Here is a 144,179-nt window from a genome sequence, read left to right on the forward strand (position 1 = left end):
CTACCCTCTCCAGTGCCCCTCTCTGCTGCCAGCAGCAGATGTCGGGATGACCAATGGCAGAGAGGAGCCATCCACTCCAGGCCTCCTCTCTGCTGTCAGCTGCAGAGACGATGCAATGACCTGCCTCGAGAGACAAGCCACCCACTCCAGGGCCTCCTCTCTGCTGAGAGCTGAACTCTCAATGGGACAATCTGCCTACAGGGAAGAGATACCCACTGCAGGTCTCTTCTGAGCCGTTCCAATACTCAATAAAGCTCTTCATGTTGCTCACCTTCCACTTGTCTGTGTACCTCATTCTTCCTAGATGCAGAACAAGAATTTGGGCAAAGGCACCATGGCCACAGAGGTTTCCAGCCAGAAAAATGACACCCCAAAAATCCAGTAACACTGTCACAAGGTTACAGTTTACTTACAGTGCACATAAATATTCAGAGAAAATCATCATTTCTTTACTAAATGTTCTATATTTTTTGCCAATTTCTACCTTGCTAAATGGTGTGTGTGTGTGTATCATGTACACACGTTTGTGTGCATCAGAACAATTAGTCAATATTCTTATCTTTGCAGGTTGAAATAATCTCTTTTTAGTGTAGTCTACTCAAAGTCAAATTCTTACTAAAGCTGATTTATTGTTGTTTGGCCTTCTCAGCCTCTTTAGTTGCAGTGCTTAGTCTCTCTCAGCACTCCTCTCCTAGTGGGGGGTGGCCCATGCAATTTTTTGGCAATGGGATGGAAGCATCCCAGATCCATATTATCTTCTGGCTCCAATGATCTCTGGGCCAATGTCCCCTGCCTACCTGGTCATGCTCCTAGTGATGGCACTGATGGCTGGATTTGGTGGTTGGTGTAACAAAAACTTTTGTTCCTCCTTTGTCCAGTCCCTTCTGGAACTTTCTGTCTGCCTGACTACCCTGAGATCTGTGGTCTTTGCAATTCCTTGGAGTCTTGGGTCTGGAATCCCTTGTCAGTGCCACGCCCTCCACACAGTGTCTGGCCTTGCTTGTAGCATCACATCATCCCACCCCAACAAGTTGAATGGTTCTAAGTCCCCAGTGAAGGCCTACAAGAAATTTTGAGTCCTGTTCATGCCATGAATGATTCCGGAAAGCAAAACTCAATCCTAACCTTGATCTGAAGCATAAAATTCACTTTGCTAGTCTATCCCATGTTGGTAAAGAAGAAACCTTTGAGATGGTTTCATTTTAGAGTTTTTAAAGTCCTTTGCTTATCTAAAAGGCCAAAGACCTGAAGTTCCCAACCTAGGATGATGTTGTTTCCCAGGAGACCCTTGACAATGTCTGGGCGGGCACCTTGGGTTGTCATAACTTGGGGGGAGGTTGCTACTGGCATCTAATGAGCAGAGGCCAGGGATGATGTTAAACACCCTAGTAGATTGTGGTTGGCAGCATCCAAGATTCCTTCCCCTGGTAGCCATGCCTTGCATAACCCTCTCTTCCTGCATATGGACAGGACCTATGAAAATGATGAGATATTGCTCTTATGTTTATGTTACTTCCTATGGCCAATGGAACTTGGCAGATGCAATTAAGATCCCTAATCAGTTGACTTTGAGGTAAGCAAAATGAGACTATTCTGTGTGGACCTCACCTAATCAGGTGAACCTTAAAAGAGACAAGAAGCAGTAGTAAACAAGCTCCTGCTGGCCTTGCAGAAGCAAATAACCCATGCGGGGGTTCTTGGGAATTTTTAATTCAGGGGGCCTCGTGGCAGGAACTGCAGGTGGCCTCTAAGAGCTGAGAGTGACTCTTATCCAATAAGTCAGCAAGAAAATAGAGACTCCCATTTTATAACCATAAGGAACTGAACTCTGCCAACAATCTGAGTAAGCTTGAAAGAGAATCCCAAACCTCAGATGAGAATTGCCCAAGCAACACCTCAATTTCAGCCTTGTAACTCCCTAAGCAGGGCGCCCAGCGAGGCAGCAATTGGACTTCTGACCCACGGAAACTGAGAGATAATGGATGTATGTGAATTTAAATCATTAAGTTTGAGGTAATTTGCTATGTAGCAATAGAAAACCAATACAAATACACAGGAAAGCCCCCACAAAACAAGGCATTATCTGCCCAAAATAGCAACAGTGCCACTGTTGAGAAACCATGCCCTGGAGGGAACATGTGTGTCCTCCCCACCACTCTTTCCCCCTATCCCTAAAGAACAGAAGGAGAGAATGTCCGAGCATTTCACTTTCTCAGCCTGTACTCCTATTTTACTCTTTTCTAGGTTCACAAACCACAAAGCTGTGTACATAAAGTGTGGGGAGAGGAGCAGGAAGCAGATATCTGGGAGACTTTGGAAAAAACTGGAATCTCCTCAAGGAGAGATGCCCAAGCAAGTAGGGCAGCTGTGAGCCAGAGAAAGGTCAATGGGAGTTAGTACTGAGTTTTGATGCATGAGGTGCAATGAAAGCATGTCTTCTTAACCCATGACATTGTCAGCAACATCTTTTTTCTTGTTAATGCTGTGTGTCTTTAGATTTGCTTTTGAGTGTTGCCAACAAGACACTGAAAATAAGAGTCCTGCTTTGTAGTGAGAATGAGGGTGAGAACAGAGACTTTCCTGGTTACTTGTGAAATTCCCAGGAAGACTTTTCGCAGCTGGCATTACGATGCCAATTATTATAATTTTATGGATGAGGAAATTGAGGCTAACAGATGTTGGGCAATTTTCCAAAGTTATTTAGCTAATGATCCACCAAACAAGGATTTTAGACTTCAGGATGTCTAATGATGGCTCCTACAGGATCCTCACTGCTCTATTACCATGTATTCATTACTTCCATAAAGATTCTGTATAGCAGGGGCACTCAATGCTGGTTACACTCAAATGACCCAGGAAGCTTTTAACATAACTCTGACGTCCTGGTCCTCCTCTTGCTCATCCCCACACCTGAACATCAGAGAATCTGATTTCATTGCACTGGGACATGGTCCCAGGACTAGCAAGAGCTCCTAGATGGTTCTCATATGTGTGCCCAGGGTTAAGAACCATTATTCTAAAAACATGATTCTCTTTAGTCCATAGTGATTACAATATGTCCAAGCCCATTTGTTTCTTTGGCATTTTTCAAATCATTTCTCTTTCTGTGATATCAATGATTACATAATCTTATTTATCATTCTAAGGGCCTGGGTTTGTTTGTTGTTAGTTTGTTTCCACAGGAAAAATATACAGCGGCAAAGCAGGTAGCAAATGCTAAAAAGAGATGCAGTGATGTAAAGAGAAGCCCTGTAGCACTTTCTCAGCAGGCCATCCCTCGCAAAGTATCACCCTTGGCATTCGCTGACTCTTAAACTATTTAATCTTGGTCACAAGTACACAAACAAGGAACAAACAATGTAGTAAGTCTTCAACTTACCACTTGTAACTGGAATATATTGAGACACTGCCTTATCTCACACCCCTTTTGTATCTAAATATTAAGAATGACTGTAAGGATTTCTTTTTCCTTTTCTTTTTTTTTTTTTTTTTTTTTTGAGACAGAGTCTCACTCTGTCGCCCAGGCTGGAGTGCAGTGGCATGATTTCAGCTCACTGCAACCTCTGCCTCCTGGGTTCAGGCAATCTTCCTGCCTCAGCCTCCCAAGTAGCTGGGATTACAGGCACCCACAACCACACCCGGCTAATTTTTGTATTTTTAGTAGAGATGGGGTTTCACCATGTTGGCCAGGCTGCTCTCAAACTCCTGAACCCAAGTGATCCACGCACCTTGGCCTCCCAAAGTGCTGGGATTACAGGCGTGAACCACCACATCTAGTCAGGATTTCTTCTTAAAATGTATTTACTATTCCTTTCCTTTCAGAAATTGTTTTTTATTTTTTTATTTGAAGAGGACAGGGGAGAGAACTGATGAAGATTAAGATGCTCAGGTACAATTAAAATTAACCAATCCCCAATCACATTTACAGGAAACGTGAGGTGCCTGATTTTTTTTCCATTCATCATGATTATTTAATTTAGCCACATAAACAATGTACAGCATCCTTCATCATCTCACAGATCAAAAGCAGAGCAAAAGTACATGTGTCCCAAATAACCAACAACAAACATTATTTTTCATGGAATCATACTTACAAAGCTGAGCAAACTGGCTGCCCAAATTAAAATTCCCAGACCTGTAACCCACACTGCAATGAACCTGGAGTCTTTTTCTTTTCATTTTTTTTTTTTATTTGAGACGGAGTCTCCCTCTGTCACCCAGGCTGGAGTGCAGTGGCATGATCTCGGCTCACTGCAACCTCCACCTTCAGAGTTCAAGCGATTCTCCTGCCTCAGCCTCCCAAGTAGCTGGGACTACAGGCATGCGCCACCATGCCCGGGTAATTTTTTGTATTTTTAGTAGAGATGGGGTTTCACCATGTTGGTCAGGCTGGTCTCAAATTCCTGACCTCAAACGATCCACCTGCCTCGGCCTCCAAAGTGCTGGGATTACTGGAGTGAGCCACCACACCCGGCAAACCTGGAGTCTTCATGTCATCTCTGCCACAGTGCAGCATGTGGGCACAACAGACCCGTGGAAGAATCAGTACATCCAAGACCTGACTCAGAGTGAAGGCATCCCAGCCTACAGATCTAAACTCATAACATATATCCCTACCTTGTTACATACACCTATTCTCACTTATGAACAAGGTTTTATATGGTATGATATCCACCTGGTAATTTAAGGAGGTAAGCATTGATAATAACAATGATGAGAGCTAATGTCCATAAAACCCCAACAATGTACAGAGTCTGCTCTCAGCCCCTCGGGTGTCTTATCCCCTAAGTCCTCAGTTCCAGTGGCAATTTCTTAGAGAACACCTGTATGACCTCCCTGACTAGGTCAATTGTTCCAATCACATGCTCTCCTGGTACCTCAAAATTGTATATATATATATATATATATATATATATATATATATATATATATATATATGTTATATTTACCATTATACCATTTTATATACATATATATACACAAACGTATATATACACATAAACACATATCTACACACATATACGTTCATATGTGTGTATATATTTATATATGTATATGTATGTGTATATATATAATTTCAAGGTGCAAGTAGACATGAAACACGTAGTAGTCATTTAAACTTCGCTGACAGCCCTATGAGGTGCATGACGAAGAAACTGAGGCCAGGAAAAGAGAATAACATCTCAGTGTGATAGGGTTTGTAAGCAGTACAGCAGGGATTTCAATACAGATTGTCTGGTTCCAAACCCCTTCCATGGGAAAAAAAAAAAAAAGGAAAGAAAGAAAAAAGAAAGTAAAAACGAGAGGAGAGGAGAGAGGAGAGGGCATTAAGTAAAGAAACCTGCTTAATCAGTAATTCCTGCATTCATATTGCAGGTAAATTAGACCTAACTTCAAACTATATCTGGGAGAAAAAATGTCCATGAAAGTCTTTCTCACTAAAACAAAAAATAAAGGCATTAGGCTGATTGGTAGAGGTGCTTGCCCTGCACAAGTCTAATAATGACCAGAGCTTCTGCTGAACTGTAGGAGGCAGCATTGTGGTTACCCTCTCTCTACCTGGCATTCAGGACTTGCCAGGCCAGCCTCATCCTTCCTCATTTCTCATGGTCTACTGTACTACCACATCTACTCTGCCTACCACCTCCCACTAATCACCTGCCCGCATTGTTGCTGGAGTCATCTTTTGAATATGTACCTCTTCAAGAAATGGCCATGACTTCATATTATCCTTGGGATGAAGGATCCCAAACTTTCTCAGTCACAGCGATTTTGTGTTTTGGTCATTTTTCATGGCACTCTCAAGTAAAAACAAACAAACAAACAAAAAAACCTACTACCCTACCGATGTATTACTTGGGTCCAAATAACTTAATAGTAGTAGCTCATGGGGTGTCCAAGAGATGTTGCCGTTTCCCTCAAACATTTAAAATATCTCAGGGCAGCCCTGTAGGTTCATTGTGGCACCTCCAGGCACCTAAGCATACAGTTTGGAAAATTCATCTTATGAGGATTCACACCAAAGGCCTTAGAGCAGCCATCTATGCCCTGCCAATTCTCCTTTACTCACCCGCCTGGTCTCATACTTGTGGCTCCCCCCTCAACTCTCCGTTTCAACCACATTTCTAGGCCACTTACAAATACCACCTTCTACCCAAAAGACTTTCTCCCCATCCAACCCACCAAACCTTTTTGCTTAAGTGAGGCTTGCTTATCCCCTAAGTCCTCAGTTCCAGTGGCAATTTCTTAGAGAACACCTGTATGATCTCCCTGACTAGGTCAATTGTTCTAATCACATGCTCTCCTGGTACCTCAAAATTGTATAAATATATATATATGTTATATTTACCATTATACCATTTTATATATGTATATATACACACAAACTTATATATACACATAAATACATATCTACACACATATACGTTCATATGTGTGTATATATTTATATATGTATGTGTATATATATAATTTCAAGGTGCAAGTAGAGTGCATATAAGGGTGTGGGGGGGGAGGGGTGTGTGTAGTGTGGATGGGTGTGTGTTTCTTTAATGAGTTTCTGATTCATGACTCACTGTAAGTTCCATGAGATCAAGAGTCCTATCAACCATAGCAGCCCTAGCAGTAAGTCTGGCACGTAGTAGACATGAAAAACGTTCGTACTGAATAAATAAGTGAATCAATGAATCTACACTTAGCAGCACAATCAGCCTCCTGAAGTGCCTTAGTAGTCATTACTTCTGGATTTTGCTCTCATTTTGTTAACAACAATGGCCTTCTATTTCTTTGACCACTTCTGAATCATACCCGACTTTTAAGGCTTGGCTTAAATCCTACATCATCCATGAAGCCCTCCAAAACCACGAAGCCCACACTCGTTTTGCCCTTCTCAGAATACCCAGTCTGCTTACATTCTATAGCCTGATCTTACATAGCCTCATGTCTTCAAAGAGATGAGCAACTTTCTTGAACAGAGGGTGACTACTTCAAAGCTTCATACCTAGTAGGGTACAATTAACACCTATTGATCCATTACTCCACTTCTTTTTCTTAAGGAAGAAGACGGAGAAACGTGGATTAAAGTGTCTTCACTTCTCTATGTGAGTAACGTACCTACTGTACCTCATTTTCCTCTGTTTTCTCTCTTCAGGGGTCAGGGTATGCTCACACACTCCCATAAACTGACTTCTAGCCTCTCTCCATGCTCTCCAGCAGTCTCTAGTGGAAATCAGGGCTGCACGACCCAAAGACTCACAATAAAAGCTGACTAAGCTCTTTAACATCATGACTTTCAAGGCTTAGAACAAAACTATGTAATTCCAAAAGCAAATGTTATCATCTCAATTTTACAAAAGAGAAAAATAGGGGTTCAAAATATAAAAAGATGAGCCCAAAATATATTAGACACTTGTGGTAAATTAGGTTATTTTCGGAAATATTCACCCCTTCCTTTATTCGACTCTATTTCCCCACCCTTGGCTTTGGGTGGGCCATGTGACCTTCTTTGGTCAAGGTAGAAGTGAGGTGCTGCTAATTCCAAGCCTTTACAGGTCTTGTACATTTCCACTTGATCTCTTGTCCTTCTGCCATGCCAAGGGGAAGAATATGTCCAGGTCAGCACACCACATACTGCAGGAAGACAAGAGATGCATATTACACAGCCACCCTAGTGGGACCCCGTATGCATAGCCAACCCTGAACGAACCCACAGACATGTTAGCAAAACCAACTGAGATCAGCAGAGCTGATTGAGGCCAGCTGGCTTCAGTCAGTCAACATAAATATGTAAGCCAAATAAGCATTTTTACCATTGAGATTTCCATGGTTGTTGTCTTTCAGCATTAGCTAACTAATAAATCTGTTCTTAGAAGAATGAATGAATAAGTGAATGAGTGGGGGCCTCCAATCAGTTGGTTAGTAACTCGGACATGGAAGGTTTTGTGAATCCTGGTCTTTTGTTTGTTCTACTCCTCTTGTTTTCTCTCTAGCTGGAGAAGAATGCTGTAAAAGAATTTAAAAGTTAGGAAAAAAGAGATGATGTAGCCTGGGCAACAAAATGAGACCCCATCTCTACAAAAAATTTTTCAAATTGGCCAGGTGTGGTAGTATGCACCTGTGGTCCTAGCAACCCAGGAGGCTGAGGTAGGAGGATCACTTGAGCCCAGGAGGTCAAGACTGCATTGAGCCATGATTGTGCCACTGCACTCTAGCCTGGGCAACAGAGCAAGACCCTCTCTCAAAATAAAAAAAAAGATGGTGGACAAAAAAGGAAATTGAACTAAGTACATGGACTAAAGAAATAATTATGCTCGCCAGGCTCCAAAATGCAAATAATGCCTGAATAGTATCAGTTGTTTTTCAATCCCTAAAACAAAATGAATTTAATCTGAATAGGAAAGGCTTGGATTAGATCTGAAAGAGAACCTCCAAACTATAGGAGTTATTAAGATTGAAATCATGCCACCAAATGCATCAGAGGAATCTGTAATATCGTTTCTACAGATTTCAGAAATAATGTATATGCTCGTCTTTGCAGAAAGTTTTAGGCTGATGTCTTCCAAAGGTAGACATGCAGGCAGGAGATAGGCTAGCTCTCCAGCTGCTAGAAAAATACAGATTTCTAGACTCAACCACCCCAAGATTCAAACTAAGTAGGTAGAGGGAAGGCCCAGGAATTCATAGTTTTAAAAGGTCCCAAGAGGGTCTGATATACAGCCAGATTTGGGACCCTCTAGTTGAAGGGGTGAGTGCTGAGGAACCTGATCATTGACCTTAGCAGCATCTTCCTGTGGTTTCTTATTTCTCTGAAGGTATTGAGTGAAGACTAGAGTCTATCAAGCAGCCTGCTGGTGGATAGAAGGAAGATGTAGGAGGAAAAAAAGGCAGTGAGGCCATTTCATTCAAATATGTTTTACAAATTTTAAATGTAAATTTAGTTATGATTTCCTCAAGTTTCTCATTAATTTCTTAGTTGATCTTTCTTACTTTCTTGAAGATTCTGTATACACTGCAAGTACTAGGCTGGCCACTTTGCCTCAGATCAGATTTAGTTAACAGGGCACGGTTTATCTCAGCTATGATGCTTCTATTCTTGTGTTTTATTTTAGGACAAATTTTCATTTTTATTGTTACCATTAGGTCACATTTTTCTCCCAATTAATGAATATGAATCATTGGCTCAAAGTAGTCTTCTTGAAGTACAAAGCAGATATTTAAAAAGTAATATGAATGGAAGAATTCTGGATAATGTAAATGTAAATGGTGAACAGGAATTTATTACAAATATGGATTGTAAATTTGTGTATACTAAGATAACAGTGAATATGATTATATAAGAGCAAGAAAGAAAAGCATGAATATAATATCTGTTCATTGAGTCTTGTTGAACTGGCAATCTGTCACCCTAGCGAGTAGTCTACTGTGAAATTTTGTCAAATAGTATCCTAAAGAAATCAAAACTTTTTTATAATTTTTGGTTTGTTTTTTTGAAACAATGTCTTGATCTGTTAGCCCAGGCTGGAGTGCAGTGGTACAGTCATGGCTCACTGTAGGCTTGACCTCTCAGCTCAAGCAATCCTCCCACCTCAGCCTCCCAAGTAGCTGGGACTACAGGTGTGTGCCACTATGACCAGCTAATTTTTATTTATTTTACTTTTTATAGAGACAGGGTCTCATTATATTGCCCAGGCTGGCATTTTCATAATTTTTAAAGCAAGTCCAATAACATCTTTTTGTTATAGCAACTTCACCTACACACAGCTTCTAATCTATCAGAACTAAACTGCTATAGATTGTCCATCCCAACTGACCTCATAGATGAAGTACAGAAAAGTTAAACACCTTGAGATCAGGAGCTACTGATTACAATGGCCAGAACTAAAGCTCAAATCTCCTAGTTTGTGTGTGTGTGTGTATGTGTATGCACACGTGTGTGTGTGTGCATGTGTATTTGACGTGTAGTAAGCTATTCCCGTTTATCATCTCATATCACATAACATTTTATCATATTATTTTCATTCAATAATTCTATCACGTGTCTTGTATCATTTCCACCCAATAAACTTGGGGAGATCTGGGGGAAAAAAAAACAGTAGTTGGCAAACACAGGGCCTGTTGAGGACAAAGACAGTCTCCATTTGAACTCTCAGCCACTCCCAACCTACTTTCCATTCCTCTTCTAAAAGATGGGTCCTGGTTTTTCATGGAAAGCTCACTGTGTTCTGCGTACCATTAGCCATTTGAGAATCCCCTGGCATCCTATTCTTAAAATTACATTTGGCAAGTCTGTGCTCTACATTCGGCTAAATCTACTTCAAAAATACCCCCTCTGGAGTTTTTGTAAGCAAGTTCAAAGTCATGTATAATGATTTGTACATTTGTACTTTCCCTTACGAACTGCTAGGATAATCACCTAGGCAGTGGAAGCCAGCTCCAGAGTGTCAGTATTCAGCTGTTAGCATTAGCAGTCATGGCTGATAACACATTATGTTCCAAATAGATCAGCTAGAAGCCTATGTGTCAGGGAACACATGTTGAGTCCTCGATAAAATGGCAATTCAACCACATGTTCAGTTGGGTGGCAGTTTATGTGTCTAGGGAGTGAGCTGTGCCAGAGTGCAACAGAGCAGATCATTTCATTTTCTCGAATCCGTAAATTCTAACACCTCCCTTCTTCCTAAACCCTCCTGAACTCACACCACTTCACCCATCATGAAAATAAGATATTTACCCTCACTCACAAATCTCAGTTGATCTGTTTTGTTAGCTGCAGCATACCTCATCTGAAACCATTTCTTATTATTGTTAGATTTATTTTTTAATTTAGTGTAGTAACAAGAACATCAGCCAAAAAAAAACCTGAGGCTTAGTTTAAAAAATTGTCTGAGCTGAGCCAATAATTGTATTTAATAAAACTTGAGTATTTTTTCCTACAAGGCACTTACTCTGTACCTACTTTTTCTTCATAAGCAAGTATAAAACAATCAGTTCCCAAGTTTCCCATTTTATAGCTGATTAGAAACATTTAAAAAATGGAATTGAAGAGGTAAAATTTGAGTGAACAATGGACAACTGGACATCAAGGGAGACGATAAAAAATTAAAACGAGAGATTATGAGAATCAAAAACATAATTCATTTTATGTAATGCCAGATAACCCAATAATCTTCAGTGGCCCAGAAGGCACCAGATTTTCTATAATATCAAATAATTTATGGGCCTAATAATAGCGTGAGTAAAGGTACTTGTCACAAGGCATTCATAAAAGGACAAAAAAGGTGAAACAGCTTAATCATCCAACAATGAAGTAACCATTAAAATTATAAATACCCATGCAATCAAACATTCTACAACATTTTCTCACTTTTTTGTTGATACATAATAATTGTACATATTTTGGGGATATATGTGATATTTTGATACATGTATACAATATATAAAGATCAAATCAGGGTAATCGGGATATCCATTACCTCAAGCACTTGTCAGTTCTTTGTGTTGAAAAATTCCAATTCTCTTCTAGCTATTTTGAAATACACAATGAGTTAATGTTAACTATAGCAACCCTATTGTTCTATCAAACACTAGAATTTATTCCTTCCACCTAACTATTTTTCTAACCATTAACCAACTTTTCTTTACTACTCCCTTCCCCCTACTTTTCCCAGCCTTGGGAACCACCATTCTATCCTCTACTTCCATGAAATCCACTATTTTTCTGTGGGGTGGTGGGGCAGTGGAGGGGAACAGAGTCTCAATCTGTCACCCAGGCTGGAGTGCAGTGGCACGATCTCAGCTCACTGCAACCTCCACCTCCTGGGTTCAAGTGATTCTCCTGCCTCAGCATACTGAGTGGCTGGGATTACAGGTGTGCATCACCACACCTGGCTGGCGTTTTTTTTTTTTGTAATTTTAGTAGAAATGGGGTTTCACCATATTGGCCAGGCTGGTCTTGAACTCCAGACCTCAAGTGATCCGCCCGCCTCGGCCTCCCAAAGTGCTGGGATTACAAGCATGAGCCACCATGCCCTACTGAAATCCACTATTTTAGCTCCCATATATGAATGAGAACATGCAATATTTGTCTATCTGTGCCTAGTTTATTTCACTTAATGAACTCCAGCTCCACCCATGTTGCTGCAAATGACAGGATTTTATTCTTTCTTTCTTTCTTTTTTTTTTTTTTTTTTTTTTTTTTTTTTTGAGACGGAGTCTTGCTCTGTCTCCCAGGCTGGGGTGCAGTGGCACAATCTTGGCTCACTGCAACCTCTGCCTCCCAGGTTCAAGTGATTCTCCTGCCTCAGCCTCCTGAGTAGCTGGGACTACAGGTGCATGCCACCATGCCCAGCTAATTTTTTTATTTTTAGTAGAGACAGGGTTTCACCATGTTGGCCAGGCTGGTCTCGAACTCCTGACCTCAAGTGATCCACCCTCCTCAGCCTCCCAAAGTGCTGGGATTACAGGCATGAGCCACCATGCCCGGCGATGACATGATCTTATAGTTAGAAAAACCTCAAGACTCAACCAAAAATCTCTTAGAAACTGATAAATGAATTCACTGAAGTTGCAGGATACAAAACCAAGCAAAGACATCACAAGAAAACAATGGATCAACCAACATCCTTTATGGATATAGATGTAAAAGTCCTCAACAAAATACCAGCAAACTGGAGCCAGCAACATATTGAAAGGATAGCATGCCATAGCCAAGTGGAATTTATCCCAGAAAGGCAAGATTGGTTCAACATGCAAAAATCAACCAATGTAATACATCATATTAATAAAGAACAATAAGAACATGATTACCTCAGTGATGGAGAAAAAGCATTTTACAAAATCTAACAACATGGATGATAAAAACATTCAACAAACAAGGAATAGAAGCTAATCTCTCACCTGATAAAAAATTCACAACTGACATCACACTTAATAGATAAAGACTAATAGTCCCCCCAACCAAAGATCAGAAATAAGGCAAGAATATCTGCTGTCACCATTCTATCCAGTATTGTACTGGAAGTTCTAGTAGGGCAATTAGGCAAGAAAAAGAAATAAATGTCATTCAGATTGAAGAGGAAGAAGTAAAACTGTCTTTATGTGCAGATTACATTGTCTTCTATGTAGAAAATCCTGAGGAATCCCAAAGAAACTATTAGAGCTAATAAATGACTGCAGCAAGCTTTCAGGGTAGAAGATACAAAAATCAATTATATTTTTTAATACTGAATGAATAATTTAAGAATGAATTTTTTAAAAATCTTTATAATAGAATCGAAAATAAGAAAATACTTAGGAACAAATTTAACAAAATAAGTGTAAGACTTATACACTGAAAATATAAAATATTGCTGAAAAGAATTAAGACCTCAATAAAAGGAAAGACTGTTTGTGGATCTAAAAACTAATTATTATGAAGATGACAATACTTCCTTTATTGATTCTACGCAATTGCCTATAAAGCTCTCGGCTGCCTTTTTTTGCAAAAACTGACAAGGTGATTCTAAAATTCATATAGAAATGCATGGGACCCAGAATAGCCAAAATAATCTTGAAAAAGAAAAGAAAAGCTGCATAACACACACTTCTTAATTTCAAAACTTACTACAAAGCTACTATGATCAAGACTGTATGGTACCTACATAAGGATAGACATACAGATTAATTTGATAAAATGAGAGTACAGGAATAAATTCTTACATTTATAGTCAACTGACTTTTGACAAAGATATCAAAAAATTCAATTAGAGAAACAACAGCCTTAACACTGATGCTGTGACAAATGAGTATCTACATGCAAAAAAGAGTAAAGTCAAATTCCTACCTCACACCATACACAGAGATTAACTCAAAATTGATCAAAGACCTAACTGTAAGAACTAAAACTATAACATTCTTAGAAGAAAATATAAGCATAACATTTTTATTTTGATTTTAGGCTTCTTTATATATAGGCCTGAGTGGAAAAGCACAAACTGTCTTTCCTTTGCTCTCACACCATAACAATCAACATAGACAATTTCTGTGACCCAGAGTGTGGGAGCTCCACCTTACCAGCAAGCAAGCAATGAATTTGCCATGGGACACAAGCGGGGTGTCCTGCAATCCGACTCAATTCTGATGCTATCTACCTGGAGATAGCAGCAGATCCCACAGGTCGAGGTTGAGGCCCCACCTTCAGATGCCAATTGCAAGCCCCAGATTGTTTTTACCTGCACTTCTGACTGGCTGCCTATACATCTGGGATCCCACTACCTTCTCCTTGAGGCCAGTCAATTTGCTAGAGTGGCTTACAGAACTCAGAGAAACACTTACTTACCTTTACCAGTCTATTGTAAAAAATATTACAAAGGATACAGATAAAAAGATGTATACAGTGAGGTATGGGGGAAAGGGCATGGCACCCCCAAGGAACTTCCACATGTTCAGCTATCAGGAAGCTCTTTGAATCCTGTGCTCCTGGGCCTTCTATGGAGACTTCATGGGATAGGCATGATTGACAACCATGTAGAAATGTGACTTGACCAAAAGAGTATGATCTAATACTAATAGACTGAGTAAGGAAACCCAGCAGGGCGTGTCTGTTCAGATTCCTCTTGGCTTCTCTGTGCAGTTTTTCTTCCTCCAGAGTGTGGGGCAGGACCCCTTCTAAAATGGGGGTTTATGACCTAAAATCAGACCAGGTAGGTCAGAGAATTTCTTTAAGGGCAGTTCAAAGACAAAAGATTAGAGTATATTTACATTTTTTTCCATGACCTGCTTTGGGGAGAAAATACAAGAGCTGCGGGAGTATGAGCCAGAAGCTGTGAATGAAATATATATATATATATATATATATATATATATATATATATATATATATATATATATGTTTTATATACATAAATATCACAATTGTGGAATTCGTCCATTGTCTGACAAATGAGTTGTAGATATTCCAAGATTCTAAGATTATCACGTGTTTGACTTTGCTCATAAAGGTTTTGCCAGGCAATAATTTTTGTATTTTTATGTGGTTAAATTTAATTAATAATTTTTATTGCCTACATATTTTGTAACATATCTAACAGGGCCTTCTACATGGTGAAATTATTAAAATATCAAAGAACAGGGTGGCAGAGACTGCTGGATGTCCACCAAAATCTGTTTTGCATTTTTACCATCAAGAATTGAAGTTGAGCAAATGATGACGCAGCTCAAGACCTTATTTCCCAATATCCCTTGCATCTATGTGAAACCACATGGTTAAGTAACTATCAGTGAAATGTAAGCAAATATATGTAACTTCTAGGGATGGCTTCCTCAGAGTAGGAACACAATGTGCCTGCAAACTAGCTTCACTCCTGCAGCAGGGGACATTTTCCTAGCACATGTGATACAGTAAGAGGGAAGGAAATTGTATCTTTGACAGACCATGGGGAGCAGAGCTAATCACCACTCTAAACCATTGACTCCAAGATTTTTATTTTAACAGGAAAATAACTTACTGTTTTCTTTTAAAACAAATTGTATGTCCTCTGTTACAGCAGATAAGATTTAATGCTGTTTTCTTTTACCATTTAGCTTTTAGATCAATCCAGAATTCATCCTGAGATAAGGTGTGAGTTATGAATCCAAACACACAGTTATTTCTTTCTAAATGGCTTCATTTTTTCCCTTCTGAAATTTGAACTGTATCATTTACTAAATTATTGTATAGACTTAGATCTATTTCTGGACTTTCTATTCAAGTGCCAATAACCACTACACCTTTATGATGTTTTAACATCAATCCAGTAGTACTGTGTCCTTGTTTTGCTTGCAATTTTCAGACTATTTTTTCATAGCTGTTCTTGTTGCTTATTATTCCATAATTTAATTTATAAATTCCAACACAATTCCCAATAAAATACCAATATTCTATTTTTAATTGGCAAAACTAATTCTAAAGTTCATTGAGCTTTCTTTGTAATGAGAATACATTTCTTTAGTGTTGGAATTGGAAATTTTACTTGATTCTTCTTTAAATCTCTTTTTTCCTATATTGCATTATCCACCACCACTCCCAATCCTAGTCCTTGGGTTTCAGTTCCATCATGTCTTAATAATTTTAAACATATTTAGTGTATATTCTCTTTATATCCTCATTGTAGGTATATTATCTCAAAGTCTAATATTCTAGAATCCAGCATCCTGATCTCACTGTTTATGATTCCCTGTCTCACTAATTTTGGCTCATATCATCATTTGGTCATTTTGATTAGTAATTATTAAGGGTTTATTTTTCTGTGAAAAATCCCTTATGCCTCAATTTGTATCTGCTTCTTCAAGCAGCTTAATGAATATCACTGGTATCAGACTAATTTGCATATGAGTTTCTTTTCTTCAGAGTCTCAGACTACCGCACTTGTAAAATTCAAACCCCAAAACTATGTGATACGGACACCTACAGTTTTAAATTCCCACTAAGAACCTAGCAAGAAAGGGAACAAATATTTGGGGTTCTCCCTGTTCTGTTATTTTCTAATCCACAGATGGGTGCCACCTCTTCCAGGATCCCAACTTAAAGATGGTGTGTAGGTTCCAGGATCTATCTCTTATGGGGCCCAGACCTCATCCCCTTTCACCTCACAGATGTTAAGTCCAAGCCCTAACTCCAAGCCTGACAGCCCCAGCCCAAGCAGCCACATCAGCTCACATGCTTTCCACTCTGGTGATAAGTTCTGGCTTTGTTTCCAACACCTGGGATTTCCTTTTCTTTTCTTTTCTTTTTTTAATTTAAAAAAGTTTTATTGAGCCAAAAACAATTCATGAATCAGGCAGCCTCCGAAGCCAGAGTAGGCTCACAGGACTCCAGCACAGCCTTGTAGTGGAAGATTTATAGACAGAACAGAAATGGAAGTGAGGGACAGAAACATCTGGATTGGTTACAGTTGGACATTTGCCTTACTTGGCACTTTAGTCCCTTCTCCACGACTAGCAGCAGCAGAGCAGTCAGAGAGACACCCAGAGTCATGATAGCTGCACACTGCCTGGGGAAATGATGCAACACTCTGAGACCCAAAAGAGCAATTTGTAATATTACCAAGTGATTCTGTTTATTAGAGTCTGGTTATTATGATTTATTTAAAAGAAAGTAGAGGATAATATTAGCCTAAAGTCCAGGGAAGCCAGTCACAATCACGATACTATCTGCTGATTCCAATGTAGTTTTAACATTTCTTATCCCTCAACTTTTATCTCTAGAATCCGAATGAACAACTGAGTCCAAAATAGGCCTCCCAATTCTGTTCGACTTCCCCTTAATGCTCCTAGCCTGAAAAAGTTAACAGATTAATAGTGATTTATTAGTGATTTATTTCAGAGTATCCTTCTTTAAAATAACATGAAGCCAATAGAAGATCCAAAAACATGAGCGGTCCATGGGAAAAATCCTGCCACAGATGTGAGGTATGGAAGGGAAGTCAGAGTTTGTTTTCCCATTGAATGTCTTTAGCTGAGGCAGGTACCCTCCAGAAGCCCACAGGTCTACCTATTCTCATTGCCTTATATGGACCCAATCCCACAGTTTACTGTTCCCATCTGCCCAGAAGAGAGTTTAGTCTTTGACCATAGAATACATTCAAGAACATTTCATGTGCCAATCTTCTGGTTCTCAATGAAGTTTTAAGATTCCCTAGACACCAAATTATAGGAACTATAGAAATAATACACATTGTATATTTGCATAAATTTCATGTAAATTTCTCCTTTCCTTGTTCTATTGCCTGGACACAGCTTCTTACATGCCTATATGCCTTTACACACTATTTTCAGTCTTTCAACAATGAATTCCTTCAACCCTACTCCCACTACAGCTTTCTGGCCATGTCCTACTCATTTTCAAGTCATAGTTCAATCATTGCTTTCCTGAGAAATGCTTCCTGCTGCCACAGGGCAACCTTAAATTCTTCCTCCACTACGACTTATATATATGACTCCATCCTTTACTACTATTGGTTTGTGACATGGTTAGGCTTTGTTTCCCCACCCAAGTCTCATCTTGACTTGTAATCCCCATAATCCCCACGTGTCAATGGAGAGACCAAGTGGAGGTAATTGACTCATGGGGTGGTTTCCCTCACGCTGTTCTCATGATACTATGTTCTCACGAGATCTGATGGTTTTATAAGGGGCTCTTCCCCATTGACTCGGCACTTCTCCTACCTGCTGTCTTGTGAAGAAGGTGCCTTGCTTCCCCTTTGCCTTCTGACATGATTCTAAGTTTCCTGAGGCCTCCTCAGCCATGTGGAATTGTGAGTCAATTAAATCTCTTTCCTTTCTAAATTACCTAGTCTTGGGCAGTTTTTTATAGCAGTGTGAGAGTGGACTAATACAGTTTGTATTTAAATTCCTCAGGAGTAGAGACCTTTTTTTTTAATGTCTAGTTCTCTTATACCTAACATCATACCTAGCACATAGGTATACATATTAAATTTGTGAAACACTGTTCTAGCACATAGTATGTTCTCAATATCTATTCAATGAATTAATGAATAAATGAAGAGGTGTAATTTAGTTGAATCACACTGTCCCTGAGACTAATGTCACACTTTCAGTATTCAGATGTGCAAATAAGTTTAACTTTTCCTGAGAGCAGTCTTCACCCTTGACCAGTCCAGCACTCTGATAACTTTTTATGAGATAAGTCAAATTTCGTATGGGATGACTCTGTCATTTCTTTACCACTACTGGAAACAGGCACTGCTCCTGGGAACTGCTGGTGGAATTATCTCTGAGTTTAAATGACAGCATACTTTCTTGGAGTTGAAACATCCATTATCTTAGGTTTCCTATGGCTGTCTAAACATTTACAGTCAATTGCTAGTGTGTGCTCACCCATTTCCTATTGCAATCTATGTTACATAAAAAAAAGAATATCACTTTTTAAAATCTTTCTCCTGTCTGGAGGTGAGAAGTTTGTCTCTGTCACAGATGTAAGGTGGTGTGAAATCAAAATGAGACTTTTTAGGTTTTTATTCTATGAGCTAAGTAGCATTTCTACAGGATTTTACCTTAGAGACCTCAATCTCAAACTTTTTATAAAAGTGTACTTTTTCCAACACAGAGATTGTTTCCAAGTTTGATGCTTGACCCAAAAGCCACGCTGGTATAGGAAAATTGAGTCCGATTAGTGTTCAGCCTCTAATGCCTGGAATTGTTGTGTGTGGACTAGCAGCAGTGTCATTTCCTGGAATTTGGGGTCCCAGACCAGAATTTCTCAATCAAATCTGTACTTTAACAAGATCCCCAGGTGATCTGAATACATATTAAATGTGGGAAACACTGTTCTAGAATTTCCATCTGATATGGTTTGGGTCTGTGTCCCCGCCCAAATTTCACGTTGAATTGTAATCCCCAATGTTGGAAGTGGTGCTTGGTGGGAGGTGATTGGATCATGAGGGCCGACTTCCACCTTGGTGCTCTTCTGGTAATAGTGAGTTCTCATGAAATCTGGCTGTTTAAAAGTGTGTGGCACCTCCTTCTTTTCTCTCTTGCTCCTGCTCCACCATGTAGGAGACCGGGCTCCCTCTTCACCTTCCACCATGACTGTAAGTTTCCTGAGGCCTCCCTGGAAGCCAAGCAGATGCTGCCTGTGGAACCATGAACCAATTAATCCTCTTTTCTTTATAAATTACCCAGTCTCAGATATTTCTTTATTGCAATGCGAGAATGAACTAATACACTATTCTAAAGCACAAGCTTCCTCCTTGAATTTCTGCTCAGTGCCCAGTAAGTTCAAATACGTGTATTCGCCATTTCCCTCCCCATCCAGATCATGGGTCAGAATTGCTTTTCTTTTTTATGCATGTATCCCTTAGGAAGCTTTTAGCTGCAAGTAAACACGAACAAGCAGGCACACACGTGCACATATATGCACAAGCTCAGTAACTCAAGAGGATTTATTATCTCATATAACAAGAGGTACTAAGATGAAGAAGTTGCAGGGCTAGTCAATTAGGCAGCCCAGTGAGTTCACCAGGGACCCAATGTTCCTTCTGTGGTTCCTCTCAGCCAATCTTAGCATGGTCTCCTCAGGTTAGTTCCCTTTATTGCCCCAAGATGTCTGCCATAGTTCCAAGCATCACATGCAGAAACGAAAATACCAGCAGCAGAAAATAACTGTTTCCTCATGTCCATCTATTTTTAAGAACGAGGAAAACATTTTTCAGAATTCCCCCAGCAGATTTCCCTTTGTATGGCATTGGCCAGAATCATATCACATGACTTGACCTGGACCTATCATTGGCAAGGGGTACAGCTCCTCCTTGGCTGGCTTAGACCAAGCATTGCTCATTCTTAGTGGCCGATTCTAAAGTGTGCTTCCCAAGACAGATAAAGAGTGGAAAATGTACAAAATACTGTTTGGTTACCAGGGAAGAATGTAGGCAGGAGGTGGGGAGGGGAATGAGGTATAAGCAGTAGCAGGATTTCCAAAAGCAAAATTAATAATCCCAAGCATGGCTGGGCGCAGTGACTCATGCCTGTAATCCCAGCACTTTTGGAGGCCAAAGCCGGCAGATTGCTTGAGGTCAGGAGTTCAAGACCAGCTTGGCCAACACAATGAAACCCCATCTCTATTAAAAATGCAAAAATTAGCCAGGCGTGGTGGTGTACGACTATAATCCCAGCTACTTGGGAGGTTGAGGCAGGAGTATAGCTTGAACCTGGGAGGCGAAGGTTGTAGTGAGCTGAGATCGTGCCACTGCACTCCAGCCTGGGTGGCAGAGTGAGACTCTGTCAAAAAAAAAAAAAATCCCAAACATAAGTCAAATAAACAAAAGGAAATTTATCTTTTTTTCCTTTTAACTGAAAGAACACTGGTTACAATAGGCCTATGATAGGACTCACCGTCAGATCTCAGCCTCAAATAACTAGCACAGTCTCCCTGAGCACTCCCTTTTACCTGCTCCTGCTGCCCAGTCAGCTAAATCCAACCTTGACCCTTCCAATGGAGCAGGGCCAAGAAGGGGACACAGAAGCTGGTGTTCTGCCATTGTGCTGCTACTTGGATCTCTAGGGCCTAACCCAGCAAACCCCGGCAGGTTTTTTAGAACAGACTCCAGCCATTCAGTATAATTCTTCTCCCCACCACTAGTAAGCAATGAGATAGGGTTGCTATGGGCTGGACTCCTTCAGCCAAATAAGTCTGCAATTATTTGTGGCTATAGCAACATTATTTGGTGTTTCAGATGGGAGGAGGAAGGAATAAGAAGAAATACATACACACACACACACACACACACACACACACACACACACACACACACACACCAGAAAGCAAGATAGTTGAAGATAATAATACTCAAATATTAGCATGCCTAAGCATCATCTACTTCACAGGTCAGTAATGAGAAGGAAAAAAATCCAGATTTTTAATTGGCATCCCAAGCGATTCCAATGAAAGTGCTCTTTTAAATCATTCTTGAGAAAGAGTGTTGAGCTAGGGAAACAAAGTATTTATTTTCTTTATCCTTTGATTCAATGTTGCCCCAATATCTCTTCGGATTAAGAACAAGGATCATTTTCCTGCTACAGAATGCTATTCTTACTAGGGTAGGTTGTCTGTTCCAACCCAGGGATGAAACAACAAAGTCAATGGAAGGGGTGAGAGAGTGTGTGTGTGTGTGTGTGTGTGTTTGTGCAAGTGTACACAAGCACTCAGCCTTTGAAACAGACTTAATCAACTACCACAGAATGGTGGAACACTGGGTTCTGGTCCCAGCTCTGCCTCTTAGGAGCCAACTGACATTGATCATATCACAGCCTCTCTAGCTCTCAATTTTTTCATCTGTAAGATGGAGACAGTAATACCTACCTTGCTTCACAGAACTGCAGGAGGACTCAAATAAAAAACTGTATGTGAAAGAAACTTGTAAACAGGATAACGCTATAAAAATTTATTCCTTTTCAATGTTGATTTATAAAATTATTTCCCCCTCAATATCAAAAGCCTTTAAAATTTTATATTTCTGCTCTGTGCAACATCCTCCTCATCTTAGTAATTTCATAAGAGCTGTTCATTCTGTTTCACTGGCTTCTATCCACATGGCAACAAACAGGGTCTTATCTTCACTCACTCACTCATAGGCTATATGAGAGTAACACTGGCGGTATTAACTTGAAATGTCTGGTCTGGAATTTTTGACTTGCCCTTTGAAAGACCCTGAAAGTTCAAAAGTAATATATTTTTGGCCGGGCACGGTGGCTCACGCCTGTAATCCCAGGACTTTGGGAGACTAAGGCAGGCGGATCACGAGGTCAGGAGTTTGAGACCAGCCTGGCCAACATAGTGAAACTCCGTCTCTACTAGAAACACAAAAATTAGCCAGGCATGGCAGCGCGCACCTGTAGTCCCAGCTACTCAGGAGGCTGAGGCAGGAGAACCGCTTGAACTCAGGAGGCGGAGGTTGTGGTGAGTCAAGATCTCGCACCACTGCACTCCAGCCTGGGCAACAGAGCAAGAGTCCATCTCAAAAAAAAAAAAAAAAAAAAAAGTAATACATTTTTGTCCAGTGTAGCCAAGAAAATGCTGGAAACAAGAGCTGTTTCCGTTTCTGCCTTACTAACATCACAAAAAAAAAAAGAAAGAAAGAATAAAACCTGCCAAAAATACTATTCTAAATGTTTAAAGGAGACTTTCAAATGGGAGATGAATAAAATTATTTCCATAAAAGATAAAGATAGAAGCATCAGAAATAATCAAAGAAGCAGCAGCAACTTTTTACTGAATCAAAAATTGATCACAATGAGAAATATATCACTTGCTCCTACTTACAAAGAGTTGTTCCTATTCTCTTCGGCAACACTGAACTATGTTTTCACGCTAATACATCCAGTAAAATTGCTTCCTATTTTTATTTGTGATTTTCATTACTGATTCCACTTGGGACAGAAATAAATAGAATATGTGCATCAGGATCTCCCTAGCAATTTTGCACCAACCTCATGTGGTTCTGTCAATGAAGGCAATTATAATTCTGAATGAATATGCTTGATGTTCACTTAGCAGGAAACTGAACTCAGAGAAGATTTTTGCCCTTTCATTTTAATGTACACACCAGGTGGCACCCAAAGTAGTCAAATACAAATGTCTCCCACCCTGTATTCAAAAGAAATAATCATAGTACCAGGAGCTATCAAATCAGAACATTTTCTCGGGCACGGAGTGACATAAAGGGATAACAATATCTAAGGGCCACATACCTGTTGTTGCCCAAAGACACAAGGCAGGAACCATAAACCAAAAAGAAACACCTGTCCAGGCTGAAGGCAGCAGGACTTATTTACCAGATAATTGTATCCATAAGTCCTTGCACTGCCCAAATTCTCACTTTACACACAGAAACTTCAAGGACTAACTTTTATGATTCAGATTCTAGTTGGCTTTATAATGGCCCACCCAAAGATACCAGGTCCCAATACCGGGAACCTATAAATGTTACTTTATAAAGAAAAAAAAGATCTTGCAGATGTGATTATTGGGAAAGTTGTCCTGGATTATGCAGGTGGGCTTTAAATGCAATCAAAAGTGTCCTTATGGCAGGGCACGGTGGCTCATGCCTATAATCCCAGCATTTTAGGAGGCCGAGGTGGGTGGATCACCTGAGGTCGGGAGTTCAAGACCAGCCTGACCAACATGGTGAAACCCTGTCTCTACTAAAAACACAAAATTAGCTGGGCCTGGTGGCGCATGCCTGTAATTCCAGCTACTTGGGAGGCTGAAGCAGGAGAATCGCTTGAACCCGGGAGGCAGAGGTTGCAGTGAGCCAAGATGGCGCCATTGCACTCCAGCCTGGCCAACAAGAGCGAAACTCTGGCTCAAAAAAAAAAGAGAGGGGGTGCCCTTACAAGAAAGATGCAGAGGGCAATTATGCACACACAGAGGAGAAGGCAGTATGATGAGAGAGGCAGAGATTGGAGTAATGTGGGCACAAGTCAAGGAACTCTGGTGAGCACCAGAAGCTGGAAGAGGCAAGAAACTAAACCTTCCCTAGAGCCTCCAGAGAGAACACAGCCCTGCCTACACCTTGACTTCAGCCCAAGGAAACTGAGGTTGAACTTCTGGCCTCTAGAACTGTCAGAAAATAAACCATCCAGCGTGCAGTAAGTTGTCACAGCAGTCACAAGAAACTAAGACATAGACCCAAGTCATCTTATTTTTCTACTTCCCTTCCAGCCCCCCACGTCATCCAAACTAAATTTGCCATCCCCATTATGCATACCTATGTCTCTATGCTTTCTTGATTAGAATACCCCATTTCTCTGAAATAAACCTTATGCATCCTCAAAAAATAATTCTCATGTCACATTCTCCACATTTGAGGTTGAGATTTCAATGTCCAAATGAAGGGCTCTCCAAAGCAGATTTATACAACCACCAAGATCAAAGATAGATTTAATGCTTTTTTTTAAGATAATTAACTTTTAATTACATGTATAGTATAGCCCGGTTCCTAGAGAAGTTTCCGGTTTGTTCAGCTCAGTCAAACCATGGCAGGAGGAGGATCAGACCCTTATCCCCACACAAATTGACCAAATCCTTCACCCTCTGTTCCCTGTGGCCTGTGAGTATCTCAGCTGCTGGACAATGACCCCTAGTGATGGTCCCTCCGAGTTCCACACTCTAGGGTGGCTGGTGCCAAATCACATGCAGGCCTCTTTCTGATATTGTGGCTGGTGGTCCTTTGTCTGATTCCCACTTTGAGGGCTGTCTGCTCCTGGCTCCATTTGAGATGCCCTTTCAATGCCTTCTTCCCTCATCTCCCAATGCCAGTCTCAATCTGGAGTTGGGGAACAAAAAAACCTGTTTCACACCGAGCCCCATGGTTATTTTTTTATTCTGTATCTTGGTTTTTTAAAATAATTTTTAAAATTAATCTTTCATTGAGTAAGCAAACAACATACATTATAAGAAAGAAATTTAATCAGAAGGATATAAAACAGATGTGAAATTTTCCTTTTCATCTCTCCCAATCTCTCCTCCATCTCTCCAGAGTTGACAATATCTCTAAAATCCTGCTAAGTATTTTCTCTAACTACATTATCATATATATGACCTGTATGTCCTAAAAAGTTATTTTATATTTTATTTTAAAATACAGCATACAAACAAGGTGTATAAGAAAACATACATGGACAGTTTAAAGAATACTCAAACCTGTAAACTCACCACCCAGATAAAGAGAGAATTAACATCCCTCAGAAACCCTCCTATGTCTCTCCCAAATTGCATTCCCTTTCCAGCCCCTTAAAGGTATCCTGATTTTTATGTACATCATTCCCTTGGTGGTCATTAGATTTGTTCGTGATTGTTCTGGCTCTCTCCTTCTGGCCACTTGGTAGAACTGCACTTGCCCACACACTGATACTACGCTTGGTTATGTCACTTTTTTGGCAAAAGAAACGTGGTCAGAAGCGACTGGGTTGAAGCTTTCAAAAATCAATGTGAGCTTTGCCACATCCTCTTTTTCTGTCTGCCTCTGGCCATGCTCTGGATGGTAGCTGCTCCGCAGCTCAAATCCTAAAGAAACAAAACCATGACTTCAAGCCACTGAAGTTTTGGGATTGTTGGTGACCACAGCAGAGCATAGGCTACCCTGGCCAATACAATCCCTGTGCTTCTCAATATAGTTTTTATCCATTGAGTACAACTGCAAACAGCGTATTGTTCAGTTTGACTGTCTGTTATCTTTACCTAACTGCAAGCCAGTGACACACACTATCCTCTGATTTTCCAATGTTTTATTTTTAAAGTTAGTCATATTGTATATGAGTTGAACATGTTGTATGTAGTTGTTAATTTTTACAACTATATAGCATTCCACTGCATGAATATACCATGATTTATCCATTCCAACATTGATCCACACTTAGGCTCCCATTGGGGAACATTACAAGGAGGTATCCTTTTTAGGAGTAAGAGTTTCTCTAGATGGATACTCAGCAGTAGAATTTCACCTGAATTCCAAGCTAGTTCATTTCACTTTTATATACCCTAACCTACACATACCAGGAATAATTTAAGGCCAGGATATTTGTTTCTCTTTCTGTCTACATGTTTCTCTCATTTGAAATTTGCTGTGCTGAGGGCAGTTCCACACCAATGGATACAGTCACTCACAGACTAACAGCACGATGGTTAAGAGGTGGCATCCCTACACCCTCAAACAACATTCCACAGAGTTTCTCTTAAATTACATTTATAGTTTTTCAAAGGGAAAAGTAAGTCCTCTTCAATAATTTATGTTTTGTTTTTGACCCTCTGTTAATATGATTTGGAGACATTTACTTTCTTCTAGACAAGCAAATTACATTAAATCTAATTTAATGCCGTGAACTATTTAGCAACTATTAGGAATATGGAATATGCTGGGCATTGTGAAGGCGATCAAGTCACACAAAACAAAGTCCTGGCTCTCAGGATACAGCCATGATCCTAGTTGAGAAAAGATTTAAGCCTTTCCATCCATTCAAAGCAATGTGAACTCTTATAATGGCACCTCACCATCGAAATCCAGACACCTGGCAACTTTGTCTGTTTAGGTTGCCACCAAGAAGCAATCCTTTTGTAAGAAAGATGCCACAAAATGCATGCAGTATGCATAGGGATTCCCTTGGTCCTTACAGCCTATTAATACTTTTAGTGCCCACAGTTTTATTAAGCTAACATCTGGTTTATAAGGCTACCACAAGTCAGGACTAGCAAGTAAAAGGCGGCAAGCAAGAGCAAGGACAAGTGACAGCAAACTTGTGACAGCTAGGGAGAAGACCAAAGAGCATAAAATGCAGATAAGCACACTGACACATCAAGTGAGGCATACAAGGACGAGCTGCCCTTCACGAATCAATAAGTCCTGAGGCATTCTGCATTTCAGCAGAGCCTAGAAAACAGCTGTGCCTACTAATGGCCTTGGTGTATCAGGAAAAGATGATGCAGGCCCAGTCTATTCTATGTAAGCAGCAAAGTGAAGGTAAAATACAATTTAAAGGTCTTCTATCTAAAGAGTTATGCTGTTAGAGAGCTCTGAACCTGAAGTCAACATATTTTCCAGGTCAAAATCTCGGGTATCTAACTATTATTTCTTTTAAGCTCTATTATATGCCATGAGCTATGTACATGTTCCTCCACCTCAAAGACAAAGGCCATTATCCTTATTAAATTGAGACACAGAGAGGTTAAGAAATGTTCTCGGTCACACATATGCCACCTAGTTAATCCAAGATACGTACTCTTGTCTTTCTGACTCCAAAATCTATGCTGTGTCATTATCCCACGTGGCTCTATGTATCCAAAAGTCACCTTTCTAAGGTTACTAAAATGGTACATTTTTCTCTCTGTACATTTTACAAAATTAATAGTAAAAGGTTTAAGTTTATAACCCAGAGTTATCAGTATGCTTGAGTTACATATCTGCCTTAGGGAATAATTAGATATCTAGGTTGCTACTGTGTTTAATTTGTACCTACCATATGCCCTGGTGCCCTGTGGAGGAATGGATGAAGAATCTTTCGGCTGACTGCTGAGTTCCCCAGATCCTGAGATCAGAGACTGCTGGGAGGTAGGGGCGGGCTTCCCACCAGAACTTCTGGAGGTCAGCCTGGTAGCAGATGAAGCAGGGTGTCCTGGCCCATCCCAACACAGCAATGGAGGCTGTGTCACATAAGCATATTTATTCAGCAAATGCAGACTTCTGAGTTTTGTTCTAAAAAGGCAGTTTATGGAAAGAGCTGAAGTAGAAAAGAAAGCTCCTGGGCACACCCAGCAGCATCCTTGGGAACAAGGACAGATCCTTGGAGGCCACAAACACACCTAGCCACACATTCATAAAGAGCAGAACTAGAACTAAGGGGAGACCAGAAATCTCAGGGATCAATACATAACAATTTAATTCAATACTTGAAAATATAGCAATGAATAGAAAAAGTTAATGACTAACAAAATATTATGAAGTAGGATTCATATTACTAATTTTTCCCTTTGCTTCAGGATTCAATAGGGCTTTGCACAACAGAGAGCTAACAAAAGTGGTTTTTTTTAAAAAGGAGGGTGATTACATGGTTATAGAAAGCTAATGATTTGGGAGATAATTTTTAAATTATCAATTTCACTAAATGAAGGAAACAGTAATTATCTTCTTGCAGTCTTGTTAAGTCTGGGAGACTCATGCAGCATGAAATAGTAATTCTCAATTATAAGTCTGCTCAAAACATCCACCATGAGAGGTCTGGCCAAGGAACAATCTTAAAAGTAGCTTAAAGGTACTGTCAGATTGCAGAGCCCAGTGATGCTGGGCTTGGCCACATGACTGACTTTGGCCAGTGGAACATGGGCAGAAGGGAAAGACTAACAGTACCAAGCCTAGGCCTTAGGAGACATCAAATGTTTCTACTCTCTTCCCTTGCAGTTCTACCATTGTCATGAATACCCTGCTTGTCCCCAAAAAGTGAGAGTCACGTGAATCCAAGATAAACTAAACTCATGGCTGGAAGCCAAACCCAGCCAACCATATTGGGATCATCAGAGCTCCCCAGCCACTCCTGAGGTGCAAAAGTGGACAATAGACGCTTATTCCTGTGGAATTTTGTGACTGTCTGTTACACAGCAATAGCTCATTGATGCATTCTCAGTACACCAAAATATTCAGTAGCTTCTTAAGCTTTTGTATGGATCATTGATTCTCAACCCTGAGTGCACAATAAAGTGGATATTCAATTGTCAGAATACCAATGCCCAAGTCTCATCTTAGACTGGTTGTTTCAGAATCTCTAGTGGTAGCTCCTGGATATAAGGCTTTATTTTTAGCTTTTAGCTTTTATTATTATTTTTACTTGACCCATAAGAATTGTACATATTTATGGAATACGGTGTGATTTTTTTTTCAGTTTCCCAGATAATTTTAAATGTGCATCCAGGGTCAATAACATTGATGTAGATACGAAGGTACAGAAATATCTCTAGCATGAAGAAGTGCATCTGTATCCCCATTTGCTGTGACTAAACAATCCCTCTCCACTGCCAGAGAACTTTGATGGGAGGCAGGTCTGCAGGGGGAGTTATACAGTGTCCAAAGTGTCCATGCAGTGAGGTGATGGCTATGCCTGGTGAGCTACACAGAACCAGAGGACTACACTAGAATTTGTGTGTTATGAAAATATTTGTTGAGATCATAAGTTGAAACAGATGGACTAATAAAACAGACTAGATGGAGAATAGAAGTTAACATGTGGAGTCAAACTGAGAGGAGGAAGGATAGGGTTGATGAAAAAGAGAAAACACTTGGACTAGAAAAGCAAAAATTGGCTAGAAGTTTTCCATGGATTCCAACGGCATTGGAATCACCCAGGAAATGTAGAATCTCAATGCCTATCCCAGTTCTACTTCATCAGAATCTGAATTTTAATCAGATTTCCAGGTGATATGTATGCACATGCAAGTTTGAGAATTGCTACTTTAGCAAGTTCCAGAAATGAAGTGCATGGACATCCAGATGATTTCCATACTCTGCTGCTGTGTGATTGTATAGACCAGCACAGTCACACTGGGATTGAGATGGGACATAAAGTGGCAGGGGTGCATACATTCAACGAACCCAACAGCTATTCCAAATTATTTAAATTTTAAATTTAAAAGAATGAGGGTTAAGCCAGAAGAAATTCTGATTTACAATAGTGAGACCCAAGCACAGATAATTTTCAAAAGTTACTGAGATGATTCTAAATCAACAGCCAAAGTTGAGAATCACCACTTTCTGCCCTTTAAAATTAAAACTTGTCCTTATCAACTATGATGCTAAAATAGATTAGTATATATGCTTTAAAACTTCTATACTGAAAGCTTGGTTCATACATGACTTCTATCTACAAAAGCTAATGAGAAAGCAAAGATTGACACAAAATATTTTACTTTGTCATTACATTGTCTATTTTTCAAGAGAAAAGAACAAAACAAAGTATAATTGTATCATTTAGTGTTTTGGCCAAAAACACAGAAACTCTTCTAGGAAATTCCAAATAGGAAGTGATTTAATACACAGTTAAATGATTACAAATCTCTGAAAGAGGTGGAAGAGTCAAGCTCAGCCCACACTGTTGCTAGCTCTCAAGTATGCCATTCATTTTCAGAGAATCAAGAAATTGCTACTATTCTCTAGACCTGGAATTGGAAAAACACTACTGACGACCACTGATGTGTGGATCCCCAGGGTGGTGATACGCAAGAGAATACCTAAAGGATCTTGCAAGGGTTGGTGTCCTAGTAAGTCCAGGCTGCTATAGTCAGTTAGCAAAGACTGGATGACTTAAACATGGATTTTTTCATAGTTCTGGAGGCTGGAAGTCTGAGACAAAGGTGCCAGCATGGTCAGGCTCTTGATGAGGGCCCCCTTCATGGTTATGTCCTCCCATGGTCTCTCCTGCATGCAGGTCGAAAGGAAGCAAGCTTTCTCTTGTCTCTTTTTATAAAGGCTCTAATCTTATCATAAGGGCTCCACCTTAATTACCTTCCAAAAGCCCCATCGCATTGAGGATTACAGTTTCAAAATATGAATGTAGGGCGTACACAAACATTTAGTCCATAGTAGATGACCTTCCACATGTTGTATAATCACAGACCATGCTTCCCTTTCTCCTTTGTTGATGAAAAAGCCAAACTCTGTAAAATATTTGAACAAATTTATTCTGAGCCAAATATGAGGCCCATGACACATGACATAGCCTCAGGAGGTCCTGAGAACATGTGCCTAAAGTGGTTGGGTTCCAGCTTGATTTTATACATTTTGAGGAGACAGAAGTTACAGGCAAAGACATAAATCAATACATGTAAGTTTTACATTGATTCAGCCTGGAAAAGTAGGCCATCTCGAAGTGGGCAGGGGGAGGCTTCCAGGTCATAAGTGGATGCAAAGATTTCCTAATTGGCAATTGGCTGAAAGAGTAAAGTTTTGCCTAAAGAGTTAAAGTCAGCAGAAAGAAATGCTTGGGGTTAGAATAAGGTGGGAGTTGGGGGTGGAAGCCAAGGTTTTGCTACGTAGATGAAGCCTCCAAATAGCAGGCTTCAGAGAGAATAGATGATAAATGTCCTTTATCAAACCTTAAAAGGCATTAGACTCTTAGTTAGATCTCTCCAGGATCAGGAAAATACCTGGAAAGGGAAGGGGATTCTCTACAGAATGTAGATTTTTCCCACAAGAGACAGTTTTGCAGGGACATTTCAAAATAGATCAAAAAATGTATTTTGGGGTAAAATACTTCCATTTCTTTCAGGGCCTGCTATCTCTTAATGTGATGCTATCCTAGAATCAGGCTGGAATATGGTACTTTATTGCTACAAACAGACTGTTTTGTCACTCTTAAAATATCTGGTTTAATGTTAATGCTGGTCAGTTGTGCCTAAATTCCAAAGGATGGAGAGAATAATGAAGCATGTCTGACCCACCATTCCCATCATGGCCTGAACTAGATTTTCAGGTTTCATGGCTATCTTCTTGCCTGAGATAAGGGGTCCTTTCAGTCAGTTGGAGGGCTTAGAATTTTGGTTTTGGTCTACACCTTCCAAATCATGAATAAATCCCCTCCCACCCCATTAGTAGAAACTAAACCAAAACCCAGCTGGCCAAGGATTCTTAAAATTTCAGCTCCCAAACTTCCAAATACCACAATAGAGAGGAGAGAAATTCAGCAAAATAGCACCTGTCAGTAACAAAATGGTAGTTAGAAAGACCAGGTTGCTTTATTGAAAAACAAGTTGGCAAATTGATGTAAAGAAATAATCATCTGGCCAGGCGCAGTGGCTCACACCTGTAATCCCAGCACTTTGGGAGGCTGAAGCAGACAGATCATTTGAGCCTAGAAGTTTGAGACCAGTCTGGGCAACATGGCAAAACCCCATCTCTACAAAAAAAAAACAAAAAAAAAATACAAAAATTAGCCAGGCATGGTGGTGCATGCCTATAGTCCCAGCTACCTGGGAGGCTGAGGTGGGAGGGTCACTTGAGCAAAGAAGAGGGAGGTTACAGTGAGCCAAGATCCTGCCACTGCCCTCCAGCCTGGGCAACAAAGTCCTGAAAAAAGGAAAGAGAGAGAGAAAGAAGGAAAGAAAGGAAGGAAAGAAGGAAGGAATGGAGGGAGGGAGGGAGGGAGGGAGGGAGGGAGGGAGGAAGGAAAAGGAAGATTTGACTAACAGGCAGAGTTTAAGAGCAAACTCTAGAGTCCATAGCCTGAGTACCAATCCTGGTTCAACCCCTTACTAGATGTGTAATTTTGAGCAATGCCTCAATGCCCTCACCAGCAAAATGGGGATGATAATAATAATTACTTCATAGCATTGTCATGGAGAGTGATTGTGTACATTAAGTACTTAAGAAATATATCTGGCAGAGAATTATCACTCCGTAAATGTAAGCAAAAATGATATAGGTGAGGCAATTTTTGAATTAAAGGAATCACTTTTTTGTAAATTTAGTGTTATGAGCTGAATATTTGTGTCCTCCCAAAATTCATATGTGAAGTCCTAACCTCAAATGTGATGGCCTCTGGAGGTGAGGTCTTCGGAAGACAATTACTCTTAGATGAGGTCATGAAGATAGGGCTCTCATGATGAGATTAGTTCCCTTATAAAAAGAGGAAGACAAAGTACATACACTGAGGAAAGGCCATGCAAGCACATGTCAAGAAGGTGGCCATCTGCAAGCCAGAAAGAGAGCCCTCCCGAGACACCAAATCTGTCAGCACCTTGATCTTGGACTTTCCAGCCCCCAGAACTATGAGAAATAGAGTCTGTTGGTTCAAGCCACGTGAGTCTATGGTATTTTGTTACAGCAGCTCAAACTGGTGATGACATTGAGTAAACTACATTTGTGTATAATCTGAGAAGATTTTTCCAGGAGGATTATAAATATAGAAGAACATAGTTGTCAAGAATTAAGATCTTCATTCTGAGCAGAATCTAAACTCTTTTCATGCAAGAAATTTTTATCCTCAGGTCCTGTCCAGTTTCTTACAATTGATCTGATATTTGAAGATGGATGTGATAACTGTGCCCCTGCTGAGGAGAAACCTAGAATCTCTAAAAAGTAAAGTAGTGGAATCTGGCATCAGATGGTCCCAGGTCCTGTCCCAACTCTACTAACTGCTTGCACAGAGCCCCTCAAGGCATCACTTAACCCCTCTGAGCCTCAATTATTCATCTATCGAAAGGAGATAAGGACAAAACCATATCCAGATAAATTTCAATGAGCTGCTGTATTAGAAAAAACTTCTGAAACTATCATACAAATGTTAATTGGTATTATTAGTGAAGAAACCTTTTCCAAAAGACCTCAAGCACAGTGCTGAGCATTCTTAGGATTTCAAAAAGTTACTTTGAAAATCGGCGCTCTTGTCTCCATCTCAATCTCCCTACTCCTATAACTTTTGGCTTCTGTTAAACATCTGGTCAGACTTAAAAGAGCAAGTTAGAAGGGGAATTAGTCATTTTACACAACGTCTTAGTTAATTATCTACTACAGAGGTAAATAAATAAGACTTTGTTGTTTAGTTTTTTGTTCGTTGTTGTTTTGTTATTTTTTTTTTTTAGAGATGGGGCCTTGCCACATTGTCCAGGCTAAACTCCAATTCCTGGGCTCAAATGATCCCGCTATCTCAGACTCTCAAGTAGCTTGTACTATAGGTGCATGTCACTGTGCCTGGCAGGACTTGTTACTTAAATAATCAATACATCTGAATCTTGACCAGAGATATGCATGCATTTTTTTCCAGCCATGTCTTCCAGGTTTCCAAGCAGCATTTATCTTTACCTAGCTGTGCTACACGTGGTTGTGCAGGTAGCGCACTGCACACACAGGAGGGTGACATCACATAGCCTGATGTCCTCTAGAGCTTTGCAAAACAGACCTGCCTAGCTCTGCACGGCAGCCTGATTTGGCCAAATACTTTTCTCTGTCACTCAGGGACCTATCTTCCAAGAAATAGCCCATAGATATATAGTCTTCACCTTCCAGATTCCCTACTAATTGAGATTTGGAAATGTTGTTTATCCTAAATTTTGTGTCTCTCATTACCAGCTAATAGACGATTAGCAGGGCTGGTTTCATAGACAGGCATGCAGCCTGTGCAGAAACATCAGGCCCTGGACTTGGTTTAATGCTTTACTGTCTCCATCTTGAAATTCTTTTTTTTTTTTTTTTGAGATGGAGTCTTGCTCTGTTGCCTGCCCAGGCTAGAATGCAGTGGCACGATCTTGGCTCACTGCAACCTTTGCCTCCCAGGTTCAAGCAATTCTCCTGCCTCAACCTCCTGAGTAGCTGGGATTACAGGTGCATGCCACCACGCCCAGCTAATTTTTGTATTTTTAGTAGAGACAGGGTTTCACCATGTTGGTGGGGCTGGTCTCAAACTCCTGACCTTGTGATCCACCCACCTGGGCCTCCCAAAGTGCTGGGATTACAGGCGTGAGCCACCGTGCCTGGCCAAAATTCTTAATAATGTTTTGAACAAGGAGCCTGCATTGTCATTTTGCACTGAAAATTATGGGCCAGTCCCAATGATTAAAGTAAATAAAATTCAAAAGCTCATCAAATTGTATCCAGATATGAGAAGGCTTATAAAGAAGTTGTCAGCAGGGATGCATGTATTAAGATCTGCAATAACCTGCACAGGTGGTCTACCTCAGAATCATTTGGAGAGTTTGTAATGTATGCAGATTCCTGGGCCCACATGCTGGAGATTCTGATTCAGTAGGTGTGCAACTCTGGTGGGTTTATGTGTGTTTGTGTGTGTATGTGGGTTTCTTTTTCTTTTGTAAATGTCACGTCATTCCAGCGTGCAGCCATGTCAGGAAATTATTGCTTTGGGACATGCTACATCTTACGAAGAAGTGGAATCAGAAGGAGTCAATTTCAGTGTAAGCCCGTAAGTTGTCCTTCACGTGTTCACTGAGATTAGGGTGTCTCTTTGCTCTGCTCTGCTATTGAAATTCCTTTCCCAGGAGCCTAAGAAAAAGACTTCAAACCTTAAACATGGGAGAAATGGCTTTTAAAAGTCAAGCGTCTTTTAATCAGATGGTGTTAAAAATCTAAGATTAAAAAGTTAGGAGCTTTTTGCATTTTTCCCCCACTCCTCCTATCACTGGAGGATTTTTAGTGACTGGAGAGGGTGTTTCAAAACACCCCTGAATGGTCACAACTTCAGAAAAGAGAATATGGGGATAGGAAAGTAAAATGAGATTGTTTGGTACATGAGTATCACTCTGGAAAATTCCATGGATGGGAGGATGTTCCAGGTGCACATTTTAAGCAATAACTCAGCACAGAGTCAGATTGTGCAGTGTAACAAAACTGTCCTTAGCTGCATATTTGTCAGTCTTTCTGGAAGGTTCCCAGCTCCCCCAAGATGGCAGCTGGCTCTCGTCCCTGAGGTCAGAAAGAACCCCTCCCCCGCTGCCCTAGGACTCACAGATTTCTTCACAAAAGACACAAACTCTGCATGGTCAAAGCACATCACACATGTTCTATTTTCAAGTTTCTCTGTTTTATTGTGTTTGATTTTTTTTCTTTTTTTTTCCTGAAACAGGATCTCACCGTGTTGCCCAGACTGCAGTGCAGTGGCACAATCTCAGCTCACTGCAACCTTCACCTCCCGGTTCAAGCAATTCTCCTGCCTCAGCCTCCCGAGTAGCCGGGATTACATGTGCACGCCACCATGCCCAGCTAATTTTTGTATTTTTAGTAGAGACAGGGTTTCACCATGTTGGCCAAGCTGGTCTCAAACTCCTGACCTCATAATCCCCCACCTCGACCTCAAAAAGTGCTGGGATTACAGGTGTGAACCACTGCACCCATCCTATCGTGTTTTATTTTTGTTTGTTTTTTTGTTTCTCTTTTTTTGGTGGGGCAGGAAGCAGAGTGGACCGTTTTCTATTTGTTATCAAGATAAATAAATCAGGCAAACCACCACTTTATTCTAAAGATCTGTTTTGAGAGAGCCATAGTCAGTTTCCCCAGTGTAAGGAGGAAATCATTCCTATATACTAGAAAACTTTTCAAAATTTTTTCAGGATACAAAACAAATTCATTCACTCAAGTTTATTCAAGGGTGGCTGATGTCAGGAGAATTGTGCACAGGAGTTCACTGTGTATCAATCTGACACTGAACCAGTCTCTAACCCATGGCAAGGACTGAGAAGTGGATGAAACCACACTAAGAGGATACCCCTCAGGTCATCCTTTCACGAGTTTAACTCAAAAATAGGCAGGGAGCCGGAAACATGTCTGCAAGGCATTACAGAACCCATGCATCATTACAGGGGATTACTGAGACGTAGGGGTGGAGGAGCAGGGATAGAGACCTCTCCTCAGCCCATCTAAACCCTCTCCCACCACTACAGCCATCCTCTTCAGCACAGATGAGCGCTCACACCTCCTACGCCTCCTTCCCCAGAGCCTTACAGAAATTTCCAGACCCGTTGTCTATTTTGGAGAGTGAAACTTGCGATAGGATGACCAAGGAGTCTTCTTTTGGTGTGACTTCCTCCACTTCTCAGCCTATGACATAGGTTAACTCGAGACTGGTTCAATATGAAATTGATGCCCAGTGGGCTCAAAGCTTCTACTTCACAGGCTTCTCATGTACAGCCAAATGTTCCTTCACCTGGGAACGTTCTGAAGAGTGTTGTTACTATCTTAAGGGAATATGCTTTTAATTTAATGGTTGCCAAGAGCAGCAATCTTAGAAGTGTGGTGCCAGCTCTCCTCAGAGGCTGTCTTCAAAGGTCAAAGGGACCCTCAGGAACTGATTCTCCAAAGTGCTAAGGGACCACGCTAGGCTCATAAATCAAAGGGAAAAAATACATCCAAACTCCCTTCTGGGAGGCTACAGTCTAGACTGTCTTATATGCTCTTTGTTATCCATTAAAATAGGCAGTAAAATGTCAACACATAAAACAAAATATTCACAAAGAGAAATAAAATTCAGTAGAGTTACATATTCTGATAGAATTTTCAAAACCACTAGGTCCATGTAGCAACTAGAGAGGTGGCTGGAGAAGGGTTATTTCAAATCCAGGAGAGATGTTAGGCACAGAGTGAACAGGAGTAAGAAACGGGCTAGAAACAGGCAATTCGCTAATGGTCTTTATTCAGAAAAACAGAATCCACTGATACTTATACCCTCATTGTCCTCCTGAGCTAAAGGCTGGAGACATTGGGCCTGGAGTAAAGGAAATGTAATCCTAGGCCCCTACATGATCCAACAATAACCCATTGCCACAGCTATGTAAACAACAGCTAGCAGGTTTCAACTCTCCACATCAACTCCTGGACAGCCTCAGAAGACTTGCCGATGTCTGCAGAACCACATAAATGTTAAAGATTCTGGCAACAGTGAGAAGAGAGGAAGGAACAAGGAGGAAGAAAGTCAGAGGTATTAAGATAGAGAATGTATAAAAAGGGAAATTGTGATAAAAATGTATGGAAGGAAAAAATGGCTTACTACCTTATTATTTAAAGTTACAATGATGATCAACAGAAATTTTAAAAAAATACAAAAAACAACAAAAGGAGGGAAAGGAGGTGATCAGAGGGTATCACAGTAGTGTGAGTTAAACCTTTGTCATAATGGGAAGTCAATAAATGGGACTTAATTTTTTTTAATCAAGTAATTTTTTGAGTTGTGGAGTTAAGACATAGAACGACCAAAAAAAAAAAAAATCAAAGGAGTTTTCTCCAGGAAGTGGAACTGATGTCAGAGAAGGGCTGGGGGGAGACAATAGCTTTTTATAAAATCTCCAGTATCACATCATGGTTTCCGTGCATACTGACAAGGTATAGAAACTCAGACCTGGCCGGGCATGATGGCTCACGCATGTAATCCTAGCACTTTGGGAGGCCAAGGTGGGTGGATCACGAGGTCAGGAGTTCAAGACCAGCCTGGCCAACATGGTGAAACCCCATCTCTACTAAAAATACAAAAATTAGCCAGGTGTGGTGGCGTGCGCCTATAATCACGGCAACTCAGGAGGCTGAGGCAGGAAACCTGCTTGAACCTGAGAGGCAGAGGTTACAGTGAGCCTAGATCGCACCACTGCACTGCAGCCTGGGCGACAGAGCAAGACTCCGTCTCAGGAAAAAAAAAAAAAAAAGAAATACTGAGACCTTACCACCTATGTGATTTTAGGCAACTTTAACTTTTCCATGCACAGTGTCCTCATTTATAAAATGGGACCAGTAATAATGCTTACTTCATACAGTTGGAAGAATGACATTGGATGATACAACTACAGCACTTAGTGCAATGCCTGACCAACAGTAGGTTCTCAATGAAGGTTGGCTATAAATAATATTTGTTTATTATTATTATTATTATCACCGGAGAGTTGCTTTTATTCACTTAATACATCACGAACAGCTCCACAAATATAGATCTATGGGTCATTCTTGAACAGCTGCATTAAAGTCCGTAGAGTGGACTGGCATAATTATTCAGCCTTCGGACTAAGGTTCAAACAAGCTTCTTATCTAAATCTCATGGTTTCTCAACCTCAGCTCTACTTACATTTTGGGTCAAATTATTATTTGTTGTGGAGGGTTGTCCTGTGGGTCATAGGGTGTTTGGCAGCATCCCTGACCTTGACCCACAGGGTGTACCACCACCCCCAAGTTCTAGCAACCAGAATTGTCTGCAGACATTGCCAAATGTCCCCTGGAAGGGAGGGGGAGATAGAACTGCCCCAACATGAGAACATGCCTCAAATCCATCCTAAAAACTTCAGGGACTGTTCACCTGCAGCCGGGTTTCTTCTCATGAGAAAACTTTCTGAAGCTAGTTACAGGCAGACATAAAATACTACAGTCCCCATTTCATGTCACTCACCTGAAAGCAAGGGTCAGAGACACAGCTTTGCTGTGCCCTCAGTTTAAGATACACTTTACAAGAGTTTGGAGAAGAAACAAGAGATATGATTCAAGGTAGTAATAACACTAACCCCTCCAATCAAATAAACTAGTTGAGGCTGGGCGCAGTGGCTCATGCCTGTAATCCCAAACTTGGGGAGGCCGAGCAGGCTGATCACACTTGAAGTTAGGACTTCAAGACCAGCCTGGCCAACATGGTGAAACCTCATCTCTACTAAAAATACAAAAAAAATCAGCCAGGCATGGTGGTAGGCTCCTGTAATCCCAGCTACTTGGGAGGCTGAGGCAGGAGAACCACTGGAACATAGGAGGCAGAGGCTGCAGTGAGCTGAGATCACGCCACTACACTCCAGCCTGGGTGACAGAGTGAGATTCCATCTCAAAAATAAATGAAAATAAACTGATGGAAAAAAATACTGAGCTGATATCATTCATGCTCTTGCCTTTTGCAATCTCAGTTTATCATAATCTTATTAAATGAGATTAACAGATACAGTTTCAGTAGGGCCAGAAATAATGTTTGTTCTTCCACAAATTTCTTCCTAACCAAGGCCAACAGCCTTGCCATTATGTGTCAAATGACTCAGAAGAAACAGACTCCACGAGGCCCAGCCCCATAACTAGGTGAGGACAAAGCTCAAAATCCACATCTAAATAACACTAGCTCAGAGGTGATCTTCATATACAGGAGGAGGGGACAGCTAATAAATGCAAGTATAATCTCCTAATTATAAATAGCATTTTAACTTAGAGTTCTGTTTAGCAAAATTATTTCCATATCCTTGGGGATGGCTTATAATAATGGTGCTTTGCCAATGTGGTTTCAGAAAATTCTATTAAATGAAAAATCCTGTAGAACAGATGTGTTCACAAGTCCCTGTCCACACAGCAGCCAAACTGCTTAATGAAAACACCGCTATGGTTCAGAATTGTGCTTTCTACTGTTATAGGATTGTTATATTAGCATCTCAGAAGAGTAAAGAAGGTTGGAAAGGAATGAGAGAGAGGAAATTACCAGAACTAGGGGTCAGGGATGGAATATCTCCAAGGCAAGTACCTCAACATGATACAGAATAAAAGGAAGATGATAAAAGAAGTGCTGTTTTTTAAAAAATAGCAAAACCAGGACATAGAAATGAAATGCCTGATTTAAACTAAATCAAGTAAATAACACCACCTCTGTGCTCTGTATATATTGAAAATGCATACATTTCCAATTACATATAATTGGAATGTAACAAAGCTATTTCCAACTCCCTCAAATTCATTAAAATGAGATTTTTTGCCTGTCTTCAAGAGCTGTTTCTTACTCAAATCATCCTCATACCAGGTTACTCCAAGGACCACTTAGTTTGTTCTCAAAAGTTATACATGAAATTCTATGTGATTCTTCCACAACCATTTGCAGTGACTGTTTGGTCATCTTTGGAATAACTGATAAATGTTCATATTTTGTCTCCAAAGCAAGCAAGAACAACCCCATTTGAGGGTTTGCAGCAAAGACGCTCCTCGATGGCATTTCTCTTTTGCTGTGTGTGTGTGTTTACATCTAACACAGCATGACCTTGCCCCCAAAGAGCTTTACTTCCAAGTAACACACAGCCCAAAACTCTCACTGCTGTGGTTTGAATGTTTGTCCCCTCCAACACTCAAGTTGAAACTTAATCCTCAATGTAACAGACTTAACAAGTGGGCCCTTTAAAAGGTGACACGGTCATGAGGGCTTTGCCTTCATGAATGGATGACTACGCTTATGGATTAATGGATTAATTGATTAATGGATTATTATCAAGGGACGAGGTTTGCTATCATAAAAGTGGGTCTGTTATAAAAACCAGTTAGGCCATCACTCATGTGCCTCCTTGCCATCAATTCCCGGCACCACCTCAGGATTCTATAGAGAGTCCCCAACAGCAAGAAAGTCCTCACAAGATGTTGCCCCTAGACTTTGGACTTCCCAGCCTCCAGAACTGTAAGAAATAAAATTATTTATTTATAAATTATCAAGTCTCAGGTATTCAGTGATAATAACAGAAAACAGACTAAGACACATGTCTACCCCATGTATCTGTTTTTTTTTTTTTTTTTTTGAGATGGAGTCTCACTCTGTCACCCAGGCTGGAGTACAATGATGCGATCTTGGCTCACTGCAACCTCCACCTCCCAGGTTCAAGTGATTCTCCTGTCTCAGCCTCCAGAGTAGCTGGGATTACAGGCACACGCCGCCAAGCCTGGCTAATTTTTTGTATTTTAGTAGAGACGGGGTTTTACCGTGTTATACAGGCTGGTCTCAAACTCTTGAGCTCAGGCAATCCACCCGCCTCAGCCTCCCAAAGTGCTAAGATTACAGGCGTGAGCCACCATACCCAGCCTACTCCATCCATCTTGAAACTGCAAATAAGGACAATTTTATCCCATTAAAAATAAGGTAATTTTAAAGAAAGCCAATAATTTAATTTCAGAGAATAACAGAGTAGACTAGTAAAAATAAAGGTTAACCTTGAAAATAATAATATTGGCAATTTTAAAGGCCACGAAGCTGAAGGATAAAATTTCAATTTATTTTTGAAGTTAAACCTGGCTAAGGACTACCAAAAGTATTGAGATTTTTATCAAATAGCATGCCTCTCCTCCTAGAGATATCACCACACACATTTTTCACTTGAACAGATGAGTTTTTATCTTAAAAAATAAAAGTTTAGATCAAAGCTGGGAAAATGCTTCTCATTAGAAAGAATGTAAAACAAATATTTTAATAAAATCTATCCCCTAAGACATTTCTGAGGTGATGCTGACACTGCATGCCTCAGTTTAAATTAAAACTAATATACCCAATTTCACAGATCTCTGAAACCATCTTTGATAGCAGTTACGCTATTAGTTGCTTTCCAGCTCTTGCTGAAAATATAAATAGTGAACGTCTTATCTGAATTTGCTGATGCAGGCAGTAATAGAATTCTTTTACATTTAAACAGAGAGGTACAGCTAGATTTGTCTTTTCCACTGGCTTTATTAAAAGAGATTAATATACGTATCGTCCTTTCACAATTTCCAATGCACATACATTATCTCATGTAATCTTTCCAACCAGTCTGTGAGTTTGGTAATATTATCATCATTTTTAGTGAAGTAATTAGATGCTGGAGAAGGAATGGATTTTTGCCAAATATTAATCAACTCAAAAGAGGTACGGATAGAATTCAGTAAAACCACCCAGCTTTTATAGAGTATATCTTGTCTTCCTCACATAAATGAATGAGTTACCCCCCCACCAACAAGTATACACTCATACGCAAAAGACACAGCTTGTTTCAAAAACTTGAAACAATTGGTGATTTATTTGAGAAATTCTTCAGACTTGAAATCTTTGATAACCAATTTTCTCCTTATGGCCTGTAGTCTTTGTTTGATTACTTAGTGACTTCCAAGTTAAACTGAAAGTGAAACACTCTACTGCTTGGGGGCCTGCTGGGTTCTCCAAGGACAGCCATAATGACATCATCCCCCAGTGAACCCCACTTCAATAGCATTTTTAATTTTTCATTCAAATAATACACACACAAAGTCCTAAAGTCTTTCCTAACTCCAGTGTCAATTAATCAAGCAAATAAAACTCCTTTCATTTTCATTTTTGAAATGTTTTAGAAGACTTCCTGTGATTTTCAATTTGCTTGCTAAAATTAGGTTATTCAAGAATTTTCTAAAAATATGTATTGACTTGAAAAAAACGTTGTTTAGCATTTTCCCATCCCTCTCACTTCCAATACTATTTCACAGACAGATTTCTCAATGAAAACAGCCTACTAAATTACTTAGACCTTGTGAAGAATATACAAACAGAAAGACACACAGCGGGCTTCATCAGGTGTGTGACTAAATTAAGTTGGAAACTAGCATGACAGTTGTGTGTGCACGCGCTGGAACTAGGCTGCCCGAGTTCTCATCTCAGCCTTACTATTTTTACTAACACTAAGAATTTGGGGCACATTATTTAGAGTTTCTGTGCTTCAGTTTCCTTATCTGTAAAATGGGCATGGTAATCATGGTTCTTTTACCTCATTGGTTTACTGTGAGAATTAAGGGAGTCAGTCAAGGTAAAGGTACTTTGAAAAGTAGCAGGCACAAAGAAAGTGCTATAGAAATACAATATTGACTGCTATCATTATAGCAATGCAAACAATCTCCCTCTTGATCATTCAAAGAAAAAAAAATTAAAGCATTTTCATGTTAAACACACACTCATTTTTTCCCTGCCTTCTTTCTAAGATTTTAGGTCAGGGCTTAGCAAACTGCTGCCAGTAGGCCAAATCCAGCCCACTATCTTTTTGTACAACAAGCGATCTAAGAGTGGCTTTTACATTTTTAAATGATTGAGAAGAAAAAACTAAAAGAAGAAGAATATGGCATATCTGAAAATTATATGAAATGTAAGATTCCATAATAAAAGATAACTGGAAACCCAACAAGCTTATTCGTTTACATGGTGTCTGAGGCTGCTTTTGTGCTACGAGGCAGACTGAGTAGTTGTGAGACCTCATGGCTCACAAAGCTGAAAACATTTACTATCCGGCCCTTACAGGAAAAGTGGCCAGCTCATTATTTTCTTGGTGATTGGTGTGAGCATTGCAAACTTTAGAATGTTTCTAAACTTTAGAAATATTCACTTTCTGTGAATGAAGGGAGGTGCAGATGAATCCTAAAAGGAAAAATTCAGATTCAGGAAAATCACAAGATAAAACTCAAGTACTTAGGATTGTTCCTTCTGAAGCGTTCTAGGAAAGGTATGGTGATGAAGTCCATTAAAAGTATATGCTAAACTAAATTGTATATATACTATGAGATTTGATTATTCATAATAACTAAAAATATTCCACATTCACAGCATAGATGCTCAGTTTTATGATGAAACTTTTGTACAGCAGCTGAAAATGTATAGGGCTTCATTCCAATCCCCTGCACAGCCAGCTTTACCACTTTCTTTTCTTTCATTTTTTAATGCATTGCATATTAAAGTCAAATTTTGACCTGAAAAATCAAACATTAGCTATGAGATAAGTTTACCTAGCCTGCCCACTTTCTCATTTGTCTCTGGGATTCTTCTAATTTTTTCTGGGTAGAATCAGTTCTTTCTTTTCTCAATAGCCATAATCTCATACTTAGTCTTCTCCCACAGTTATTTTATGGCACTTTATTATGGAAATATTCATATTTAGAATTTTTTTCATTGTCATGGCCTTCCTACTATTGTCTTCAACTTTCCTCATCACCGATGAAATCTTTTCTTATACTTTGGTGAGGCCAAGTTGAAGAAGAATAAAATGGAAAGTTCTGTTCATGTCTGTAGTTTTTTTCTTGCTTAAGCAATTTCATTTTTTATTATTTTAATAGAATTACTTTTCCTAATAATATGATTTCCCTTATAAGTTCATGCAACAACAACAGCTCTGGGGATATTACAGTTAATGAGCACTAGGATTCAGGAGTCCTGTGGAAAGTCACCAAAAGTCCATCAGCTCCTTTTCTTTGTCTGTGAAATGAAAACATCCAAAGAGATGGCTCTGCATTTCTATGTAACTCTGAGTTTCTAAGATTCTTGCTTTATTCACAATTCTTGTAGTTATTGGGTCTTTCCATAGATAATAGTTTCTAACATTGGATCAAACCATTTATTTCTAATTCTCCACAACTCTGTATTCTATACAATAGTTCTAAATTCTAGATTATTACATCACTTTCTAATTCTCTCCTTTACTATGAGCTTATGATTCAGATTCATCCAGCTGTGTTTGCAGCTCTATTTAGCAGGACTAGCGGTTGAATGTGAGCCCCTAGGGAGGTGAGCCCCAGGCATATGCAAACCCATTAGGGCAGCTAAAAACACCACTTCCCTTGCAGGAAGAGTGGGAGTTATTGAAAGCCCAGGACTTTTCTTGTCCAGTGTATACAAGGGAAAGTAGAGTAACAACATTTAAAATTACAAAAGTAATACAAAAATCATGCTCTTTTTAAAAATTCAAATTTTGAAGAATTAGATATAAGAGACAAAATTACCCACTTCATCCTCTTAAAATAAGACCACTCCCTTAGGCAACCAGAGTATCCTTCCAGAACTTTCTTTATGCATTCATGTGAATAAATACAGATTTATAGGTACAGATATAGATTTAGGTATCTTTTTACTCTTACAAACATTAATTTATACTACACATATTATTCTGAAACTCTGAAACTTGCAACTTTTTAACTTAATGCTACATCTTGGAGTTCCTTTCGTTTCAGGACATATAGATCTAATTGATTCTTTTTATTGGTTTCATAGAATCCTTATATTACCAATTTCTAGTGATGGATATATAAGTTATTTCTAATTTATTTAATCTGACAAATAAATAATGTTATATGTTTTTCTTTGTGCATATATGTAAATGTTCTGTGAGACAGAAAACCTAGGTTAAAGGAAATTAGTATTTTAAATTCAGGTGAAAACTGCCAAATCCCTTCAAGCATTATTTGCTACTTTACATTCCCATCAATAACATGTAACAAATGTTCACTTTTCCACACCATCTCTACCATAAATATTATTTTTGTTAGCCCAATGAATGAAAAATGCTCATTTTTTGTTATTTTAATTTGCATTTTTTGGTTAAGTTAGCTTACTAATTTTTCACATTCCCATGGACTGTGAATAGATTTTTCCTTATCATTGTCCATTTTTCTATTGGGTAATTTGTTTTATTGACTAGAGAATGCCTTATATATTATAGAAATTAATCTTTTGTTTATTATTTATATTGTTTGTCTCATTATACTACCTATATTTTAACTTTGCTTATGGGCAAGTTTAAAATTTTAAACTGTATATCTTTATGGTATCTGCGTTCTGTGTCTTAATTAGGAAAATCTTCCCCACTCAAAGGTTATTAAAATGTCCTGCATGTTCTTCTTATATTTATAGGGTGTTTTTTTCAGTTTATGTCTTTAAACCATATGGAATTTATTTTTGTATATGGCATAAGGTATAGAATAATTTTTTCAAACGTTATCGTCCATGCATCATGTATGAAACAGTCCATTTATAAATGTTTAATTACAAAAGACACATGATTCTGTGGATTCTCAATTCTATCCCATTATTTTTCTATTTCCGTGCCAAAACCACAAAAAACCACACTGCTGTGGAAAGTTCCCTCTCTTTTCTTTCTTTCCTTTTTTTTGTGAGACGGAGTCTCGCTCTGTCGCCCAGGTTGGAGTGCAGTGGCACAATCGTGGCTCACTGCCAAGCTCCGCCTCCCGGGTTCACGCCATTCTCCTGCCTCAGCTTCCTGAGTAGCTGGGACTACAGGCGCCCGCCACCATGCCCAGCTAATTTTTTGTATTTTTGGTAGAGATGGGGTTTCACCGTGTTAGCCAGGATGATCTCGATCTCCTGACCTCGTGATCCGCCCGCCTCAGCCTCCCAAAGTGCTGGGATTACAGGCATGAGCCACCGTGCCCAACCCAAAGCATATTTTTACTTGAAGAAAAATCTAAAAAAAAAAAATTTATTGGAATTACATTGAATTTATAAATTAACTTGGGAAGAAATTACCAGTTTACACTTCTGCCTTCCCATCCAGAAATACTGTGTATTATTCATCATTTCTTTTATGTTTTTCAATAGAGTGTTCTAATTTTCCTTGTATGTTTCTTAGGCTCTGAGGTTTATCCTTAGGCATTTCAGTGTTTCTGAGGTTCTGCACTTATTCTTAGGCATTTTGGTATTTTTATTATTATGAATAACATCTATTTTTATGAGCTACTCTTAGACATCAGTAAATTTGTGATCTCAGTGTTTGGTCTTACATTCAGGCAAATCAATGAATTATCATATTAGTTCTAAAAGCTTTTTGGTTTGTCTTTGATTTTCTAGGTAGAAAATCATACCAACTACAAATGATTGTGGTTTTATCACTTCCATTTCAATGTTTGTACACTATTTCCCTCTTGTCATGTTTCATTGGCTGGTATCTGCAGTACAATCAGGAGTAATAATAGAGCTCTTGATTTTAATTAATGTGCTCCCCGTGTTTCACTATTACATGTTTGCTCTTTTGGCAGATACCTTTTATCTAAATTTAAGAGGCTATTTCTTCCTAGTTTTACCAGGAATATCTGTTGAATTTTTATAAATTGCTTTTTCTGTACCTGGCAAGATAATCATGTAATTTTTCTCTTTTTCTTTAATAAACTGAAAAATGCTAATATATTTCATAGTATAGAAACATGCTTTCATTTCTGAAATAACTGTTCAGTCCTGATGTGTTATTCCTTTTGATCATCACTAGGTTTCATTGGCAAATATTTTCCTTCGAATTTTTAAATTTATTTCTGTAAATAAAGTTAGCCTGTGATTTTCTTTTGTTAGGCTGAATTTGTTCAGTTTGGAAATCAAAATTAAAATCATCAAAGAATAAACAAACAAGCAAAAAATATTTGTGAAAAATTTACAGAGGACTCTGGTTTAAAGTTTCTGTTCCTGTAGGAGTCTAATCCTGTAACACTGACAAGAAAACTATAGGAAACTGAGATTTTATATACCTGTAATTTGCTGTTGCAAATTATAGGTGTAACCCAGATATTAAACAGGTGATACTGGCAAGGAACAATCAGAAACCAACTTTATTATTTTCTCCCCCTGCTAGTCAAGGCCATTTTGTGTTGCTGATTCTCTTTACCTGTGGATGAAATCTTGTCTTGCTCCTGGTAAAATCTTGTATGAACCCCCATAGGACATCCCTTCACTCTATGGTTACTAACTGCTCTCTATTCACTTGCACTCCTAAGGGTAGTTTCATTTCAGTAATTAAATCTAACATCTTGTGTAACAGTCAAACTCCAAACTTTATTTCAAAGTGAGAGGAGGAAGGGCCTCTGCCCTGAATACCTCACCCTCCAAGCTGTGGCTTCTAACTCCTCTAGGACCAGAGCCAAAGAGGAGAGAAGAGGTAAGGAGACAGGAAAGAACTCACTTGAAGGGCATCTCTGTGATCTAGCTTTGGTTCTTGCTGGTGTTTAATGACAATGCTGCTGTGGGATGCTTTCTGTCTTCTTTGGACAACATCTCCAAGCTGGGGATCCCTCACCTCTAGTTCTCTTGATGAGTATAAACGTATCTTCTTGCTTATAGCTTAGAATTCCTCCTTCAGTCCTGGCATCTAGTGGCACACCTCCAACCCCACTCTGTTGATATTTTCTTGCTCCTCCTGGAAGCCCTGCTGGCAGGATCTAAAACAACTCCAAGCTGCTGCCCTGACATGTGGCCTTCATCTGGCCCCCAGGTGACAGAAATGTCTGACTCACCATCAGACGGAGGACACCAGACCCAAACACAGCCCTGTCCTCAGCTGCCACAGCTGGTCCAGCCAGCCTCTCACCTGTGAAGGTTTTTTTGTAGGCATATGTTATGCACCGCAGGGTTCACAGCTCCAGCTGTGCAAATAAACCTCTTCAAGCCACCTCTCTTACCTTGAAAAAAGTGAATCATTTTTAGGTTAGGGGGTGAGGAGTGTGCAAGAGAGGTCTGGAGCTTGGGTGAAAAATGAAACTCAAAGCCCAAGTTTTCCCAAACCAATCCTCTCTCCAAACTCCAGGTTCTTCTCTCAGACTCCCCAACCTCTTTTATGGCCTTGTGTAGGAGGTCAGCTAAGGGCCACGAAACAGGATTTTGGCCCCTCCTTTGCAAGTTCCAGGGACTCTGGAGTCCCAGTCTTCCACTTTGGAATGTGGGAGTCGTTGAGGCATCATCTTGGAACTATCAACCAAAAATGAGATAGGAAAGAGTATTCGGGAGAGGTAGACTATTTATCCCACACATTTAAATTTACCTTTGAATTATTTACCTTCAGATGAATATCCAAAAGAAAACTGGTTTTCTCACTCACAGTGTCTCTAGTCCCTCAACACTTAAAATCTTCACTCTGGGAAATAAATTATACAATAACTTAAGTGTGTTCTTAAGCCAAGCCAACAGACCAAACATCTTTGATGTGTGGCTAAAAGCTGGGCCATGATGAATCCGAATTTCATTTTTCTTTTCAGTCTATGGGCTTCACTCCTTGACTTTGATCCACCCTTCATAAAGCTATAGGCAAACGTATCACCGATTTTGTTCTTATACACTACACATACATTCACACACCCTCACATTCGTCTTGTACTAGAGATGGCAACCTATAAAAGATGACACAGCAGTGACTCAAGAGTTTGAGCAGCTACCTCACCCCTTTATATACGCCTTCATCCAAAATTCTCCCTGGGAAGCCTCCTTGAGGTTCAAGGCCACTAGGCAAGCAGGCATCTGTCTCCCTGGAAATGCTAGCAGATCATCACCCCAGGAGAATCCCAACTGAGAGGAGAAAGGAAAATAAATAAAATAATTGTTTTAATGAATAAACAAATATGGAATATAGTCCAGGGCCCTGGGTATCTGCATGAGCATGGGACAGAGAAACTAACAATTGTGAATCAGGAGAAGCCAGGTCACAAGAAGCAGTCATTTCCCTCTAGGCCACCACCCCAGCATCTCTAAATGTAGGAATGTGAGCAAAGTAATTCCTAAAATTCTAGGATTCTAATTAGTGTTGAGGTGATTATGTTTCTTTTCTTTTCTTTTCTTTCTTTTTTTAGACAAAGTCTTGCTCTGTAGCCCAGGCTGGAGTGCAGTGGTGTGATCTCAGCTCACTGCAACCTCTGCCTCCCAGGTTCAAGCAATTCTCCTGCCTCAGCCTCCAGAGTAGTTGGGATTACAGGCAGGCACCACTGCACCCGGCTAATTTTTCGTATTTTCAGTAGAGATGAGGTTTCACCATGTTGGCCACGCTGGTCTTGAACTCCTGACCTCAGGTAATCCACCCGCCTCGGCCTCCCAAAGTGCTAGGATTACAGGTGTGAGCCACTGTGCCCGGCCAATTATGTTCCTTTTACACTGATTTTCTTGGAGCATCAGTTCTAACTAGGATTCCTCAGGGTACAGATAAGAAACATTCCATAATGATTCTCTACAATAGGGATAGACAAACTAAGGGACCCTCATGCAAGCCAGGCTGCCACCTGTTTTTGTACCACTTTGAGCTAAGAATAATTTTTAAATGGTTGGAAAAGATCAAAAGAAAAAATAATATTTTATAACCTATGAAAATTATATGAAATTCAAAATTGAGCTTCTATAAATACAGTTTTATTGGAACCCAGCCATGCTCCTTTGTTTGTGTCTCCCTGGCTACTTTCACACTACAATGGCAGAGTAGAGTAATTGCAATTGAGTGTGCATACGGCACACAAGGCCTAGAATATTTACTCTGTGGCCCTTTAAGGAAAACTGCTCCACAATCAGGAAGAAGGTCATGGAAAAGGAGGTGACATCAGTGGGAAGAGGCAGTCTGGCTCCAATTCACTCCCTAGAACAATGGTGGATGTCTCCCAAGTAGCACTGGTATTTCTGCCTTCTACTAAAAAAGAAAAAATTTTTTTTGAGACGGAGTCTCACTCTGTTGCCCCAGGCTGGAGTGCACTGGTGCAGTCTTGGCTCACTGCAACCTCTGCCTCCCAGGTTCAAGCGATTCTCCTGCCTCAGCCTCCTGAGTAGCTGGGATTACAGGCGTATGCCACCATGCCTGGCTAATTTTTGTATTTTTAGTACAGACAAGGTTTCACCATATTGGTCAGGCTGGTCTCAAACTGCTGAACTCGTGATTCACCCGCCTCGGCCTCCCAAAGTGCTGGGATTACAGGCGTGAGCCACCACGCCTGGCCTAAAAAATTTAAAAATCCAAAACCACTGAGGCCCAGAACAGGTATCTTTTGGGATTCTAGAAGAGTAAAATGGGGTGGGAGGGGAAGTAGAAAGGGAAAAAAAAAAAAAAAAAAAAAGACCATGGGAGTCAAGTCAGTGATTTCTCACATACAAATGATCTAAAAAGTTTCTGGGCTCCTGGTAAAGCCAAATGATCTGGGCTGCATTCCAGGTCCAAGATGTCCTGATTTCCTATTTTTGTTCCCTTTCAGGTCTCAGATTTCAAAACTTTACTGTTACCCTATTTAGGGTCACTATGAAAATAGCTTAGAAGTCAGCCTTAGAATTTCAATTCAGAGATATCAGAGACTTTTGTACTAGGGACCTAAAACCTTTAAAAGATGTTTGTTTTATTGCCTCCAAATGCCTACTTTCAAAGTTTTGCCAGGAACACGTAAGCCAACAAGGAGCTTATATCTGTGGGTTGACTAAAATCCCGTAAAAGCTATTAGAGTATAAGCTTCCAATGAAACTGTAAGTTTCCCCAATTAAATCGATAATACCTTGAGTGGAAAGCATGCCAGCTCCAGCTCCCCTCAAACTGCCTAGCACCTAGTAAGATGCCATTGTAAATACTTGCTGAATAAACGTTCTATATATTCAGAGTTTGCTTGTTGTTACATATTGCAACTGTGTGTTAATTATTGACATAATTCTGGGTATTTAATACATTTTGTGTTAATTATTGACATAATTCTGCGTATTTAATACATGTTAATGTGATCATATTAACTTACATAAGCATTTGCATGCACACATCACTATGCCATACATAAGGAATTCTACATACACAAATGAAAGATAGCAGATACACTGTCTGCCCCTACAGACCAATCCAGAGATTTGTGTCACATGGACCAAGATGATATTCATTCACAAAATGAGAATCTGCTATATGAAATGAGCACTGTGAAAACATTTCCCAAATGCCAAGTAAACATAACCCCTCCTGTAAATATACACGAAGAAGAAAGCAAATTCCTACGAAAGCAACAGACACAACTTTTGACTGCTGAATCTGGGTGAACATTTGGGAGTGAGACAAACCAAACAATCCATTTCCTAAGTAATAGCAAAAGCATTCTTTGGATAACCTCCATTAGAAGTTATTGTTTTCCCTCATAAAGCTAAGAATACTTAATAGAATTTCTCTCATTACAGCATGAATTCACAAGTAATTACATCAGGAATACGTAAAAGAGGTATTAGCAGAACCAGTCAAAACAAGAATCTGGAGCAAGTTGGTACCATCAGCACTTACACAGAATGCACAATTAGCCATTAAGAGCATAAAGCATTAGAATAATAGAAACACAGTGGCTAAAGCTGTGAGTATTTCAGACACTTGACTTGGAATATATCCAGTAGCTGACACAAAGTCTCATTCTCAAGTTCAAAGAAAACTTTCTTCTATTATTAAAAAGAGGTACTAGGCAAAATAGTTTCTACTAACCTTTGTAGTCAATGTCCTGGGCCCCAGAACAGGAGTGCTGTGCAGGGTTCTTGATTCCCTGTAAAGGAAACCAACTCTGGTTACTTGAAGGCAAAATGCAATTTATCAGGAGGATATAGGGTAGATGACAGGATTCAGGCAAAGACTAGTCAACCAAGCACAGAAAAGTGGACAAAATAAAAGAAGGCCAGAACCACAGCCAAAATCCTAATAGAAGATCCTACATAGATTCTTACTGTGGCCTCATTATTACTAGCACCACTGCCAACCCTGGACAGGGAATTCTAGAATGCCCCCTGCTTCTTTGCCCCATGGCCCGAGTCAAAATCCAAGGTAGGAATACGCCAGGCTTACCTTATTCAAATGTCCATTGCCTTGCTGCAATGGGAGCAGAGCAGCTGGAAACTCAGGCCTCCTTAATGGGAACCAGGGTCCTGCTGCCACCCATCTTGAGCTTTCCCAAAATAGGGATGGTCTTCAGAGTCTCAACTAATGTCCTTTTTGGATTTGACTCCTCTTTCTCAAGGAACTGCAAAATAAACACAGCTATCACTATTACACAAAAAAGGAAATAAACTACAATACTAGATGAAGTATAAGTCTAGGGACTATATACCTACTATATATGTTCTACAGTAAGTCTTATGGAGAAATAACACTTCACTTCTGTATGCTTTTCTAGTCCTTCTAGAATTGAAACCAGTGAGGGGCAATTTAAGGTCAACATCTGCTCCTCACATGCCTTCCACAGCAATATGATGTGAGCACTGCAGTTCCATTGAGCTGTGGCAATTGGGGTAGTTTAGGAAGACAGTGGAGAACAGCAAGACAGTTAGATCCCAGTGAAAGGAGGAAGTGCCCATGTTTATCCCAACAATGAAGTGCATGTTGAGAAGTGTTGGGAACCTTCAGCTTCAACTCCACAGCAACAGAGAAGAGACTTAGGACTGAAGGATCCCTAACCAACAATGAGATAGCTGCAGACATGCATAGCAGCAGTATTTTCTGTTCAGCTTGTAAACACCCAAATGTGGAAAGCTAATCAATAGCACAGCTATGTGATGTCAACACACTGACTTTTGCCTTGGGCTGGAAGTCCCTGGTTCAGTCAACCCACTCCCATGAGAGACACTCACAGCCCCAGAGTTTATCAAAATCTAAAGCCATCCAGTTCTTAATTACTTCTCTTTCATAATTAAAAAGAAACTCAGACTACATTTCTAAATTTCTTTGGACAAAGAATGTTTTGTTAACTCAAGTGCTCAGTTGGGTTATAAATCCTCAAAGCTAATGCCAATAGATCTACAACAAGAAGAGTGATTTTTGTCTGCAATTTTTTTAATGGCCCCCATTTTAGAAAAGACAAACATTTATCTACTCAATGCACAATGCAGTGTGGTAAGTACCTCCGCTGTCTTATGAAAGAACACTCAAACTATTTGTACGTTTTGGGTAGATTTATTTCCTAGTGATTGCAACTGGATACATTTTTCAGGTCAAAGGGAAGGACACAGTCCTTGCTGCAGAGAAAAGCCATAAGTACCCAATCCTCACAGCAGGAGTTGGTGACCTGATACTGAAGGGCTGAATCCAGCCCAGGATCAGGGCAAGTTCTGCCTGCTTTGCCCCAGTCTCCTGTCCTCGGGTTGCAGACACATAAGAGGCTGGTATGCTGGACCGAAGGACTGAAGCAGAATGAGACCACATGCATTCAACCCAGCAGGGGGAGCGGGGCTGGGCATCCCACCCCAGAAGCCAAGCCTACCAGGCAACCTTTCTAAGGCTTGGCAAAGGCATGCTATAATTAGACATTAACATCTAATAAATAATAAGTGAATGCCACTGTAAAGCACTTTGCAAATGGAGAGGACACTATAAGTATGTCCCTGTCATCAATAATCATGGTGTTCTAGGTAATCACAGCATTCAGGAAGCAGTTTAGACACAGGCAGCCTCAGCAGGGATACCACTAATGTCCAAAGGCCTAAGCATACAATTTTTCAAATACCTGCCCTGGCTGGAAGGCTGCCCAGTAAAGATGACAAGCCCACAGAGCTCAGGAGGTCATTCCTGAGAGCTCCACAGAAGATGTAAACACTGCCAGGGAAAATCATTCCGTTTCCTTAAAGAATATTTGGAGCAGCAAGCTCACTTGTAGATTTACTAAAGTGGAAATCTACGCTAGAAGCAGCAGAGCCCCTAGAAGCAGCAGAAACTGAGAAAATATTTAAATAATACAAAAAAGTCAGCCACCCTCACTAGCCACCTTCATAATCCCAATTAACATCAATAAGATTTCAAGGAGAATGTCAGATGTTAGATGCTGTCCATTGAACAATTTTAAGAGGAATTCTAATTCTTTTATAGTCTAGTTTTATGTGTGTGTGGATTATTTACCTGGGAGTAATTGTAGCTTTTTGCAGAGACTTGGATTTTTATTTTATATTTTATTACTTTCTAGTTGTACAAAAATTTTCATTGCAGCATTTGTCCAAAATCTGCAGCCCTCACTCATTTCTCCATTTTTGGATGTCTACACTGCTGAAAGTGGGCACTACACAGATTGTATATCGTCTAATCATATTCTCCTTTTTGAGACAGAGTCTTGCTCTGTTGCCCAGGCTGGAGTGCAATGGCGTGATCTCGGCTCACTGCAACCTCCTCTGCCTCCCAGGTTCAAGGGATTCTCCTGCCTCAGCCTCCTAAATAGCTGGGATTACAGGCACCTGCCACCATGCCCAGCTAATTTTTGTATTTTCAGTAGAGACAGGGTTTCACCATGTTGGCCAGGCTGGTCTCGAACTTCTGACCTCAGGTGATCCACCCACCTGAGATTACAGGCGAGAGCCACCGCGCCCGGCCAATATTCTCCATTTTTGATGTGTACTTAAATCTGTCTCTTCATCTCCACGCTAAAACCCTAGAGACCATGGACAGTGTTTTAGGGTATATCTTTGGATTTCCTCTGGGACTAACATGATAATGCGATTTAGTAAATTTTTTGCACAAATTGCTCTACTATAAGATCCTCTAACTGGACATTTCCAATCTTAATATTCTGAAAACTTCATGCAATTTTTTTGGAAATAATTTAGGCAGAAGTGAAGTTCACCTTTGCTTGCAAGTTCCTACTTCATAGGCCGGTTGATCATTTAAACAAAATCATTTAAACAACATCTCAGGGAAGAACACTTAGTACTTAAGGACAAAGCAGGTATGCTCAAGACCTTCCGAGATCCCCATTTACTTTAGAGTTGACAAGCTCACCCACAGCTCATTTAAAGGAAAGGAAAAACGGTGAGCAGTTTTCCTAACAAGGTATTTCTAACACTTTCAGGCCTCCTCTTTTGAGAGCTTTTTTAAAAAAATATACTATTGAATTTTCCATTTATCTACAAAACCATTAAACAGTCAGTGCCCCCAAGCAAACAACAGAGACATTTAAAAGAAAAACCCAAGAAATCACTCCTCATCCCACTCCACCCTTCCAAGATAACCAATATCAGCATTTTGAAGTATGTTTTCATGTTTTTCTTGTGGAAACATACCAAAACATGTATATTTACATACAGCTTTTGGTTGGTCGGTTGGTTGTTTTGGGGGGTTTTGCTTGTTTGTTTGGGTTTTTTCTTTTTGGCAAAACTGAGATCATATTATACATATTATATTGCAACTTGCTTGTTTTTTACTCACCAATGCATAAAGAACACTTTTCCAGGTCACCTTATCAATCATTCTCCTTCTTTTCAATACTTACATTATATTCCTTTGTGCATGTATACTATTTTTTTCAACTTTTCCTATCATTGAACAATCGGGAGTTTTCCACTGTACAACTCACTTCATTTGTCTACCTTAGTTTGTACTCTAAGCTTTTCTCTAACTCTAAAATTTTGAATTCACCTAAAATAAAATTCAGTTCTTTGGAGAAATAAAAGCTATTTTCTTGGTCAAATTAGTAAATATTTATTAAATCAAATTTCTTAAAACTAATTTGGATCTGACCTTTAGAACATTCTGATATTCTTCAGGACATCAGCACGTTCTAGAATAGTACTTTTATAACAGAGAATGTTCACACCTCCATAATTCATTTAAAATAAGTAAAATATGCTGCTGAAAATTCTGGCACAATTTGTATTACTGTAACACAGATTCAGTTGTGTATGTGTGTGTGTGTGTGTGTGTGTGTATATATATATAAAATGTGTGTGTGTATATATATGTGTATATATATGTGTGTGTGTATATATATGTGTGTATATATATATATACACACACACACACACACACACAAACATTTTCTACATGGTGTTCTGGGGAACACTGTCTAGGGAAACGCTAATAGTGATCAAGTAAGTTTAGGCCAATCAGTTTTAAATTAAATATATGATTTTTAAATTCTGATTTTCTTGCGAAGGTGATCACTTCTAATCTCTTTCCCTAGCTTTCCTCTTAAGCAACAGAGATATATCTGTACATCTTTATTGAACATCTGTATATCTTTACATCCCTACTGTATATCTATACATCCGTATGTCTCTACTGTACATCCATACATCTATACATCTCTATTGTACGTCTATACATCTGTCTCTACTGTACATCTATACATCTGCATGTCTCTACTATATGTCTGTACAGCTATACATGCTACATCTATATATCTGTACATCTCTACTGTATGTCTATACATCTATACATCTATACTGTACATCTACACATCTGCCCATTGTTACTGTACATCTGTACATCTCTACTTGTCTGTACATCTATACATCTATACATCTGTACATCTCTACTGAACATCTGTACATCTGTATAGCTCTATTGAACATCTATACATCTGCCCATCTTTACTGTACATCTGTACATCTCTGCTGTGTGTCTGTACATCTATACATCTCTACTATACATCTATACATCTGTACATCCCTACTGAACATCTGTATATCTGTATATCTCTACTGTATGTCTATACATCTGTATATGTCTATGGCACATCTATACATCCGTATGTCTCCATTGTATGTCTGTACATCTGTACATCTCTACTATAAATCTATATATCTGTACATGTCTACTGTACATCTGTACACCTGCACATCTCTACTGTATATCTATACATCTGCACATCTCTATCGTTAAGTCTGTACAACTGCATGTCTCTACTGTACATCTGTACATCTACACATCTCTACCATATGTATGTACTTCTATACATCTTTACTGTACATCTATACACCTGCACATCTATATATCTGTATGTCTCAACTGTACTGACCAGATACAGAGGACCTCATACTGCAAGGTCCCTAGTACCAGGCACACAGAGCCACCAGGCAAATATATGTAGCCCTCTAGCATCCCTGCCCACCCCTTCTCAGCACACCTCTTTATTCTGCATACATTGTCCCTTGCTGAAACATTAAGCAATCAGTCCAGATGGAAGTAAAAAATCATCCTCCTCATTTTTTCTATGCCCTCAATCTTTTTTATTCTTAAGGCTAAAATAAAGTGACATTTGGTTTCACTTTTTAAAAGTTTGTCACTCATAAGAAACCACCTGAAAGTATGTAGGAAAGTGGCTTAGTTTTAACCCAGCAATCAGAATGCCACTTAACCACAGGCATATGGATATTCAATTCTCACCTCCAGCAAAAGAGAAAAATGAGGCTTGGCCTTAACGCGTCCACATCAGGGAAACTGGAAGCTCGTCTTGGGAATTCAAACAGCCTGAGGCCTTTTCACAAAGCCCAATCAAGCCCTCCCACCCCCACTCACAATTCGACTCTTACTTTCACAGTGCATCAAAATAGACAGGAATTACTTTTTCAAACTGGGTAAAATCCAGAAGATTTGTCTTGGGTATCTACTCCTTGGGAAAAACCGTGCTAGAGACTGAGAATCAAAAGAAACTCTTTCTAATAAACTTAAAGCTTTAATTGAAGCAATAAATCAAATGCACAGAGATGAGCAGCGCAGGATGCTAGGGGGTAAGAGCCTAACGGCTTACCACTGTTCTCCCAAACGAGAGTGCTTGCACCTGGCTGAACAAGACTTCTGGGGCAGGGCTGAGAACCACAGATAAGAACCACCTGGGATTGATAAAGGGCCTGCCCAGCACACGCCTACCTCATCAGACTATGAGGATGAGTGCCCTGGAATCTAAGCTTTGAATCAGCTCTCCAGGGGATTCCAATAGACACTAAAATCTTAAAGTCATAGGACTACATTTTTTCTTGAAATGTGGTTACCAGACCAGCAACACCTGAATCTTATCAGTAATGAGAATGCGTCCCTACGCTACAGACCTACTGCATCAAAAATTCTGGCAATGGACTCAGTGATCGCTGTTTAACGAGCCCTCCAGGTGGTTTTGATGAAATGCTGAAAGTTTGAGAACCGTGGCTATCGTATGTCTCTGCAGACCTCAGTTTGAAAAATATTGCAGTAGCCAATAAGAACACAGGAGTTTAATGAGGGAGGCCATTGCCTGAAGCAGGAACAGCCTGTAGACCCTTAAAAGAGAAGAGCTCATCTAGAGGATGTGGCATTGAAATAATGGATTACACAGTGGAAAAGAAGAAGGAAAATGAAAGAAAATGACAATTGGCAGATCTACGCATCAATAATCACTTCAGTGAGCAGAGAAGTTTCATGCCATTTTTGAATTATAGGATTTACAGTTAGGCATGCTAAGCTTGATCTGGGAGAACGTAAGAGTTACAGGAAAGTGTGGACTTTCTTATTCAGGCATTGAGGAAACCTTAAAGGATAATGAGTTAGGGAATATCAAGACACAAGATTATGTTTAGGAGATGTGATTATGCATTAATGCACTTAGAGAAATGTAAAGGAGGGTTGAAAAGTAGGAAATTAGATTAAAAGTCTTGCAGTATTTCAGAAATAAGGTTATGCGGGTCTGCATTAGGGTGCTGGCTGTAAGAGGCAAAGTTAAATAGATACAGAGGTGAAAGGAAGAAAAATGGGCTGTACTTGGAGTTTGGATGGGGTAGGGGAGAGTGAAGGAGGAACCGAAAAAGGAAGGGAGATGAGAAGGAGGAAAGTGGATAAAAATGACAGCCCAGCTTCAAGGCTGATCAATAAGGAGCATTTATGAACACAGGAAATCCTGAAGGGGTATGAGCTTGGGGCAGGGAGTGGGGAACGGGGGTGGGGGAGATTTGGAGCCTCATCATTTCTCACAATTATCTCTACTCTTTTTATCACGTTCAGTTCTCAAATCATTCTACTGCAAAGGCGATGAAGATAATAATTCTACAAGCTCTGTGGCAACTGGATACCAAGGCCCTTCTGGCTTACAAAGAGAGAAAGTCTAAATTTACCCAAGAAATGTTGTTTATCCGTATTACATCTGGAGAGCAACTTCAATCTTAATCCTCAAAATCTTCCAGGAAATTCCCCAGGGAACCTAGAATGCTGGCTCTCATTTACAGTAGCTAAAGACACCTTGGTTAACTTGGATGTACATTTAACCTAAAGTATCTGTAATTTCAAATTTGCCAACAAAAAACATTAACTCTGCCTTTGCATGAAAACATATCAGTTAAGGAGGCCCAATTTGAAGCAGTCTGAATGCACATTTTTGCTTCTGCCTCCTCATTAATGGTATGCAAGTGTGTTGCTAAAACATGTAAACATTTCAGGGCGTAGAAAAACCTCCTTGATGCCAGCATTCCTGCTTAATTCTTCCCTCTCCTGGCAAACCTTCTGGAATGTAGTAGTTAAACTCCCAGGTGTGCTGATGGGTAACAGAATGATTAAAGAATAATAAAACACTAAAGGTCACTTTCTGGTTCAGGATTTGGAGATGACCTAGCTCCATGCAAACTGAGTCAGAGGCTCTGGACTTGACTCAGAGGTGGTGCTTGCATAGGGCGGATTAAAATGCTCTACAAAGCAGAAGCCAGAAACACACACCAGGATGGGAGACAGGGATGCCTGTTAACAACCACTGCTGCCAACTGAAAGGGCTCCCAATGACCAAAGCTGGAAGAAGTTAAGCAATAAAATAAATAACATTATATGAGATTATAATGCAAAATATAAAATAAGCATTCATAAACTCATACTCATTATATTACTTTCCTAAGGCTGCCATAACAAATTAACACACAGTCTGTGACTTAGACAATAGAAATTTGTTTTCTCACAATTCTCAAGGATAAAAATCTGAAATTAAGCTGTTGGCTGGGCTACACTCCCTCTGAGACTCTAGGAGGAGAATCCATTCTTTGTCTCCTCCAGCTTCTGGTGGCTCCAGATGTCCCTGGTCTTGTGTCTGCATAACTCCAACCTCTGCCTCCATCTCCACACGGCCTTCTCCTGGGTGAACCTCCTCTTCTGTGTCTTATAAGGATGCTTGGCATTGGATTTAGGACCCACCTAGATAATCCAGTATAATCTTGTTTTGAAATTCTTAACTTAGTCACAACTGCGATGACTTCTTTGCAAATAAGGTCACATTCACAAGTTGCAGGGATTAGGTAGTGGGCATATCTTTTTGGGAGCCACCGTTCAAACCACTATGCTGATATAAATGAATGATTGATTGAATAAATGGCTGAGTAAACAGGCAAATAAATAGAGAGGATAGACAACTCTCCCACGCAAAAGAATTTTAAATAATTTATGGAGCTACTCCCCACTCAAGAATGTGGAACAAAATTCTCTACTCCTTAAACATGGGCTGTACATAGTGACTTCCTTCCAAAGAGTACAGTGTGAGAGGGGGTGGGGAGAGAGTAACTCTACAGTGGAGAAAGCTAACGAACACTACCCAGGCCAGGTGATCAATGTTATGTCAACAGCAAAGAGTCATGTTAATAGCATGATGTGAAGAGAATGGCATTTGTTTCTGTTGTCTTCCTTCAAAAAAAAAAAAAACAACAACATAACCCCCTCCCAACGCTGAAAAAAGCATCAGAAAAAAGCTTCATTGAAAAAAAAAATCTGCAAAATACATGACTAGTACTCCTCAAAGCTTCTCAAGGCCACCAAAACCAAAGTCTGAAAAAATGTCACAGTCTAAATGAGCCTAATGAGATGGGACAACAAAGCGAAATGCAGGATCCTGGACAAGAAAAAAGGAGGTTCAGTAAAAATTTAGGAAGTGAAAGAAGGGTGGACTTTAGTTAATATCAATGTATCGATGTTGGTTTATTAGCTGTGACAGGTGAACCACAGTAATGTGAGATAAGGATAGCCAGGCCTTGGGTCTATGAGAACACCCTGAACTACCTATCTTTGCAGCTTTTCTTTAAATCTAAAACTGAGCCAGGCACGGTGGCTCCACCTGTAAACCCAACACTTAGGGAGGCCGAGGCAGGTGAATCACCTGAGGTCAGGAGTTCGAGACCAGCCTGGCCAACATGGCAAAATCCCATCTCTACTGGAAATACAAAAAATTAGCCGGGCGTGGTGGCATGTACCTGTAATTCCAGCTACTCGGAAGGCTGAGACAGGAGAATCGCTTGAACCCGGGAAGCGGAGGTTGCAGTGAGCAGAGATCCCACCTTTGCACCCCAGACTGGGCAACAAGAGTAAGACACCATCTCAAAAAAAAAAAAAAAAAACTAAAACTATTCTAAAATAAAAATGTATTTTTAAGATCTGAATATTGCTGCATTCCTTTGATAAAGGGATGGGGGCCTAATCCAGGGGTTCTCAGCCTCAGCACTACTGACTTTTGTTGGAGGAAGTTTTTTGTACATTGTAGGATGTTAAGCAGCATCCCTGGCCTTCATTCACTAGATGCTAGAAGCACACCTCCCTTCCCAGTTTGTGTACACCCAGATACAGCTCCTGACATTGGCAAGGAGTGAGGCAAAATCATTCCTGGTCCAGGACCACTGACCCTGTCCAAGGCAGAGAGGCCAGATGTCATGAGAAAAACAAACTTATCCAAATCCAAGTGCTGGCTATGCCACTTACCTGCTGTGTGACCTCAGGCAACTGACTTCTCTAAGCTCTGATTTTTCATCCTTTTTTATTTTATCGTATTTTATTTTATTTTATTTTATTTTAGACAGAGTCTCGCTCTATCACCCAGGCTGGAGTGCAGTGGCGTGATCTTGGCTCACTGCAACCTCCACCTCCTGGGTTCAAGCAATCCTCCTGCCTCAGCCTCCCGAGTAGCTGAGACTACAGGCCGGTGCCACCACACGCAGCCAATTTTTGAATTTTTCACAGAGATGGGGTTTTGCCGTCTTGGCCAGGCTGGTCTCAAACTCCTGACCTCAGGCAATCTGCCCACCTCAGCCTCCCAAAGTCCTGGGATTACAAGCATGAGCCACCACACCAGGCCCAATTTCTCATCTTTAAATGAGAATAATGAATCTCTACTTCCTAGGTAATTGTGAGGATAAAAACATGTGAAGATTTTAGCACAAGTGCCTGAATATAGTAAATTAAATATAAGATACAAGTTGTGGTTATTTTGATAACAATTCATAATCCTTCGCTCTGAGAAGGATTAGTAATGTCTTCTGAGCAGACATGAGGAGGCTTTAATTAACACCCAGGCCCTCAAATCCTTTAACAGTAGATGTAGCTCAGGAAGGCCATGCAACGCCTGTTGATGGCTTGTCCCAAATGTCATCGTGACCCAAGCTAAGTGATGAGCTTATTGAACATCTGACATTGATGAGCTTCTTTTGAAATAGGTTTCATTTTTCTCCAAGCACTTCCTTCCAACGTACCTGGTCTGAGTCCTGTTCCCAGTTCTTGACGGCAAAGGAGCTTATTGGTCAGTTGCAGTGGTAAGAAGGGCCTTCTTATAAATTGATTTCTGCAGACATGACTCACTAATGTAACTTAAACTTCAGCCTCAGGTCCATGTCACAACACAAGCCTGGCCCTGGAGTGGGGATGTGTAATGGGGGCCATACTCTCTCTTCTCCCTCCCTGTCCTGACACCTGTTCCTCCAGAGCCAGGCAGGTGGGAACCAGATCAGAGAAGAAGAGGCACACGTCCCTCCTCCCGGGTGCTAGTGAGTTACCCACTGGGAGATGTCCACATACTGGCTCTTTCTTGGGGTGCATGGAAGAGTTTTCAAAAGCCTGCAGGGAACTTTACCCTGGTAGGTCCCCTATAGGGGCGATCTGCTCTGCTGTCTCCAGTTCCTGCCCTAACAGTGCATCCACACAACTGTTACTGCTGTAATTCCCTGACCACCGCAGGATATCCTCTTGGCCATTGTATCCTCAAGGCACTTTTGCCAGGTTATCGCCCATTATTTCATTTGGTCCATAGGAATGCATACATTTGTACCAGACAAAAGGTGTGAGTGTCACCCTCCCAGCTGCCTTCTCTCAACTTCCTGACATCACAAACTGCTCTTATCAGCCTTCCCTCTCCACAGTTATGAAAGCAAGCAAGAGGTACAAGCTCATAAACTCACGTGCATGCACAGACTCCGGGAAATGTGTCACATTCTCCCAAGAAGGTTCTCACCACCCCCTACCACACGGAGACGGATCTTTGGATTTCTTCAGCTAAGCAGGCCTCCAGTCACTAAATCAGTCTCCGCTCTTGTTGGCATGCTCCTATCTCCAAAAGGCGACCTGGAGCCCTGGCCCTCAGGCAGCATAAGGAGGGAACAGAGCCTCACTGCCTAAGACCTCTTGCTAGATCAGTAACCACTCTTTCCATGAATCCCCCTTTCTACCAATGCTCTTCTTGAATGAAATGTCATGAAATCTAGTCTTCTCTTTACATAGAGTGTGGGGGTAGCACAACAATCCACTCTTCTTTAGTGAGGCATTTGGAAGAGGAATTTGCCACCTCCTAGCATTCCCTTTAAGATATGGAAACACCTACTGCTTATTATCCTCAGCTTTGGGACTTTAGCTGAAAGCCCTGACAATAGGAAATGTCTCCTTCGGCATCCCGTTAATCTGTGTGCAGCTGCATTATAAATAGTATTACTGGCAGGGTACCATGGCTCACGCCTGTAATCCCAACTCTTTGGGAGATCACCTGAGGCCAGGAGTTCAAGACTAGCCTGGGCAACATGGAGAAACCTTGTCTCTACTAAAAATAAAAAAAAAAAATAGCTGGGCGTGGTGGCACATCCCTTTAACCCCAGCTACTCAGATAGCTACTCACTTGCTGAGGCACGTGAATCGCTTGAACCTGGGAGGTAGAAGTTGCAGGGAGCCGAGATTGTGCCACTGCTCTCCACCCTGGGCGACAGAGACTCTGTCTCAAAAAATAAAGTATTATTTAAATTCTTGGCAATCTGAGATGTTGACCAGGTAGAGGGTTTATCCCACCAGATACAATAAAAGATAGATCCTATTGCATCTAATAGTAACTCAGCTGGCCAGGGTCTGTGCTAAGGCATGCAAAATAAACACTGGGAAGGCAAGGGTAGTGACAGCAGGAAGAAAAGGAATAAATAAACCTATCACACGCCAGCATCATGAAGATGTTACCGAGAGCCCATGGCTATTGGGATCCTGAAGTAACACGAGGAAACAAAGATCAGTTTCACACACAGAAATAGGGAAGACATGTTGATGTCATGAAGATCCTCAAAGGGACCTCAGGGATGACCATCCTTACCGTAGCTCTAAAGTGACAACCTGAGCCAGGCTTACATCACAAAGAGGAGAATAAGAGAAACCCTCATCCCATGGTGACATCCCAAGACTGTCTCCTGATCTAGCCCCCTCCCATCACCACGCCAACCAGGAGGCGTCAGCCTGGCACTAACGCGGAGATGTCTGTGCTCAGGGTCTGCCTGTTTTCTCTTGGGAGCTGTGGGGATCTTGTGTTGCTCACTGCTACTTCTTGGACTTTCAGCCTTCTCCATGCGCAGCATCAATAGCTGAGAAAACATTCCGAATCACACTGACCCTATTTATTAAGCAAAGGAAGAATATTCTAAGATATAAGGAACAGCTGATTACTGCTATAATGTTGTTTAATAGATAAGAACTAAAGGATGTTGGAAGGTTGTGACATTGGTCAACCAGAAGGAAATTTAGAAGGAAATGTTAACCAGGGTAGCCTTGATGCCAGCCCCCCATTTCTTAGAAGTTGAGAGCTAAAGGGTATCAGAACAGCTCCTGAGCGTCCCAACAAGGATTCCTAGATTTACTCAATTTGAAGATACCATCAATTGTGAGACACAACAAAAAATGGGAGGAAATAACAATTCACCAAAATTTTAAACATTCGATCAATAGTAAGGTGCTTCTCAATTTCATAAATATTAAAATGTGATGGGAAAAACTAATCAGAAAAAGAGAATAATTAAATGACTCCTAGGACTAGAAGAAAACCTCGAAAGGTCTTTCAGCTGACCCCATGCCTTGAGGCGGGCCCCTACACTTCCGCCCAAATCAGAGAAAGTCTGACTAATGTTAAAGATTAGGTTCTTTTCATTTTCCATGCCATTCCCTCAGTGAGAGTGAATTATAATTTGCCACGAATATAAAGAAGAGAGAAAAAAGTACATACAATTTGCATACTAAAAATTGGAATACTAATGAAGACAAATCACTCCCCTCTGGGAGATGATCTGCTACTAAAATCCTTTTCCTCTGCTTTTAACTTGGCTTAGTGAAAAATAAATAATTTTTTTAAACTGCAGGGGGTGGGCAATGAGCTTCATTTAGAAAGTATTTCAAAGGTACCCTGGCTTTGTGCATTTTAAACATGAATTTCAGTAGATGCATTTATCTTTTTAACTATATTGTGCACGCATGCTAAGTTATATATGGCTCTTACAAGAATACGAAATTAGAATCTGCCCCACTGCAGAGAAAAGTGAAACACTCTTCATTATACCAGGCAGTGTAGGGTAACCTCCGGCTTTGAGTCAGCTGAACCTAAGTTTGAAATTCAACTTTATAACTCACTTCGGCATCCCACCTCTATCTCTTGAACTTCTGTTTCTTGATTTATAAAATGGTGCAAATAATTCCCACACGTTACATTCAGGAATCGGTGAGATAACAGGTGTATATAACACTTTACACAGTGCCAGGGATTCGGTAAGGTTTTGGTCTATCATCTCGGCCCCTTTAAAAACAACCATTATAATAGAGTTTTTCAAAGTAAATGCTAATTTTAAAGTGAATCACATTGTTCCTAATTATGCTGGTTTAGATTGCAACTTTCATGGGAAATGAGGAGGCAGCATTTTGTTTTTACTTAATAAACAAATGGTGCCTAGTTTATGCCACGCTCCATATGAGGTGTGAGAATGGACAGAGAGAAGACTGTGACACAGTTCTGGTTCCCCAAGGTTCCACCATCTAGTAGCCCACTGAGGAGCAGGGCGAAGCCTCGCCAGACACAGTGAGCCAGGCTCTAATAGAGGCATGGTACCAGGGGCAGGGCCCTCAAAGAGGCGTCTGACAACCTGGAACACTGAAAAGGGCTCCATAGAGGTACAGGAACTGGAGTACAGCAAGATGTGGATGAAGCAGGGTGGGGTCTGCAGTGAGAACTGGATGCCCTGTTGCTCAGAAGGAAGGGAATCGGCTCTCATCACGGCTGTCAGCCAAGGGGCCCGGGGAAGAGAACACGCCTTCTATCTGCATAGCTGCCGGAGCATCCAAAGGTCCAGAAAGGTCTGGGCTCCTTCAACTTTATTCCTCAGGGACTCTGCAAAGCCTCAGATCAACTTTCTGACCGGCCCTGCTTGGCTTCCTCTTCTCCTGTCTCAGGATTCCACGGCCTGCAGCCCCAGTGCTTTTACTGCGTTTCACGGCCCTCTTGTATATTAGATTCTAATTCCCGATGCTTCTTCTCAAGACCCCTTTTCCTAGAAAATCCATAGAAACTTTCATGGTTGCTAAAGCTTAGAAAAATGTCTTGCCCCAGGCTGGCTTCAAAGGATCACACGAAACCAGCAGCTCACCTCTCTGGTATTGATGCAGTTTCTCCAGAGCTGCAATGACCCCTAATGCCATCACAAATGACAGTCTTGGATCAAATTTAGGGTCCAATGTAGAAAGAATGTGGGCATTGAGAGGAAAAGGGTCTGGAATGTGCAGCCACTAAATCATCATGGAGCAGAGAAAACACCTGAATGTACTGAGACTAAGCCATTGGCTTCTGAAAGAAAGACAGGAGCTCTAGAATTTACCACCTCAAAGAGAACATTAGAAAGAGCCTTCAAAAGGAATGAGAAGCCCCAACCTCCCTCTGAGCATCCTTGTTCTTGCTCCGACATTCCTCTGCCTGCTTTGATTTTTCTTTCAAGCCACAGATTCGTACCTGGCACAACAATGCGCAAACTCCATAGCCTGGCATTTTTCCACCTAATATTCACCCCTGGTGGAGACTGATTTATGTATAAATTGTCTTGGCATAACAGGTGACACTTTGTAACTTGGCTGTCCTTCACTGTCAACAGGGGCTCCTGAAACATGCCTTCCTCACCTGCCTGGTGACTCTGCACCTGTGATTCTCAGTGGCTGCTCGCTCACCCCTTGACTTGCTGGCAGAGGCGGAGGCTGCTGATGGCTGGTATTCATCTCCCCACAGTGGCACCTCATGGTCCTCAACTCCAAGATGCAGAGGGAGCAAGGGAAGACGCAAGCCCCTCTGTCATCTCATCTGATGGAAATAGTCACGTGGTGTTGGATCAGGCAGGGCCCTCACTGGGGGACTTCTGTTCCAGAACCATCCCCAAGCTGTTACCACCTTTCGATCTCCTTTGGCAACTGGTCTATGATCAAATGACTTTGGGATAAACTCTTGCCCAAAGTTGGGTCCATGGCTCTGACTGGATGCTCCTGAATGAGATAATGGAGAAAGGGAGGAGGAATGTTCACGTCTACGACCTCCCGGGAAAATAATTTGAGGCTAATTAAAAATAATTTAACTTAAATACAGTTGGGGTTTCCAGGGCAAAACACATCTCTTTGGATGGCAAGGATTAGAAAAATTACATTCAAAAAACCAATGCTCTGAAGCCCCGGTTTGCAAGAATTTGGCTTTTCTCTGCATTTTTGCAAGAAACATAAATTGTCTGCAATACATTCCAAAGATCCTCACCCAACAGCACAAGCCAAAGTGCTTACATAGCACAACCTTGATGGTTCTCAGCCCACCCTCGGTAATGGATAATTCTCATGACGTGAATAATTTGTTATCTCAAGTGTGAATAAGGTTAGACATTTCTCCTCACGAACGGTCTAAAAATAATACCATGAGAGCCTCTTATATATTGAGTCAGTTGCTCTTTGGCAAGAAAAGAAGTGTATGTAAGGTGAAAAGTGTATCCCTCTAATCTTTCTATTCTAACCAAATTATTTTATTTCATGATCTATATCCTACTAATTGCAGGTGTCAGAAATAATAGGTGCTAGCACTTACATGGTACTTACCACGTGCCAGTTACCAGTTGAAGTGCTTTCCTGAACACATCTAATCCCCCAAACTACTTTAGGATAGGTATTATGATTATCAAGTGCCTTTTAAAGATTATGAAACAAAGGCACAGAGAGGTTAAGTAGCTTGCCCAAGATCACACAGCTTGTCCTGTAAGAAGCCAAGCCTGTATTCATACCTGATGTTCTATGTGTAATGTCTGTGCACTTACCCATTATTACACTCTTATGTCTCTCTAAAAATGTCACATAGGTGAAAATGTCACAAGAGTGAAAAAAGTTAAACATGTTCAATATGTAACAAAAATATTTTAGGGGTTTTTTTTTTTTGTCTAAATTGGGGGATGTTCAGGGTCTCCAAGCAATTTGTGAAAATTATTTTATTACTAGTGCAAAAACAAACAAAAAAACCCAGAGATCATCTAATCCAACTCTTCCCATTTTTTATCAAGGAGACTGAGGCTCAGAGTAATAAAAAGATTTCCCTGAGAACTAAGATTTGGGTGTTTTTCTCCTAGTAATCATGAATAATACTACCAGACAATGGGCGCTTGGATCTTGGTCCAGATACTATTAATTAACCTTGGGTTAATCCTAAGCAGTTTTCTTAGTTCTGAAATGAGAAGCTTAAAATAAATGTTTTCTAAGGTTTCCTTAAGCTGCACTTTCAATGATTCTAAATTGACTGACTGGTGCAGGGTCAAATAGCTTCGTGGACAACGAAAAAAATAGGAAAAGGGTGGGAAAGGCAAGTAGAACTACTAAGAGGGGTCTGGAGGAATGGGGCTGCATCATCACTGGAGTGGGAACAGAATTCTCTGTGTTTCTTTTGTCTCCTCTGGGGACTGGTCTCAGAGCATGAAAGGGATAAATCAGAACATCAGCCCTTCACCTGATCTGTGTGTGAGTTAAAGCAAGACCTAGAGAGGACAGGGAACAGCAGAGTGTAGCTCAGTAATGACTTCCAAATTATGCAAAGGGAGATTTGGAATCAAGCTGAACCCATAATACTAAATTACAGTGCACCTTCAAGTACAGAGGAATTGAATTTCACTGGGGAATCTGAGGATTGGAGGCCTATAAACCCACAGAAGGGAGTTGTGCCAAAAAATATAACCAAGCAGCAAGTAGGATGACTAAAGAAATTGTGATGACCTTTTGTCTGCTCTTTTGTGACTATGAAAAATAAATGCATGCCCCCTTCCAAAAAAAAGAAAAAGAAAAAACTGCAGCAAAATCTGTTACACCAATGCCTATTGGAGAATATAAAGATTGGGAGGTCAAATTCCACATGTTTTAGCAGTGAGCAGATAGCATAACAGTAGGAAAGAAGATTGGATTAAAATCTGTAGGCTTACTAAAAGCAGAAGCCCCATAATATAAAAGGTCCCTGTAGGACCTTTTTATATTATGTGACTTTTTTTAATGTCTAGGAAAACATGAGCTCGCAGCCATTTTCAAAAGCTTTGAGGAGGACCTTGGACCTCCCTTGAAATGTTGGATTGACCTCCCCATAGTGTTAGCTAACTCTCCACACACAGAGTGAATGTCAGGTGACATTAAAAAGAACAGAACCAAGACTTCCCAGCAGAACTAAATGGAAAAAGATAATCGTTTCTCAATCTTGGCACTCTTAACATTTCAGGCTAATAATTTTTTGTTGTGAGGGGCTGTGCTGTATACAGTGTAGGAAGTTCACCAGCATCCCTGGTATATTAGTCTGCTCTCACACTGCTAATTATAGACATACCTGAGACTGAGTAATTTATAAAGGAAAGAGGTTTAATGGACTCATGGTTCCACATGGCTGGGGAGGCCTCATAATCATGGTGGAAGGTGAAGGAGGAGCAAAGTCACATCTTACATGGCGGCAGGCAAGAAGGGAGAGTGTGCAGGGGAACTCCCCTTTATCAAACCATCAGATCTCATGAGACTTATTCACTATCACAAGAACAGCATGGGAAAGACCCACCCCCAGGATTCAATTACCTCCCACCAGGGCCCTCCCACAACACATGGGAATTATAGGAGCTACAATTTGAGATTTGGGTGAGGACACAGCCAAATCATATCACCTGGCCTCTGCCCCCGGGTGCCAATAGCTTTGCCCCTGCCTCCAAGTTGAGACCAAAAATGTCTCAAGATATTGCCATATATCCCCAGAGTGGAGAGGAGGGCACAAAACTGCCCCTAGTTGAGAACCAGTGGAGTAGAATGATGAGATTAGAAAGTGGTTCAGCACTCAGAGGCACTGAAACTCAAAAAAAAGAAAAAAAAAAGCAGTCAAAACCAAAACCCCATGTATCATTTTAAGGCTTTTTATTCATGTTAATCAAGCTGAAAAAATCTGGAGATAATTTGAGATTCAAAGTTTTGTCACTAATTATTTTAACAAGTATTTTAACAAGTACTCTCCAGATGCCCATTGTATTTTCAAATTTTATTTTTTAAAGACCCATTATTTTTCTCTCCTAGGACTGTCAGCTCTCTTCTCCATATTCCTTTTTTTTAATGCTTGTCAAAGTTTAATCAACCTAATTATCAGATTTGAAAATGAATGGCTATAAAATGTGAGTTTCTAAAAACAGATCAATCAACACAATTGTGCACGCGCCTAATAAAAGGTTTCAGGGTTAGGTTCTCCATGCCAGGAAGCTGTGACCCCAGAGACAGTTTCTCAGCATAATAGATTAACCTGCCTATTACCAGCAAAGTCTGATAGCTAATGGCTCACCCTGATTCAATCATAATAGCTACCTGCAGTGAAGTGATGTATCAGATTCTTAACTCTCATGGATATGGTGCTTGGAAATTAGGGGAAGAGTGTCTGGGAATCTCAAGTTAACAGAAATGTTATGGGTTGAATTGTGTCCTACCTCCTGCAACCTAAAATTAATATATTGAAGACCTAGCCCTCAGTAGCTCAGAATGTGACCTTATTTGGGAATAGGGTTATTACAGATATAATCAGTTAAGATGAAGTCATGGTGTAGTAGGATGGGTCCCTAATCCAATATGACTGGTGTCTTGTAAAAAGAGGAAATCTGGACACAGACACAGGGAGAACCCCATATGAAGATGAAAACAGAGATTGGGGTGAGTCATCTACAAGTCAAGGAATGCCCAAACTTGCCAGCAAACCACCAAAGGCTGGAAGAGAGACCTGGAGCAGACTCTTCCTCACAGCCTCAGAAGGAACCAGCCCTGCTGACACCTGGATCTCATACTTCTGGCCTCCAGAACTGTGAGAGAATAAATTTCTTTAGCTTAGGCCACCCAGTCTGTGCGACTTCATGACAGCAGCCTTAGACAATGAATTCAAGAAGCCTATTTCTAGCCCTGCTCTAATTTACCTCTGTCCAGCCACATCCAGGACATGTGGCAGATAATCTTTCTTCAAACTGGCGTGGCCAAAATATCTCCCACTAGACTCAAGCAAATGGCATCAGCAGAAATTACCTTTTTTAAAGTGAGTACAATTCAAGTGATGCCCAGACGGTCACATCAGAGGCCTCAAGAACTCTGGCACTTCCCAGCACACTTGCAGGTTTCAGCCGAGATCACTTATGTACCTAAGCTCAAAACCATTGGCCCTCACAGCTCTGAAACTGGTTTTCCTTTCCTTCTACAAGAACATAATTTTTGTGTCTTCGTATAGGCTCCAGAAGCTTGCATGAAACAGATTTTTTTTTTTTTTTTTTTTTTTGAGACAGAGTCTCGCTCTGTCACCCAGGCTGGAATGCAGTGGCATGATCTCGGCTCACTGCAACCTCTGCCTCCTGAGTTCACACCATTCTCCTGCCTCAGCCTCCCAAGTAGCTGGGATTACAGGCACCTGCCACCACGCCCAGGTAATTTTTTTTTTGTATTTTTAGTAGAGACGGGGTTTCACTGTGTTAGCCAGGATGGTCTCGATCTCCTGACCTCGTGATCTGCCCGCCTCAGCCTCCCAAAGTGCTGGGATTACAGGCGTGAGCCACCGCGCCCAGCAACAGATTTTTAATGTACTTTTCCTTTTATAAACTATGTACAGAGCTGTCGTCACAAGAAAGCACAAGGCTCTCGAATACCTTCTTTGAGTGGTTATCAGGGAAAGAAATTCGGGAGATGCACAGTTTTCCCCAAAGGGATCTAATTCCCTTTTCTAAATCTTTAGCTTCCTGAATTAACAGGTTTAACAAAGGTAATCCAAAACCAAAGCTTTCACATGAGCTGTGTTCCAGAGATTATTTATAAAATGGCCTCATTGAGAAGCATTTTCTCACAGTGATAATATTATGAGTGAAAGAATCCTAGGCAGTTCAAGAAAACAAAAATAACTATTTAATCCATAATGTCACAGAAGCACCATTCCCAAAAAAGCAGGCTGAGTTTGACATCCTGGGACCAAGGGTTCCTGTACTTCCAAAGGGAAGGCCACTTTTCAAATGTTTTTAGTTCTCCCATTTATTTTACTTCCAGGAAGAAGTGGATGTTTTCATGTTAAATTTGGTTTGGCTGTGCAATAGGATATAGACTGGGGCTTTTCCTGACTCAGGATTAACTTAGGCACCAATCAGAAAATACTCATATGACTGTAAAATTCAAACCTCCACCGAGAAAATTTACAGGCTGGGTGCAGTGGTTCATGCCTATAATCCCAGAACTTTGGGAGGCTGAGGTGAGAGGATTGGATGAGCCCATGAGTTCAAGACCAGCCTGGGCAACATAGCAAGACCCCAGTCTCTTTAAAAAAAAATTTATTTCACCAGCACGGTGGCACACACCTGTGGTTGCCGCTACTCAGGAGGCTGAAGTGGGAGAATCGCTTGAGCCCAGGAGGTCAAGACTACAGTGAGCCAAGATCACACCACTGCACTCCAGCCTGGGTGACAGAGGAAGACCCTGTCTCATAAAAGAGGAAGGAAGGAAGGAAGGAAGGAAGGAAGGGAGGGAGGGAGGGAGGGAAGAAGGGAAGGAGAGAGTGAGGGAGGGAGGGACAGAAAAGAAAGTTTACACTGTGAATTGAAGACCTGCTCCAGGATTCTTGAATCCCTTCATCTATTTCAGGAATATAAAGACTAAAGGGAGTGGCAATTTAGAATGAAGGTTTCTTTGGTGAGAGCTGGTAATGTCCTCTAGCTGAGCCCCCTGAGCTGCCATCCTCATCTTGAGTGTGATGAGAGGGGCTTCTACTCTAGGGTGCTTTAAAACCATGTTTTCTGCAGTTGGGTGACTCCAAGGACCAGTGCCTACTGACCCCAGAAAAAGCTAAATAAAACTGTGAAATTTCAACTTCTGGCTATGAGAGCATAGCTTGCTTCAAAGCAGCTTTCCCTTAAATAAACTATAAAAGCTGAATTTCTATTTAAAGTAGCTATTTCAAACCACAGCAGATAAAGCAAAGTAGCCAACATTTGAGGAATCAAGATCCAAAGAGAAAGAAAATGCACTGATATGATCATAACATTCTCTGCCACATTTCTCCTCCTGGTGTTTGCCAATTTCTCAGTGGCATGGCAGAAAAGACAAAAGAGTCAGTACACACAGTTATCCCTCAGTGTCCATAGGGATTGGTTCTAAGACTCACCCCTCCCCCCAACCCCAATACAGATAATCTGTGGATGCAAGGGACTTAAGAGTCACTTACAGGCTGAGGCAGTGGCTCACACCTGTAATCCCTCGGCTTTGGGAGGCCGAGGGATTGGGGAACACGAGGTCAGGAGATCGAGACCATCCTGGCTAACACAGTGAAATCCCGTCTCTACTAAAAATACAAAAAATTAGCCGGGCGTGGTGGCATGAGCCTGTAGTCCCAGTTACTCAGGAAGCTGAGGCAGGAGAATCTCTTGAACCCGAGAGGCGGAGGTTGCAGTGAGCCAAGATTGCACCACTGCACTTCAGCCTGGCAACAGAGCAAGACTCCATCTCAAAAAAAAAAAAAAAAAGAGTCCCTTATATAAAATGGCATAGTATTTGAATGTAATCTATGCACATCCCTTTCTTATGCTTTAATCATCTCTAGGTTACTTATAATACCTAATACAATGTAAATGCTATATAAGTAGTTGTTATACTGTATTGCTTTTTATTTGTGTTATTTTTATTGGTTGCTTTCCTTTTTTTGTTGTTTGTTTTTAGACAGGATGTTGCTCTGTCATCCAGGCTGGGCTGGAGTGCAGTGGTGTGAACCACAACTCACTGCAGCCTTGATTTCCTGGCCTCAAGCAATCTTCCTGCCTCAGCCTCCTAAGTAACTGAGGTGCATGCCATCACACTCGACTAATGTTTCTAATTTTTTGCAGAGACACATCTCTTTATGTTGCCCAGGCTGGTCTTGAACTCCTGGGCTCAAGCCATCCTTCTGCCCTGGGCTCAAGCCATCCTCCTGGCATCAAAAAAACACCAGGCATGCCAAGAAATAGAACCAAGCGATTGTAAAAAAAGAGAGACGGGGAAAGAAAATGGACAACAGAAAGATACCCACAGCTCTTTAAACTAAATGTGATTGATGTGTTCAAGAATATAGATAGCAAGATGGGGAATTTTATCAGAGAATTGAAATATACTAAGAAACAATATATAAAATTTAGAAATAAAAAATTCATTAGCTGAAATTAATAACTCAAGAAACAGGGGTAACACCAGATTAGATAAACAGAAGAAATGATTAATGAACTGATATTGCTCATTATAAAAATAACTATTGAAGCATGAGAGGGGAAAAAAGGAAATACTTAAGAGTGGAATTGCTCTACGGAACAAGATAAAAGGCCTAAAGCATGTGTAAGTGGAGTCCCAGAAGGCAAAGGAAGAGAGAATGAACAGAAATATTTGAAGAGATTATGAATGAGCCTTTTCTGATACTGAAAGGCAGCCATAGACTCAAGAAGTTCTGCAAACCACATGCAAGACAATCACAAAGAAATCTACACCAAGGCATATTATGGCAAAAACTGCTAAGAACCAAAGATAAGGAGAAAAAGAAACACACTAACACTTTCAGAGAAGCATGAAACTTTCAAAACACTCTTTTCCTTCTGTAATCTTATTTCTATGAAGAGGTGCATATGGGACCCATTGACTCTCTCCTCTCTTATCCCCAAGCAGCCTATCCAGTAAGGTGGTCAAGTAAGGAGAATTTCTCTCTTTACAACCCAGTCAAGCAGCTCACTTCTTGAATTGGAAGATGCACTCTGTGTTAATCTGTGGCAGAGAGTGCTAGCTTCCTTCTCAATCATTACTCTCCCCTTCCTCTCTACAAACAGAACCAATGTGCCTAGCTAAAACCAAACAGAAACAACATCCCCTCATTATCCAGCATCAACTGTAGTTAGAAATGGCTATGGGACACAGTTCTAGCCAATAATAATTAAGCAGCATTTTTTCATGTGGCTACCAGGAAGCACCTTCAAATGGAATAGAATCAGTCGGCACACAGTTAGTTAGGCTTGTCCTCTTTGCTTTCCTCTTCTGACTTGAAGTGCAGCTATGATGGCAGGAGCTGCAGCAGGCATATTACAACTGAAAATGAAAGAAAAGCTAAAGAATTTCAAAAATCGATCTGGACATTCTTGAGCTGCTCCACAAACTATCGTCTGATTATCCCAAAACTTCTTTGTCATTTGAAAGGATCATAAAACACTAAGCCACTATTATTTGGATTGTTTTGATATATGCAGCTAAACCCAAACTCTGTTAGAGCTTCCCTTTTCTTGTGGCTTGAAACAAATCTGTAAAAAAATTCTTCTATTGAGTTCAGCTTGTTGCTGCTTTGAAGCTAAGGAAAGCCTCAAAATATCTGACCTAAGAAGAAACTAATCAGCTTCTTATTCTCACATGGCATTTTTTCAACAGAAGAGAGAGACAATTTAATACAAGATATATGATCATCAAATTCTGAGCCCTTGCTCAAGGGAAATCTGAGTAGCTAAGATGCAAGTCAATCTGTCTTTGGTCTCTAGTATCTACTTCAGTTCAGAACAGAGAGCACAGTATTTAATTATGTCTCAGATTCTGAACACAGAGGGGAATTGGGGAACAAGTTTCCTTCCAAATCAGAGCCTATGGTGAAGGAGCAGATTTTTTTTTCCAGTCCATCACAGAGCTATACTTTTATAAAATACAAGAAAACTGAGGCCAGGCATGGTGGTTCACACCTGTAATCCCAGCATTTTGGGAAGCCAAGGCAGGCAGATCACCTAAGGTCAGGAGTTCGAGACCAGCCTGGCCAACATGGTGAAACCCCATCTCTACTAAAAATACAAAATTAGCCCAGTGTGGTGGTGCATGCCTGTAATCCCAGCTACTTGGGAGGCTGAGGCAGCAGAATGGTTTGAACCCAGGAGGTGGAGTTTGCAGTGAGCCGAGATAGTGCCACTGCACTCCAGCCTGGGCAACAGAAGCGAAACTTTGTAAAAGAAGGAAGGAAGGAAGGAAGGGAGGGAGGGAGGAGGGAGGGAGGGAGGGAAAATTGAATTACTGGGAAAGTGAACATTTTTAAAAGCATACAAAATAGTTTTCTTAATATTATATTATCAATTCAAGAGACATAAAGTAATTGTCAAAATGCTTTTTTTTTTTAAAGTTTCTTAAGTCTTACTCTCAATTTTAGTACTTGTCTTACTGTGATCTACTAACAGGTCAAGTACCAGCACTGGTCCACAGACTACAAGTTGAATAGAACAGCTATTGCAATATCTTAGTCAGCTAGGGCTGCTACAACAAAGTGCCCCAAGCAGGGTGACTTAACAGAAACGTATTTCTCACAGTTCTGGATACTAGAAGCCCAAGATCAAGCAATCAGTAGGTTTCATCTCTCCAAAGGCCTTTCTCCTTGGCTTGCAGGTGGCTGCCTTCTTGCTGTGTGCTGTGTCCCCATCTGGCCTTTCCTCTGTGCACTTGTATCCCTCTCACTTCTTATAAGGACACCAGTCCTATGGAGTTAGGGTCCCAACCTTATGACCTCATTTAACATTAATTTTCTCATTAAAGTCCTATTTGCAAATGCAGTCACATTGGGGGTTAGAACATTAACATACGAATTTGAGGAGTCAGAATTCAATCCATAATAAGAGTAATGCTTATATAAGCTTCTTCAATCGTTCTCTGCCTTAGCCTCGTTAGAATCTGAAGAGAAAGACCTCTAGATGTCCTCTTATCTCTGAGGGGATTAGAAAGTGCAAAAAGAAAAAAAGAAAAGTCCCTCACAGACAGTGTTCGTTTATCCACAGTTCATCTCCAATCAAAAAAGATCATTTTAACAAATCAGCTTGTAAACCTCTCCATCATGGTTCTCCCACCTTCTTCATCTGTTCTGTTTATCTTTGCATAGATTTCCTCCAAAGAAGTCCTAAAGGATCAAAAAAACTTTTTTAATGAATATTTCAAAGTATGATTGAACAAAGCAACAGCTTTTGAAAAAAATTATACAGACTTTCCTTACTGTGACTGTTGGACCTGCTGTCTTTCTCAAGGGTTATATTTTTGTTTACATTTTACTTAGGTTTCCTTGGGATTTCATTTTGATGTGTGAGTTTTAGTGTGTGTTCCCGTAGCTCAGGGACAAGGATGGAGCTAATAGAGAGCAGAATTGTAAATCGGGTGTTTTCTCTAACACATTTGTAAGAGTGTGCTAGAATACTCCTGTGCTGGTATCTCTATCTCTTGCCAGCTGTGACCCATCTTGTGTGCACCCAAGCAGATATTTTGTCAGGAGGCCCATGAACCACACTAGTGTTCACTTTGTCTTGGAGTAAAGATTTTTCTTTCTCCTTTGCCTGCAACAGCATACATTTATACTGTCAAATCATATATTTTGTTCCTAAAGATGTCTTCATTTCTTTTTCTAATTCCACAGCAATCTGCTGATTTAACTCACGTCTCTAAGAGGTGACAGTTCAAGGAATCTGGTACATACAACCTGATATTTATAATCAGTTCTACTAATGGCTGCTTCAGTAAGTCTACTCTTGTTGATAATATTTCAGAAAATGAATGATTGTCAGACTACTTAAAATTGCATTTGTAACCAACAAATAAATATTTGAAAGCCTTGCTGCAAACTATGTACACTGAGAGGCCCTTCAAAGAAAATAGACACTCAGAAAGCCTTTCTTAAGTATTTGCAATCCTTTTTTTAATAAGATAAATTAGAATTTTATTTTATTTTATTTTATTTTATTTTTAGCGAGAGACAGGGTCTTGCTCTGTCACCCAGCCTGAAGTACAGTAGTACAATCATAACTCACTGCAGCCTCGACCTCCTGGGCTCAAGTAATCCTCCTTACTCAACTTCCCAAGTAGCGGAAACTACAGGCACACACCACCACACTTGGCTAGGTTTTTTTTTAATTTTTTGTAGAGATGGGGTCTTGCTATGTTGCCCAGGCTGGTTTCAAACTCCTGGACTCAAGCAATCTTCCCACCTTTGCCTCCCAGAGTGTTGGGATTAAAGGTGTGAGCCACCACATCTGGCAAATTAGAATTTTTAAGTAGGGCAAAGATGTATAGACTGCAGAAATATATTTTATTTATATGCTAATGTTATATTTCATCATATAAACTTTTGGGTCAGGCGTGGTGGCTCATGCCTATAATTCTAGCACTTTGGGAGCCTGAGGCAGGAGGATCACTTGAGGCCAGGAGTTCCAGACCAGCCTACCCAACATGGCAAAACCCCATCTCTACTAAAAATACAAAAATTAGCCAGGCATGGTGGCATATACCTGTAATCCCAGCTACTCGGGAGGCTGAGGCAGGAGAATTGCTTAACCCAGCAGGTGGAGGTTGCAGTGAGCCGAGATTGCATCACTGCACTCCAGCCTGGACAACAGAACAAGACTCCATCTCAAAATGAACCAACAAACAAAACAAACTTTTGGATTTTATTAAATCTACAAATAAAGACCAGAAAACTTCCTTGTGGAACCTATGCTCACCTATAACTGTTGTGAATGTTCAAATCACAGTTAACGTCCAGTCATACTTTTAAATGTACTTCTAACATTTTGTTTCCATGAAAATGTTTTTGCCTTATTAAGACTTGCTTAAAATAGCCTGTCCAAGCCTTTGTTTCTTGATCTGCAAAACTTAGAGAATTGGACTAACAGTTAAGAGGCATTTTAATTCCTTTATTCTTTTTACTGACCTGCATGTTTATCTTCTTGTGATCTAGTTGTTGCTATTCTTGCTTTAAAATTTCACATTATATTTCTTCAATTAAAATGTAAGCTCTTGGGAGCAGAAATCATACCATGTCTGTTTTATATATCAGCCTCAGTTTGATTTTGCTGCTATAACAAAATGAGACTAAGTAATTTACAAAAAGAGAAATACATCTCTTACAGTTCTGGAGGCTGAGAAATCCAAGATCAAGGCACCAGCAGATTCCATGCCTGGTGAGGGCTGTTCTCTGCTTCCAAGATGGCACCCTGTTCCTACATCCACACCTGGCAGAAGAGATGAATGCTGTGTCTTCAAACGACAGAAAATGGAAGGCCAAAAAGGGGTGCAGCTAGTTCCTTCCATCCCTTTTATAGTGGTTTTTGAGGTGGTTAACACCTCATTCATGAGGGTGAAGCTTTCACGACCTAGTCACCTCTCAAGGCCTACCTTTTAATATCATCACCTTGGGGTTTACATTCCAACATACGAGTTTTGGAGGGATGCATACATTTAAACCACAGCAATCCCCTATAGTGGTGCTACTGAAAGTACTGGGCCTCAAACTATTTGTTACTGGTCCCTGATGAGGTCAGGAGCTTATACCAAAATATAATTCAACCACACACATAGATCTGTTTAGTTGAGCCAACGTTTTTTTCTGAGAAGGACTTTCTTGATGAAGGAATCTGTATGTTGATTTACCTTTCTGGAATAAGCTTCCTATCTCACCATAACAAATGGTTCTGGGAAAAACACCAGTCTGTGGACTGTACTTTGAGTAGGACTGGTCTATAGAGATTTTCTATAAAGGTCTATTTAAAATTCTCAGTAAATATTGGTTGTTTGACAAATGACTCATCTGTTCACTTAATGGACACTGATAGAGCATTCATGATGGAAGATGGCAGTAAGAGGTACTATGGTGGGGCAGGATGGGGACACACAAGCCTATGGTTACTTACAGTCTATTAAGCAAGATGACATATTTTAAATAAGTGGAAAGTAGAACAAAAAATGTATAACAAAGGCACAAATAAAACACCATGAAAGTTCAAAAGAGGGAAGGAATTCATCTTACAAGTCACTTGGGAGAGGTAATCTGGAAACTTCTAACTTGAAGGCGGAGCAGAATGTTGAATGATGGAGTTGGGTATGGGGACCATCACCCAGAGCAAACACAGGATGCAAGGAAGCTGTAGACATGTTTAGGAGACCACCCAAGTTTGCTTACTACTGCCTTTCCTACTATTTGATTTGGGACAAGCATTCAAGCTCTGCACAGTATCTTGCCCGCACCTGTTAAAATGGAAATAATAAAAATAGTATTCATCTTATAGGGTGAAGATCAAAGGGCTTAATTCAAGTAAAGTGTTTAGAGCAATGGCCAGTGCTCAATAACTGTCAACTCTTGCTGTTCTCATTATCATTCATCACATTGTTTTTATGGAATGTTAACTTTGTACTAGCTCTTTGATTCTTTCAATATCTTCGGTTTTATGCTTTAGAAAATAAAAAAGCTACCGAAGTCTTTGAACTACCATGAGACCGAGAGTAGAGAAGAATGGATTAAGTCAGAAATGTGATGGTTACCTACAATTAAGGAGCAAAAGGAGAAAGCAAAATTAGCAAAGAAAACAAAAAAGCATTATCTGGGAGGTAGGAAGAAAACCAGATAAAGACGGGCAGTTGGAATCTGAGCTAGGAAAAAATGTTTTAGCCATTATAACAAAAATAATAATAATAAAAATAATAATAACAAATACTAACAAAAATAATAACAAAAATAGGCCATTAACAAAATCAGCTATTGGGGGAAGAAAAGAAGCAGTTGAATTTGAGAAGTATGACGTCATTCACAGCAACCCTTAAGGGAATTTCTTCAGGGTGACTGAAGCAGACACTAGATTGCAAGAAATAGAGAAGAGAGAAAACAGTGAGGAAAGGGAAGCAGTATAGATAATATACTCATTCTTTTGTATTTACTTTCTGTGACTGAACATGCATGTGTTTATAGGCCACTGAAATGACAGCCAACACCTAAAGGCAGCTTATCTCTCTTAAAGATAGGTCATAGACATCTATTGTTTTTTCTGTCCTACATCATCCCCAACTCGTTCTTTAAACTACTTCTACCTGTACCTCAAACATTGAAGGTGACATGAGCAATATATGGATTTCTCTTTTTTTTTTTTTTTTTTCCCTGAGACGGAGTCTCGCTCTGTCGCCAGGCTGGAGTGCTGTGGCACAATCTTGGCTCACTGCAACCTCCGACTCCCTGGTTCAAGTGATTCTCCTGCCTCAGCCTCCTGAGTAGCTGGGATTACAGGCACGCACCACCACGCCCAGCTAATTTTTGTATTTTTAGTAGAGATGGAGTTTCACTATGTTGGCCAGGATGGTCTCGATCTCCTGACTTTGTGATCCACCCACCTCGGCCTCCCAAAGTGCTGGGATTACAGACGTGAGCCACTGTGCCCAGCCAATATATGGATTTCTAAATGAGGTACCAGAGAGAAAGCATGAGTCCGTCCTTCCCGTGTAGTAAAAATTTTAAGATGAAAAACTTTGGTGCTTTCAGACGTTGTGTTTCTTCCCTGCTGGGCTAAGCCAGTCACTCTGCAAAGAAAGATAATGATTCCATTTCTCAGACAGAAGCAGATTGAAGAAATGAAGAGAAAGAATCCTAAGGGCAGCTAGACCCTAGTTACAGTTACTTCTGAGGCACAGCCACATTCTGCCTGCCCAGTGGTTTTCCCATGTCACACTTTCTTGCTTTCCATGAGCCAACATACTTACTCTCGTCTTAGGTACTCTGAGTTAGATATGTGCCCCCTTGAGACTTTAAATGACCTAATACAAGAAGGAATATATGCAACGAAGGCTTGGTAGATGTTGGAAATATTAGCACAATGATTTAGGACGATGGCATGCTATTCTTGAAATTGAAATGAAACATAAGGCAATAAAACACTTCTTGTTAATGTGAAAGAATGAAGATGGTTAAAGACACAGATGAAGTGGGTCTAAATCTCAGTCTTTAACTCAAGCAGGCAATACATATTGTATTTTTCTATAACTCAACCTAATTGTTATTATAAGCCCCCATCCCCCTGGGTTGGTGGAAATTTTATCCTAGTTGGTTCTGGCCTCCCTGCTTTCTTCTCCAGAGTTCTATCAATGTTCCAGGGTGCTTACAGAATCCTGAAACATGGCTGGGGAGAAGGGAGTTGAAATATTGGTCTGTGAAGTTTTCTGCCAAGTCATGTTTGTTTCTGCTCATGGTGACTTCAAGTCTGGTGGCTTTTCTGCTGTTTCCATATAATGCCAGTGGCAAGGGACTCTCACTATCACCTTTGTGCCACACCAGGGGTGCAATAATCTCTACTAGACTAAGAGCCCATCTGGTATACACCACGAGTCCAATTTCTCTCCGCAATTCTGCTAGACAAGGCAGCAGGTGCACTTTTGCTAGGATTTACGAAGAGCAGATCCTCTGTTCTCACATCATCCAAGAGGAATCTTCTAGTTTTGGGAAGGACTGAAGTGGGGCAGGGACAAGAATTCTTCTTTCATGTTTTTCCCCACCATTGAGTCCGTCCTTAGTTGCCCTCTTCTTCTTAAGAGCTCAGAGTATTTGAAACCAAAATCATTAAGACCCATCCTGTCCTACCTCTCCACTGAGACAATGAACATGGAGACAATTTACCGCTTCTATGGACAGGAAGGAAAAGCAGGAAATGTTGGAAGAAAACAAGTTGATAGAGGTTAATATCTCAAAAATATCCTAACACTCAGAGAACTTTAGAAATGAAATAAGAGAAAATGAGAGGAGTTCTCATTAGATGGACTTGATGATCTCGGTAAATGAAGAGATGAGAGTTTTCTGTGGGGAGAAGAGAGCTGAGGATTGACAGCTGATTCAGAGGATTGCTGAACAGCAGAAGGAGCTGGGCACCCAGACAACTTGAACTTACCCCCAAGCCCTCAGCACTGTTTCTCAGCTTCCTCTACCAGGTCCTGTCACCCAGAAATGGCATGAGAAAGGGTTCAGTAAGAAGTATCCAGACATGGATGTGACAAATGGGGACAGTGAAGGGCCAAGGGTGGTGAGGGATGCTAAGGTGCTGGCGAGGAAACTGCACAAAGGAGTCACGGGATCCAGGCTGGGTAGAGGGACAACGGAGGCAGACTGGGGCGAAGAGTTCAGACAAGAGACCAGAGCTGTGGGAGCAGATGTCCCAGTGAGGATGAAGAGCCACTTCAACACAAATGAGAACATGAGGGTTGGAGAAGCAGAGAATCCAGATCTGACAAAGTCCTAGGAGATGATAAAGAATACTGCTGGAAGGTCCACATACCCTGCCTATGCTGAGAACCAGGTCTGCTATTAAACCCAGAAACACCCACTCTAAGCCATCATCCACCCCAGGACCACCTATATCAGTTCCCGTGGACTCTCTAGTAAGTAGGAACTGGATTGTCCCAAGGAACCGGGAACTGTCCCCACCAAGTATTTGCTTAATTCAAGATTTCCAAAGTCTTATGAAAACAGGGACTAAGAACATGACCCATAAGGCACACATTGGGATATTAGCAATGTCAGACAGCCGTGTGGTGAAGAACGCCACAGAGTCTAAGGTCTGCTGCATGGGAACGGCTGAATGTTTCCACAAAGAGGGCATTAAGTTTTTAATCTTCATTTTGCACATGATTTTCGCTCTTCTTTGGGTAAGGCAAATCTCATCACTGGTTTTTGTTGTTGTGTTTTGACACAGGGTCTCACTCTGTCACCCAGGCTGGGGTGCAGTGGCAGGATCGTGGCTCACTGCTGCCTCAAACACCTAGGCTCAAGCAATCCTCCCACTTCAACCTCCCAAATAGCCATGACTACAGGCAGCACCACAATGCCCAGCTAATTTTTAATTTTTTTTTGTAAGAGAGGGTGGTCTCACTATGGTACCCAGGCTGCTCTTGAACTCCTGGCCTCAAGCAGTCCTCCCAGCTCAGCCTCCCAAAGTGCTGGGATAACAGCCATGAGCCACCGCACCCGGCCTCATCATTGGTTCTTACATTTTAAGTTTCTCTATTTACTGAGAATAATACCTTTCACTCAGCAATATTGTTCTTGGGATTAAAGTGCAAAGTGTACACTTAAAGCTGGGGAATTGGCAAACATCATGATTTTACCATCTCCACTGAAGAGCACTATTTTGCATTTCTAGAGAAATTTGAAGCTTCTGAGAGTTTCAGTGTCATCAGTTGGCTGGTGCCTGTGACCTTCTTACAGAACGAGATGGTGTATTCTACTTTTTGAATAATAAATAGGAAAAACAGGCATATTCTCAACAGAGATGGCATTTGAATAAAAGTGTTCTCAGCTTCCTGTCTTTTATTCAGGAAACTCGTTTCTAATCCTGCTTTATAAACACACACACTCTTTCCTTCCTGTTGATGGTATATTTCAATTGTTTCTGCTTGCTGAGGTCCTCAAAACACAAATGCAATCATCTCTATGCCTTGTTTACATTTGCTTCTTAGGAAATGCAATAATCTTACAGAAAGCCTCACTACCGTCTATTTTAAAATCTGGTACACTGGGCAGCTACTAACTAGTTATACACCAGGCACATAAGGAAATAAATCAAGCTTGCATGGAGGATCCCCAGCCAAGAGAAAGCTTTTTTTTTTCTTGTTTTTTTTTTTCTTGTTTTTTAACATTGGATTGGCAAATCGTATAATCAGGATCTCTCTAGGATTTTGTACCTGGCATAAAGGAAAACAATGTTGTGGAAGCTGTTTCGAGGGAACCTGAAATGCTCAAGGGCATGAGGGGAACTTCCCAACTCTCACTTGAAAAGATACAGACAAAAGCACACAGATACTGCACTGCAAAAATTTGACTAAGGATTGCAATAGAATTGGCCAACATCTCAACAGAGTTACATGATTGCCAGATTCTCTGAATTGCCTCAACACAGAGCCATTATTCTGAGTCTGGGAATGCTAAATGAAACCCATGCCTACTATGTATGCTTTAAATCAGAAACTAAAAAGACCGATTTTATTTCATTGTTGGTAGTATGTTGTTTTCATTTTCCGTTTATGCTTCTTTTGAAGTACCTGCTTCTTTTCCCTATTAAGTAATCATGAATTACACTTGCAAAGTACAGTATCTTTTGCTTTAAATCCCTCTTTGTGCCTGTTTTCTAATTCATCCTCAATAGACAGGACAGCTCTTGTCCAAATTTCACAGATGAAACGCAAAGAGGGAAAGTGCAGACTTAAGCAAAGCCTTTGGCAGAATCCACTACCCAGAGAGAGGCGCAGAAGCAAGACACAGTCTATGCAGTCTCCCTGGTCCAGGTCATGGGACTACCTTGGGTCCAGTCAACCTTGGACAATTGTACGAAGCCTTACAAAGCAACCACGGGAAGGATGACACTTGTTTAGTACAACACCATATTAACCATGTATTTCCAATGTTTTGACATCTTGGGGCCTTGCTAATCTTGAAAGCACTGTCACCCCCTGCCACAGACCCCCACCACCACTTCCCCAATGACTAGAAATAGTAAAGGACTCTCTTGCAAGCATGCTTTCCATATTCAAACCAACCAATCTCTTGAGAGGCAAGAGAGCCCATGCCTCTCAACCACCTCTTTTATTGGGCTCTGACACTCTCGGCCATTATTTCTTTGCCCAAATCACCCCAGAGCCAGGTACTAGACAAGTGAGGACATCTTCTGCACCTCAAAAACTGCTGAAATTATTCAAACGAACCAATTCTAAGCCAGCTTACCCTGCCTCCCCGCTCTTTCCCATGGAAACCACAGTAAAGAGTCTTGCCGATGTTTTCCCCTCTCTCCCTCTGCCTCCTGGCCAATGCTGATGCTTCTCTGTGTGCCCTGACTCCCCGTGGTATGGCATGTATGCCAGAGTTCCCCTCCGCTTGAAATCTATGACAAGTCATCTTTTCAATGGCAGTCATCTACTGACCCATTTGCCTCACTATATCTGAATAATAATGAAACCTACATTTGAAAACATGCACATTTCTTCTCTTCTATTCATTAAACCCTAAACAAATTAAAAATTAAAAGAAGCTTGGACCAGCAGATGAAAGATAATCCTAACATGTGCCTCTCCCTCCTGAGCCCCTGCAAAGCCATCACATGTGCAATCAACATGATTTCTGAATTGGAAGATTGTCTGCTCAGCTTGAGTTATTCCTTCAAGCTGAACAGGCAACAGAAAGCAGACAAGAAATGGCCTAGCTGATGATAAATGCCTAAATAAAAAAAAATCGTAACAGTCCTCCTCTTACACAGACCTCCACACACGTTCACCATAGGGTGATTCCATCAGTGCAGGGCTTGCTCACCGAAGGGATTGGTTAGAAGTGGCTTAACTTCCAATAGGACATTTGCATTGTAATGGGAGCATAGAGCAACTACTCTCATTCTTTAAGGCCTGTATTGGAAATATTTTTGGAACTGAAACAAGTTTGAGAGTTTATCCTGAGGTTGGGAGGTGGGGATGGGAGATAGGACCAGACTTTTTGAAAAATTCTATTTGTGGTTTTCTCAAGGTACAGAAGACTGCCAGGGAGAAAAAATTATTTCTTGTACATTTGAAATACAATCTGCCTTTTATAGATTGGTTTTAAGATATTATACTCTTCTTTTTATTTCAAAGAGCAGATGAAAATGGAAAATTGTTAGCTATTCTAAAAATCATATAATCATAATTATCAATTTGAATTCCTATTGCTAATTCTTGCTACTGCAGTGAAATGATTTATCATAAAACACATCTTGGGATTTTAATTGTGTGCACTTGAATTGTATTTGCATATTCTCAGCACACTTCATCATTTTCATTCCTGATAAAGCACTTCCAAAGAAACTTTGCTCTGTCAGTTTAAGAATGCATTGTTTTTTCATATCTTCAAAACTATGGGTAATTGCTATCACATTCTGAATATGTTTAGGATTAGAGGTAGCCTGGACTTTATGAAATGGTGCCACCAAGGTAAGATTTCAAAAATGCTGGTCTAGGTGTCCAACACTTAATGTTATTCATGTCCACATCCTGTAGAATATTATTTAAGGATTTTTTGAATGATGGTTGAAACTGAAGCAATAGTATTTCCCTTGAAAGTGAAATTTTCTCAAAACCTGTCTTCCTCCTACGTCGTTAAGGAACCAAGAAGCTACAAAGGAAAGGAGGCTGTTACGACATTAACCTAAGGGAGGAGACCACCCCTCATATTGTCTTATGCCCAATTTCTGCCTCCAAAGAAAGAAGTAAAAACTAAAAGGCAGAAATGAAATCCACAAGCAGACAGCCCGGCACCACACTCTGGACCTGGTAGTTAAAGATCGACCCCTGACCTAATTGGTTATGTTATCTATAGATTACAGACATTGTATAGAAAAGCACTGTGAAAACCCCTGTCCTGTTTTGTTCCGATCTAATTACCGGTGCATGCAGCCCCCAGGCACGTACCCCCCTGCTTGCTCAATCGATCACGACCCTCTCACGCACAACCCCTTAGAGTTGTGAGCCCTTAAAAGGGACAGGAATTGCTCGCTCAGGGAGCTCAGCTATTGAGACAGGAGTCCTGCCAATGCTCCCCGCCAAATAAACCGCTTCCTTCTTTAACTCGGTGTCTGAGGGGTTTTGTCCGCGGCTTGTCCTGCTACAAACCAACTGGATCCTATTCCACGGTTCCTTCTCTTTTCCTTCTTTCATCCTTGACTCATGGTCCCCAGCATCATGTTTTTCCCCTCTGAGGACAAAATGGACTCAGAGTCATGAACAAGCAAATGCATCACATGTTTTAAAAAATGATAGTAACCCTATTTAATGAATCCAACAAAAGCGCAAACCTAACCCTTCCCACCATCGAAGAACAAAGCTAATAATTAACACATATCACTTATTTAAGCTTTATTTGTGTACCTCAAATGTACATTGATATAAATGTCTAGACAATGGAAAGATCTTTTGCAGAGTTGAGGATTGTTCACTGAAAATTAACCCTAATCTAGCCAAATATATATATATGTGTGTGTGTGTATATATATGTGTATATATGTGTATATATATATATATTTGAGTTAATATATGTAAACTCAATTCTTTCTGTCTATATATTGAGTTATATATATTGAGATATATGTATCTATATACATTGAGTTAGTATATATATATAAACTCAATTCTCTTAGGCATCAATGTCAAAGGTGTTATGATACAATAATGCAGTAAATAACATAGCTGCAAAATATTTAAAACAAAAATTCAGAGAAGTACAGAAAAAAAACAGGCACTTCTACCATTATAGCACAATATTTTAACATACTTTTTCTGACACTAGATCAGACAGAAAATAAATTGGTAAGGATACAGATTGAACACTACCCAAAAATTATCTTATGTGCATATATGGAGCACTATATCTTCAAAATACATTATTTTCAAGAACATGAAGAATATTTATATTTAAAAAGATTTTAAAAGTGACCACGTCTTAAAGTCTTTAAACATGTCAAATAATTGATCTCATATAGATCACTTTTCAACCAAAAGTCAATTTAATTGTTACTTATAATGACAAAAACATATAGAAAAACCCCCATATGTTTGGGAATTTAAATGCACAAATTTAATAACTCATAGGTCAAAGAAGAAATCACAAGATAAATTATAAAATATTAAGAATTGAAATAACAAAAATAGCACATGCCCCATAAAACTTGTGATATAAAGGTAAAGTGGTATGTAGAGTAAAATTTATAAAGTAATATGATAATAGAATAGTAATAGAAAAGTCAATATGCTGAAAATTTATCTATATATCCAAAGAGTGCTAAAGGGATATAATAGAGGAAAGTAAACACATAACAGAAAGGAATGGTGATGTGAGAACTTGGTTATTTGAAAGAATAATAAAACTGACAGCCCTCTAACAAGTTTAATCTAAAAAAAGAGATAAAATAAATAATATTGGAATGAACATTAACCAAAATTATAGACACTATGCATATGAAAAAGATAACAGTACTAATAAATATGAAAACAGATGAGCAGATCATTGAAAAATATAATTTACAAAATGGCCTAGAGAACAACTAAAAAACAATAAATATGCTTATTAACTTTTTTTGAAATGAGTAAGTAAAAAACAACTTTCTAAAAAGAAAATATTAGTTCCACGTAGTTTGATTAGCCACCTCTGGGAATAAGTTAATTCCTGAAAAGGTAAGTTAATTCCTGAAAAGGTAAGTTTCTAAGAATAAAAGGAGAGACGCTCCCCAGTTCATTTTATAAAGCTAGTATCACTTTGTATGAAAAACTGGCAAGGGCATTATAAGAATGAAAAATTACAGACCAGTCTTCCAAATAGCAATGTAAAAATCATATATGTGTTTACATGCATGTGTGTGTTTTTATATATGCCAAAATTATATATATTTATATATGGTTCATTCAGAAATAAAAAGTAAAATGGCAAGCCATTAGTAGAAAAAGATATTTATATAGAGAGTAAATATATTTATTTATATCTTTATATATGACAAAAACATACATTGATAATTTAACATTTTTAATGTAATGTCTATTAACCAGTAAGAAAAAATAAAGACTATCCAATTAAAGTGGGAGGGAAGACAGGAAAATAGACCTGATCTAGACTTCACAAATGAGAATATTAATGATTTATCATAGCATGGAATGAAAATGATGAAGTGTGCTGAGAATATGCAAATACAATTCAAGTGCACACAATTAAAATCCCATATCATGATTAATCATAGCAAATGTGTGTGTATTCCTAGCAATAAATTGAGCAAAATATGCATAAGACTATGATAGACATATTAATTATTAAAAGACTTCAAATACAAGATATACCATGTTTGTGGATTAGAAGCAGCAATATAAAACAAGTCAGTTCTCTGCAAATTCATGATAAAGGCATTTACAGTCTACGTTGCAATGAATTTGTGTGTATGTGTGTATATTTAACTTGTCAAAAGAAATTTCCAACATATATATGGAAAAACATAGAGCCAGGACAACCAACACATTTTAAGACAACAAGTTAGTGAAGCTTGCTTTACCAGATATCAAGAATTCTTACAAAATGTTTACATTCATGACACTGTAGAATTATCACAGGGAAAAGCAACAGATCAATGAAACAGACTTGAAACTTGATTTATGTCAGAGCTGGCATTGCACACCAGTGGGAAAAGAATAGACTTTAAATAAACATTACTTAGACATTGTTATTGGTTTGGAAAAAATTAAATCAAAGCCCTTTTTAACCTCTTGCACAGAAACAGATTCCAGATAGATTAAAGACATAAATATGAAAGGCAAAACTATACAACTTTTAGTCAAAATATAGGACAACATATTTGTGATATTAGGAGAACGAAAAAAGTCTTTTTTTTTTTTTTTGGTAGATATGGGGTCTCAATATGTTGCTGAAGCTGGTCTCACTCCTGACCTCAAGCAATCCTCCCACATTGGCCTTCCAAAGTTCTGGGATTACAGGCAGGAGCCACCACACTGGGCCAGGAAAATTGTCTTAAGATGCAAAAGATGCAAGTCATTTTTTAAAAGAGATAAATTAGCTAAATTAAAATTAAGGATTTTTGGTCCTAAAAGATATGAAATATAAAAAGACAACCCACAAACTGGGAAAAAAAATGTTTGCCCTAGATGTTACTGGCAAAGGAATAGTAACTGAGCAAAGAACTTCTGCAAATCATTTTAAAAAGCAAATGACTGGTAGGAAACTGAAACAAAAAATGTAAACAGTTCTTCAGAGAAGAGAAAATCCAAGGACCAAAAAAATACAAGTAAGATTCTTAGTTTTGTTAATCGCCAAGAAAACAAAAATTCAAACCACAATTAGGTACTATATTATGACTTCCAGACTGACAAAAGTTAAAGAGCCTAACAAAATCTAATGTTGGCAAGGATATGGAATTATCCTTCTGGTGAGATTATAAATTGAGACAAGCATCTTTGAAGACTGTATCAACCAGCAAGTGTTTCTTCTAGAAGACAGGTGCATATTCATAGCAGTCCCTTTCATAATAAAAATAGCAAAAATCCAAATGTTCATCAAGGATAGCAGAGGTAACAAACTATGTGAGAGTCATGCAATGAAAACACTGCCTTCTAGAAGTGACAATTAATAATTTACAGGTAAATGTAAAAACATGGAGTATCTCAGAGACATAATGTTGAACTAAAAAAGGAAATATCATAACACATACACTATAATTTATCTATATAAAGTTCAAAAATATACAACATTAAATAATATGTTACTTAGGGATATACCGTCTGGGAAAACTAAAGTTACAAAAAGAGAGAGATAGGCTGGGTGCGGTGGCTCACACCTATAATCCCAGCACTTTGGGAGGCCGGGGCGGGCAGATCACAAGGTCAGGAGATCAAGACCATCCTGGCTAACATGGTGAAACCCTGTCTCTACTAAAAATACAAAAAATTAGCCAGACGCGGTGGCGGGCACCTGTAGTCCCAGCTACTCGAGAGGCTGAGGCAGGAGAATGGCGTGAACCCAGAAGGCGGAGCATGCAGTGACCCAAGATTGCACCACTGCACTCCAGCCTGGGCAACAGAGCTAGACTCAGTCTCAAAAAAAAAAAAAAAAAAGAGAGCGAGAGCGAGAGATAAACACAAGTTAATTCAGCCAGGGTGGTTTCCTCTGAGTAGAGAGGAAAGGGAATGGGACAAGGACTTCAATGGTAACAATAATTTTTTTTTTTTTGGTAGTGATAGTGGTGGTAACCAGGTGAGATACTCCAGATATTCACTGTATCATTAGTCTTTATATTTTATGCATATTTTACAAGTATTTTGGGGGTTTCCTCAACATTGAATTTAAAATTTTTTAATGAATTGTCTTCAAGGATTGTCTTTCAAGAAGTAGTGGCATATGGCCGGGCGCGGTGGCTCACGCCTGTAATCCCAGCACTTTGGGAGGCTGAGGTGGGTGGATCACGAGGTCAGGAGATCAAGACCATCCTGGCTAACACGGTGAAACTCTGTCTCTACTAAAAAAAAAAAAAAAAATACAAAACATTAGCCTGGCATGGTGGTGGGCGCCTGTAGTCCCAGTTACTCAGGAGGCTGAGGCAGGAGAATGGTGTGAACCCGGGAGGTGGAGCTTGCAGTGAGCCAAGATTGTGCCACTGCACTCCAGCCTGGGCGACAGAGCGAGACTCTATCTCAAAAAAAAAAAAAAAGTGGTGGCATAGATGGACAAAGAGTTGAAACCTTACCTAAACTGGATACTCTGGCTGAAATATGACAGCAGGGACAAAAAGGATCAGCTGCAGAGCTTTAGTCTCAGAGGAAGTGGCATAGCAGATCGAAAACCAAAGGAGAGGCTCAGATGTAATAAAACAATCTGGGGATCCAGTTACTAGAATGAGGTCATAGGAAAGGGCTAGATCACACAGAACAAAGCCAGAACCCAACCAGGGCTAACACTCCAAGTGAACCAGCACTAAGGCTGAATCATTTGAATTATTGTCCTGAGTTCCTTTGTCCCAAGGAAAAGCATGGATCCCATTGCTGTTGTACAGGGTTGAATATTAAAGGAGGAGCTTCAGAGAATCAAGCCTTAAACGAGAAGTCTGCAAAGGTGAGAAGCTAAGCAGGTCTTTATATCATTGTCAAGAAAAAAAGGAGTTTCTTCCTATTTTACAGGTAGAGGTCCCAAAATAAGTTAAAGTGACTTATCTGAAGTCATTTCATCATCAGTTTGGAAATAGAAATAGAATCCATCAGTCTTAGTTCTTTTTGTTGATGCCATCCCTGGTCTACACTCCTTCATTCATAAATTACTTAGCAGCTACACACACTCTATGCAGGAGGCAGGCCATGATTCACAGGCTTAGGTGTTTCAGACAAGGTTTTATTTCTTTATTTTCAGTTCCCATTTTTTTTTTGGCTCTAAAAATAGCAGCTGTGCTGAACAGTACTCAATGGAAGAAAGAAAGGAACTCATTTACAGAGCAGAGGACAAAAATAGTTTACCCAGCATTTATACTATGCTCTTTGGAGCTCAGGGTCAAAGATTTCAGCAGGAGTTTTCTTTAGTAACCTAAATTTACTTACTTTCTTTTACTACATCAAAATGGTTTTAAGTGTCTATTCACATAACAATGAATGTGAGGGTCTATCCAATGCCAACAAGTTGGATCACTACTGAGGTGGAAATAGCGTGGCTTAAACAAATCGACAGCATATAATTGAGGTCACAAAAAGATGTTTTGCTGGCAAAACCCAAGAGGCTGTGGTAATAAAGTATGCCTGAAAATGAGAGTAGAAAAGTATTTCCCTACGTAAGTGTTACAACTGCATCAGATGTTAAATTCACCTTCAGAATTATCTTGCTCAAAAGAGTAGACCTCTGCTTCCTAATGGAAAGAAGAAATTTTAAAATAAAACACATTTAAACAAGCCATATCTATCTACCACCAATTTTCTTTCTTTTTTTTTTTTTTTTTTTTTTTTTTTTTTTTTTTGAGACAGAGTCTTGCTCTGTTGCCCAGACTGGAGTGCAGTGGTACGATCTAGACTCACTGTAAGCTCCGCCTCCCAGGTTCACACCATTCTCCTGCCTCAGCCTCACGAGTAGCTGGGACTACAGGTGCCCACCACCACACCTCGCTAATTTTTTTTGTACGTTTAGTAGAGACGGGGTTTCACCGTGTTATCCAGGATGGTCTCCATCTTCCTGACCTGGTGATCCGCCCACCTCGAACTCCCAAAGTGCTGGGATTACAGGCGTTGAGCCACCACGCCCAGCTGATCTGCCACCAATTTTCTGTATGACCTCACATAAGCTTCCTCTGAGCTTTGGTTTCCCAACTGGTCAATGGCCATTCCTGGCTCCCCAAAGAGAAACAGTTACCAGAACACCTGGCTGAGCGTGAAGAGTCATTCAAATGGCGAATTGGAAGTACAGCTGAGATTGGATTCCATGGAATTTTCTCATGATAACCCTAGGAATATATGGGGGAAATGGGTAGAAGATAAGAGATCCAGCTATTCTGATTCATGAATTGCCCAATGAGAGGGGATTAGTGGTTTCTTTTTAATCTGAGAGGATGTATTAGATTTCTATTGGTGCAAAACACAATACCCAAAATTTAGCAACTTAAAACACCACATTTTATTATCTCACAGTTCTGTAGGTCAGAAATTCAGTAAGCCTGGCTGGGTTCTCTGCTTAGAATTTCATAAAACCAAAGTCAAGGCATCAGCCAGTCTGGGCCTTTATCTGGAGGTTCTGCAGAAGGATCTAATTCTAAACTCGTTCAGTTTGTTGACAGAATTCAGCTCTTTGTGGATGTAGGTCTGTGGTTCCCATTTACTTGCTGGCTGTTAGGTGGGAGCATCTCTCTGCTTCTAAGCAGCGCCTGCATCCCTTCATATGGGGTCCACTCCATGGTCAAAGTTAGCAACAGTATGTTGAATCTCCTCCATGCTTTGAATCTCTGACTTCTGCTATCAGTAGAGAAAACATTCTGCTTTTAAGAACTCATGTGATGAGCCGGGCGCGGTGGCTCATGCCTGTAATCCCAGCACTTTGGGAGGCCAAGGCGGGTGGATCACGAGGTCAGGAGATCAAGACCACGGTGAAACCCCGTCTCTACTAAAAATACAAAAAAATTAGCTGGGTGCGGTGGCAGGTGCCTGTAGTCCCAGCTACTCAGGAGGCTGAGGCAGGAGAATGGCGTGAACCTGGGAGGTGGAGCTTGCAGTGAGCCGAGATCACACCACTGCACTCTAGCCTGGGCAACAGAGCAAGACTCCGTCTCAAAAAAAAAAAAAGAACTCGTGTAATTAGATCAGACCTAACCAGATCATTGCAAGGTCATGTGCCATGTAACATAACACAATCATGAGAGTGTCATCTCATCCTATTCCCAGTTCCCATGAATCAGGGCAGGGCATTTTTGTGGAGGCCACTGTAGAAATTCTGCCTGTCACAAAGAAAGTAGCGGATAAGTCAGTAACATAGGTTTTGGTGAAGACTGATTTGCTTTCAAATTCCAGCTCTGTAATTTGAGTGGGTTTCTGTTTAAAGTCAGGTTAAATTGCTGAACTTCTCAAGCTTCGCTTTCTGTAGATTACAATCTACTTAGGAGCAGGGTACCAACTGCTACTTCCCATATACTTTGCACAGTGCCCAAGACATGCCAGTGTTTGCAAATATTTGAAAGGATGAATGAATGAATAACATTGAAAGTCATCCCCAAAACATACTATAAAGCTGTATTTGGCCCTGTTTTGTCAATGTTTCTTTCATTGACTTGGGCCAATGAGATTGTGTTAATGAATTTACCCAAACTGACTTGGGTCAATGAACAAAAACGGAGAAGCAATGTACATTAAAGAGATAAGTGAAATAAAGCTGGGCCAAACATTGGGTAACACAGCCGAAATTAAGAAGAGTCATGGCAAACTAAAAAAAAAACAAGCATTTCAATCAACTAAAATGAAGATTAATTAGTTTCCTTAATGACTTCGGCAGCTAGGAACCTCAGAGCTAGGTTTTTCTTAACTCAATTACAGTTTTCCCTTAGCCTAGGTTATCTAGCATAGTTGCCCTGCCTCTTGTCCTTTGTCTCTAATGCTTGATGGTTTTAATGTGATACTTTGTTTTACTGTAAATCACCTGAAAGCTTATTAGGACGTACACAAGATATAAAATATGACAAAATGGAAAAAAATCTGTTTTCTAAAATTTCTGGGGTCCTAAAGAAAAGAGCAGAAAGGGATTTTTCTCAAGGAGATCCAGAAACAGAATCACTTTCTTAAAGATTCACATAATGAATGGGTCACACATGGAGAGTGTGAGCTTGGGCAAAGCTAGGCTGGAATAGGCTCCAAGGCAAGATGGTGGAGGAAATGGCCTTACCTGATCATTTTTCCATCACACTCTGTGCCCCTCCCACCCTGAAACTTCAGTGAAAGTCCTAATCTGCCAAAATGCTATTATGTAAATGGGATTTTTTTTTCTTGGTGCAGATGGTTAAGGCCAGGTGGAGAAAGAAGATGGCACAAACTGAGTTACATAGACAGAAATGGGAGTAAGGAAAAGAGAGACTTTGAGCTATTATACATCTTTGAATGCTTTTATCATAATTGATGAGACACAGGAAGATGCCACAGGAAGACTGAAAAAATAAATTAATAATTATCAGATAAGCTTTAGTTCCTACCCTCATGTACCCTAAACCATTTGGCAAGGTTAGTCCTGAAGAAATTCATCCATTTAATGAGGGATTCAGTGCTCTCTCTCTAGATTTATTTTTAAAACCTAAGATTTTGAAAATATAGACATCTTTGTTATGTTTATAAGATTTAAAATTCAAATATTTTGTAGATTTAATACCTGTAACATATAATGATATGAAAGTACATAGATATATGAATCTAGATACTTAAGACCTGGAGTTCCAATAAGGCAGCTTGTACCGTTTTAGAGTGACAAAAAAGGTATCAGCCTAGAAAAACTTTCTATCAAGTGTGGAAAATTTACCCTGATCTTTCCACATCTCCATCATATGCATGTTTGAGCTACAATAAATTTAAAACAGAAATGGAGCAAGGGGTCCCTAAGATATGCAAAACAATCCAGAAAAGTAACTGTGGAAAGACCACCAATTCTCCCTTTTCGGGGCACACAGAGACAAAAGGTTGAATACTTGCTAATGGGAAAAGGAGCAGAACTAATATGTTTCATCTCATCCAAAGCAGTCAAAGGCAGCTATGTTTTCTCTATGTTCTCTTCTCTCCCTTTAGTGTGGCTGGAACAATGAGATAGCAGAGCTGTAAGACATAGCAGCCCAGATCCCTGAGTCACTATAGGAGAGCTCCAAGGAGAAGTGACTCACTGAGTAAGACTTAGACAAGAGTCATAAATAACTTTACTGGATTAAGCCTGAGATTTGAGGGTGTACTTGTTACTGCAGCATAGTCTGTATTATCCTGACTAATACCAAAACATTATTCCAAATCATAAACACAAATATTTCCTGATCTGAAGTCAATTGGGATTCAACTGTTTCAAATTACCTACAACACAAATTAGACATTATAGAGGAACTAGCAAAAGCTTACTTCTTTATTTATAGATATTTATCATCTACTGTCAACTAATAATAGATAAGAAAATAGCCAATAAATCAGGGACATTTACAAAATGCACAGAGATTTTGTTTTGTTTTACTACTTCCAAGCACCTCCCAGATAGTAGTCACCAAAGTTTAATTTAAAAAATATGAATTTTGGCTGGATGCAGTGGCTCACACCTGTAATCCCAGCACTTTGGGAGGCTGAGGCAGGTGAATTGCTTGAGCTCAGGGGTTCAAGACCAGTTTAGGCAACATGGTGAAACCCTGTCTCTACCAAAAATACAAAAATTAGCCGGGCATGGAGGTGCATGCTCCCCAGCTACTCAGGAGGCTGAGGCATGAGAATCACTTGAGCCCAGGAGGCAGAGGTTGCAGTGAGCCGAGATCATGCTACTGCACTCCAGCCTGGGTGACAGAGTAAGACCTGTCTCAAAAAATAAAATAAAAATAAAAAAATACTAATTTTAAGCAACACTGAAAAATTATTCCTAACCAATGTTCTGAACCTTATCAGACCCCAGCTTATTTTGCCACATAGGATTAGTGCCAATTAGGTTCCAGCACAAACAGGTGTTTTTAAAGCCTCCAGTCCTGGCATCATGGGGGGTAGAGAATGTCATCTCTCTCTGGGTCATCCGAATCGTTCTTAAAGGCTTCCTTTAAGACGTGAGCTTGGCATTCTATTTAGCTGGTGAATTGGGGATGAATGTACATTTTTCTTCTAAGCCTTGAAAGTTTAATCCATTCTGTGCAAGATAAATCTCAGCAGGCATTTGGGGAAAGTTGAATTTACTGAGAGGTTCATATGTGGTACATTATTTTTGTCAAATAGAAGATACTAGCTGCCAATGGGGTTATAAAAGCAACTGCCTGGCCAAGATTTGTGCTGATCACTATGTTTATCACCCTCATGAGTAACTCCTAGTTCTCAAGTCATTGTTTTTCCATATACATTTTTCAGACATATTCATTAGTATGAGGAATGTTTGATATCAACATCAATTTTGTTAAATCTCCGATCAGCTATCCCAAACACATCAGGCAACACTATTGAAATGCTGAAGGCTTTATATAAAATCATGAATACTGTTGCCTAACTAAAATATCTTTGAGAAACACAAAGGATATTAGTAACTGTATATCTTTACTTATCCAAACCATTTTAATAGAGTAGATAAATTAATTAAAGGATGGCAAACACCATTTTTGTTAATATATTTGCATCTTTCCTATCAGCATAACAAATTTTTCTCACAATATTCCAAAGAATAATTTAGCCTATTATATAATTTTCAAAATCATCCAGAACAATTTTAGGCATCAAAATTCCCTTTGAAGTTTTGTCAGTATTGAGCTAGATTTGTTTTCTCTGTTAATCATACACATCTCCTACTCATATTACCCGCAGCACACTCAGCAAATATACTCCGTGTCCACTGAGCAAAATGCACTTCCTATGTAAGCTAAAGAGAGAAACCCATAGGTAAGAAGTTTCTTAATTCATGTTTTTCACTTGATTTTCTTTGTGGTTACTGTTTAACTTTCTTTAGGTCTTATTCTTTCAGATACGATTAGATTTGTGACTAACAATACTAATAACATGTATATATCCTAAAGTTGAGGCTTAGACACATTAGGAGAAACTTTCCTAATCTCCTAAATTTTGGAATAGAAACTCACCACTCCCTTCTCAAAGACCTCCCTTCCCCACCTATGTCTCTATTATGGGCTGCTATATTTTGAGTTTCTTGACACCAAAAGCGATGTATTATTCATTTGAAATTTCCATATGACGTAGCCAGCATGTAATACAAAGTAGGTCCTCAAAAAAATTTGAACTATCTGAATTATCTGCTCCTAGAAGGCACTTTTGAAATCATGGAATATTATCAATTTTTAGACCATTTTAAATTGAAATATAACAAACATGCTGAAAAATACACACAACATAAATTTAATAACTTAGAAAGAACCTCCATGTAACCACTTCCAGATCAAAACATGGAAAATTGCCAGCACCTCAGAAGTCCCCCTCAAGTCCTCCCATGAATACTGTCTTCCCAAAGGTAACGACTATCCTGACTTCTAACCCTGTAATGTCGTTTTTCTTGTCTAAAAACTTAAATAAATGGGCTCATACTGTATTTATTCTACTATGCCTGGGTCCTTTCACTCCACATTATGATCGTGAGGTTCAGCCAGGTTGTTGCCTATAGCTCTAGTTTGGCCATTGTCATTGCTGTGTAATATTCCATTGTAAGACTATACTGCAATTTATTTTTCCATTATACTGTTGATAGACATTAGGTTGTTTATGGTGAAGTCCAGACGTGCACATTTTCCAGTTATGTGGCAAATATCTGTAGCTTGCCTTGAAAGCAAATAATTTTTCATTTATGCTTCTTGACAAAATGCAAGGCATTCTGCCTGACCCTGTAAGGGTGTACATATGGAGTGCTACTGTTGAGGTTTTTTGTCAGCTGCTGGGGCAAAAATAAACTCCACCTAGGGTGGGAGATATTTGACCAGAGTGTGTGAGTATGTGTGTGTATAAGAGGAAATGGGGTGAGAAGAGGGTGGAGAGCTATAAAAGAACACCATTATCCCCAAATTATCCCCAAACCACTGGACAGATTAAAAATGATTTTATATTATAACACTGATGAGCAAGTTTCTTAATCCACAAATATTCTTGACTGCCTTATACATGCCAGGTATTGTCATGACCACAGAATATACAATGGTGAATTAACACACACACAGATCCTGGAAGCTTGGGTCTGGTTCTGTGAAATGAATCAATAGAAATGAAACCAAGTGAGATATACCAGCCACAGAAAGACAAATACTGCCCGATTCCACTTTACATGAGGCATCCAAAAGAGTGAAATTTGTAGAATCCAAGAGTAGAATGGCAGTTACCAAGGGCTGGGTGAAGGGAGAAATAGGCAGTTACTGACAAAGAGGCATGAAGTTTAAGTCAGGCAAGGTGAACGGACCTTAGAGATCAGCTATACAGTATGGTACCTGTAGTCGACAATAATGTATGGTTGACTCAAACAGTTGTTAGGAGGGTAGATCTCATGTTAAGTGTTCTTACCACAGTAAAACAGAAAAAAAAATTAAACCAAATTTGCTCTACTATTAAAATTAGTTTATTGAAATAGAAGAAGAGTTGGTGCCATGTTGATATATTAATAAGGGAAGAGAGGGATTCACAGCTTGAAAGGTGGGATTCTAGGTCATTCTACAGGAAGGGCTCCCCTTGCTGCTGCCACTGATTCTGTTGTGTTTGTTGCCAGAATTGAGTCTTGACTTTGAAGAGTTCACAAGGCACCCTTTGCTGCTTTGTCTGGTTTATCAAGAAAGTGGCTGCGCAATTCACAGAGGGGGTAAAAAGACCTGAAAGGAGAATTAAGTCAGGATGATAGACAGATTCTAGTGATCCAAAGAATGAGTTCACTCTTCAGTAGAAGGCAGAGAATCCATATCCTCCGTAGTATAATGGTCGGCAACAGCTGAATCCATAGCCTCCGTAGCCACAGCCATAGCCCAACCTGCGGAAGCTGCCATAGCCGCAGCCATAGCCATAGCCCCAGCCACCAAAGCCTCCATAGCCATAGCCCAGGCCTCCATAATAGCTTCTGTAGTAGCTCATGGTTCAGCAACTGTAGATGTGTTTGGAGGTCAAGGGCAAGTTTCCTGAGTACAACTATCACCAGCTTCCCTGGGACTTTTATACATCCTCAGTGATTAGTGGGGTAGACTTCTCATGGCGTAGATTCAATTGCATGAAAAAAAACTCACTCATCTTAAAACTGTAGGACAATTCCTGACACTAATTAAAGATGTTTTCATTCGATTTCTGTGCAGTTTGGATTCCACAGGATGATTATGCTGTCTTCAAAGCCCTCTTGCTTTGACCATCATAGTTAAAGCTCTATAATCAGACATAAGAGCAGCAATCAGCTCCCATTTTGTCACCTAAAATTGTTCTTTCATTACAGCCCCTTCCCAGTATCCAATTCTTAATGTATTCCTTGCACAAATATTTAATGCCCAACTAATGCATCCCAGGCACTATGCTCAGAGCTAGAGATATGGCTGTAAATAAGAACTGCCCTTCCCAATCCCATGAGTTTTTCCCCTTCATCTTTGTTATTTAAGTTAGTGAAGTAATAGAAGAGGTACACTTACTGTATAAATCCAACAAAATGTAGCTGATAGCACAAAAGGATCACATTTATTTTTTTAAGAGAGAGAGAAAAACCCAAATGGAAAAATTTTGTTTCCTTACACATTACTACCCTTTTAACTCAATGTTGTTTATGAAACTTTTGATAGCTCTTAGCTCTTACTGCAAGACTTTTTCATTATTCAATGTTTATATAGGAAATAACACTAGGGGCAAGAGCCGTGGGTGTGATTTTTGCAAAGTGATACCATATTCTTCATCTTTGTAATCTTCTTTTTAAAAAATAATCTTCTAAAGAGATTAACATCTGAGTACTGGATCTACCCATCTGACTCCACAGTCACAGGTAGGCAGGCAGCCCTCTCTGCCTTACTAAATTCCTAACACAATCAGCAAAGAGGTTTTAAAAAGCTGTTTTCCAAATTCTGGGATTCCATCTTCTGCTCTCTAAGGAAACCTTAATTAAACTACAATTTACAGAAATATGTAAAATTAAAAATACTTAAATATGACATTTTCTTTTTGAAGAATGAAGCCCACTGAAGTGTTCATGATAAGGGTCAGAATCACTTCTACTTAGCCATTGGTATCAAAACCAATTTCAAGCACATAAGCAGTACGACTATTCTATATACTATTAATAATCACTTCAGATAGAATAATATAATATCAGAACTGGTGTAACCCTCTTACTTTACAGATGATGAAACAGAATTGGAGAAGATTGGTCAGATCACCCAGTGAGTGACAAAACCCAGACTAGAACCTAAATCATTCACTTTCACCTGTTTTTTTTCATCATCACATTTTTATAGATGTTGTACAACAAAGGCAAAAGCAAGAAATATTGTATTATCACAACAGAAGAATGAAAATGCTCCTTTGCTTTCTCGGTTGGTGAGCTTTCTCATTTTGATTTTTGATCTATATGCTGATTGGTCTGTTCCTTTCCTTTGGGCCAGAACTCAAAGGACTAAAATTAGCAAGTGGACACTGAAAGTCACATCCACTTATTCTCAATGAGATTACAATGGAGATGCCTGTTGCATTGATTGTTCAAGAGATGTAAAACTGAGAGGGGAGAACAAAAATAGGTTCAAAAGTTTTGAAGTGGAAAGTTGAAGCCCAACTCTTTCTTGTCTTAGAGTTAAAAGTATATGTATTCACTAAGAGATAAATATTAAAGCAAAACAAGATGTAAAATGGGACTCAGTTTTAGCTGAGAACCTGTATCATCAGTGACAACAGCTCTCACATCCCCAAGAAAGGTGGTAATCTACCTAAGAAGGACTTGCAAAGGGAGCTACAGAAACCTAGATCCGCAGTCTGCAACTAATTGAAATCACCTTTGCAATAATTTTAACTGAGAAAATTATAACAGTGAAAGAGATCTGATCTAACCGATTCCTTCTTGCTTCTAACCTCTAAGCTGTCCTTGTTCATTCCTGGGTGTAGGCCAAACTAACTTTGGGAGGAATTTAGTTTATAGTTTAACTTCAAAACAAGGATGATAACAGCCCTTTCCTGAGATGAACCCCCTTCTTGCATGAGGACCAGTCTGCCTTTGTAGGACTAACAAATGAACTATAAGATTAGAAGCCAGGTGTGGTGGCTCACCTGAGGTCAGGAGTTTGAGACCAGCCTGACCTATATGGTGAAACCCCATCTCTACTAAAAATACAAAAATTAGCTGGGCATGGTGGCGGGCACCTTGGGAGGCTGAGACAGGAGAATTGCTTGAACCCAGGAGGCGGAGGTTGCAGTGAGCCAAGATTGTACCACTGCACTCCAGCCTGGGTGACAGAGCAAGACTCCATCTCAAAAAAAAAAAAAAAAGATTAGAAAGTATGGCTTCAGAGTCATGCCACCAGAGGCTCCAGCTGCAAGATTCTCAACCTCCCTAAGTTGCTCCTGGGAATAACATCACTGTCGTAAAACCTAAGATCAGCACTTGAAATATTTTGCAGACTTTGCCTTCTGATGCACCAAGGGATGCCACCCAGACAAGTAATCTGGCTCAACCAGTTCTGCAATCCCACCCAGAAACAGAAGATAGCAAGAAAACCCACTTCAACCCGCTGATTTCATCCTGACCCAGCCACTCAGTACTCCCCACTTCCCGATCCCCTACCCACCAAATTATCCTTAAAAACCCTGATCCTCAGATTTTCAGGGAGACTGATTTGAGTAATAACAAAACTCCAGTCTCCCATACAGCTGGCTCTGTGAGAATTAAATTCTTTATTCCAATTCCCCCATCTTGGTAAATCGGCTCTGTCTAGTCAGCAGGCAAGAACCCATTAGCCGGTTACACTAAGCTCCTATCTCCAGTCATGAAATAGGCTGGAGAGGCCAAGCGTTAGGAAGGGGAAGAGATTTCTTTGGAAATGTTTTTCAATAACCTTTTCTAGCCAGCTTCCACGGAAGTGTACTGTATCCCTTGAATTTGGAAGACACAGCCGACTGCTGACTCAGGGCTGGGAAAGTGACTACAGGTGAGAGACAGGGCTGAACGGTCCATGGCAATGAGCCAAGGCTGAGTTTCAGAGTAACTGTGCCCTCATCTGTGACTGTTCAAAGATACATGGTTCCCGGCTACCAGATAGGAATCTAGGGTGGGAATACCACCGAGTTGATTTCAAAGGGATCCTGGTCAAGAGAGTGAAGCAACCTCAGCCAAAGCAATTTGGATGGTCCCATGAGATACAGAAAGTGAGGGAGGATGTGAGCAGTCCACTAGAGGGACTGTTATACCAGAGCACTGATAAGAGGCCCATGAGTGCAGGAGTCAGCTCCGAAAGATCCACAATTCAGGGAACCCTCTTGCCAGATTGTCAGAGGCATGCGTCTCTCCCCTACTCCCCGTTTTAACACCGGAAGAGTCAGAGCAGCCTAGAGCTGAGACCAATGCTTAAGGGAGAGGTCTGCCCTGCCTCTCTTACCACTGCCAGTTTACAGGTTTACAGAGGAAAGGTGAAGCCCAACTCTTTCTTGCACAAGAGTTGTTAAAAGTAATATATTTCAGTACAGTAGAAAGCATAAGAAACACTTTCTGTGGCAGTCAGCTAGACGGTGCCCAGGTTCTTAGAAAAACCTTTTCCAAAGAAATCACTTCTACTTCCTTCACTTCTAATATGAGATTATAGGAAAGAAAAAAAAAGTCATTTCTCCTTCCTAACTTGGCCTCTCCAACATATTTAATGACTGGGGCTTAGCCACGGCTGGTACAGGCTGGCAGGGGTCTGAAAGCTTTGTCTCTGAAAGTTTTTGAAGTTTGATTATCACTGAGCTGTACATTTTCAATCTTGAACTGAAACCATTCTTGAGACTAAAATAATCAGAGAGCTTGTTTTGTTTTTATTAATCTAAAAGAGAAAGGAAATAGTATGGCACCTGAAATGTGACTGAAAAAAGAGAGAAAAAAATAGCCTTCAAAATAATTCTTAATGGAAGTTGTGGGAGGAAAAATGTAAGTCATCTTCTAAAAATGTAAGTCCTTTTGAGTTCCACTTATTCAGCATAACAATTATAAATTATAAAATATATTTAGTAGCACTAGTGCAGTTTTGGTAATATGCACAAATTATACCTGAGAAAGTACTGATCTGATATTCGTGGTAAAATCATTCCTCCGAACTGAGCTGACTTACAGAGCTAACGAGATATGTGTGTGTGTGTGTGTGTGTGTGTGTATACACACACACATATATACTTACATATACTTGCAGAGCTAACTATATATGCACACATACATACACATATATACATACACACACATATATACACATATACACATATATATACACATATATACATGTCTACATGGTCAGTGATGTAAGGAGACTATTTTTAAATGTATATAAGCAGAAATTTTGTGTTTATATAAAAACATTGATACACACTTTTATTTTTTTCTCCATTTATGGGCCATACTAAGTTTTAGGATGTAAAAGCATAGCCCAAATCCTGGATGCTATGTGACCCCAAGGTAATACTCTTGAGCTGCTTCTGCCAGAGGGCTGATTCATGGCTTCACAAGTAAGGAGCCCTGATGTTCTACCAAGGGGAGTGTGTCTTCAGCCTGGACACCAAGGAGAAAGTGCTTCTTCCCACTCAAGGGAATCCAAACACCTCTCCTACTGCCACAGCAAACAGAACCTCCATCACATCAGAAAAACAAATGCAGCTGGAAAAAGAAGACCACAGAGTCAGAGCATTCAGGCCAGCGAGACCCAGAGCTGCAGTCTCAGGCCAACGTTTCTTTAAGGAGGCAGCCAGCTTTTGGCAGACAGTACAGAAAAGTAAATATATCCTTAGACATCCATTGATAAAGGCTGAGTGATTGAGAGAAAAACTGCCTTTAAAGACAGAAAAATAAGCTATCAGAAGTGAGGAAGAGAGATCTAATGAAAGAATCAGACAGGGTACAAAGAAGAGAACCCAGATTGGAAGATAATTTTTTTTCTGAGGAAAAAATGGAGATAATCATGATTAAAAATAATCATTGCCTTTATAAAGACCTACTCTTACTCTGTGGAAACCAGGATTTGTAGATCCTTTATCGTTGTTTAGCTGGGATACTAGTCCTAGAATATCAAGCCAATGTGCTTTCATTCTTGGCAATCCCTGCGACCACATGAAAGCACTGGGGTTCTCTGGGAAACCGACTTGGGAAAGGAGTTGTGAGTGTGGGATGTTTAGTAAGGAGAGCCCTAGGATCCGCCCTAAGGAAGGGAGCTTGGGCTGACCTCTCAAGTCCTCCGCAGCTAGACTGGCCCTTCAGTGCTGTGCCAGATGACCAGGCCTTTATATTCCTATACTTATCAGTCATCAGATGTGGGAAGAAGTGTGAGCTTGGGTGAGCAGCTCAGCAGCTGAGCCAATCCTGGAAGGGGGTGACAGCTGCAGGTTGTGTACTCACCATACTCCCAGTGCCTGGGGAACAAGTCAGTTCTTGGAGGGGATCTGGCAGCACATCCTGGTGTTGAGCACATGCTATCCCAGGCTCCTGCTGCAGATGCTGCCCGGGCCCCGCCTGTATGCTCAGACCCTCAATGCCAGCAGTCCTCCTGATACAGTTTGGCTCTGTGTCCCCACCCAAATCTCATGTTGAATTGTAATCCCCATGTGTTGGACGAAGTGCCTGGTGGGAGGTGACTGAATCATAGGGGTGGACTTCCCCCTTGTTGTTCTTGTGATAGTGAGTTCTCACAAGATCTGGTTGTACAAAAATGTGTAGCACCTCCCCCTTCAGTCTCTGTCCTGCCACAATGTGAAGAAGGTGCTTGCTTCCCCCTTCACCCTTCTGCCATGACTGTAAGCTTCCTGAGGCCTCCCAGTCATGCTTCCTGTATAGCCTGCAGAACTGTGAGTCAATTAAACCTCTTTCCTTCTAAAATTACCTAGTCTCTAATAGTTTTTTTTTTTTCTTTTGAGATATTGTCTCACTCTGTTACCCAGACTGGAGTGCAGTGTTGTGATCTTGGCTCACTGCAACCTCCTCCTCCCAGGTTCAAGTGATTCTCCTGCCTCAGCCTCCCAAGTAGCTGGGACTACAGGCATGCACCATCATGCCTGGCTAATTTTTGTATATTTTTTTTAGTAGAGGTGGTGTTTCACCATATTGGCCAGGCTGGTCTCAAACTCCTGACCTCATGATCTGCCCACCTCAGCCTCCCAAAGTGCTGGGATTACAGGCGTGACCTGGTAGTTCTTTATAACAGTCGAAGAATGGACTAATACACCTCCCACGGATGGAATCCACATTGCTGTGCCTGCTGGCTTTTGGCTGAACCACTGAAGCAGCTTTGCTCATAAGTGAGAACATTTGGAAGTGCCAGGGAATGAATGTCTCCCTCCCTCCCACCAGCAGCCCTTAATCACTGACTCTTGGGAGTTAATAAAGACCCAGCTACCTGGCCCCTCCATAGGCTAGTTCTGATGTATGTTTTCCACTATTCCTCCAGTTTCCACGGGAGATTAAGCGCCAGTTACCCACTGCAGGAACTGTCTTAATGGCCCACCCTTTGCTGTCCACCTTCCCCTCTATTTCTCACTTTCCCACTCCCCTACCTCTGTTCCCTCCCCCTCCCAAATAAACTACTCCCAAATAAAATCTTTGTCTAAGGATCTACTTCTGGGAGAAGCCAAACTAAACAGTTCCCATACTAAATATATATATATGTGTGTCTAGTAGACACAGATCACAGAGTTTCTGCTATTAAAAAAAAAACAATGCGTAGAGATTAATGCCACCAGGAAGAAGAAGGATATAATATAGTGAAATCCTTTCGAAGAAGAAAAAGGAAATAGAAAACCTACTGTTTCAGGCTGCTATTTTTTAAAACCATAAAATGTATGGCTTATATCAATAGAAATCTATTTCTCACAATTCTGGAGTCTGGGAAGTCTAAGATCAAGGTGGCAGTAGATTTGGTCTCTGGTGAAGGTCTGCTCCCTCATTCATAGATGGCACCTTCTCACTGTGTTCTCTCATGGTGGAAGAGGCAAGCTAGCTCTCTGGGTTCCCTTTTATAAGGACACTAATGCCATTCATGCAGGCTATGTCCTCACTACCTCATCACCTTCCCAAAGCCCTACCTCCTAACACAATCATCGCAGGGATTAGAATTCCAACATAGGAATTTGGAGGAGACACAAGCATTCAGACTGTAGCACCCACTCTGTATAATGCACTGGAGTATGAAAGAAAGAGTGGAAGAAATTGTAGACACAAGTCCTCACCTTCCCCTTCTCAAGATAGAAGTCTGTAGCATGAAGGACAACTAGAAACATCCAGGCAGGCAGTGTTAGAGAAATACAATTAACAACAACATATCTCCAACCCAGAAAACTTCCCACAAAGGAAGAAGAGGAAGAAAACAATTTCATTATTGAATAAACATTGAACCAGAACGTGGTACACATCACAGGCGACCCACTAAGAAATTGTGAAGACAGAAAGAAGTCTCACCTTTTTATACAGCCAAGCAGATACAGAGTGTTACATACATGTTCTCAAAATAAACAACACCTACGCCTCCATAAGAGGACTTGGCAGCATGATTTGTCACACATGGCTCATCCTAGATTCACTGAGTAACTGCAGTGGCCATCTGTGTTTCCCAATTGGCTTTATTCAAAGGAAAAATAAACTTCTTATATCCTGATGATAGAAGGTAGTTTGGGATCAAGACACCTGCCAAAGTGACAGAGAATTTACAATGACAAGTTTTCTAAAGCAAATGCTCTAAGAAAAAGGAGGTCTCTTCCCTTATTTTCAACAGAAACAATGACACTTTTTTTTTTTTTTTTTTTTGAGATGGAGTCTTGCTCTTGTCGCCCAGGCTGAGTGCAACAGCACGATCTCAGCTCACTGCAATCTCCACCTCCCAAGTTCGGGTGATTCTATTGCCTCAGCCTCCTGAGTAGCTGGGATTACAGGCATCTGCCACCACACCCAGCTAATTTTTTCTATTTTTAGTAGACACGGTTTCACCATGTTGGCCAGGCTGGTCCCGAACTCCTGACCTCAGGTGATCCACCCGCCTTGGCCCCCCAAAGTGCTGGGATTACAGGCCCAGCCTCTCATTTTTATTTGTATTTGCCCTTACAGTACTTGGAAACCCCTACACTTGAGAGGTTTTCATGGAAGACAATTTAGGTGATGCTCCAGTGAACAAGGTGGAGAATTATGGAGACAAGAAGAGAAGGGACAAGGGATCCGATGAAACTATCCTGTGTTGTCTGTTATACAACTTTAGCTTTTCTTGTAAGATGAGGAGTCATTACAGAGTTTTGCCCAGAGGAACGATAGGATTTGGCTTACATGTTAGAGTCACTCATTATTCATAAGTATCTATTAGCAACTCTATTCCTGGGACTGTTCTTGGTGCTAAAGAAGGTACACAAGAAACAGAGCTTTGTTGTAAGGTTTTTTACTCTCCTGATGGGGAAATAACAGGGAAAAGCAGCCACTAGTAACACAGGTCATATAGGCAGCTGTCAGTGTACAGAAAAGGCAAGAAGAAAAGAATACAGAGAAAATGGAAGACTAAGGACTGAAACAGTCACAGAACGCATCAAGGGGAAGACAGAATTTGAGCTGGGCATTAAAGGGTGGTAGTAGTTGGAAGACAGAGAGGAAAATAGTATAACTTAAGGGTAAGGAATGTCTCTGAATATACTGAATTGGATTTGGACAGGTTGGGAAAAACCAGCAAGATTGCAGAAGTCTGATGCTGCAAGAGGCGAAGGGTTACTGATAAGGACAATGAACAGATCATCATGTAACTAGCTAGTAGAAACGTTCCCATTCTCTGCTCTGATATCTTCAACTGGAGCTGAACAGAGTGGCCATATATTTGCATAATGGCCTCCTCCCTTGTTACTTTTTACCAATTAGCTGGGTTTAACAAGAAGCAATTATGACAATTACTTTTAATTACTTCTGCTATTCCCTCCTCACCCTATTCTTCCTTTCCTACCCCTTTGATTAAAAACTCACCCTCATTGTTGTGTAAAACTTTAAATAACTTAGAAGCTTTGAACAAAATGCCAGTTTACTGGAGGATGAGGAAGGGGGCTTCAAGACTGATGGGAACCAAAATTATGTATGATGGTTACTTTTATCTAGCAAACTGACTGGGCCATGGGGTAGCTGATATTCAGTTAAGTATTTTTCCTGGTGTTTCTGCGAAAGTGTTTTGGATGAGATTAACATTTAAGCCAATGGACTAAGTAAAGCAATTGCCCTCCCTAGTGTCAGTGGACCTCATCAAATCAGCTGAAGGTCTAAATAGAAGGAAAAAGCCAACTCTCCCCCAAGTAGGAGGGAATCTCTCCTGCCTGACTGCCTTTTGACTGACATGGGTTTTTTCCTGCCTTCAGACTCACACTGATGCATAGGCTCTTCCTGAGTCTTCGGCCTGCCAGCCTTTGGATTGGTACCACAACAGAGGCTCTCCTGGTTCTCAGGCCTTCAGATTCAGACTGGAACCACACCATCAGCTCTCCTGGGTCTCCAGCCTACCCACTCACCCTGCAGATATTAAGACTGCCCAGCCTCTATAATTGCACGAACCGATTTCTTGTAATAAATCTCTTTCTACATATATACATCCTGTTGGTTCTGTTTATCTAGAAAACACTAATACAGAAATGCATCTGAAAATTTCCCTCCTCTTGCTTTTGGGATGTGGGTTGCCAAGGGGTTGAGAACAGTGAAAGCAGGAGAAGGCTGGAAAGGTGTCATAATACTGGGACTTCTAAAAGCATTTATGGGCTTCCCTCAGGCCCAGAGCAGGGCATTACCCACTCTCATAGGGTTAATAAATGTCGGGGGGAGGTCACAAAACATGAGATTCTTCTAAGTAGCGGCCTATTCACCTTGGGACCTAAGGGACTGCCACTAAAAAAGAAACAGTCTGTACAGTAACAATTGAGTACAGATTGGAAGCCACCTGACCGTGGCACAGCCCTCAGGGAGGAGTGAGACACACAGCTGAATTCAGCCCTTAGACACACGCCTAAAGACATTTCCCTATAATAGTCACAAACATAAATACAATTTCTAGTGAATGCTTACTCAGTTAACAGATGCTGTGCTATGGGCCTTGGGTCCATTGTCTCATGTAATCTTTGCAACAATTCTAGAGGTAAAAATTACTGTCTTCACTTTTCAGATGGGAAAACAGAGGTCTAATGAAATGTATTAGTCAGGGTTTTCCAGAGAAACAGGAAAATAGAATGTGTGTGTGTATACATATATTTATAAACCTCTCTCTGTCTCATATATATATGAGACATATATGGAAATTATCTCATACAACTCTGGAAGCCAAAAAGCCCCATCATATGCCACTGCAATTTGGAGACGCAAGAAAGCCAGTGGTGTAGTTCAATCCAAGTCCATAGGCCTGAGAACCAGAGGAGCCAATGGTATACCAGGCTAAGTCCAAAGCTACAAGAACCAGGAGCTCTGATGTCCTTGGTTCTTGAGACAGAAGAAGGTGGATGTTCCAACTCAAATAGAGAGAGCAAATTAGCCCTTCCTCTGCCTCTTCATTCTATTTAGAGACTCAAAGTATTGGGTGATGTCTGCCCACACTGGTGAGGGCGATTCTGTAACTCAGCAGATGGATTCAAATGTTAACTTCTTCTTGAAACCCCTCACAGTCAACACAGAAATAATATTTTCCCAGCTATCTGGGCATCCCTTAGCCCAGGCAAGCTGACACATGAAATTAGCCATCCTGCAAAGTTAAGAGAAGTTACAGCTGAAGAGACTGAGGGTCCAAGACTAAAAATGTGTTGTAGGAATTGAATGAACTGTTCTCAGAAATGTGTGTAGCCAAATGTCTGGCATGTGATAAGACCTCAAGAAATGAAATTTTTTATGTTCACATTGTCATCATTATCATCACCATTATTATATTCTTCCTTCACTGTACTTTATCAACTACTAATACATTTATCTGGCTCTAATAAGGCTAAAATGCTAAAGGCATCACTCTGTATACGCCCTTTAAATTCAAAGCTACTTAAAAGTGTGTTTGTCGGCCAGGCACGGTAGCTCACGCCTGTAATCCCAGCACTTTGGGATGCTGAAGCAGGCAGATCACGATGTCAGGAGTTCAAGAGCAGCCTGATCAATATGGTGAAACCCCATCTCTACTAAAAATATTTTTTTTTAATTAGCCGGGCATGGTGGCGTATGCCTGTAGTCCCAGCTACTTGGGAGGTTGAGGCAGAAGGATCACTTGAACCCAGGAGGCAGAGGTTGCAGTGAGCCAAGATCGTCCAGCATGGGTGACAGAATGAGACTCCGTCTCAAAAAAATAATAAGTAAAAATAAAACTGTGTTTGTTAAAACTGTGCCACAGGTGTAAGGGATATTTGAGCTTCCTTCTTAGTTCCTTTAAGAAACAAAGATCACCCTCTAGTCTGAAACCCAATTCAAAACCTTTCACCAGGCTGGGCATGGTGGCTCACACCTGTAATCCCAGCACTTTGGGAGGCTGAGGCAGGCAGATCACTTGAGGTCAGGAATTCGAGACCAGCCTGACCAACATGGTGAAACCCCGTCTCTGCTAAAAATACAAAAATTAGCCAGCATGGTGGCATGCACCTGTAATCCCAGCTACTCGGGAGGCTGAGGCAGGAGAATCGCTTGAACCCGGGTGGCAGAGGTTGCAGTGAGTGGAGATCCCGCCACTGCACTCCAGCCTGGACAACAGAACAAGACTCCATCTCAAAAAAAAAAAAAAAAAAAAAAAAAAAAAAGAATTTTCACCACTGTCTCCCAGGTGTCCATGGGTCTTTCCTGTTTCCCAAACATCTTCTGACGGCAGCAGCAACCAAGCTCAAGGCCACCCATTGGCAACTTCAGTAGGGTTTTTCCAGCAGCATCTTTATATTCTCTAACCCAGAACTTACTCAAGGTATATAGTAGGTACTAAATAATTACTTGCTTAATGAAAACTATTTTCAAGCTTTCTCTTCAATCTTGTCTCTCCATGCATTCAAAAGTAATTTAGAGCTAACCATGTGGCTATCATGCTTACGTTGTTTTAATTGTATTTTATGTTTGACATCTACCCAGAAGAAATAGAGAAATATCCTTTAAGTTAATGTTTCTGCCCTGTGCATCATGAACAATGATTACGTTGGAATCATTTGCTAGTCAATGCCATTAATTACTTTTCCTTTTGTGGTGACTGTCATGGTCCTGTTGCTATTTTCCTCTCCAGACAGTAGAATTATACTGAAATATATCTATTAGTCATTACACATATATCTTGCAGGTTGCTTATTCCTGATACCACTTTAGTCCTGATTAAATACAACATGAACTTTGGCTTTGGACAAAGGAAGAGGCAAATCTAGCAGTGTTCCTTGAATTTATGAGGCTGCAAAATGAGTTACTGTGATTTCAGAGAGCACGGTTACCATATTAGGGAAGAAGCTCACGTGACCTTCTCCTCTGGCACTGGTGATCCCAATGGATTCACAGCCAGGGCTTGGCCTGGCTTCTTCTGCAGAGACTGTGATAATGTGCCCTGGGACCTGGATTTTATATGAATGTAGCATCTGCTCTTTGAGCACTGGAGAGAAAAGAGGGAATTAATCTACATTTCTTGATCCTTTATTATCAGACTCATCTCAATACTAAGCATTGTACAACCAACCTAATTCAAACTTATACAGGTGAACAAGTTTTATTTATTTTTTTTAAGACAGGGTCTCGCTCTGTTACCCAGGCTCGAGTGCAGTGTGAGACCTTGGCTCACTGCAACCTCTGCCTCCCAGGTTCAAGAGATTCTCCTGCCTCAGCCTCCTGAGTAGCTGAGATTACGGGTGCCCACCAACACACTGGCTAATTTTTGTATTTTTAGTAGCACAGAGTTTCACCATGTTGCCTAGGCTGGTTTCAAACTTCGGACCTCAAGCAATCCACCCGCTTCAGCCTACCACAGTGCTGGGATTACAGGGGTGAGCCACTGTGCCCAGCCCATGAAAAGTTTTATTAAACATGTTTTAGTAAATCTGTTTAGATGAGGAAGCTAAAGTTCTGATAAGCTAAATAACTTGACCAAGACCACACAGCTGTGACTAAGAAGTAGAGTAGGTTTTGAACCCAGGGTTATGACACCAAAGCTCCACTACTTCTCTGCGTATGGCCAAGAAGCCTAGAGATGAGATACGTGTTAAACAATGAGCTGAAATTTATAAGGACAGTGGTGCAGCTGGAACGGCGCAACAGTGAGAGGAATCTCAGGACCAATCATTAAGGTTATGAGATCTCTTTCTTCCGTGAGTCTCAGAAACCACAGAGTCACAACAGAAAAAGCAGATGATGTGATTGACAACAATCTAGAGTCTGCGTGATAGGTGCAGTGAAATTCCCAAGGTGAGAAATTTGGGGCAAAAAATGAGGGCATGGAGGAGTCCTGTCTGTGTGCAGAGGTAAATCACACCAGGAGGCAGTGGAGACAGACTGGAACATTGTGGAAGGATCTGCAGTCTAAGGAAGTGCGGCTGGATGAGGGTGGGGAGACAGGGAAAAGATAATACAAGCAATACTCTAGGAAAAGGATGGGCGATGTTGTTAACAGGGGGCAAATTTCAGAGTTGGAAATAGTACAGGCAGAGTCCAAAGCCTACCTCATTCTCTAATAAGCTGCTCCTCTCTAGTTATCAAGGTAGAATGATCTGATAAACTAATTGATGCTATAAGTGTCATGGGATATGCTGCCAGGGTTATCTACTTCAGCAGTAGCCTCTTCCCAGACAAAGCAAAGGTACTCGAAAGAGGATTCTTTAGTGATAGAATGACACACACTACCAACAGACACTAAGGGTTGTACTTGTAAGAGCTCGAGTTTCTGGATAAGGATGTTCTTCAGTACTTCCCTCAAATCCTATTACACAAGCAAGGTCTAATCTGCCTTAGAAAGCCTCAGCGCTGCCTGAGGCTCAGCTCTTGAATGGGTTTTGTAGAAAGGTTGTAGCTCTCAATTTGAGTTCCTCTTGCCACAGCCTACAGTCTCCAGGCATCCTCCCCCGCTTTATCCTCCACCCTCACCCTAGGCTGCTCTCCCTTTCTCATCTCTCTCCCTCACTCATCTCTAGCCACCCTGGTCTCTTCTCTGTTTCTCCAATATTCCTTTCTTCCCAAAAGACTTTGCACATGCGATTCTTTCTGTCTGGAAACACTTCCATCGACTTTTCAAGAGTCTGCTGCTTCTCACTGTTCAAGTCTCTGCCTGAAGGTCACCACCTCAAGAAGGCTTACCCAACCACCTGACCTCAAACAGGTCCTGAACCCACTACCCACAGTGCTTATCCCAGAGGGTACTTTGTGTATTTCTTACCCTCCAGCTCTCCCACCAGAAGCGGGGGCTCCTTAAAGCAGGGACTGCTGGTATGTGCTCAGCCCCTCACACAGCCTCACCACAGTAGGGGACCTGATAAATCATAATGGGCTAAATGAGTGCCGGAGTGATCCATGAGTAAGCATCTGAGAGAGGCAGTGGAAGGATGGGGGGGCAAGAGGAAGTGGTTCCATCAGCTGCCACTTACTCTTTTTCTCACAGTATACCTTCTCTTGTCAATTTTTGTTTTGTTTCTTTGAGACAAGGTCTTGCTCTGTCACCCAGGCTAGAGTGCAGTGGCGCAATCTTGGCTCACTACAGGCTCAACCTCCCAGGCTCAAGCAATTCTGCCTCAGGCCCTCAAATAGCTGGGACAAAAGGCACGCACCTCCATGTCTGACTAATTTTTGTATTTTTTGTAGAGACGGGGTCTTGACTTGTTGCCCAGGCTGGTCTCGAACTCCTAGGCTCAAGCAATCTGGCCACCTCAGTCTCCCAAAGTGCTGGGATTACAGGTTGAGCCACCACACCCAGCCTGTTTGTCAGTTCTAATAAAATTTCCCTGTGTGGAAGACTTGTAGGGGAGGAGACAAGAGGGAATTTCTGATTTTCATTGAGTCCCACTGTGCCCTCGGGATGATCCTGGGTCGTACACAGCCCAGAGCCCAACTCTGGCCATAGGAACATTGTTATAGGCTGAACTATTAACTTCCCAAATTCACATGTTGAAGCCCTAACCTCCAGAACCCAAGAATGTGATTGCATCTGGAGATATGGCCTGGAAAGAGATGATTAGGTTAAAGAGGTTGGTAGGGTGGGACCTAACAAAATCTAAGTGGAGTTTGTATAAGAAAAGGATATTTGGTGGTCGGGTGCGGTGGCTCATGCCTGTAATCCCAGCACTTTGGGAGGCCGAGGAGGGCAGATCACGAGGTCAGGAGATCGAGACCATCCTGGCTAACACAGTGAAACCCTGTCTCTACTAAAAAATACAAAAAAAAAAAAAAAAATTAGCCCAGCATGGTGGCGTGTGCCTGTAGTCCCAGCTACTCGGGACGCTGAGGCAGGAGAATCATTTGAACCCGGGAGGCAGAGGTTGCAGTGAGCCGAGATCGTGCCACTGCACTCCAGCCTGGTCGACAGAGCAAGACTCCATCTTTAAAAAAAAAAAAAAAGGATATTTGGGCACACAGAGAAACACTAGGAATGTGCACACATGGAGAGAAGACCACACGAGTTCACAGCAAGGAGGTGGCCCAGCTACAAGGCAAGGAGAGAGGCCTTAGAAAAAAACAATCCCACTGGCCTTGATTTTGGAGTTCCAGCCTCCTGAACTGTGAGAAAATAAATTTCTGTTGTTCAAGCCACCCAGTCTGTAGCATTTTTTTATCGCAGCCTGAACAGACTAATACAAACATTAATAGTCTTATTACATCATGGATAACTTCAATAGACAATGGTAAGTTGGACAGAGCAGACCTCCATCCAGGGAAATGCTGTGGGCGGGGGTAAAGGACACAGATTTTGCAATGATATCCCAAAGCCACCACTTGCTCCCTTGGGCATGTTACTTAACCTGTGAATCCATATCCTCTTCTATGAAATGACACTCATGGAAGGATCACAGGAGATAAGGTTTATAAAAGCATTTTTCATAGTTCTTAAAGGTCACTGCTCAACACATGCCAATGCCCTGCCCTCATCTTTCTGTCCAACTCGGTTACATAGGAGTAGTAAGGCCCTGGTTCTAAGAGAATTGGAAAATGCCAGATAGATTAGTAAAAATTATTGAGTGAAATAAATGCATATAAGCCTGAGTGTGTGCACAAATGCATGGATGAGGTTCCTAACATAAGGCAGGTGTGGCTGTTCTCTGAGCCTATTGTGTAAGTGTAAGCCTGGGATCCATTCTAATGAGTGGTTTTGTGCTATAATTGTAGTTGGATAGTCTGACTAACACCAGAGGCCACAGGTGACCCTGGTGGAACATTTGGAAGAAAAAGCCAGAATTTGATGGAGTACTTCACCAGTTTCCAAATGCCAAATAGAACTAAAATCGTATTACCGGCCAAGTAAAGAAGAATCCAGCTGAATTATTAAGAACATGAGTCATTTTGAGGCTCCTTGGAATTAACCATGTCTCTGAGAATTCACATTCTTTTGTAAAGATCTCCCTTAAATAACTATTTTAGTGTTACCTTTCCAAGGAGAAGAGACCTCTTAAAATCCCTTGGTTCCTGTTGAGCTGCCAGATCCCGAGGTGATCAAACAGGACAACAAGCCAAACTGAAAGAAACAACCAGGCCTTTATTCATTTACCACGAGAGTGAAGGCAAGAGACAAACAGAAAAAGGAAGGAGGGGGAAGAACTAGGGTTAAAAAGTACTGGGTCAGAGTACCCAATGGAGAGAAGAGTCTTAGTCAAGGTCCCCCTATAAGGAACATCTTGGTGGATGTACCTGAAAAGTGCCCCCGCCTCTAGCAGGGCTATAGATAAGGAGGACCCCAAATAGAGATGTCTTGGCTATGAATGCAAATATCTGTAAGTATGAGCAGTAAGTGTGGAGGGACTTGAATCCTTGACTGCACCTCCCTCCTCCAGACACTACGATGTGGGGAGGACAACTCTCTCCCATGAGACCTGCCAGGAAAAGCCTTGCAATTGCCTTTGGTCAGACCTGAGAGATCATACCTAGGACTTCAACCTGGAGCTGGACTCTTCACTATTGATAAGATCTCCACCACACGTTGGTCTGAAGCCATGGGTCTTAACCTTAGAGTCTGGAATTACTAGAGAATCTGTTTAAAACTATAAATCCTCTCCTCTGAAAATGCACATAAATATATTTGGCATAAAATTTCATGAAATTTATAAAACCATGAAGTCTACCTGTAAACCCAAGGTTAAGAAATCCATCACTACAGAAGAACAGATTACTCTGTCAGGGATTTGAATAATATATAGGCCCATGTGGCTTTACTGTGGGATGTCACTAGAGGATGAAATCAGGTAACCTGGCCAGTGACTGCAGAACCACTCTGATAGAACCCCAGAACTGGCTTCACCTGTGATATGGTTTAACCACCATGCTCATTTCTAAAGGTGAACGCTGGTATCGTGTGTGTGTGTGTGTGTGTGTGTGTGTGTGTGTGTGTGTGTGTGTAAAACAACTGATTGAATAAGTTTAACAACCCAGCAAGCACATATAGCTTGTGAGACTCAAGAAATACTTAAGTTGGTGCTCAATAATTGTATTAGTTTGCTTAGGTTGCCATTACAAAATGCCACAGACTGGGTGGCTTAGACAACAGAAATTTATTTATCACCATTCTAGAGGCTGAGAAGTCCAAGATTAAGGTGCCAGCAAGATACGTTTCATTCTGAGGCCTCTTCTCTTGGCTTGTACACAGCCACCTTCTCCCTATATTCTTATATGACAGAGAAAGAGAGAGCTTTGCTTTGCTCTGTCTCTTTTTTTTTTTTTTTTTCTTGAGACAGAGTCTCGGCCTGTCACCCAGGCTGGAGTGCAGTGGCACAATCTCGGCTCACTGCAACCTCTGCCTCCGGATTCAAACGATTCTCTTGCCTCAGACTCCAGAGTATGTGGGATTACAGGCGTGTACCACCATACCCATCTAATTTTTTGTATTTTAGTAGAGATACGGTTTCACCATGTTGCCCAGGTTGGTCTTTAACCCCTGAGCTCAGGCAATCTGCCTGCCTCAGCCTCCCACAGTGCTAGGATTACAGGCATAAGCCACCATGCCCAGCTGGTCTCTCTCTCTTCTTATAAGGACACTAATTCTATCAGCTTAGGCCCCACCCTTATGACCTCACCTAACCTTGCCACCTAAAAATCCGATCTTCAAATACAATCACAATGGAAGTTAAGGCTTCAACATACAAATTTTGGAGGGACACAGTTCAGTTCATCGTCATATTTAAACCAGTTCTTCCTTCTCGACCTCAAAAGGATTTCTCCCACTAAATTGAAAGTCTCTTTGCACTACTGGAGTTGAGCCAACCATGAAACAATGACAAGTTACTTCCAGAGATACCCAATATCCTTGGATTATGTTGAACATTTAGCATAGAACCTACCTATTCTTAATAATGCTTCTTTCTGCAAAGGAAAAATAAAATTTTTTCAAAAATTTTACAGATTTTTCTGCTGGGCTATATATATTGATGGGGAGTAACCACAAATTCACACCCCACTGTGAGATTAGATTATATTCCCACTCTATTTCAGCAAGGTTACAAACCCTACTGAAAGCATAGTGGCCATGCAGGGCAGAAACAGATGTAATATATACTTCACCCTCAAAATGTTTCATGGAGGGCATGTAGTCACCATTGACTTTTTTGGCTCAAGGTAAGATCTTGGTGGAAAACTGCCAAGCCACTGCCCTTTTAATACACATGGCTTATATATATCATCATTTCAGAAGCATTTATATTAAAATAAATGAGATGCATTAAAATCTGTGTGCTACCCTTTAACAAAATTTTTACAAATATCAAGCTCTCCTACTTCTTGAACCCAAATTAGCACTAGCAAGGCCTCATCCTCCTCCAGAGGGTGAGGGTTGTCAGTGCCAAAATGTCCCTTGTATTAGTTCATTCTCTCGCTGCTAATAAAGACATACCTGAGACTGGATAATTTATAAAGAAAAACAGGTTTAATGGACTCACAGTTCCACATGGCTTGGGAGGCCTCACAATCATGGTGGAAGGCAAGGAGCAGCAAAAGCACATCTTACATGGATGGTGGGAGGCAAAGAGGGATTGTGTAGGGAAACTCCCCTTCATAAAGCCATCAGATCTCATGACACTTATTCACTATCATAAGAACAGCATTGTAAAGACCTGCCCCTATGATTCAATCACCTCGCACCAGGTCCCTCCCACAACACATGGGAATTATGGGAGCTACAAATCAAAATGAGATTTGGGTGGGGACACAGCCAAACCATATCATCCCTGAACAATACAGCTTCTCCACTTCTGGAAAATTCATGTTCTTGGGGTGCTTAAAACACTATGATTCACTGCATTTTGCCTGAAAGGTGACTGAAACACTCATAAGACATTATCAGAAAAAAACTAGTTCAATTTGGAAAAATAATACATGGATTCAGTTATAGAAACTCAAAGGAATACATGAATTGGACTGAGAAAACAGTCACAGTAAGAGACCCTCCTCTAGCTCAGCAGCTAAGATTTCTCTGTTTCCATGTCATTAGCTAACATGCTCTAAATAATTTTAATTGTTCATATAGATCAGTAACTGAAGCTTTACAAAGTCCTACATGAAAGGTTGTTTTTCCATAAGTAAGTGCAGGCTTCAAATTAAAAATTCATTCAAAGTTACCAGACGAATTGCCCACCGAAGCAAATAATTGAAATTATCAGAGTATCAAATAAAAATGTTTGTTTACTTTTTTTTTTAATCTATAAAATGTTGCTAACAAAGTAATTTTTAGTTTTCATTTTTAAACTGTCAGTGCTTTTTTCCAGATACCATTCATCCCTGAAAAAAATCATATTTTGGTCTATAATTGCAAAAATTATTTTTCATGGGTAGTTTCATATTTCTAAATGTCACTTCATTTTAATTTTTGTAATTCTATCAATTTCATGTCTGGAGTTCTTCCCTGCCACCTCAGCTGAGCTCACATGCCCACTGGTAGGTGCTGTAGGATTTCCTCTCACAATTATAGCCTTAAGTTATTAATGTTTGAGACAGGAAAAGAGAGAGGAGGATTCTTATAAACGGCTCTGAGCATCTACTGAGGATGAGAAGACTTTAACTAAAATCAACTTCGCTCTTGAGAACACATTTCTCTTTGACGACTGAAACACCTAACCTTGTCATTCAAGTTAAACTCAATTGCTACCATTTTAAAATGTAGCGACTCAGTATTAAACTCAGTCGATTCAAGCCTCTGTTCCTCAGCTCCTTTCTCCCTGGGAATGGTTTTTACTGGTGGGTGGGTTTGCAGCACTGTCCTGGCATCAGGTGTAAGAGGCAACTGGAGTTGGCATCCACAACTGACTTCCTCCAAACCCAATCGAGTTTGCCTTAGGTTCACTAGCTCTGTCCCAGAATGCTGCAACCCACCTCCAGTAGGAAAAGAGGACATAGAATGAAGGGATTGGGAAAATCTAAGTGGCTTTTCTATGCTCTACCTCATACACAGTGAGATCTAGTGTATTAGTCCATTTTCATACTGCCATGAATAAATACCAGAGACTGGGTAATTTATAAAGAAAAAGAGGTTTAATGGACTCACAGTTCCACATGGCTGGGGAGGCCTCACAATCATGGCTGAAGACGAAGGAGGAGCAAAGGGACATCTTACATGGCAACAGGCAAGACAGTGTGTGCAAAAGAACTGTCCTTTATAAAACCATCAGATCTCATGAGACTTATTCACTATCACGAGAACATCATGGGAAAAAACCAGCCCCCATGATTCAATTACCTCCCACCACGTCCCTCCCACAACCCATAAGGACTATGGGGGCTACAGTTCAAGATGAGATTTGGGTGGGAACACAGCCGAACATATCATCTAGATTCTGTGAGACTCTCTCAGCTCATTACCTGGACACCTTACCTATACAGTCTCCAATGCCATGTTGGACATTCTTGGGTCAAGAGGAACAAAGTGTGGTCAACAAGGCTGGGGAAAGAGGAATCTTCAGTACACACTAGCATCCAAACCATGTCTACTTTCTCTCCAAATCTCCTCCTCACTCCCGCTGGATAGACTTTTATCTCCTTTCTTTCACTAAGGTATAATTTACATATAGTGTATGAACAATTCGATTAGTTTTAACAAATGTATACACTTTTGTAACCTATAGTCTTATCAAGATATAGAATATTCTATCACACCAGAAATTTTTCTTATGCTTCCCAACCCCCCATCAATTACCACTCCTAGGCAAACACTTTTCTGATTTCTATCATCACAGATTAATTTTGTGTGTGCCAGAATTTCATATAAACGAAATCATGCAGGGTGTGCTATTTGGGGTCTGGCTTCATCTACTCAGCATCATGTTTTTGAGATGCATGCATGTGGCACTATTAGTAATTTACTCCATTATATTGCATTGTATGAAATTTTTTTCCAATTTCTCCCTTCCATCTTTATTGATTCTCAAGATTTTGCACAGAAAACTCTTTGGGGTCTAGAAGAGCAGTAATTGCATCACAGTTTCCAAGACTTCAAGTTTCAAAAGCAAATCATTAAAAAAAAAAATACAGCTCCTGATTTGAGTTAGATACAGGGACAAAAAAGTAGCACATACTTGAAGGTTACATGGTCTACAAATGGTGGCAATATTTTCCTTGGGAGAGTGGTTCTGTTGGTATGTATTTTTTAAATACTCAAAAGGCTCAACCTCAAGCAGTAATAAACACAAGCAAAAGTGATTTAACCCTTAAATAACTCAGAAAAACCTCTCTGTACATACAAGTGAAACAATATGTAACACTTTCACTCAAAAAAAATTATAATAATAAAGGATTTGTTCATATATGTAGCTGAAATCTGCTGTTCCGGCCCACATGTCCCCAGTAAAGAAGGGAGTCACAGACAACAGGTGACTACTGTGGTTTTCTTACAGCCTTTTTGTACTGGGACACTATCACCACCACAAATTTATCCCTCTTGTTATATTTTTAAATTTTTAAAAAATTTTTTCTTCCTTTTTTGTGTTTTGTTTTGTTTTACAGCATGCCAAATGCTTCACATATGTGATGGCCTTCAACAATCTCTCCTTAAGTTTTTCTTTGCCTGAATATTCTGGAAGTAAAAGCACATTAAAGCAAGTAGGAGATGTAGGTAACCTTTCTGTGTCTGGGCCATTTTTGGCTAGAATCATCACTAATTTTCCTGGTCCTCCCACAGGTGCTCTGTCTGTGCCCACTGTAAACTGCAAGAAGAGTCTTTTCTGTTCATCCATAAATGAATGATTTCCCAGAACTCCCTCATCAGAACGGAGTCCCTGGTATAGCCACCGTCATATTCCGTAGTTTCTTCTAGTGCTTGGAAATCTAGATTCTGGCTTCCACATATAAGCAATTCAATTTCTTCTGGTCTGAGTAAGTACTTTAAGGGAGATTCATTGGACACCGTATGAAAACTTCTCCGAAAAGCCTTGAACTGTTTTTCTACTGATTGAGAATGTAGTCAGAATAAAGATTGACAAATTTCTTCCTGTTTTCATTTGTAATTGGAATTTTATCACCATTTTCCTTTAGAGCATACATCATTGGGTTACCAAAAGATCTGTCTGTGATACCTGGAAAGTGATCATCATGTCATCTTCCACATTCCCTTCATACTCCAATAAATCTTTTAAACTCTGATATAAAACTGGGTGACAGTCTCCCAAGTGATAAAAAGTTCCTTTTTTCCCCATTACCTTCCTGTAGACAACCATGGGAAAATGTACACCCAGTATACAGTTATTGTAAATAGCCAGACCCAGTACTATGCCAATCAGAGTAAACCAACCCTCAGTTTGAAAAGATGGATTAGCCGGGTGTGGTGGCTCACGCCTGTAATCCCAGCACTTTGGGAGGCCGAGGCAGATGGATCACGAAGTCAGGAGATCGAGACCATCCTGGTTAACACAGTGAAACCCTGTCTCTACTAAAAATACAAAAATTAGCCGGGTGTGGTGGTGCACACCTGTAGTCCCAGCTACACAGGAGGCTGAGGCAGGAGAATTGTGTGAACCCGGGAGGTGGAGCTTGCAGTGAGCAGAGATCATGCCACTGCACTCCAGTCTGGGTGACAGAGCGAGACTCCATCTCAAAAAAAAAAAAAAGAAAAAGAAAGAAAAGAAAGGAAGATGGATTAAACCAAAACAATTTTGTAAGTTCATCGTACGTGAACATACCAATATCTGGATTGAAGATTTCCTCCACGACCAGCTGAAAAAATTATTTGGAAACACCTCCCTCACCTTGTTCTCCTTCAAATTCCACATAGAACTGCTTCAAGTCTGCAGGATTTTCCATAGTGATCATCTCTAGCCGGACAAGTGCATCATCTATGATATGGTCACATCTAACAATGAGTCTCAAATATGGATTCAACTGCTGTCCTTGAACTAAGCTGTAGAGAACAGTGATTCTTCGTTCACTGTACATGCGAATTCTATTGTCATAATATAATCCCAAATTCTTTGTGACAGCATACGCTAAAAAGGGGTATGTCATAAAAGAGAATTTGTTCTGTTTCTACTTTGAAAACAGTATAATCTTTATGCATTTCTAGAACCTCCTTCAGTGGTTCATTAATAAACTCTTCAAAAGGGATAAGGGATTTTTGACAATCCAGGGTTTTAACACCAAGTTCATTTTCCAGGGGGTCCACTCAAGGACCTTTCTTGTTTCTTCTCTCTTCTTCCAAAAGCTCCTGAAGTGTCAGCTCACTGGACTCAGGGATGGGCTCTTCATCATCTTCCTCACTGTGATTTGTGTCCACTTCCCCTCCCACTACCATTTGCATAGTAAATCATTTTCAAGCACTTCGAAGCAGCAACAATGGCATCATCATCATTCACCAGATTTTGACTGTTAAATTCGTTGCTTATGACTTTGTAAGTAATAAGTTGCTGAACTGTCTCCATCATTCTCCGAATCTGGTCTGCATTGTATTTAGACCACAGTCTGATCAGCTTTCCTTGGGCTGCAAGGGGTAGCTTGCTCATTGCTTTGCAAAATAATGGCAAAGCCATTTCCAGATATTCAGGACTGTGGAGATTTCTGTTCTCCATTACTATAATGAACAAATTCAGATAATTAGGATCTTGAGAGTATACCTTGTGATACATCAAGTCACATTCCACGTTAGGTGACAAATATACAAGTGCATTGAGAAAGGCAATTTCAATTTTTTCATTAGAGAGCAATCTGGTGTAGACCCTTCTAATGGAATCAGTATCCACAGACACATCATCAGGGCCTAATTTTTGCAAATTGTTGTCTCCCTGTGAGCTATCACCTGTGCTTGAGGAAGATGCTTCTGAGTCTTCTTCCATAGCAGCAGCAGAACATGCAGCTTTTGCCTTTTCATTTTCATTCTTCTCTTCATCCTTTGCTTGAAGAGACTTCAGTTCTTCCTTGGTGTGTTGTTTAGCTTTCCAGAAGCTCTCTACCAATGCCTCAGCACTAGAAAAAACTCTTCCAATAACACAGTTAAGGGGGAATAATCCTCTCTTTCTCTACATAATTCAGTAATTTCATATACCTTCTCTTCTGTTAAGTAAGTCACATCTTTAAAATCTGTATGAAAATTTTACAGTTTATCTAGTCACCTGATAGACATTTAGATTATTCCCAATTTTTTACTACTATGAATAAAATTGCTATAAATGTTTACACACAAATATTTTTGGACATATATTTTTATTTATCTTGGGTAAATTGATCTACTAGCACTATGTGTCCCTAGATAAGGTGTAAACGTGCTGGGTCAAAGGGTAGATGAATGTTTCGCTTTATTAGAAACTGCCAGTTTTCCAAAGTGGTTGTACTTAAGTCTTTTTGGAGGGTAACTGCTCTTAGTACACATCATCTTCTATTCTGTTGTTTAAAAGATAAGTTCTACATTCTTTATCCTCCAAGCAATAGCTGCTTTAAAGCCCCACATATTTTCTTCCCTAAAAAGTTCAGATTTTACAAATACAAAATGCTATCGCTCTACTAAGAATTATAAAAGCTTATTTTAGAACAAAAAGCCAAGGATTTGACTCTTTGTTCACACTGTGTTCTTTCTGGTCTCCCCTTCACTGACAGTCTAAGATTTGTGGCTTAGTTTAAATGGCCAAAGAGCTACAGGGTCACAAGTGGTGAAGAGAAACAAAAACACGAGATCAGATTTTAAAATAATCAGCTAGCAATTTGGGACACCAAGCAATGCCCAATAAACTTGCCGAACAAGTTTATTCTAAAGGTTTGATAACAGCCAATGAACAGTGCAGGAAAAATACGTTGACCACGGCTGGGGACATTTCATTTACTATTTCTGTGGTATTTCCAACAGAGAAACAAGAGAATGAATTTGTCTTTCAGTCAAGAGCTATCACTATCAATGTATTTCTATGATGTTAGGAGAAATCCTGAATATTGCTATAAACGTTATCCCTCTGTATACAGATTAGAGCTATTGGGCTATTTTTTTTTTTTTTTTTTTTTTTTGAGACGGAGTTTCGCTCTTGTTGCCCAGGCTGGAATGCAGTGGCACGATCTAGGCTCACTGCAACCTCCACCTTCTGATTTCAAGCGATTCTCCTGCCTCAGCCTCCCAAGTAGCTGGGATTTCAGGCATCCACCACCACACTCAGCTATTTTTGTATTTTTAGTAGAGATGGGGTTTCACCATGTTGGCCAGGCTGATCCCGAACTCCTGACCTTGTGATCCGCCCACCTCAGCCTCCCGAAGTGCTGGGATTACAGGCATGAGCCACAGCGCCCAGCCCAGGCTATGATTTTTATATAGGCAACAAAAATTTCTTTTAAAAAAATTCCAAAAGTACATATACTAGTCAGTTGCAGTTCTCAAAGAATTATGACTCCCAAAAATTCATGACCTGGTGTAGCTCTTGCCCCTTCAATTGAAGCTGAATAAAGCAGGTTACTTAATAAATACTAGAATTCAGTGGAGGTGATGCTTTGCAACTCTGGAACTGAGCCTTTAGAAGGGCTGGCATCCCTGCTTTGTTGCCACTAGGAGCTCTGCACAGCCATCGAAGTACAGCTATTCTTCCAGAAGGATGATGTGAGGATGACACAAAGAGAAGGAGAGGATGTGAAGGAGAATCGGAGTGCAAGTGACAGTGAGAACTGAGGCCCCAGACGTAATGATCCCAAGTCAGTCATCTGATGTGGTCCAGTCCAGCATATATCACATGGAGCAGAGGCAAGCTGGTCCCACTATGCACCTTGTGAATTCCTGACCCACAGAATAGCAAACAAATAAAACTGTTATTCTTTTAAGCTACTAAACATAGAGGGTGATTTTCATGTAACAATAGAAGTAGTCTTGTGGGGAGTACCTCATAATCAGTTGACTGAAAACGAAAATGTTAGGCCTGATTTACAGATGCTTCTGTATGATAATGCAAGCATCACTCAAAAACAGACAACTATAGCACCACAGCCCCACCCAGGTGTGGCTGTGAGGGACAATAGGAAGTGAAATTCTCCCTGCAGGTAGAGATCTACACTGATTTATGAGAAGTAGCTTAATATTTGACTGATTGGGCAGAGTCTGCCGGGGCGGGGGTTGGGGGGAGAAACATGATTAGAAAAAATGACAAAATAGTTATTGAGAAGGGGAATATAAATGGAGTTCTCTGAATGCCCACCATGTAAAAATGTTCAGATTCCATGTGACTGTTCACTGAAGAGCTATCTCAGCAGAGGAGGATCTTATTAATAACATGGACAAGATGACCTAGCATGTGGATATCCATTTGGCTCTTTTCCACATCATCCCACTTCTTGCCCAACAACCTCATTAATCAATTGGTCACAGTGGCAGGGCTGAAGGGTATACATGGGCTCAGTAAGGTGGATCCAATCCAGCCACTGCTGAGTGCTCAATCTGCCAGCAGCAGAGGCCAGCCCTGAATCTCTGATGTAGCCTCACTACCTGAGAGAATCCTCTAGTCACCTGGAGGCATCATGGAAGGGGCAGTGGTTTGTTCCCACTGGAAAAGACACTTACTCTGCATGTAAATGTGCCTTCCCTGCCTACAACGCTTCTGCCAAAATCAGTGCTTGTAGACTCAGAGACGGCCTCATTAATTATCAAAGTGTCACACACAGCCTTGTTTCCAAACCAGGAGATCATATTCCATCAAATAAAATATGACAATAAGCTCATATGTATAGTATTGACTAGTCTTACCATGCTGCCAATCAGCCACCAGTCTGAAAAAACAACTGAATAACCTTTGGGAAACTTAGTTATGACACCAGCTTAGGGACAACACTTGGCAGGGAAGTTATAGCTAGTTATATCATATTACATAATAAGGAATTAAACTTTTAGTTATTCCGCTAGGAAAGAACGATGACCACCAGGAATGGGCAGAGGAAGAAGGAAATTATAACACCAGTTAAGCCTGTCTGTCCAGTTATAAAAACAAAGACTAGCAATTCTGGCTATTGTTTTTCTTACTTTCATATAAATACCTGTGTATATATTAACCAATTATGTTCCTTTCTTCCCCTTCTCTCATTAAGCTAGTATTGATCATCAGATGTGTTAATAGTTGGTTAGTCTTTTATCTCAGTATTCAGGTTACAAGATATCAAAGGAAAAGTGTGATGCAGCTTAAAGGGTAATAACAGTGCTGGAGAGGATGTGGAGAAATAGGAACGCTTTTACACTGTTGGTGGGACTGTAAATTAGTTCAACCATTGTGGAAGACTGTGGCAATTCCTCAAGGATCTAAAACTAGAAATACCATTTGACCCAGCAATCCCATTACTGGGTATATACCCAAAGGATTATAAATCATGCTGCTATAAAGACACATGCACATGTATGTTCATTGCGGCACTATTCACAACAGCAAAGACTTGGAACCAACCCAAATGTCCATCAATGATAGACTGGATTAAGAAAATGTGGCACTTATACACCATGGAATACTATGCAGCCATAAAAAAGGATGTGTTCATGTCCTTTGTAGGGACATGGATGAAGCTGGAAACCATCATTCTCAGCAAACTATCGCAAGGACAAAAAACCAAACACTGCATGTTCTCACTCATAGGTGGGAATTGAACAATGAGAACACTTGGATACAGGAAAGAGAACATCACACACCGGGGACTGTCATGGGGTAGGGGGAGGGGGGAGGGATAGCATTAGGAGATATACCTAATGTAAATGACGAGTTAATGGGTGCAGCACACCAGCGTGGCACATGTATACATATGTAACAAACCTGCACGTTGTGCACATGTACCCTAGAACTTAAAGTATAATTAAAAAAAAAAAGGGTAATAACATCACCCAGAGATGGATTAGATGACACATGAGACTTTGTATCCTTTTGGGGCAAGAAGGTTAGCAGGTGTTAGGTTGTTTGGGGGGTGGTTGCATCAAGTTAGAAAGTTAAATATATGTTAAAAAGGTATATATGGTGCCAAGTTAACAATGGGTTGACTACGTAGTTTTATGCATGCCAACTGGTCTACTAGCACTATGATTCCCAGAATTATCTTCTGGGAAACCTGAGCAAGATTTGGAAGGCAGAAGTGAACGGCAGCCATTGACTCTTCAAAGACCATCATTGTTAGTGCAACAAGGGATAGAAGCAGAAGTGCTGGCAGATTCCAGCCCTCATTCATGTTTTCCCTCCTCTGTATCTAGCTCTTCTTCCTGACTGCAAGCTTTGCTGACTGTGATAGGTAATTTTATGTGTCAACTCAGAGGGCATTTTGAGATGAAATTAACATTTAAATCAGTGAACTATTAGGTAAAGTAGATTGCCTTCCACAATGTGGGTGGGCCTCATCCAATACGTTAAAGGCCTGAACTGAACAAAAAGATCAGCCTCCCTGAGCAAGAGGAACTTCTCCAACAGACTGCCTTCAGCCTTTATCTGCACCATCAGCTCTCCAGGATCTCAGACTTGCCAGTCCCCCTGCAGATTTTAGACTTCCCAGCCGTCGTAATCACGTGAGCCAATTCTATAGATAGAAAGATGGGTGGATGGATGGATAGATAGATGATAAACAGATGATAGACAGATGGAGATAGACAGATAGATAGATGATATACAGATAGATGATATACGGATAGATGGGTAGATAGATAGGCAGGCAGGCAGATAGATCCTACTGGTTCTTTCTCTCTGGAGAGCCTGAACACACGGGCCAACAATCTTTCCAGGCCCATAACCAGATGCAAAGGCAACAACAGGGTTCCCAGGCTCCTTCCCAGTTTCATTCCTCAGCTGCTGCCCCTGCCTTCCCACATTCCTTTGTGAACTCTGCCCTTGTCCACTTGCACTAGCATTTCAAAAGGCACGGTTATAGACATTTCTCTGATCCTCCAACCCCTCCTTGTAAACTATACTTCTCCGGCCCCTTCCATAATGGTATAAGGCTTTATTACTATGATAAATCCCTTATTCTATAAAACTCGTAATGGTTCTGCTGTCTTTATTGTACCATGACTGATACAATATATTACCATTTTGTGCAAAAGAAATTGTGCTAACATTCTCAGCATAGGCAGTAAAGCACTCACACTGTAAAATGGTTCTCATTTCTTGTCCCATTCATCCGCTCATTCATTCACTGAGGAAACATTTGCTGAATACCTACCATCGGCCAGGTGCTGTTCTAAGACAGCAGACTTAAAATACACAAAGGGCTGTGATGTGAATATGATCAGCATCTAGAACTATAACCACTGAAGGGAAATTGCCAGGAGGAGATTTCAGTTCAATATTAAGAACTTTCTGACAATTAAAACTGCCTCAAAGGAATGGCCTCTCTGTTCTAAGGTAGTAAAGGCCTAGTACTACAGAAATTACCTAGCAACTTACTTACTTACTTCTGACACATCAGAAGCCCTGATGCATCAGTTAGCAGAGTTTGAATATTCACCAGGTTCAATTTTATATTTATATTTGATGATTCCAATATATTATATGCTATCTGTGAGATTTTGAGACTCTATATTCTGTCTGTATTCTAAGGTGACTATGAGATATAGTAGGATTATATAGTAGTCTCAGAATAATACCAAAAAGGGAAGAGAACAGGTGTCTTTTGTTTACCATATGCCAGGCAATATTCATTAGTTGTTTTATAATCCTCCCAAAACTCTAAAAAGTAAGTGTTATTATCCCCTCTCTATGGATAAAGACACTGAAATTCAGCAAGTTATAGTGACTTATCCAAACATCTCAGCCACCAATCAGAAGAAACTGAAAACTTTCTGACCCCAAACCTATGTTTTTTCTTATGCTGTATCACCCTCAAGTTTCAGCATTTTTATGTAAGAATTAGTATGGGTCGGGCACAGTGGCTCACGCCTGTAATCCCAGCACTTTGGAAGTCCCAGTCAGGTGGATCACCTGAGGTCAGGAGTTCAAGACCAGCCTGACCAACACGGAGAAACCCCATCTCTATTAAAAATACAAAATTAGCCAAGCATGGTGGCGCATCCCTGTAATCCCAGCTACTCGGGAGGCGGAGGTTGCGGTGAGCCGAGATCGTGCCATTGCTCTCCAGCCTGGGCAACAAGAGTGAAACTCTGTCTCAAAAAAAAAAAAAAAAGAATATGATTACTATTCATAATTATTGTAAGATTATTAACTTTCACATAATAAAGCATAATTCCCCATTTTTCAGGTCAAATCTTAATGCATGCATATTTCAATATATCTTAGAATATATATTGTATTAAATATATTAAGACAATAACACTACATCATTTGTCAAATGTTTTGTATGTTCCAACCACTCCAAAGTGCTTTACATTCTCAATTCATCCTCACAGGAGTCCTGCAAATGGAGATATTTTTTAGCCTTATCCTACAGATAAGAACAATGAAAATCAAAGAGGCTAAGACATGTTTCTAAAGTTGATCAGCAACTAGAAAGTGGCAAGGCTGGAATTCCAATTTTGTTCTGGTTGACTTTGAAGCTCCTTTTCCATGTTCTGGGTACCCTGGCTTACTCTCTCCCTTGGGCTGGGGCGGGGATGGTAGATTTTTCTTACCATATTTTGCAAGATGACTTGCTCTTTCTCCTATATCTTCCAAGATTATTTGCTGCCTTCTCCCTCTGGTTGTCTCCTTAAACAGCTTCTTGTTTATTTCTATAACAGTTTCTACTTTCAGCCCCATTTAAAATAAAAATTAGGAAGACTCACCCCATCAAGCCATTTCAATATGTGGAATTGGTTGAGCAAATAAAAAAAATTTGAGAATACTGAAGTTGCCATGGATGACATATTACTACCATTCGTTGTAATTTAGGTGTTGTAAGCTTTTTTTGTTTTTTCCACTTTGCTCAATCAAGCACTCCTAACTTGATGGTCTTGCTTCTAGCTATGATTCAAATCCACGGAGGATTTCATTTTGACTTTAAACTATAGCTGATTTGCTGTAGGAGATGCTTAAGACAACCAGAGATATAAATTGCCTCATCTACCGCCAAGGGAAAAATGATTGTATCTTGTAATATGAACCTCAGGATAGGGACGAGCTTGTTGGCTATATACTCCTGTTACCAACATCAGCTACAAAGAAGAAAAATAGAATTGAGGAGAAGATCATTTGTTTTCAGCTCATTACAGGGAAAGGAAAACTACGTTAGTATATATGATTCATACATAAAGAGGAACATATACATAAACACACAGTGGGAGAGAAGCAAGCTAGCATTTATTAAGTCTTAATATATACCAAGAGCTTCAGGTATCTTAAACAACCCTAAGAGATTTGGTTATTTCCATATTATGAAGGAAAGAATTGCAAAAACAAAAAAATCTGAGTTTATAAACCCCTCCTAAAGTCCAGATTTTCTGTACCATATTCTATTGACTTTATGTACAATCTTACATAAATTCCTCTTAGAAATTCTGAGATCGTTGTATATCACTTACCTTTAATATTTCAGAATGAAAATAAAGTCATGAATCTCTAAACGGGACTTCAGATTCATCTGCAGCCTCTACCAATTGTTCCCTCTTCTTTAGTTTTTCTTACCCTGTTTACAAGTGCCCCTATGTTTAAGTCTTGACAAAAATTGTTTGGAAGCTTTGATGTTTATATTGAAAGTGCATAGAAAAAAAATTTGTTTCTCCCACTTAGAAAGCATTAGAAAACTTCTAGCTACCTGGAGATGACATCTATTGTTATGAGGAGCCCAAAGCCCATCTCACTTGATTTGGGGGCAACATCTTGCCCTCCTGTGGAAAATCACCCTCCTCCTCGCTGGTGGTGTTGATGGAGTTGTCATTTAGGATGCCTCCCCTTTCCTGATTCAGGGGCAATAAACTAGGTCGGATTCTCCCTGTCCCCAACAAGGATTCAAATATCGTGCAGCAAACTTCAAAGACAGAAAACATTTGTAGCAGATTTATCCCAAAAGTGATGCTCACAGACACTGTCCATTATTCTCCTCACTCTGCCCACATGCTTGTCCCACTTATTGCTTATTTATTTATCTTTTTCTTTGGTTCTGTGTGCTATCCCATATCCTCCCATTACATTCCTTTATTTTTCTCTCCCTGTTATTAGCTAGAGGTAGCTTCTGTTGCCAGCAACCAAAGTGCCTGAGCTGACCATCCAACCATTGATAGGATACGTAGAGCCCCAGTTAGACATTTACAAGTCACTGCCTGGGACAAATTGTGACACTGGGCTCCCTGGGTCTCTCTTTCCTGGATGCTTGTGTCTCCTTCCACCTGTGTTTACAGGATGTGCACTTTCATTATCAATTTGCCGTGGTCAGCTAATCCCTTCTGAGATGATAATGCATGATAATAGCTAAAGCTGCATCACCAAAAGAGATTTTATTTCAGTAGGAAGCACAAGAAAACTAGAAAATGTGGCCGGGTGCAGTGGCTCATGCCTGTAATTTCAGAACTTTGGGAGGCCAACGTGGGTGGATCACTTGAGATCAGAAGTTTGAGACCAGCCTAGGCAACATGGTAAAACCCTGTCTCTACCGAAAAAAAATACAAAAATTAGCCGGATGTGGTGGCACACACCTGTAGTCCAAGCTACTCGGGAAGCTGAGGCACCATAATCGCTTGAACCCAGAAGGCGCAGGTTGCAGTGAGCCAAGATCCCCCCACTGCACTCCAGCCTAGATTACAGAGTGAAACCCTGTCTTAAACAAAAACAAACAAACAAAAAAGTAGAAAATGTGGCAGACACAGAAGAGTGAGACACTAATCGTGGAATTCCACATATGCTAAGAAAAGATGTACAATAAGTCATCCTGTGTAAACAGTGTCTTCCAAGACTCTCCACAATTCATGGAATTTCCCACTCAAGGACTCTGTGTCAATTTTTAATGAACCAGTTACTGAACATTGTACCTAAGACCATGACAACTTATGCTCAGCCATTCCATGCTCTTCCATACCCAGTGCAGACAAATTTATTGGGGTTTAATTCAAAATGTGCAAAAAAGAAAAATTTGCAAATTGTTTTTAAAAAGGTACCATCTACTCTCACTATTAGGAGCAAGTTTTACTACAGATTGCTCAAATAATAAATTCCTGGGATTGAGGCCCGTCTACATTACCTTGTGGTGCTTCTTTTTCTCTGTACACACTCACAGCGTAATCAGAGTAAACTACTGCAATGCATACCATCTTGCAGATGTTTCATTATGTTCTTCTATGAGATAGGCTTCTTAACCAAGGACAAGAGAAATTGTCAATTAATACCTGTCTCATTTAATCTGCAGGTGAATAGAGGGCTCAGACAGCTGTGTCTCCTCAGGGGCTTCTAATTAAAAAGGATTAAGAATATATATCCCTGCCGAGTTTCCCAGATTTCTCAATACAATCACTTTCACTCCAAGAACGTTGGCTACAGCACTATCCTATAAATAAATACCAGTCATATTTTGAGAAAGACTCAAATCAGATAACTAGAATTGCAAGCATGAAGTCAGTTCTAAATAGGTTCTGGACCCTAAACACTACAGATTCCTACTTTCCACTTTATCCCAGGCCCCTACCTGGAAAACGCTCCCTCCCCTCTGTTCAATTAAATCGTCCATGTCCTTTGAGGCACATGTCATTCCCTCCATGAAAGGTTCTGTGACCCACTGACCTCATGGTACATCCCTCTCCTGGGACCCATGAATCCCCTGAAATTGCAAGAGTCTCTTGAGGCACTTAGCATAGCTGGTCACACACTCTGACCTCGAGGCAAATCCCAAGGCTTCTCTCCTCCTGTTTAGACAATCTATAAAAAATATCCTTGGACCCTGCCAGATGGTCCGGGGATATTTTGAAGAACAGAGGTACAATTAGGGCACAGAGCTGACAGGGCACAGGAAGAAGATGTTTAGCTGGAGGAATAAAAATGAGGTGAATAGTCTGTTTTTAAAAAGATTTAAAAGGATTTTCTTCTCTTGTGTGTGGCGTAGGCTATAAGTAAAATTTATCAGGTCAAGATCAGCATTTGGTGTAACCTTGATCTACCTCTAGTCTAAGTCTAAATTTACAGGGATACAGAGAGCCCTTGAAGCTGGGCATGATTCAGACTAGCAGCAGGGTTGGAGTCTCCAGAGAAACTAGGTCCATAGGTAATAAAGAATTCCTTACACCTGCAGGGTTCTGTACATGGCATCTATCTAGGATAGAGGCTGGAAGCTGAAGGGAGATTCAGGGAGTCCTGGGTTCTGCTTCTGGCCGAATCCCATCCTATTAAAAATCATACACCACCTTGTAGAGTTAGTTGTCTATTTTAAACTCTTTCTAATTTTACTAATAGATTGGAAACCCCTTGAAGAGAATTATCTCCCTAGCAACCATTTATCATGCCTTCCACATAATAAATGTAAAGTGCTCAATGGTTTAAATTAGAAATGACTTCTTAGTGAAAAAAAAAAATCACATGGAGAAAAAGAAATATCCTAACCAAAATATCCTGCCCAACAAGTAAAACAGGCAATTTAATACAGCTATGCACAGTAGAACTCGCTAGAATAATTGCTTCCCAGACTGCAGGCTCCAAGGGGAAAGAATCACCTTTGTGCCCGCCACAGAGGAGATCAACAAATAACTATACTTAACTAATTAACTACAAGTAACTCAAAAGTTGTATTTCAACACCCCCCATATTAGTTTTCTATTGCTACTGCAACAAATTACCACAAACTTAGTGGCTTAAACTGACACAGAATTATTGTCCTATAGTTCTGTAAGTCTAAAGTCTAACTGGACTAAAATCTAGGTGTCAGGAGGGCTAGGTGTCTAGGTGTAGGGCTAAGTTCATTCTGAAGGCTGGAGGGGAGAATCTGGTTCCTGGCCTTTCTCAACTCCTAAAGGTGGCCTGCATTCATTGGCTCATAGCCCCTCCCTCCATCTTCAAAGCCAGCAGGGTAGCATCTTCAAATCTCTCTCTGTGACTCAGACACTTTTGCCTCCCTCTTAATAAGGACAATTGTGATTACAGGCAACCACAGTAATCCAATAAAGCTTCCCATCTCAAGACCCTTAACTTAATCTCATCTGCAAACTCCCTTTTGCCATGTTAGGTAACATATTTGCAGATTTCAGGAATTAGGATGTGGACATTTGGGGGCCATTGTTCTACCTACCACCACTCCCCCACCACAAACACACACACACACACACACACACACACACACAAACACACAAATGACTATGTGGCAATGTCAGACATTTGTGAAGCTCCCCAGTGCTGATAGAGGATTTTTAGAATTTTTCACATTGCTCCCATCAGAGAGATAAAAACAGAGCAAAGGAAAGATGCCACTACCCCCACCTTCCAGGGGAGAGCGGGTACATGTCTTCTCCTCTGTGGCCAGCCTCTCCCTTGACTTCTTACACTGCGGCTGCAACTACAAAGTTCATCGCCAACTGAAATGTATTAATCAAATAATTTTTATATGTGATAGGTGGTTATGGGAACCTCTTTTATAAAGGAAACGAAGTTAAAACCAGAGGATCACTTAAAATTGGGGTGTACCCACGTTTATTTTGTCAAGCTCCAGCATCTGTAATCCCAGATATTTGGGAGGCTGAGGCAGGAGGACTGCTTGAGCCCAGGAGTTTGAGGCTGCAGTGAGCTATGATCATGCCACTGCACTCCAGCCTGGGCCACAGAGGAACACTCTGTCTCTAAAAATGAAAAAGAATATTTTATCAAGCTCAGCATCCTGAATCCCACTCAGAAGGCTACTGCCCCCATGATTCCTTAGGGCTTTAGCCTCAGAGTGAAGCAATGTGGGAGCCTTCCCTAGAAAAATCAAATTTCTATGATTTGGTTTTTGAACAAAATAAGTAACAGAGGAGAAGAAAGAAAAACAGAGAAGACCAGAGGAGAAGAGGAAATGAGAGGGAAAGGAAAGGGAGGAGAGGAGGAAAAAGAGAGATGGTAGATAAAAATTTTCAGGGCATGCTTCCTTAGGAAGCAAAAACTTAGGCAACGCTTGCATCCGGTTTTCCTGAGGAGTGCAACACACTGGAATCTGGAGTGGAGGAAAGGACAGTAGAGTGGCAAAACATAGCAAATAGAAGGGTATCCTCTCCCAGCTGGGCACATCTTCAAAATCAAGTATATCGTGCCTATCACATGGACAGCCTCCAGATGCTACCCGGAAACTAGAACCACATGGGGAGGGAAGGAGAGCAATTGATCTGTAGGCTTGTTCTTGTCTCCCATTCTCATCAGTCCAAGTTCATATAAGTTGTGTTACCTGGTCGCTCTGGGAAGCCATTGGGAAACCAGACATCACTCCCTGAACACAGTCTTTATCTCAGTTCTAAAGGAGTAGGAAGGCCAGAGCCCTGTGAGCCTGGTCTTAGCTAACTCCAAGTTCAAACTCAACTGATCCACTGTCTCTAGGGATGCCTTTGCAGGACAGACCTTGATGGAAGCATGGGACCTCAAACCCCCCTGGTCTGTCTTTAGCTACTACATTCAAGGCCCCAGGAACTTAGTTAAGACAATTCATCCCCAGGGAAACTAGCTGGGCTTCCATCTTGCTTCTTCTTGGCCACAGGACCAAGACTCTATCACTTTAGTGCTGGATATGCTGTGGTTCTACATCCATGAGCACAGTGGAGGTCACAACAGCCACATTGCATAGTCACAGTGAGCTCTGTGATGTGTAGGAAGTGAGCCAGGGGCACAGCTGCCCAGAGAGCCCTTGCCACAGAGGAAGTTATGGTTCAAGACTTATGGGAAAGAAAAGATGTAACATGGGGCACTGAGAGGCACATAAAATTGGACCCGATACCAAACCCAAGCACACAGTAACTTGTACATAACACCAAATTATGCCATGGCGATGAAGTGCTTTGAATTTCAGTGGGAAAAAAATCTCCCAAAGCTGAGGGGACAACGACAGCATCAGAGAAGCAGCAGCTCTCAAGCTAAGCTATGAGGGAGAGCTTGTAATAAGTAATTCCCAAAGATGGAGGTTGCGTAATCACGCTGTAATCACATAAGTGCATCAGGTGCTGTCCTAGAAACTTTCCATTAAATAGTCCATTTAATCAACCGCTCTGTCTGGGAGAGTTAAGGATGTCATTCCCATTCAACTAATAAGGAAGCTGACAATACAGTTTAGTGGAGGTCATTCAAAGTAGCAAAAAGAGCTAAAGATGTGGAAGAGTTGACGGCTCATTAAGGAGAAAAGAAAAATATATTTTTAAGGGGTAGATAACCCCCAGACCCAGGAGGGTCTTCAGAGCTGGGCTGTCGAGTTGGAACATTATTTGGTGACAATGAGGCAAGCAGGGAAGGGTTATCTACTGAGGAATGACTTGTGTATAAAGTTTCAGAAGATAATCCTGCTGGTGGCATGAAGAACGAAGGCAGAGACCAATGGAAAGATAATCAGACTTCTGTCTTCCATGTAGAAGACAGAGGCCCTGGTGACCCTGAAAACTTGAAAGTTGACAAGATGGCAGGAAGGGTGAAGACAACCCCGGGGCTCTTCCACGAGCATATCACAGGTGGCCCAGTGCAACTGAGGGGAACTACATTCCCTATTTGTCCTTCTGCACTGATTGTGCAAAGCTCTCACCATGAGACCTGGCTCACCCAAAGGCTATAGACTAGTGTGAAACTTTCAACTCGCTGTGACTCTCCCAAAGACAGAGTGCATGAGGGCTCAGGACCAGCCCTGCCTTAATCCTCACATATCCTTTGTAGTCGCAGAATCATATCACTTGGCACTTCCATTTCCAAGCAGTTCTAGAACTTTCCAGGTGCACTTGCTAATTATCACAGACCACCGGGTGCTGGGAGAAGCAGCTACGGTGATCACAGCCATGAGCAGAGCACAGTTGGGCCCAAAACTAGTGGCTGCATGAAAATGAAATGCAGAAGACCTGTTTCTTTGCAATATGTTATTATATTCACCAGATAAACATGAAGCTCATGAATTATCTTTCATTCGGTAAGATTAGCAACTCTTAGGAAATGATTTCCTACCTGGGATGAGAAAAAATCTAATTTATTATAAATGAAATATGCAACCCTATATGCAAACACTTATAGGAGATGGGTTTGTATGAGCTTTGTGCTGTTACAGAAAGCTAAATTTCCCTGGAGACTCTGAAAAGGTTATCACACGTGGTTTCTTACTGTCAGCCTATGGGCGAGGCAGGGTCTGTGAGGAATGGTCTCAAGCAACAGCCTCTCTTAGGAGCCAGTAAACTGCACTCTCTGGAGTCTGCTCCCCACCTGCCCTCATGCCCTTCTTCCCCTCCTCAGCAATCACAGTTCCAAATCAGTTCCTCTCACTTCCTTCAAGTCTTGCCCCTCACCTCCATTTGAGAATTCAAAGTAGAGTTTAGATCTTTTACAGGTCTGCTGGAGAAATTGGCTCTGAAAACATGACTTAAATTAGAGCTTAAGCAACCAGAGAAAAATATTCAAGACCTAGAGAGAATTTCAGGAGAACATTTATACATATCCTGTTATAGTATAATAGGTGGAATGGTGGTCCCCAAAAATAGGGTCACGTGTGGTGGCTCATGCCAGTAGTCCCAGCATTTTAGGAAGCCAACGTGAGAGGATCATTTGAGCCCAGGAATTCAAGACCAACCTGGGCAACACAGCAAGACCCCATCTCTACAAAAAAAAAAAAAAAACTAGCTGAATGTGATGCTGCATGCTTATAGTACTAGCTGCTAGGGAGGCTGAGGCAGGAGGATCTCTTGAGCCCAAAAGTTCGAGCCTACACTGAGCTATGGTCACACCACTGCACTCCAGCTTGGGTGACAGAGGGAAACCGTGTCTCAAAAAAATGAATAAAAATGAAAAAGATACGTTCCCATCCTAATTCCCAAAACCTTTAAATGTTAATTTATTGGGGAGAAGTATGTTTGCAGTTGTGATTAAGAATCTTGAGATAAGATGATCCTGGATAATTAGGTGGGCCCTAACTTCAATGACAAGTGTCCTTATAAACAAAGGGCAAAGGGAAATTTGAGACAGAAGAGGGGAAGACACAGAGAATAGGAGGAAGCAATGTAACCATGGAGGTGGAGATTGGAGAGATGCAACCACACACCCAAGAATGCCGACAGCAACCAGAAGCCAGAGGGGCAATGGATGGAATATCTTCTGGAGCCTCTAGAAGGAGTATAGCCCTGACCCTGACAACAACCCCATTTCAGACTCCTGGCCTCCAGAACTCTGAGAGAATAAGTTTCTGTTTTAAGCTACATAATTTGTGATAATTTGTGACAGAAACCACAGAAGACAAATACACCTGGTTTTAAGCAGACAACTTAAACCATTGTTAATCATTTCTTCTTCCACTGCCTGCCGTGCCATATACACAGGCCTATACACATTAACAACACTACCGCCAATACCATCATCTTCTGAAAAGTTTTATTTGCATGTCGCTCTGCAGATAATAACCCTTCAGTGCCAGCAGAAGACTCAGTATGGGATTCTTGTTGAAATTGGTGGGAAGAGAGGACTGGGGATTAGTGGGAGCTGTCGGGAGCTACCTTGAGACCACAGAGGGACATCAGGCTGAGATCAGAATCAGCACAGAAAAGAGCAGAACTGAAAACAGAGACATCAAGGCAACACCCCAAAACACCCCTGGAACCCCCGAGCTTTTCAGTTAAGTGAGATAATATGTCCTTGCTTTATTAATTTGAGTTTATTGACCTTTTTTTCACTTGCAACTGACTTGATTCAGGACACAAAGCAACGCAGACCCCAAGAACATAAGCAATGCCTGAGGTTTTCTGTGAGAACAGCCTGAAAGCCAGTATCTATTTGAGTGATGACTCTCATCGGTTTTTGGTTTTAAAGTTAGTCCAAGAGAAAGTGAAAGAACAAATCAAAACATGAATTTTATCTGTGGTTCAGTTTTCTATGATATCTCCCCACCCAGTCCTGGCTACTGTGGCTTTGAGTCACCCATCTTTTCAGTTCAAAGTTGGTAATTCAATCTTGCCTCCTATCAGCATCTCTAGCCAATCCTCCAGCCTTCAGGGAAATGGTGCACAAAGTAATAGCTTTGTTGACATGGGAAAAGAGGAGCAGAACGTACCAAACATGACGTTAACTAGGTAAAGACATTGCTTCATGTCCTGCTGGAAACAATGGTCAAGTTACATTCCTCTTATCTGGAGCCAGAATCCGTCCAAGCTGTTAGCAAAGATACTCAATGTTTGTGATATGTATGGCACTTTATAGCTTATGAAGTGCTTTCTTTTTACATTTATTTTTATTTTTCAATAAAAATGGGGTCTCACTATGTTGCCAAAGCTGGTCTCGAATTCCTGGGCTCAAGCAATCCTCCCACCTCAGCCTCCCAAAGTGCTGGGATGACAGGCCTGAGCCATCGCTCATAGCCAAAATGCTTTCTCATCTATTTTCTCATTTAATTTTCTCTACCTCCAGCCTTCTAATGATAGGCAAGGACAGAATGGTACCCTGGCCTGCTGCAGATGAGGAAACTGAGGCTCAGTAAAGTTGAGTGGTTTGTTCTAGGCCAAAGAGCTAGTGACTCTAAAAACAAGACCCATGCAATCATGATGTAACAATGAATCTAAGGAATACTTCCTTTGCCTCAATAAGAACAATGAAGCTTTGCATCCCCTCCACTATCTCCCAAGTCACTAAACAAAGGCCTGGGTAGGCTTTTCTTTTTTGACTTGGCTGACTACTGTGGTAGATGAAGAAAGAAATAAGTCTATTGCATGATTCCAGAGCTGAGAAAGCCCTATGTCCCCAACTACCTCCTCCCCACCCCAGCTCCCACTACATCTGAAACTGGAGCAAGAGAGCCTTTTATTCCACCATTAGAGATGGACTGAAAAAAAAAAAAAAACTGTGTAACATCAAGCAGGAATTCACCATTAACTGTGAAATCACCCCACAATCATCCCTTTCACCTACATTTCCAATGACTTCTCACCAGCCTTCCATTTTACTCTTCCATCACCCCCTGCCCCCAAATGCAAGGCTTCCTAAGAGCAGACTTGAATGTGAGTGAGGGCAGCAATGAAAACTGCAGGGCACTGGGCATTGGGAGTATGTGTGTGTACAGGGGTGGACAGCCAGGGTAGAGAGAGGTGGGCTGGGAAAAAGGAGGGAATAATCCAGGTACCCTTTACTGCACCAGCTGCCACTTACACGTCATCTTATTTGATGCTGATGACCCAGCTCCTTTATGGAAGGCATTATTTCCTTCCCTGTGTAAATGAAGAAATCAAAGCTCTGGAAAGTAAAATAAGTTGCTCAGTTCAAGAGAAAATGACCAACATGACTATGTATGCACGATTACGTAAGAGAAGACTGTGATGCCCACCTTGCTAGGAGACTGTGTCTCCTTTGGTGGCTTTGAAGAAGCAAGTTGCCATGTTGTGAACTGTCTATGGAGTGGGCACGTGTCAGTGGCCCTTGGCTGATAGTAAGAAACTGAAGCCCACAATTCAACAGCCTGCCAGGAACTGAATTCTGCCAATAATCATGCATCCTTGGAAGCAAATCCTTCCCCCGTTGAGCCTTAGATGAGACCATAGTCCTGGTCAACACCTTGATTGCGGTTTTACAGAGGATCCAGCTAAGCCATGCCTGGACTCCTGTCCCATAGAGTTTATGAAATGTGTTAGTGTTTTCTTGGCATGATAGAAGAAGCTGAAAAGATACGTATCAGACAATACAGGAAGATAAGCATAGGAAGTGAATTTTCACCAAGGACTACTCAATTCTACAGTATTCCCCTGGCTTTTTGGCTCTTGCTTGCTTTTATAAAATCTGTCCCACTTGTTTCTTTTCTTGCAACAATAATAACAGTCCATGATCATTAATCAATTTCCCTTCATTTTAAGCCAACACAGTTGTGGTAAAACAATGTTTTGCAGTTGAAGGTGTACAAAGTTTGCAACCGTTTAAAACACCCTTCATGAGACTAAAC

General features: G+C 40.6%; 1 protein-coding gene, 3 long non-coding RNA genes and 1 pseudogene across 5 annotated transcripts, besides 2 other annotated features; 1 reads left to right on the forward strand and 4 right to left on the reverse strand.

Annotated features, from left to right (window-relative positions):
• Nucleotides 1–48,802: 48,802 nt before the first annotated feature.
• Nucleotides 48,803–67,958, reverse strand: LOC105372776 (uncharacterized). Its single transcript, XR_001755001.1, has 4 exons — nucleotides 67,632–67,958; nucleotides 52,562–52,736; nucleotides 52,208–52,265; nucleotides 48,803–48,880 (listed from the first exon to the last, which is right to left on the reverse strand). It is a non-coding gene; the product is annotated as an uncharacterized LOC105372776 (long non-coding RNA).
• A 9,572-nt stretch (nucleotides 67,959–77,530) lies between these two features.
• LOC105372775 (uncharacterized) lies at nucleotides 77,531–82,337 on the reverse strand. 2 transcript variants are annotated; one of them, XR_937658.1, is made up of 3 exons: nucleotides 82,237–82,337; nucleotides 80,808–81,025; nucleotides 77,531–77,915 (listed from the first exon to the last, which is right to left on the reverse strand). It is a non-coding gene; the product is annotated as an uncharacterized LOC105372775 (long non-coding RNA). The 2 variants fall into 2 exon arrangements; XR_937659.2 differs by lacking the exon at nucleotides 77,531–77,915 and adding an exon at nucleotides 79,482–79,653.
• A 10,904-nt stretch (nucleotides 82,338–93,241) lies between these two features.
• On the forward strand, nucleotides 93,242–99,415 carry LOC105372774 (uncharacterized). The gene is made up of 3 exons (XR_937657.2): nucleotides 93,242–93,425; nucleotides 97,601–97,695; nucleotides 99,341–99,415. It is a non-coding gene; the product is annotated as an uncharacterized LOC105372774 (long non-coding RNA).
• A 1,890-nt stretch (nucleotides 99,416–101,305) lies between these two features.
• Nucleotides 101,306–101,623, reverse strand: KRTAP19-8 (keratin associated protein 19-8). The gene has a single exon (NM_001099219.1). The coding sequence runs from the start codon at nucleotides 101,588–101,590 to the stop codon at nucleotides 101,399–101,401; it is 192 nt and encodes a 63-aa protein (NP_001092689.1). The 5' UTR covers nucleotides 101,591–101,623; the 3' UTR covers nucleotides 101,306–101,398.
• Nucleotides 102,333–102,502: an enhancer, noted in NCBI's record as "experimental_61959 CRE fragment used in MPRA reporter constructs". NCBI's record gives its function as "activates a minimal promoter by MPRAs in K562 erythroleukemia cells, with activity observed for the non-introgressed 21:32411590 variant allele {active_cell/tissue: K562}" and the evidence as "EXISTENCE:reporter gene assay evidence [ECO:0000049][PMID:34662402]".
• Nucleotides 104,712–104,781: an enhancer, noted in NCBI's record as "active region_18351". NCBI's record gives its function as "activates an Ori minimal core promoter by ATAC-STARR-seq in GM12878 lymphoblastoid cells {active_cell/tissue: GM12878}" and the evidence as "EXISTENCE:reporter gene assay evidence [ECO:0000049][PMID:35858748]".
• UBE3AP2 (ubiquitin protein ligase E3A pseudogene 2) lies at nucleotides 123,143–126,315 on the reverse strand (annotated as a pseudogene).

This window comes from Homo sapiens, chromosome 21 (assembly GCF_000001405.40).
Source record: "Homo sapiens chromosome 21, GRCh38.p14 Primary Assembly".
Taxonomy (NCBI): domain Eukaryota; kingdom Metazoa; phylum Chordata; class Mammalia; order Primates; family Hominidae; genus Homo; species Homo sapiens.

Coding starts and splice junctions, on each gene's coding strand:
- KRTAP19-8 (NM_001099219.1), bottom strand. CDS start 101,590: ATGAGCTACTACAGAAGCTATTATGGAGGCCTGGGCTATGGCTATGGA.